This window comes from Plecotus auritus (assembly GCF_963455305.1).
Source record: "Plecotus auritus genome assembly, chromosome: 8".
In the NCBI taxonomy this organism is placed as follows: Eukaryota; Metazoa; Chordata; class Mammalia; order Chiroptera; family Vespertilionidae; genus Plecotus; species Plecotus auritus.
Genome location: NC_137782.1, coordinates 111503272 through 111635194, shown reverse-complemented (window position 1 = coordinate 111635194; position 131923 = coordinate 111503272). Strand labels below are relative to the sequence as shown.

General features: G+C 46.2%; 3 protein-coding genes across 4 annotated transcripts; 2 read left to right on the top strand and 1 right to left on the bottom strand.

Annotated features, from left to right (window-relative positions):
• The first annotated feature begins 31256 nt into the window (after window positions 1-31256).
• On the top strand, window positions 31257-35609 carry ITPRIPL1 (ITPRIP like 1). 2 transcript variants are annotated; one of them, XM_080685703.1, is made up of 2 exons: window positions 31257-31501; window positions 32574-35609. In XM_080685703.1, exon 2 carries the CDS (start codon window positions 32588-32590, stop codon window positions 34244-34246), a length of 1659 nt encoding a protein of 552 aa, XP_080541829.1. In that variant the 5' UTR covers window positions 31257-31501; window positions 32574-32587; the 3' UTR covers window positions 34247-35609. The 2 variants fall into 2 exon arrangements, with proteins under 2 accessions (XP_080541829.1, XP_080541830.1); XM_080685704.1 differs by having other exon boundaries at window positions 31280-31501; window positions 32619-35603.
• A 5172-nt stretch (window positions 35610-40781) lies between these two features.
• NCAPH (non-SMC condensin I complex subunit H) lies at window positions 40782-79729 on the top strand. Its single transcript, XM_080684198.1, has 18 exons — window positions 40782-40887; window positions 48243-48459; window positions 48622-48712; window positions 49396-49488; window positions 49815-49953; window positions 50362-50486; window positions 54006-54195; window positions 55171-55262; window positions 55969-56165; window positions 60682-60830; window positions 61415-61521; window positions 61870-61992; window positions 68704-68814; window positions 69928-70110; window positions 71135-71245; window positions 75842-75933; window positions 76316-76391; window positions 79242-79729. The coding sequence occupies exons 1-18, from the start codon at window positions 40869-40871 to the stop codon at window positions 79299-79301; spliced, it is 2175 nt and encodes a 724-aa protein (XP_080540324.1). The 5' UTR covers window positions 40782-40868; the 3' UTR covers window positions 79302-79729.
• Window positions 79730-118994: 39265 nt separating this feature from the next.
• NEURL3 (neuralized E3 ubiquitin protein ligase 3) lies at window positions 118995-124594 on the bottom strand (the record flags this gene model as incomplete). The annotated part of the gene is made up of 4 exons (XM_080684606.1): window positions 118995-119203; window positions 120046-120117; window positions 121051-121542; window positions 124567-124594. 4 exons carry the CDS (start codon window positions 124592-124594, stop codon window positions 118995-118997), a joined length of 801 nt encoding a protein of 266 aa, XP_080540732.1.
• Window positions 124595-131923: the final 7329 nt, after the last annotated feature.

The following is a 131923-nucleotide window of genomic DNA, read 5'->3' as shown; positions in this document are numbered from 1 at the left end:
ACTAAGATTGCTACAATAATATGGACAATAACTGTTGGCAGGGATATGGAGAACTTCATACATTGCTCATGGAAATGTAAAATGGTACAGCCACCTTGGAAAATAATTTGGTAGCTCCTTCAAAAATTTAAATATAGAGTTATTTGACCCAACAATTCCACTCCTAAGTGTAAGGTCTGATCAAATAATTGAATTGATACCCCCTCCCCGGGGAACTGACCTTTAGGCCACTTCACAATGGACATTCCACTTGCTTAGACCACATTCCTCTTGCTAAGACCATTATCTCTCCCCTCCAAAGTTTCCCAGAATCCCAAACCACCCAGAGAATTCTCCGCCCAGAAAAAGCCCGCCTAGAGTCTTTTAAAAATCTCTGACTCCCTGTCTTTGGGGGCTGGTGCCATTTTGGGGCTTAGCCTATCTGGGTTTCCAGATGACCTAGTAAATTCATAATTCTTTACCCCCTTTGGCCTCGTGTGTTCCTCCTTTGGCAACCCTAACACTAAGTATCTATGCAGGTAATTGAATACATGTGTAACCATAAACTTGCACATTAATGTCCATTGAAGCATTATTCATTTTTTAAAAAATATATTTTTACTGATTTCAGAGAGGAAGGGAGGGAAAGATAGAAACATAATGATGAGAGAGAAGCATTGATCGGCTGCCTCCTGCACAACCCCTACTGGGGATTGAGCCCACAACCTGGGCATGTGCCCTTGACCAGAATCGAACCCAGGACCTTTCAGTTCCCAGTCCTCTGGCCACTGAGTCAAACAGGCTAGGGCACTATTCATTAAAAAAAAATTTTTTTTATTGATTTCAGAAAGGAAGGGAGAGGGAGAGAGATAGAAACATCAATGATGACAGAGAATAATAGATCGGCTGCCTCCTGCATGCCCCCCACACACACACTGGGGATAAAGCCCTCAACCCACGCATGTGCCCTGACCAGGAATCGAACCATGACCTCCTGATACATAGGTCAATGCTCAACCACTGAGCCACATCTGCCAGACTGAAGCACTATTCATAATAGCCAAAAAGTAGAAACTACCCAAATTTCCATCAACTGATGAATGGATTCACAAATTATGGCACTTTAGATTTATATAATGAAACTAGGGGCTCAGTGCATGAATTTGTGCACCTTGAAAGGAACTGTGGGCTGTGATGCTGTGGTGGGCATAGGGGCGGGTCTCGGCCCATCCTCTGAGCTCCTGCCCGGCCCCTCCCACCGTGGGCCCCCCCATCCCCTTTCTGCCAGTAGCCCTGCTCCTGCAGCTACAGCCACTCCCACACACTGATGGCCCAGCTCTGCTTGTACCCGCTGAAGGCATGGAGCAATTGGCGGAACAACCTGTCATTCAGTTGTGCCCCGATTGCCTCTCAGGAGCAGGGGGAGGTGGAGAAGCCCTCGGGGGAAATTGGGGCCATCAGCCGCTACTCACACCCGCTGACTGGCTATGAGCGATCGGAACCGGCACCTTCACTGGCAGCGGCTCTAGCACCGGCAGTGGGTGCAAGCAGGGCTGTTGCTGGCAGTGGTTGCGAGAGGTGGCTACCAGCCCTGATTGCCCCTCAGGAGCAGGGGAAGGTGAAGAAGCCCTGAAGGGTGATTGAAGCTACTTGTACCCACTGACAGCGCCAAGCGATTGGGACTGGCAGCGGGTGCGAGTGGCGGCTCCGGCACCAGCAGCAGGTGCAGGCACCTGGCAGGACTGCAGTGCACGGGAGCAAAGAATTTTCAGTAACCACCAGAGGCTTGCCTCAATGACAGTGACTAGTGCCCCACCTTGGTCTAGCGTCCCCACTCACCTGCTCCACCATCCCGCCACAGCCGATGCCCACCATGTTCCTCGTTCTGCTGCCTGCTGCTGATACCCGCCATGTTCCTTACGTGCTCCCTGGTGGTCAGCACACGTCATAGTGACCAGTTGTTCCACCATTCAGTCTATTTGCATAATAGGGTTTTATATATAGAGATATTATTCAGCCCCCAAAACCAGTGAAGTCCTAATACATGCTGCAACATAGATGAATATCAAAAATACATTGTGTTAAAAGATAAAATGAGGCATATTGCATTTTTATATAAGTTTATTTGAGTAAAAGCAGATTCAAATTGGGCAGAACCAAACCATAAATGGTTAGGAGTGCTCCACTGATAGGAGCTAGGAGAAAGACTTGTAGAAAAGATGAGGAAGCAAAGCAAGGAAATTATTTTATTATCTGTAGCTTACTCATTTATCTTACTTGGGAAAGCTGTTTGGTTGGCTCTTCAATTGGTTGTTGTTAGGTTTTGATTTTTTAATGTGCTTGAGGCATTTCAGGATTAGGTTTGGTTTGCTTACATTGGCTGCTGAGCCATTAGAACCACTATTAGAACCAAATTGATTAATTTAACAAGTGAAAGAAGTCAGTCACAAAAGACCATATTTTTCATGATTTCATTTATATGAAATGTCAAAAATAGGCAAATCTATAGAGATAGAAAGTAGATTAGCAGATTAACAGTTAAAGGGGTGGTGTGGGCAGAGGAGAGATGGGGTGTGACTACAAATGGGAACAAGCTTTCTTGTTGAGGTGATTAAAATGTTCTAAAATTAGACTCTGGCGATTGGTGCACAATTTTAAATGCAGATTAAAAATTATTGAACTGTAGATTTTAAATGGAAGAATCATATGGTAGCTGAGGCCGCGTGGCTCAGTGGTTGAGCGTTGACCTATGAATCAAGAGGTCATGGTTCGATTCCCAGTCAGGCATATACCTGGGTTGCCAGCTTGGTCCCCAGTTTGGGGTGTGCAGGAGGCAGCCGATCAATGATCTCTCTCATCATTGATGTTTCTATCTCCCTCTCCCTTCCTCTCGGAAATCATAAAAATAAATATTTTTTAAAAGAATCATATGGTATAAAAATTATATATTTTTTTAAAAAACAGGATTATCCCAGCATCAAACAGAGTGTCTAATTACAGCAGTAAGGTTAGGGAGAGGTGGGGGAAATAAGAGATCAACTGAAGGACTTGTATGCATGCATATAAGAGTAACCAACGGATGCAAAACATTGGGGGGTGAGGGCAGGTATGGGAGTGGGGTGGGGGGGGGCAATGGTAAGATATGTACACATATAATACCTTAATAAAAAATTTGAAAAAAAAAACACAGGATTATCCCCAAGAAGCTGAAGAACCTGGGAGCACCCCAACAGAGGGAATATTAGTTACCAAGTTGGGCTCAGATTTAGCTTTGTTGCAGTGTGCCCCATTGCACTCTCTGCAAAGGTGATCTTCAGAATTCACTACTCCCTAGCCCCAGACTGACACAGGGCTACTCAGGCTCCGGGTCTTGCGTTTCTGTACCTGAAGACTTGCCACTTCATTTAATTACCTCTCAAATATTTATTTGTGCACTAAATTCTGTGAGCACTTTTAGGGACTCGGAGAAAAAAGGTGCAATTAGAACCCCTGAGAAGTTTCAGTCTTGTAGAAGAAATAAAACATACAAATAACTACAGTTAAAAAGCAGGATGCAGTCAGTGCCACAAGGGGGCATTGTAGGAGATCAGAGAAGTCACTTCTGATTTAGGAACCGGAGTGAAGCTTTGCAGATGTGTTACAAAGGCTGGCTAGGATTTTAGTAGAGGTGAAGATTTCAGGGGGATGCAGAAAAAACAAAAGCATGAAGTTGGGAAGACAGACATATCCCAAGAACTGTTAAGAGCTCAATTCAGCTGAGTGTGGGGCAATGAGAAGAATGAAATCATGGGATATAATTTAGAATCCCTCTCTGTTTTTTAAATCCTCACCCGTGGATATTTTTAGAGAGAGGGAAAGACAGAGAAAAACATTGATGTGCGAGAAACACATCATTTGGTTGCCTCCTGTACCCATCCTGACCAGAGCCCGAGCCAGGGAGGAGCCTGCAACCACAGTACGTGCCCTTGACTAGAATTGAACCCGGGACCCTTTGGTCCACATGCCGATACTCTATCCACTGAGCCAAACCAGCTAGGGCAATTTAGAACCTCTTGAAAAAATGCCATTGTAGAGTTTTTACTTTATCCTATGAGACAGTAGGAAGCCATAGCAAGTTTCTGGCTTGGAGAGTTTTGTTTGCTTGCTTTTTGTAGCTATTTGATTAGGGGGACCAATATTTAGATTAAGCAAAAGCTTACTATTTTCATGTGGCAAGCATTTGCAAAGTACCAGTTTAATGTATATTATTGAATCCCCGTAAATCTCTATGAAATATATTGGTTTCCCCCATTTTACTAATGAAGAAATCAAGGCTCAGAGAATATAACTGACTTGTCTGGCCTCACCAGCCTCAAAGCCAGGCCATCTCATTCCAGACCCTCAGTACAGGGGCTTCTTCACTGAGCTGGCATCAGGAAGCTAAGAAAGATGGTGGGAAAGTGGGAACAGAAGGACCAGAGACAGGAAGTACAGCTTAGAGGCTTTTGCAGGAGGTGGAGCAAGAGATGAGGTATACCTGCTGGAGGTGCCATGGGCAGGAGTTAAGGAACATTAGCAATGAGAGCCAAATGCAAAGGAACTTGGTCATTGTCTTGCTGTGTCCAGGAAGTTCTTAGGTTGCCTGAACTCTTTTTTGCTGTTGTTAATCCTCACCCAAGGATATTTTTCCATTGATTTTTGTGGAGAGTGGAAGAGAGAGGGAAAAACAGAGAGAAGAAACACATTGATTGGTTGCCTCCTGCACAAGCTCAGACCAGGGCCCAGGCAGGGAGAAGCCTGCAACCAAGGTACGTGCCCTTGACCAGAATGGAACCCAGGACTCTTTGGTCCGCAGGCCGACGCTCTATCCACTGAGCAAAACTGGCTAGGGCGTAATGCACACTTTTTAAAAAAAAGAATAGTTTATTAATTTTTAGAGGAAGAGAGGGAAACATCGATATGAGAGGAAAACATTGATCAGCTGCCTCCTGGACACCCCATACCGGGGATCCAGCCCACAACCTGGGCATGTGCCCTTGACTGGGAATTGAACAGACAACCTTCTGGTGCAAGGGACACTGCCCAACCAATTGAGCAATACCGGCCAGGGTCATAATGCACACACACATTTATTCACTCCCTCATTTAGCAAAATTTTATCCTATATGCCAGTCACTGCACCAGTTTCCAGGGCTACACAGTAAAAAAGACAGATATTATATGCAGATAAATGTAAGATTTAACTATGTAGCAATAAAATTGATTTTCTAACTAATTCATCTGGGATATGTTTCCAAACAAGCTTTGTTCCTTTCCAAGTGTTCACCTTAGGAGGCAATGCCCTCCTTTTAACCAAGAGGCAGTCTGGTGTGGTGATTAGAAGCTGGGACTGGTGTGAGACTGCCTGGTTCAAATCCTAGCTTTATCCCTTACTAGCTGTGCAATCTTAAGTAACTTCTTAGTGACTCCATGCCTCAGGTATGTCACCTGTATAATAGGGATAGTTTTACGTACTCCATAGGGTTCCTGGCTACCTATAACTAAGCCAGGAAATAGTAAGTGTATTGTCCAACAGAGCTGCATTTCTCAAAAGCATTTATGAAACACTTGTGTTTGGAGGCAATTTGTGACTCAAACACAAGAACACTGCCTTGTTGTGCCTTGTCATATCCTTCCTTTCTCATCCTAAATGGTCTTGCCAAACTTGATGGCCTTTTCCCCTAGCAAAGTTGGTTCTGAATGATTGTGAGCTTTTCTCAAACTCCAGCCCTGACATAGGAGACAAATTCATCAGCACCAGGTGTATCCAACAGCTGTAGGTTGAGTGGCTGTGCTACAATGCGGTGGTCCAGGAAAGCACTCTTAGATTAAGTGTGTGGCCTCACCAGGTGGCTGGTTTGTAGAGACTGAGAACTCATTTTGAGAACTCAAACACAAGAACACTGCCTTGTTGTGCCTTGCCATATGCTTGTTTAAAAATGAAATAATGTCATAACTGTATATATATATAAATGAAGACTCTTGCAAAGGCAATCATGGGTCAAGGTGTGGAATTTGATGATGAACACTACCTCAATTCTAATGTTAACATTTTATTATCCCTGTTTTATCACATATCTATCTACCTATGTAACCCTCTATCCATCTATCATTCTACCTTATTTTTCAAAATATGGTGTTTTTTTATTGATTTCAGAGAAAGGAAGGAAGAGAGGGATAGAAACATCAATGATGAAAATCATTGATCATCTGTCTCATGCATGCCCACTACTGGGGATCAAGCGGGCAACTTGGGAATCTGCCCTAATCAGAAATTGAACTCTGATCTCCTGGTTCATGGGTTGACTCTCAACCACTGAACCACACCGGCTGGGCAATCCACCTCATTTTATGATGCATTTCAAAATAAATTACAGCCCCTGCCGGTTTGGCTGAGTGGTTAAAGCGTCAGCCTACCTACTGAAGGGTAGTGGGTTTGATTCCAGTCAAGGGCACATGCCTCGATGCAGGCTCAATGCCTGGCCCAATAGACCAAGGCACATACAGGAGGCAACCAATCGATGTGTCTCTCTCACATCGATGTTTCTCTCTGTGTGTCTCTCCCCCTCCCTGATACTCTCTAAAAAGCAATGGGGAATATATCCTTGAGTAAGGATTAACCAAAAAAAAAAAAAAAATTAAAGAAATAAATTACAGACACCAGTACACTTCCCCTAAATACATTAGCACGAATGTCACTAACCATATTTCAATATTTGTTTACCAAAAAAATCAATGAAACCAAGAACTGGTTCTTTGAAAGGATAAACAAGATTGATGAACTGTTAGCCAGACTCATCAAGAAACAAAGAGAGAGGACCCAAATAAATAAAAACAGAAATGAAAATGGAGACGTAACCACTGACATCACAGAAACACAAAGGATTGTAAGAAAATACTATCAACGATTATATGCCAACAAGCTGGACAATGTGGATGAAGTGGACAAATTCCTAGAAAAATACAATTTCCCAAAAGTGAATCAAGAAGAATTAGAAAACCTGAATGGGGCAATAACAAGTGATGAAATAGAAGCAGTAATCAGAAACTCCCAGCAAACAAAAGCCCTGGTCCGGACGGCTTCACAGGGGAGTTTTACCAAACATTCAAAGAAGAACTAACACCCATCCTCCTCAAACTATTCCAAAAAATCCAAGACGAAGGAAAACTTCCAAGCTCTTTTATGAGGCCAGCATTGTTCTAATTCCAAAACCAGATAAAGACACTACAAAGAGAGAGAATTATAGGCCAATATCCCTGATGAACATAGATGCTAAAATCCTCAACAAAATATTAGCAAATCCATCCAGCAATATACTAAAAGGATCATACACCATGTCCAAGTGGAATTTATTTCAGGGATGTAAGGCTGGTACAATATTTGCAAGTCAATAAACATGATACATCACATAAACGAATTGAAAGATAAAAATCACATGATCATATCAATAGACACAGAAAAAGCATTTGACAAAATCCAACACTTATTTTGGATAAAAAAACTCTCAGCAAAGTGGGAATAAAGAGATCATATCTCAACATAATAAAGGCCATATATGACAAACCTATAGTTAACGATCATACTCAATGGGCAAAATCTAAAACCATTTTCCCCAAGGACAGGAACAAGACAGGGATGTCCACTTTCACCACTCTTACTCTATATAGTACTGGAAGTCCTAGCCACAGCAATCAGACAAGAAAAATAAATAAAAGGCATTTAAATTGGAAAGAAGAAAGTAAAACTCTCATTATTCGCAAATGACATGATATTGTACACAGAAAACCCTTAAGACTCTACCAAAATACTACTAAATTTAATATATGAATTTGGCAATGTAGCAGGATACAAAATCAACACCCAGAGATCGATGGCATTTTTTTTTTCAGCCTTGCCAAAGCAAGGCCTCCAAAAACTAGGTTGCCTCAAAAAAAAGGGGGGGGGGGGAGAGAGTATCGATGACATTTTTATACACCAATAATAAATTCTGAGAAAGAGAAACTAAACAAACTCCCATTTACCATTGCAACCAAAAAATTACAGCCCTTAGGGATAAGATACTTAGGGATAAACTTAACCAAGGAGGTAAAAGACTTGTACTAGGAAAACTACAGGACATTGGAAAAAGAGATAGAGGAAGATATATACAAGTGGAAGAATATACCGTGCTCATGGTGTTACAGAAAACCAGAGAAGAACCAAGCAACATTTAGAGAGATGGAGTTATATTTATTACACGCGGGTCCAGAGGAAAATGTCTCTCAAATTCTGGGCCCCAACATGGAGGAACTTTCCCTATTTATATGTTTTTACCTTCTTTGTCTCCCAAATATGGAGTGCTTCCGGCCCCCTTTGCAAGTTCTTAAAGAGCCCCTATGTGCTGGGGCCTTGAGACCTCAACCAAAGGCCTAGTGTTGTGCCAGCACTGATAACTTGGTCCGGGGAAGGTTTAATGGCCTCTCTGAAGTGGGAGTAGCCTTATTTTCCTTATTATTTAAGTAAGCAGGCATTTACAGAAGCCAAATAGCAGGGTTAAAATTTCAAACAGCAGTTTTTATATAAGATGGGTGCTTCAATGGATTGGTAGAATTAACATCATTAAAATGTCCATACTATACAAGGCAATCTACAGATTCAATCCAATCCCTATTAAAATACCAATGGCATATTTTACAGATCTAGAACAAATACTCCAAAAATTTATATGGAACCAAAAAAGACCCCGCATAGCCATGGCAATCTTGGGAAAGAAGAACAAAGTTGGAGGGATCAGAATGCAAATATCAAGTTATACTACAAAGCCACTGTAATCAAAACAGCCTGGTACTGGTACAAGGACAGGCATATAGATCAGTGAAACAGAACAGAGACCCCAGAAAGTCACCCAAGACATTATGCTCAATTAATATTTGAACAAGGAGGCAAGAACATACAGTGGAGTTAAAACAGTGTCTTTACTAAGTGCTGTTGGGAAAATTAGACAGATATATGCAAAAAAATGAAATTAGACCACCAACTTACACCATGCACAAGAATAAACTCAAAATGGATAAAAGACTTAAGTGTAAGTCAAACCATAACAATCTTAGAAGAAACCAAAGACAGCAAAATCTCAGACATCTCTGGTAGCAATATGTTTACTGATCTCCTAGGGCAGTGGTCGGCAAAATGCGGCCTGCGAGCCACGGTTTGCTGCTCCGTTGACTAATGAGTTTGCTGACCACTTGGATAGGGGCTTAATCACAAGGAACAACAACAGCCTGTAATTATTGGAATCGAGAGTCAAGGTCAGTGGTCGGCAAACTCATTAGTCAACAGAGCGGCAAACCGTGGCTCGCGAGCCTCGTTTGCTGACCACTGCCCTAGGGCAAAGGAAACTAAGGAGAAAATAAATAAATGGGACTACAACAAAATTAAAAGCTTCTGCACAGCAAAGAAACTATCAACAAAATGAAAAGGGAGCCCACTGTATTGGAGAACATATTTGCCCATGACATATCTGAAAAGATTAATTTCCAAAATACATAAAGAACTCATACAACTTAACAAAAGGAAGACAATCCAATTTAAAAATGGGCAAAGAACCTAAATAGACACTTCTCCAAAGTGGACATACAGATGGCCAAGACACATATGAAAAAATGCTCAAAGTCACTGGTCATCAGAGAGATTCAAATTAAAATGACAATGAGGTATCACCTCACACCTGTCAGAATGGCTACCATCAACAAATCAACAAATGACTAGTGTTGGCAAGGATGTGGAGAAAAGGAAACCCTAGTACACTGCTGGTGGGAATGCAGACTTGCAGCCATTATGGAAAACAGTATGGAATTTCCTCAAAAAATTGAATACGGAACTCCCATTTGACCCAGTATTCCCACTTCTAGGAATATATCCTAAGAAACCCAAAACACCAATCAGAAAGGATATATGCACCCATATGTTCATAACAGTACAATTTACAATAGCTAAGATCTGGAAACAGCCCAATTGCCCATCAGTAGATGAGTGGATAAAAAAGTTGTGGTACATTTCTACCATGGAATACTATGCAGCAGTAAAAAAGAAGACTCTCTTACCCTTTGAAACAGCATGGAGGAACCTGAAGAGTATTATACTAAGTGAAATAAGTCAGAGAAAGGCAAGTGTTACATGAACTCACTCATATGTGGAATCTAAGTAACAAAATAAACTGATGAATGGAGTAGATCCAGAGACATGGAAGCATAGAACATAGTGTGGAATCTGGGAGGGAAAGCCGGGGAAGGTGAGTGGGTGGGAGGTAATCAACCAAAGACCTTGTATGCATATATGCATAACCCATAGACACAGACAATAGGGTGGTGTGGGCTGTGGGGGGGGGGGCGGGCAGCAGGGGGGCAGGCTGTAGGAGGCCAAAGGGGGGCGGAATGGGACAATATGTAATACTTTCAACAATAAAGAATTATTAAATAAATAAATAAAAGTTATTAATAGGGCAAAAAAGAATATTTCTTTACAGTTCTGTTTGTCCTCCCCCCCCATTTAACATACTTTTGTTTTATTCAGTTTTTTAAAAATTACTAAAGTAGAAATGAACATTGTAGCCAGTGAAGCAAGACAGAATATAAAAAGAAAAAAATAAAGAAAAAACATTTCTTCCTTCTCCCCGTCTGGCCTCCAGTGCTCCCTTTCACACCTTCCACTTTTCCAAGTCAGCTGAGATTGTGTGACCTTGGGCACAGCATTTGTCCTGGCTGGATCAACCATTTGTCCTTTTGAAATAAAATTTACATAAAATGAACACACAAACCTTGAGTGTAAAATTCTCAGAGCTTTGATGAACTCATCTACCTCTGTAACTCAATGCCTACTGCCGCAGAACATTACCCCAGAAGTTTCCTCCAGGCCCTTCTTAATCTCTGTACCCAGGGATAATCAGTGTTCTGATGTTTTTCTACTATAGATTAGTTTTTCCTATTATAGTATTTCAATTTTTTTTAAAATAAGAAGAGAAAAAAATGTAATGGGCATATTGCCAGGCATTGTTCTAGGTGCTTTATAAATATTAACCTCCTCACTCTTCATGTCAACCTTTTCAGCATGGTAGTATCTTTCCTCCATTTTGCAGATGGAGAAATGGGACAGAAAGTGAACAGATAGCCTGACCAAGGCCTCACAACTGAAGAGAGTGGGGCTGGTCTGCACAGCCCACTATTACATACTCTGCGGCATCTTTCTGACCTAAGTAAACTACAGAATGCCAGCAGTAGTTATCTTTGGGTGGCGGGGTTGTGCTGATTTTTTCTTCTTCTTTTATCTGTACTCATGTGATTGGTCACTTCAGCAAAGAACATGAAAGCATCCAGTGTCACATGGGAACCATGTCTATTAGTTGACAGATCTCAATGTAGGCAGATGAAAGGCAGGAAGTGACTACTTCTCCATGGGTTTCTGAATGTATACTCCTCTTGAAAGCTCCATAGACTTTGTCTAAAGTGTAACATGTTTGCCCTGTATTTTAAAATTAATGGAGTACTTCACAGTGTTAATAAAGATTAAATTCCTTTTTTTCTTTTTTTAAAATTTTATTTTGAAGTAATTTCAAACTTATATGTACTGTTTATCCACATTCACCAATTAGAGACATTTTGCCACATGTTTTTACCATTCTCTATTTCTCTGTTTTTTTCTGAAGTAGTTTACAGTTGCTATATATCAAGCCTCTTTATTCCTTAATACTCCCAGGTGAATTTTTAAAGAATAAGGACATTTTCTTACCTAATAGTAATACTATTTCCACATTCTAATTTTAACAGTTATCTCAATGTCTTTTATAGAATTTTTAAATTGTCTTATGTCTTTACCTTTTTATTTATTTCAGAGAGAGAGAGAGAGAGAGAAACATCAATTTTTTTGATAGAAAACAATTATAATTAAATACAGGGGACAGTAGCAGTAAATATAAAACACAAAATCCAACATACAGGGAGCGGGAGGACCCTCGAGAGCTGAAAGGGCTGAGGGGATCTCCACTGACAACACCAATTCAAATCTGTACTTAAGAGTTTCTTTTTCTTTTTTTAAAATAAATCTTTATTGTTCAGATTATTACAATTGTTCCTCTTTTTTCCCCCCATAGCTCCCCTCCACCCGGTTCCTTCCCCACCCTCTGCCCTTACCTCCCCCGCACTGTCCTCAACCATAGGTGTATAATTTTTGTCCAGTCTCTTCCCGCACCCCCCACACCCCTTTTCCCCTGAGAATTGTTAGTCCACTCCCTTTCTATGCCCCTGATTCTATTACATTCACCAGTTTATTCTGTTCATCAGATTTTTTATTTACTTGATTTTTAGATTCACTTGTTGATAGATATGTATTTGTTGTTCATAATTTTTATCTTTACCTTTTTCTTCTTCTTCCTCTTCTTAAAGAATACCTTTCAGCATTTCATATAATACTGGTTTGGTGGTGATGAACTCCTTTAGCTTTTTCTTATCTGTAAAGCTCTTTATCTGACCTTCAATTCTGAATGATAGCTTTGCTGGGTAGAGTAATCTTGGTTGTAGGTTCTTGCTGTTCATCACTTTGAATATTTCTTGCCACTCCCTTCTGGCCTGCATAGTTTCTGTTGAGAAATCAGCTGACAGTCGTATGGGTGCTCCTTTGTAGGTAATTAACTGTTTTTCTCTTGGTGCTTTTAATATTCTCTCTTTGTCTTTTGCTCTTGGCATTTTAATTATGATGTGTCTTGGTGTGGTCCTCTTTGGATTCCTTTTGTTTGGGGTTCTCTGCGCTTCCTGGACTTGTAAGTCTATTTCTTTCACCAGGTAGGGGAAGTTTTCGGTCATTATTTCTTCAAATAGGTTTTCAGTATTTTGCTCTCTCTCTTCTTCTGGAACCCCCATATTTCGAATGTTGGTACACTTGAAGTTGTCCCAGAGGCTCCTTACACTATCTTCAAATTTTTGGATTCTTTTTTCTTTTTGCTTTTCTGGTTGGGTATTTTTTGCTTCCTTGTATTTCAAATCTTTGACTTGATTCTTGTGGTCCTCTAGTCTGCTGTTAGGTCTCTGTATAATATTTTTTATTTCAGTCAGTGTATGTTTAATTTCTAGTTGGTCCTTTTTCATATCCTCAAGGGTCTCGCTAAATTTATCGGCCTTTTCTAGGAAATTCTTGAAAAACCTTATAACCGTGGTTTTGAACTCTATATCCAGTCATTTGCTTTCCTCCATTTCTTTCATTTGTGATCTGTTTCTTTGTCTCTGCATTTTCGCTGCTTCCCTGAGTTGGTAGAGTAGCTTTGTGTGGTAGGTGTCCTATAGGGCACAGTGGCTCAGCCTCCCCAGTTACCTGAGGTAGACACTCTTGGTGCACCCCTTTGTGGACTGTGTGCTCAGCCTTGTTGTAGTTAAGTCTTGATTGTTGTTGGTATCACTGGGAGGAATTGACCTCCAGGCCAATTGGCTGTGAGGATCAGCTGTGTCTATGCTGGGAGAACTTCTGTGCTGGAGACAGCTTATGAGACAATACTTGCAAAATTGCAAAAGCCTCTGTGCTCAGCTTGGATGGGGCGGAGTTTCAGGGCAGAGCAGACAGCCTTGGCTTCCCATCAGCCCTGCCCTATGAGGCCCCTGGTGTCCCTCGGTAATCACTGCAAGCACCTCTGAGAGAAAGCCGCTCTTGAGTTTCGCCCGCTGCCAGACAGTCCATTTTCTCCCCAAATGAGTCTGGGTTCCTAGAAACTTGCCCGGAACTGGAGTTCAGCGCAGTCGGGAGCTTCTTTCTCCCTCCCGCTTTAGAAAGCCAGCCGCACACTCAGCCGTCCATGCCCTGAGCAATCAGTCTTCTCTGCGCCCACGCGCCTCCATACCTCTGCTTTCTACAGCTCCCAAGTCTCAGTGTGCTTTCTCTTTTCCTGACGGTCCAGATTCCCCCCGAATGAGTCTGGTTTCCCAAAGTCTTGCCCGGGACTGGAGTTCAGCGTAGTTGGGAGCTTCCGTCTCCCTCCCGCTTTAGAAAGCCAGCCACACACTGAGCCGCCTGTGCATTCAGCCGCCCGTCCTCTCCACGCGCGCCTCCATACCTCAGCCTTTTGCAGCTCCTCTGAGTCTCAATGTGCTTTCCTCTTTCCTTCTAGTTGTAGAATTTCCACTCAGCCAGCTTTCCTGTGGTTCTGGATGGTGTCCGTTTTATTTTTTAGTTGTAGTTTTGATATTGTTGTGCGAGGCAGCAGTTTAGGTGTTTACCTATGCCACCATCTTGGTTTTTCCCTAACATCAATTTGTTGTTCCATTTATTTTGTTACAGAAGACCAGAGAAAACCCAAGCAATGCTTAGAGAAATGGAGTTACATAGATTTATTACGCCAGCAGGCTCAGAGCAGAATATCTCTCTCAAATTCTGAGAAACAACATGGAGGAAGCTGTCCCTTTTTATATCTTTCCCAGTCCTTTGTCTCCCAAATACAGGGTTTTCTGATCCCCTTTGCAAGTTCTTAAAGAGCCCCACGTGCTTGGGCTTTGAGACCTCAACTAACGGCCTGGCCTGGCACCAGATAACTTCGTCTGGGAATGGTTTATGGCCTCTCTAAAATGGGAGTAAACAGGTCTTGTAGGATCAGACAATTAAAGGGGCAGTGACTAGATTCAGATTGCTAGTCCCCAAAAATGTCTCTTTTTCCCCATTGTTTGCATAAACATAATAAGAATGGTAACTGACCACCTTTGCCAGAATTTCATGATTGAATCTTAATATGCCCCGTAGGGCCGGGAAGCCAAGCCATCCAGCTGCTGTCAGGCCTGCCTGCAGTATCTGCCGAGTTAGGTGTATTCCTCACCTGTAGCAACTCTACCCAGGCCCACGTCCTAGGCTTTAAGTCCCATCTCAGCAGCCTTCCTACTCATCACAGCCTAGAGTGCGTGGGGGTTCCGCAGGGACGCAGAGGCACCCTTATTGTTCCCCTTCTACTCTAACCAACTGCAAGTGATGGTAGGGTACGGGCCTGACTCTCCAGCGCCATCTATTTCTATTTTCAGGGCTACCAAGCAGGATATCAGGCTTTCTCCATGACACTTTTATTGGCTTCAAGTCTTCAGAGTTCAGACAGGGCTCTTTAAAACGTGATACTCCAGTCAAAGTTTTCGGTCAATAAAACCACTATTAGAAACCAGTCTTACTGAATTTATGCAAAGAAATGTATTGCCAAATTTTGGAGGAATTATATAAGGAGAAAAATATGCTGACCTGCTTCCCTCTGTTCTAAACAGGCCTTCCCCACTTTCCCAAAGTTAAGGTTTGTGCTACCCCTGACATGGGCATGGTCACACAGGCCTGCAAGGCAGTACACAGGCTGCCAACTCTCTGTCACAAGAGAGCATCAGCTCCTAGTTTTCGTTTATAACTGAGATAAAAACCTGATGGATATTTTTCCTTGCCCATTTGGGCACCTGCCCTTTTGGCAGCTAGGTACCCTTTATTTCTTTGGGGGTTTAACCCTATATAACCCCCTCCCAGGACAGCTAACATATGGCTATAACAATGATGCTTAGTGTGGGAAACTGAACATTTGCCAGTTACTCTCAAAGACTACTAAAGCCTGTAGACCAACATAGGTCTATAGTAATTGGTGGCAGCTGCATTTAAATCTGCAAGAGAATTAAAGGTTAATACAATATTTTAACATAATAAAACATAATATTGGCACCGTGGCCACAACAGGCAGCCACATCCTTTGCCATTAAACATGACACATGGTAAAGCTATGCAAAACACCTCTGAGGGAGGGCGACTAAAGTTCACTGTCGACACTTTTATGCAAAAGTAAACTGTCCTTGACTCTCTGGAGTCATGTTTATGGAGAAGGCACCAACTAAGTTCATCATGCAGTTTTCTGTAAGTCACAGTTATCTATTAAGTGCCATTGGCTCCTCTTCACTAGTCACACTGGACATCTGTAGGGCTGTGTGCAGGGGACCATCCTTCTTCACCCTATCCGCAAACAGTCTGTTCAATCTCCCTAGAATGTATTCTGGCACGGGAGAAAGTTGTTTTGCTATACACAGGCAGCTTAACCTCTACAACCGGGCTTGGACATCTGCCCAGAAAGCTGCAAGTCCACATTAGCAAGTTCATCCTGCAGCCTCTGGTCCTCCCAACCGGGGTTTCAGCCAGTGCCTCAGTCAGACTTCTCCTCTCCCAGGAGAGTCTAAAAATCCTGAAGGCTCTCAGATCCAGGGAGAGTGTCTTCCCTCCACCCTCTTCTGTTAACCCTGTGTGCCAGTTACAGGACCTTGCCATCCTTGTCTCTTGCTGCCCTTTGGCTTTAAGCTGCCAGCCTAAAACAGCCAGGACTGCAGCTAGAAACAACTTTGCATATTGCAAAGCACTCTGGAGGCTGCAACCTGGGCATCAGGCCCCGCCTTCCCACCTGTCCTCTTTGTGGCAGAGTAGCAATCAGGCCTCTCCCAGAGGAGTGCACTGGAAGGGGACATCTGCCCCTCCTCTCCCAGCAGCAGCAGCAGACACTGGCAGTTGCTGTTGTAGTTCTGAACCCTTTGAGCACATTTGCACACAGGGAGCTTTCACTAGCTCCATTGCTGGCTGCTTTCACAGATCCCAGGGCTTACTGATTGTCTCCCTTTAACCAGCAAACCAAACGCTTAAGTCTTTCAGTGCGTGTTGTAAAACACTTATAACTCACTGGGCAGCAACTTGGGTGTCGGGTCACTGGCATCCCCGGCTTCTTGCTGCAGCTTCTGCTTCTCCAGGTGGCTACAGGCAGTTTGGGTGTGGATAGCAAATGGTACTGATTAAATTTCTCCTATTAGTCTTCCTCAGTACTTTGATATAAGTTATTTACCCTTTGTTTAGGGAGTCAAAATGCAAATTATTTACTTTTCCTGGCTTACTGGCCTGTATTATTTAATTAAATTCCTTTTAATATTTCTCTTCTTCTGATTACATACATAACCTTTATAAATTTTATATTTCTAAATTAACCTCTTTCTATGTCCTTCAAAAATGCATAACAATACCTCAGACCTTCCATTAAGTATTTTTACTTTAATATTCTTTCTTTTTGCTGTATCTTCAGTAATTTGTACTAGCTTTTTCTTTCCCTTTTTCTTTAAAATGTATTAGAATTCCTTATTCTCAATCCTTCAATGACAACCAAAAAGTAAACAGTCAGCATTTCTTAGATTAACATTTATGAACACACTTTAAATATACTTTTGCTTTCAAGAAAATAAACCTTCAACAAAGTACAAGAGAACTTCTGTGATAAAACTAAGAGCAAGCAAATTAAAACGTGTAACATGCCGAAACCGGTTTGGCTCAGTGGATAGAGCGTCGGCCTGCGGACTGAAAGGTCCCGGGTTCGATTCCGGTCAAGGGCATGTACCTTGGTTGCGGGCACATCCTCAGTGGGAGGTGTGCAGGAGGCAGCTGATCGATGTTTCTCTCTCATCGATGTTTCTGGCTCTCTATCCCTCTCCCTTCCTCTCTGTGAAATATCAATAAAATATATTTAAAAACAAACAAACAAAAAAAAAAAAACACGTGTAACATTATGTTAGTTTTCTGTTTTTGCCTTTCTTATTTTGCTAGGCTCGGAGCCAGAAACCTCCTGCTCCTTTGTTTAAAGTGAAAAGACTTCTTTTTTTCTTCCTCAGTTTTTATCTTTCCCCCTCTACCCCTCCCTGGTTTCATTAACCATTCCCTCCATCCTTGGCAAGAAGAGATAAAGGGAGCTGTGAATAAGTCTTTGTTTAAATCTCCTTGAGATTTTTATGACTTTACAACTCTTTTGCAAATAGTTGACTTTAGAACTCTTTTTTTTTTCTCTTGCTTTGCCTCACGAGTAGTAAACTTGCCTGGGTTGCAATCTTTACAAATTTTATACCTTTAAATTAATCTTAGAATTTTAAATTTTTTTAAAATATATTTTATTGATTTTTTACAGAGTAAGGGAGAGGGATAGAGAGTCAGAAACATCAATGAGAGAGTAACATGGATTAGCTGCCTCCTGCACACCCCCCACCGGGGATGTGCCCGCAACCAAGGCACGTGCCCTTGACCGGAATCAAACCTCAGACCCTTCAGTCCGCAGGCCGACGCTCTATCCACTGAGCCAAACCGGCCAGGGCTGAATTTTAAATTTTTAACCCAACATAACAAAATCATAAATCAGGAAAGAGCAAATTAAAGTCTCTACTGTACAAACATAGTCAGAAATTTCATTAGCTAAGCGGGCTAATTCCCTCCATGATAGAGAGCAAGAATGACCTTGAGAAAAGAATTCTTTTTTTAAAAAATTTCTTTATTGATTAAGGTATTACATATGTGTCCTTATTCCCCCATTACCCCCACCTCCCATTCATGTCCCCACCCCCCTGTTGTCTGTGTCCATTGATTAGGCTTATATGCATGCATATAAGTCCTTTGGTTGATCTATCCCCCTTACCCCCACCCTCCCCTACCTTCCCTGAGGTTTGACATTCTGATTGATGTTTCTCTGTCTCTGGATCTATTTTTGTTCATCAGTTTATGTTGTTCATTATATTCCACAAATGAGTGAGATCATGTGATATTTATCTTTCTCTGCCTGGCTTATTACACTTAGCATAATGCTCTCCATCTCCATCCATGTTGTTGCAAATGGTAAGAACTCCTTTTTTACCGCAGCGTAGTATTCCACTGTGTAGATGTACCACAGTTTTTTAATCCACTCATCTGCTGATGGGCACTTAGGCTGTTTCCAAATCTTAGATATGGTGAATTGTGCTGCTATGAACATAGGGGTGCATATATACTTTCTGATTTGTGTTTCTAGTTTCTTGGGATATATTCCTAGAAGTGGGATCACTGGGTCAAATGGGAGTTCCATTTTTAGTTTTTTAGGAAACTCTATACTGTTCCCCACAGTGGCTGCACCAGTCTGCATTTCCACCAGCAGTGCACGAGGGTTCCTTTTTCTCCGCATCCTCGCCAGCACTTGTCATTTGTTGATTTGTTGATAATAGCCATTCTGACAGGTGTGAGATGGTACCGCATTGTTGTTTTGATTTGCATCTCTCTGATGATTAGTGACTTTGAGCAGGTTTTCCTATGTCTCTTGGCCTTCCTTCTGTCTTCTTTCGAAAAGTGTCTATTTAGATCAGTTGCCCATTTTTTGATTGGGTTGTTTATCTTCTTTTTGTTAAGCTGCATGAGTTCCCTGTAAATGTTGGAGATTAAACCCTTATCATTGATATCATTGGCAAATATGTTCTCCCATGCAGTGGGCTTTCTTGTTGTTTTATTGATGGTCTCCTTTGCTGTGCAAAAGATTTTATTTTGATGTAGTCCCATTTGTTTATTTTCTCATTAGTTTCCATTGCCCTCGGAGCAGTATCAATGAAGAAATTGCTTCGGCATATGTCAGATATTTTTCTGGCTGTGTATTCCTCTAGTATTTTTATGGTTTCTCGTCGTATGTTTAAGTCCTTTATCCATTTTGAGTTTATTTTTGTGTATGGTGTAAGTTGGTGGTCTAGTTTCATTTTTTTGCATGTATCTGTCCAATTTTCCCAACACCATTTATTAAAGAGACTGTCTTGACTCCATTGTATGTTCATGCCTCCTTTGTCAAATATTAATTGAGCATAGTGATTTGGGTCGATTTCTGGGTTCTCTATTCTATTCCATTGATCTACATGTCTGTTCTTGTGCCAGTGCCAGGCAGTTTTGAGAACAGTGACTTTGTAATACAGCTTGAAATCTGGTATTGAGATTCCACCTACTTTGTTCTTTTTTCTCAGGATTGCTGTGGCTATTCGGGGTCTTTTTTTATTCCAGATGAATTTTTGAAGAGTTCTTTCTAGGTCTGTGAAATATGCCGTTGGTATTTTAATGGACAGTGCATTGAATCTATGGATTGTTTTGGGTAGTATAGACATTTTAATGATGTTGATTCTCCCAATCCATGAACATGGTATGTTCTTCTATCTGTTTACATCTTCCTCTATCTCTTTTTTCAGTGTCCTATAGTTTTCCGCATATAGGTCTTTTACCTCCTTAGTTAACTTTATTCCTAGGTATCTTAATTTTTTTGGTGTGATGGTAAATGCGATTGCTTTTTTAGTCTCTCTTTCTGTAAGTTCACTATTGGTGTATAGAAATGCCATAGATTTCTTGGCGTTAATTTTGTATCCTGCTACATTGCCAAATTCATTTATTAAGTCTATTAGGTTTCTGATGGAGTCTTTAGGGTTTTTTATGTACAATATCATGTCATCTGCAAATAAGGACAGCTTTACTTCTTCTTTTCCAATTCGGATGCCTTTTATTTCTTCTTCTTGTCTCATCGCAATGGCTAGTACTTCCAGCACTATGTTGAACAGGAGTGGTGAGAGTGGGCATCCCTGTCTTGTTCCTGTTCTTAGGGGAAATGGTTTTATTTTTTGTCCATTGAGTATGATGTTAGCTGTGGGTTTATCATATATAGCTTTTATTATGGTGCGGTATGATCCTTCTATTCCCACCTTGTTGAGAGTTTTTATCAAGAAAGGGTGTTGGATTTTGTCAAATGCTTTTTCTGCATCAATTGATATGACTATGTGATTTTTATCTCTCAATTTCTTTATGTGATGTATCACGTTTATTGATTTGCGGATATTGTACCATCCTTGCATCCCTGGGATAAATCCTACTTGGTCATGGTGTATGATCTTTCTGATGTACTGCTGGATCCGATTTCCTAGAATTTTGTTGAGGATTTTGGCATCTATGTTCATGAGGGATATTGGCCTGTAATTTTCTTTCATTGTGTTGTCTTTATCTGGTTTTGGTATTAGGGTGATGCTGGCTTCATAGAATGAGCTTGGAAGTGTTCCTTTCTCTTGAATTTTTTGGAATAGTCTGAGGAGGATAGGTTTTAGTTCTTCCTTGAATGTTTGGTAAAACTCCCCTGTGAAGCCGTCTGGTCCCGGGCTTTTGTTTGCTGGAAGCTTTTTGATGACAGCTTCAATTTCTTCCATAGTCATTGGCCTATTGAGATGTTTAGATTCTTCCTGATTGAGTTTTGGATGGTTGTATTTTTCTAGGAATATGTCCATTTCCTCCAGGTTGTCCAGTTTGTTGGAATAGAGTTGTTCATAGTATTTTTTAACAATCCTTTGTATTTCGGTGGGGTCTGTTGTTATTTCATCTCTTTCATTTCTGATTTTGTTTATTTGGGTCCTCTCTCTTTGCTTCTTGGTGAGCCTGGCTAGAGGTTCATCAATCTTGTTTATCCTTTCAAAGAACAAGGTCTTGGTTTTGTTGATCTTTTGTATTGTTTCTTTGGTCTCTATGTCGTTTATCTGTGCTCTGATCTTTATTATTTCCTTCGTTCTGCTTACACTGGGTTTTTCTTGTTGCTCTCTTTCTAACTCTTTGAGTTGTAGGGTTAGGTAATTTATTACCATTGTTTCTTGTTTTTTTTGTAGTAGGCTTGTAGAGCTATGAACTTCCCTCTCAAGACTGCTTTCGCTGTGTCCCATAGATTTTGGATTGTTGTGTTTTCATTGTCATTTGTTGCCATGATGTTTTTTATTTCTTCCTTGATCTCTCTGGTAACCCAGTCATTGTTTAATAGCATGCTGTTTAGTCTCCATGTGTTTGATGTTTTTGGATTGTTTTTATTGTAGTTGATTTCCAGTTTCATGCCACTGTGATCTGACAAGATGCTTGATATGATTTCTATCTTCTTGAATTTGAAGAGACTTTGCCTATGACCCAACATATGGTCTATCTTTGAGAATGACCCATGTGCACTTGAGAAGAATGTATATTCTGTGGCTTTGGGGTGAAGTGTTCTGAAGATGTCAATTAATTCCATCTGGTCTAATGAGTCATTTAGGATTGATGTTTCTTTTCTGATTTTTTGTTTAGAGGATTTGCCCAATGGTGATAGTGGGGAATTAAAGTCTCCTACTATGATTGTATTGCTGTCAATCTCTCCCTTGATAACCTCCAGTAGTTTTATTATGTATTTGGGTGATCCTGTATTGGGTGCGTATATGTTTACCAGAGTTATTTCTTCTTGTTGGATTGCTCCCTTTAGTATTATGAAGTGGCCTTCCTTATCTCTTGCTATGTCTTTCACTTTGAGATCTAATTTGTCAGATATAAGTATTGCTACCCCAGCTTTTTTTTCATTTCCATTCTCCTGAAAAACCTTTTTCCATCCCTTCACCCTCAGTCTTTGTGCGTTTTTTTTCCTGAGGTGGGTTTCTTGTAGACAGCAGATATATGGGTCGTGTTTTCTTATCCAATCCGTTACCCTATGTATTTTGATTGGGGCATTTAATCCATTTACATTTAAAGTTATTATTGATAGGTATTTATTTGTCACCATTTTTATTCTTTACCCCTGTGTTCCTTCTTCGCTTCCTATTTCTTTTTTTTTTCTTCTTTTTTTTTTTACAGCAGATCCTTTAGCAATTCTTGCATTGCTGGTTTGGTGGTAATAAATTCCCTTAGTCCTTTTTTGTCTGTGAAGCTCCTGATTTCACCTTCAATTTTGATTGATAGCCTTGCTGGGTACAGTATTCTTGGATTCAGACCCTTTCTTTGCATGACTTTGTATATTTCATTCCATTCCTTTCTGGCCTGCTGAGTTTCTGTTGAGAAATCAGTTGCTAGTCTGATGGGGGTTCCTTTGTAGGTAACTTTCTGTCTCTCTCTGGCCACTTTTAAGATTCTTACTTTGTCGTTGGGGTTTGCCAATTTAATTATAATGTGCCTTGGTGTCGGTCTTTTGGAGTTCATTTTGCTTGGGACTCTGTGAGCTTCTTGGATTTGTGTGGGTTTTTTCTTCCCTATATCAGGGAAGTTTTTTGTCATTATTTCTTCAAACAGGTTTTCTATTCCTTGCTCAGTTTCCTCTCCTTCTGGAACCCCTATTATGCGGATGTTGTTTTGTTTCATGTTGTCCCAAAGTTCCCTTAGGCTCTCCTCCTGCTTTTTAATTTTTTTTTCTAGAAGCTGCTCTACTTGGGTATTTTTTCCTACCTTGTCTTCTAGCTCACTGATGTGGTCCTTTGCTTCTTCTAGTCTATTCTTGATGCTTTCTATTGAGTTCTTTACAGCAGCGATGTCATTTTTCATTTCTTCTTGGTTCGTCTTCATTTCCTCTTGGTTCTTACTCATATTTTTGAATTTGTCTTCCATTCTTTTCAGCCACCTTATGACCATTTCTCTGAATTCTTTCTCTGACAGGTTGCTTGCCTCCATTTCATTTATTTCCTTTTCTCTTGATGCCTGCTTTTCTTTCATATGTGGGCTGTTTCCTCGTCTACCCATGGTCTCTCTTCTCAGGGTGTCTGGTTATGTAGTTCTCTCTCTCCTGTGTTGATTTAAAGGCACAAAATACAACACAACCAAGTACAACACCCAAGGCACTGAACAGAAATGTATTCATGATATTAATAACCCCAAATAAAGGTGACCACCAGAGAAAGGCAAAATAGGGGATAGGAGAGAATGAAGAAGAAGAAAATAATAATAATAATAAAGAAAGGAGTGCCAAAATGAAAATGGGAAAAGGGAAAAAAATAAGAGAGAAAAGAAAGAGAATAAGAAGGAAAAGGGGAACAAACTATAAATATGGGGAGAAAACTCCAATAGAATAGCCACCAATCCCAGCAAATGCCAGCAACAAGTACCTGGAGATGAATACAAACTACAAACGACAACTAATATCAAGCAAGGCAAGGGAAAACAGAAGCAAAAAACAAACAAAAACAAAGCAAACAAAAAAACAAAACAACAAAAAAGAATAAGCAAAACAATCTCACAAACAAGCATAAAAAAATCAATATAATCAACATTCGAGCAAACAACAACAAAAGGACAGAGAGAAAAACAATTTTTTGGATAGTGAAGACAGAAAAGAGAGAGGTGTGTATGTACTCGGAGCAGGGGATTGGAAATTAGATATATAAGTAGGGTGAAATTTTAACGGGGTAAAAAGAAAGAATGGGGAAAACCTGAAGTAGGAGAAAGGTAAGAGAAACAGAACAACAAAAGGGGAAAAGTTAGGAAGAGAGTGATGGTATAAAGGTAGAGTTGAGATAGAGTAGAATGATGCTAAAGGAAAGATGAAAATAGAGTGTAGATCACTAATCTCAAAATCAAATAAAGAGAAAATAAAATGACACTTTTTTAAGAAAAGGTAAAATAGTAGTAGTAATAATACTGATTGAAAATAAAAATATAATAATTAAAAAGGTAAAATCAAATGAGGAAAAAAGAAAAAAAATAGTTTCTTAAGTAAAAGATGAAAAATAAATAAATAAAAAATAAAGAAATAAAATGTGCAGTAGTGACAGTCATTCACTTCCTCTGTTGTTCTGTTTGGCATGCCTGTTTCCCAGTCAGGACAGTATTGCAGTTCCTGCATTCCACTGCTCCTCAGTGTTGTAAGCCAGTCCTGATTTTTAAGCAGGCAGTGTGTCTTACTTTTTGTATTCCTTTATTTTTGATTACACAAGAGTCAATTTGTGATTCAACCCCTGGGTGGCAGTGTTTCCGGTTTTACCTCTGGGTCTGTATGACCTCTCTAGCCTGTGCTTAGATCCTGCCTTCCCTGTGGCACTCAATACCTGTTTGTGGGAGTGGGCTGCCCCAGAGCTGGTTCTCCGATGGTCACTCCCCGCTCCGATCCCCAGGTCCCAGAAAAACAACTTTCCCCTGCAGTCTCCTAGGGTGTCCCCAACTGGGTGATCCCATGCACTGGGCTCAGCTATCTGAAGCAGGGATTTAAAGAGGAGAAAGCGTACGTGTGTGAACTCTGGGGTTGCGCGAAAGTCTGCGCAGTCCTTTCTCTTCCCCCAACCCCCCGTGTCCAAGCAGCCGGCACACTTTTAAAATTTTTAGGCTGTCCTTTTGCGTCAGATCAAAATGGGTTGCTTTTTAGAGATCCCCTCTGTTAGCAGCTCTGAGGACCCCCTTCCACATTCATGGATCACACCAGCCCCAACAGCCACGGATTTTTCTAGGCGCAGATTTCCCCCGGTCCTCCAGCTCCCGCAGTGTGCGCGTTTCTCTGTCCTGCCGGGACCAGAGACCTCACCTTATCCCAGGCGAAATCTGACCTTTTCTTGGTGGAGTGTAGAGCTCCTCTGAATCCGTGGGTTTGCGCCAATTGGGGACCAGTGCTCTGGGGTTCTCAGCTGTTCGGTGGGTGCCGCAGTTGTAGATTTTCAGGCTTCAGATAACATCCACTTTCCCCTTCAAGATGGCACGGTCTCCGCGTCCGAGCTGGTGGCTCCAGGAGGGAACCCAGCAGCAGTGGGGGCTGCCTGGTCAGGGGAGCCCCATCCAGCAGTCCCCCACCTTCTCCTGGAATATAACTGTCCCTTAACTCACCAACAGACATTCCCCATGCGACCCTCAGCTGTTCTTTCTATCTGCTCCGGGACAAGTCTTGGGACACGTCTGTCTATTCCACCGCCATTTTTTCTCTCTGATTTTTCGAGAAAAGAATTCTTAGCAGCTGTCTGGGACACCTGCAGTCTGTCACAGTGTTCTGCCTCACCATACAATTAGGCTTCCCCCTAAAGTGGGGTTTGCCCTATCTTTAAACAAATTAAACAACAGAAAGAGATAACAAATACTCTCATGTGTGCAGACAGATGGCACAAAGTAGTTTTTGCTTCACACAGGCTCTCACACTTACAGTCATACACCAGACAGTCTGAGTTTTGACTTTCACCCACAGAAAGTTCCTGACGCAAATATTTTGCCTAAGTAGTGTTCAGCTACTTTTTCTGCCCCTAAAGGCCTGGCTGAACTTGGACTGCACTTTAGTAGACACTCACTCAGAGTTTAAACAGTCCACCCAGTTCCTGACTGATTTACCTGAGCAAGTCGTATGACTTCCCTGGAGGTGATCAAGCTCCCCTTCTACTCACTTGGAGTGGGCCTGACTGCCTGAGGCCCCTACCTTACTGTTCCTGTCGACAGGTCCAGAAGTGTCCATTCACTTTCTCCAGATGCTGGCCGGATCCTAGACTGAGGTCTGGGAGTGCCCGGAGTCCCCCGGTTCAATTCTGCTAAATCAGCAGAGTGGCGCCTCCTGGAGGCCTATCTGGCACCCTTGGGCCCCAAACCCGGCCCACTCACTGGAGGCCATAAAGACCAGCGCAGTTGGGCTTCCTGGTCAGGGGACCAGATGTTACAGAAGCTGGGGGGAAACCAAGCAACACTTAGAGAAATGGAGTTACACAGATTTATTATGCTGGTGGGCTCAGAGCAGAATATCTCTCTCAAATTCTGAGCAACAACATGAAGGAAGCTGTTCCTTTTTATATCTTTCCCAGTCCTTTGTCACCCAAATATGGGGTTTTCTGGTCCCCTTTGCAAGTTCTTAAAGAGCCCCATGTGCTGGGGCTTTGAGACCTCAACCAAAGGCCTGGCTTGGCGCCAGCACTGGTAACTTCGTCTGGGAATGGTTTATGGCCTTTCTAAAATGGGAGTAAATAGATCTTGTAGGATCAGACAATTAAAGGGGTAGTGACTAGATTCAGATTGCTAGCCCCCAAAAATCTCTTTTTCCCCATCAATTTATGTAATTAGTTGCTTCTTTAATATATATATATATATATATATATATATATATATATATATTTATTTATTTTGCCCAAGTATACATATATATATTTTTATTGACTTCAGAGAGAAAGGGAAAGGGAGAGATAGAAACATCAATGATGAGAATCATTGATTGGCTGCCTCTTGTGAGCCCCACACAGAGGATCGATCTTACAACCTAGCCATGTGCCCTGAATGGGAATTCAACCATGACCTTCTGGCCAGGAATTAGTTGCTTCTTATATGTTCCATGACCGAGGATGGAACCTGCAACCGTGGTGATGTTCCAACCAACTGAGCTACCAGGCCAGGGCTTGAACTATGTTTTCAGTTTCCTTACATCTGGAGCTATTCCTCCCCTACTTTTTTTTTTTTTTGTCTTCTTTGACACTATTATTTTGAAGGGAATGCACCAGTTGTTTTGTAAGATGTAATTTGTGAGGAGATAGAATGCCTTTATGAACATGTATGTATTTGATAAGTATGTTTATGCATTTTTGAATGTTTACTTTATTCAAAGGCTTAAATATTTAAGAAATATGTAAATGGCTAGGAATCTGTATAAGAATTCTAAAAACCTTTGGAAGAAAATGCTATTGACACATAAGGAGAAAAAGTAAATTGACCAGAATATGGGAAAATAATCCATAATGATGAAGAACAGAACATTAAGGAGAGAAAAGAATGTTAGCAAACTGAGAGCAAGAGAGGAGGAAAAAAATGGGGGGAATGTGTGTTTAGCACTGTGATCCCTGTCAAGAATTTTGTCCCTGTTCCTATACCTCCCATTATCTTGGTCCAAATATACCTTTCATGGTTATAAAAATGCTCAAGTAAATATTTGTGCATAAACAATTTGTCACAACAGGCTTTGGAGAGAATCTACTTATATCTTTCAAGTATGTATTTAATCATAAGCATCTATCATTGTCCTACCCACAGTACAAGTGCTAAGGCTGAGAAGAAAGAAGCTATTCATTGTTTCTAAGAAGTATATGAGAATACAGATGCTATTCGGATTTGGTGCATTCTGTGCACAGAGGGCAGCTCTTCTGTCAATAATCCTCCACAAAGCTCCTCTGGATGATTGAGCACAATGTAGCAATTTTCTACTTCCAAACAACTTTGACCATACTTCCAAAAATATAGGCAAATGAAAAGTGTATTAAACAGCTTGATATTACTTGTGATTTAAAGTTAGTTGTTGATATATCATCACAGTATAAATTTCACACATAAATGCCATTTTGTCCTGTGATTTTAGTTTGAATTCATTAAGAAACAGTATTAAGTTTGCAAGAAAAGTTAATGTCTAAAGTCATTCAGTGTTTGATCATCGTAGTTGAAGGCAGTTCTCATTTAGAAAAAAATTTTTTAAAGTATGTTTTTTATTAATTTTTAGAGAGAGAAAAAGGGAGAAATCTAGAAATAGAAACAGCAATAAGAGAGAAACATCATTGATTGGTTGCCTCCTGTACGCCCCCTACTGGGGATCGAGCCCAAAACCTGGGCATGTGCCTGACAGGGAACCATTGAGCCACACCAGCTGGGCTCATTTCGAAAAAATTTCATCTCAGCTCCAAGATAAAAAAAAATTGCAATAAGACTTTACTACCCCCAAGCCACCAAACTGATGTGTGGAAGGGCAAGTCAGGATATTAAGCTTCTATTTCTGACCCAAACTCACCAAACTAATGATTTAGAAAAATTTATATTGATTCTAGAGAGAGGAAGGTAAAGAGAAACACAGATCAGTTGCCTCCTACACATGTCCAACTGGATCAAACTCACAACCTGGATAAGTTCCCTGACCAGGAATCAAACCTGCCACTTGTTAATGTGAGGACAATGCTCCAACCAACTGAGCCACACCGGCCAGGGCTAAACTGATGAGTTTTAAGTCCATGAAAGTGAACAAAGTTCACTATTGACATTTGTTCACTAATACATATGGATTCAAATATTTTCCACAAAGTATCTGTTGATAATTAATATAATGAACATAGGTTTTAATCACCTTACATTTTCACAGGCTTTGTAAATTTGTCCACCTCAACTTTTTTCTTCTTCACATATATTTTTACCACCATTGGTTGCAACACTTGTGCAGCTTTGTTGCAGGTTCCATTTAGGGTTGTACTGAATTAGTGATTTCTTAACTCCTTTGAAATATTCTTGCCTGTGGTTGTTTCATGCAAATTATTCATAAGTCTAATTCTTCAGTAACTACAAAGTCTGCACTGACTTCTGGAATAAACAGCAATAACTGAGCTGTATCAGTAACTTATGCCAATTCATCAAGAACCAAGGAAAACCACTCGAAATCACTTGCCTTTAAAAAAATTGATTATGGATGTTTCTCCCAACATTCTCAAGTCTTTGAACAACTGTTCTCACCAAAAGGCTAATATAATAGTCTTAAGCAAATTTTAAGTCTTATGGGCCAAGGCAGAATTGAGTAGATTATATAAATACTTACTTTCTATATCCTTTATAATGTACTTTTTTAAATGATAAGAAAATTTTATTTGGGTGGAAAACTACCATATTTCATTGCTTGACGAAGGTAAGTTCCATCACAGTGGAGCCTAAGCACCGCTACAATTTACTCATACGTCATTTGTGTACAATCACCAATTAACATGACTGACAAGATGACCCAATGACTTCATTCCCTTCAGTTCCATTGACTAAACCAACAGTCATTTCACATCATGCTGAAGAAGAAAAAGCACCAAAAACACAGACTAACAAATTTCCACTCTTTGAGGTTTTTTTGTGATTGAAATGTTTAGTTCTCTAGCTTGGGGTCTCTAATTCTGTTCAACAACTAACTTCATTTCTGTGTAGATCATGAACTAGCAAATGTCTTCTAACCCCCAAATACTTTTACAACAAACCTGTATTTAACCACTTGGCTTTAAAAACCATTGGTTTGTGCACTTTGAAATGTATTTTTTTTTTCATTCCAACATTGTCATGTCATAAATTTTTAAATGAAGGAGAATTTCATGATCATCACTTGAATGCTTAGTAGCAGCCTGTGGTCTGTTACTTTGCATTGCAAATTTATAAAGAGGGACTTTGGAATTTCAGTCATGGTCATCCAGAAGATGGTCTTTCCCTCTGTGATTAAACCGATGTTTTTGGAAGTACAGTCAAAGTTGTTTGGGGTCCCTTCTTCACTGCCACTGGATAAGGAGGCCTGAAACTTGTTCTTTCAGCCAAAGAACTTTAGTTACTATCAAGAGATCATCCCTTCCTTTTCTCCTTGGGTGGTTGCCACAGGACAGAAGGCTGGGGCTCTTCCTGATATCTGAAGATCCTTTTCAGGGAAATCCATTCTGTTGGTGTTTCTTTTTTGTTGTTTGTTGTTGTTTCTACATTTTTATTGATTTCAGAGAGGAAGGGAAAGGGAGAGAGAGATAGAAACATCAATGGTGAGAGAGGATCATTGATCGGCTGCCTCCTGCGTGCGTGTCCCCTCCTGGGACTGGAACCCACAACCCTGGCATGTGCCCTGGCCGGGAATCGAACTGTAACTTCCTGATTCATAGGTTGATGTTCAACCACTGAGCCACGCTGATGGGGCCTATTGGTGTTTCTTAATGTTAATCCTAAGGCTTGTCCCACCTCCACACTTTATAAAGTTCTCTCTTATACACCTATCTCATAAGCAGAGCTACCATAGGTTTAGAATTCTTTTTCTTAAAAAAAAAAAATGTTTTTATTGATCTTAGAGGGAGGAGAAGGGAGAGGGATAGAGAGATAAAAACATGAACTGCCACCTGGAGCCAACCCGGGCATGTGCCCTGACCTGGAATCAAACGGGTGACCTCTTGGTTCATGGGTCCACACTCAACCACTGAGCCACCAAGCCAGGAGGTTTAGAATTCTTATTCCCAAAGGGAGTGGGTTGGAAGAGGTTTATGGGGGGGAAGGGGGGGCCTATGTAATACTTTCAACAATAAAGATTAAAAAGAATTATTATTCCCACAGGGCTAGTGAGTGGCAAGCAAGGCCTCAAGCCAGGTCTTTGGGTGCTGTGTGGCTGGTCCAACATGAGAGCCAGAAGGAGCTGAGGAGAAGCGCCTGAGTCCTGGGGGTGGGCTGGGAGTGATGCTGACAACACACCTTATATGTACCATTCTGGGCAGGCCCCAAGTGGAAAGGACGTTCCCAGCGTCGATTCCACCATCACCCTTATACCTAAATTCGTATATTCTCTACGGAACCGAGCTGAGTGAAGCAGTGCCCCCTGGCGTCTGCTCAGTGGGCTGAGCAGCTGCAGCGTGAGCGCCCCTTAGTGATGGGTCTGGGGCCGCCAGCTGTGCGCTCTCTGAGCAAACACTTGGCAGCCGGAGCCTCGACAGAAGGTGCGTGTGCACGACGAAGGTCACCGCTGCCCTGGGGTGGGCTCCGCTGCACGCTCCGAGGCCGGGGTTGGTGGGAGAGGCGGGGCAGGGCGGGGGCTGGAGGGCGCTGGCCTGAGCCAGACGGTGCTTGGCGAGGCGGGGGCTGGAGGGCGCTGGACTGGGCCTAGACGGCGCTGGGCGGGGCCTGCACGGCGGGGCTGGGTGGGGCGGGGCCTGGAGGGGGCTGGGCATAGAGGTCGCTGGGCAGGGCCTGGATGGCGGGAGTTGCTGGGCGGGGCCTGGACGGCGGGAGTCGTTGGGCGGGGCTGGCGCCCTCAGAACCGCGCGCGGCACCTTGGGGTCTCAGCGGCTGGCTGCGCACAGACTACTGGACAGACATGGTGTACTCCCCGGGAGAAGGAAATGGGGCCACTCCCGCGGGCGTACCCGGCGAGGAACCAGGAGCCTCCACGCTGCCGGAAAGTAGGCGGGAGCGGTCAGGCCTCGCTGTCTCTTTGAGACCGTGTTCCCGCTGACACCGACGGTGAGGAACCTAGCCCCAGGTCCCGGGAAAACCCCAGAGGATGGGCATTTGAGTATTCAGGTCTCTGGGCGTGGAATTTTGGGAGGTTGTGAATTGGGGGAGGGGAGGCACCCTGCTTTGAGTCAAAGCCCCAGGTACCTTGTAAATTTTAACAGGGCTCAGGTGAGCCTGAGCAAGGCCAAGTTCCAAAGGGAGCAGAGGACGCCGTCTGGCTTCAGGGCCCACTCGGGGCTTGGTCCTTCATGATCTTGGTAAACCCAGCCAGCTTGTGAACTAGAGGGGTGAATACAGGAAGCTCCAGGCCTCTGTGATGGGTGGGGAGGCAGAGGAACCAACTACTATCAGCTGTCAGGTAGCCTTGGCCACCCTGTTCTTCAGTTTCCTGAGCTGAAAGGTTCAGCCTTGCCTGCCTATGGGCCCCAATGAGGCAGCAGCATCCTCCTTAGGACCTCAGAGAGCACAGCAGCAAGCAGTGGAGGGGTGGCTGAGCACTGTGCCTCCCTGGTACCCACTGGGAGTTGGCCCACTAGGCACCAGGGAGAAGAGGCTGGGTTGTTTGATGACAGTGGGTGGCAGAATTGAGGATTGTGAAGTCATAGTGTAAGTTGGATGCTACAGGTGGGGCCTGCGGCTGGCTGCCTGGCAAGAAGAAAGGTATTGCCCAGGCAGACCAGTGCTTCCTGCTCATGGAAGGGTGCCTCTGGGATCCGCAGGGCACACCTGGTTCCCATGGTGGACTGATGAATTGGGTAAGGCCACCCTACCACCAAGATCCCTCTCCCCATCCTGCACAGAAAGGGAAGCAATCCCATGCCATTCTGGAAACCTAAATACCACCCACGCCATGGGGAAGGAAAGCAGTAGAGACTGAGTGGCATATCCTGCTGCCCCCCTTTCTCCCAAACCTCCTCCTGGGCAGACCACCCAGGCTCTGCCTAACCCCAGCTCTGTGAGTATTCTGTTTGTCCTGGGTAGTTGGCTTCCAGGATGTAGGGTTCCAGGGCTCTGGGAATATGCACTGGGGAGCAGATGAGTCCTGAGGATTACCACTGACCCACCCCTACTTCTCCAGATGCAGAGGCCTCCATGGCTGTGCTAAGCCTTCTGTTCTTGGCAGTGATGTATGTTGTTCACCACCCCCTGATGGTCAGTGACCGGATGGACCTGGACACACTAGCCAGAAGTCGGCAGCTGGAGAAGCGCATGAGTGAGGAGATGCGCCAGTTAGAGATCGAGTTTGAAGAGAGAAAGCGAGTAGCTGACCAGAAGCAGAAGGCAGAGAACTTCTGGAGAGGAGACACATCCAGTGACCAGTTAGTGCTGGGAAGGAAAGACATGGGGTGGCCGTTCCAAGACGAGGGCCAGGAGGGACCACTGAGCTGGATGCTGGGAAACCTGTGGAATGCTGGCCTCTTTTGCCTTTTTCTCATCTTCGAGCTTCTGCGACAGAACATGCAGCACGAGCCGGCCTTTGATTCCAGCAGTGATGAGGAAGAGGAGGAAGTCCGGGTGGTGCCTGTCACCTCCTACAACTGGCTTACCGACTTCCCTTCACAGGAGGCCCTGGAATCCTTTTACAAACACTATGTCCAGAATGTCATCCGTGACCTGCCCTGCACCTGTGAGTTTGTGGAGAGCTTTGTGGATGACCTCATTGAAGCCTGTCGGGCACTCAACCGCCAGGTGGTCAGCCCCCAAGAGGCTCGCCCACAGCTGGAGGACTGCCTGGGCATCGGGGCTGCCTTTGAGAAATGGGGAACCCTCCATGAGACCCAGAAATTTGATATCCTGGTGCCCATTGTTCCGCCCCAGGGCTCCACATTTGTGCTGGAGATGAGGGATCCATCCCTAGGCCGCCGCTGTGGCAGTGTGCTGGTAGAATCGGAATGCATGTGCAAACGCGAGAAGCTTCTGGGCGATGTGTTGTGCCTGGTGCACCACCACAGGGACCACTCGGCCCTCTTGGGCAAGTGCAACAGCTCCATCAAAGCAACCCTCTGCACCGGCTCCCACCTGGACGTGTGCAAGACCGTACAGTGGTTCCGGAACATGGTGGGCAATGCCTGGGCCCTCGTGGCCCACAAGTATGACTTTCAGCTCAGCCTCCCACCATCCACCACATCCTGCAAGCTCAGGCTGGACTATCGCTCAGGCCGCTTTCTCTCAATCCGCTTGGTCCTGGGGGTGCAACGGGAAGACACCTTGGTCTACCTGGTGAGTCGGGCCCCTGACCAGGAACAGCTCACTAGTGTGGACTGGCCCGAGTCCTTTGCAGCCTGTGAGCACTTGTTCCTGAAGCTGGTAGGGCGTTTTGCTCCAGAGAATACCTGCCACCTCAAGTGCCTCCAGATCATTTTAAGTCTCCAGGATCTTCAGAGCTTACCCCAGGGAGCATCCTGTCCCATCCTTACCTCTTACCACTTCAAAACAGCCCTCATGCACCTGTTGCTGTGGCTGCCCCTCACGGACTGGCAGCACAGCATGCTCTCCCAGCGGCTCCAGGACATCCTCTGGTTCTTGGGCCGTGGTCTCCAGCAAAGGTCCCTCCATCATTTCCTCATTGGTAACAACTTCCTGCCCCTGACCATCCCGATCCCTAAGAAATTTCGGAATGCTGAGCCTGTCAATCTCTTCCAACACCTGGTGCTAAACCCCATGGCACACTCACAGGCACTGGAAGAGTTCCACAACCTTCTGACCCGGGTGAAAGCTCTGCCTTGTGCCCCGTTGGCCGGGGCACATTAATGTAAAGGCCATTAATAAAGGGGAGAAGGTATTTGTGATTCTTCAGGCTGCAAAAAGAGTTTATTTTTCATATACATCAGTGGCATATATGCCTTTACTTTGTGAATAGGAGTTATGATAGATTAAGACACTTTAAGGAGTATGTGAAGTGATCACAAAGATGGGGTCCCGGTGGGTCTTCTGAGTTTTTCTTCTCCTGACTTAAATTGCATCATGACCCACAGAGAGACCAGGGAAATGGATGTTGTGGGAGCATCTTGCTGCTAAAGAGTTAGATCCAGAGGTGGCTTGGGAAGTTGTGTTTTGTATCAACACTGGAAGTGAAAGAACCAGAGAATACCTCCATTCCAGCTTACTCCTCATATTTTAGGAACTAATTTTTCAGACTTTCACTATTTGAAGATACAACCAAGATGTTTATTTTCTGTTTTCTTAATTTAGCCCAATCTTTATATGTCAGTATTATTGTTTTTATGCATCTGAAAACATTCCAGTACTACCCAAATAATTTATTAGCATTGATTCACAAATATCAAGTCAATAGTGACCTGTCCCATAATTGAGGTAATGTATTTACTAAAATTAAAGAGCAACATCTGATGACCTCCTCAGTGCCTGGAAGCAACATTATAAAACCCTTAACAAGGATGATCTTTTGGGGGCTCTGAGATGAATAATTGTTTCTGTAGGGAGCCACTTGTTTGGTGAATGGAAAGGAGTTCTAGCTACCATGTGTAGCTCTGCTTTTTCTCAGTCTGGTAATGCCTTTGTATTCTCTTTTCAAAGATCAGAGGAATTACTTGAACTATATTTGCGGTTTTGCAAAACAAGGTCATAACAATTGACCACTGGCAGGGCTTGACTGGAAGGGACTATGAAGCAGTCCAACTCAAAGTCGAGATTCAGGAGATGTGATTGATGTATTTTTCCGTGCTTTAAAAGCCTGAGGAGGAGTGTTAAGAAACGTGAAAATAGTTGTGGGTGTGGTTGTTTTGGAAATCCAATGCTGTCCCTTCCTTGCAAGCCTGGAAGATCTGCTCAGAGGAGGACCTGGCCCCACATTTAACTTGACCTCGGTGGGGTTAAGATGTTGGCCTTATGGACTTTGGTTGTAGAATCCACACCCTCCACCAAGCAGAAATAAATTACAAGTGTCCCAGAAACGGATGCCAGTTAATATTTGGGGCTCCCTCTGCTCAGTAGCTACTGTTGTCTGCTGGTATCTGCCAGGTACTGCTTTCAGGTTAAGGTGCAGTGATGGTTGGTTCCATGCTGGTGGGATTTTGGTGTTTTATAAATATTCATATGCTTTTTGTTTAGAAAATAACGTGTTTCTAAATCAATAAATGAGGCTATTTTCTGTATCATTTAGAATCTGTGCAATAACACATATAGCAGATCAGCATTCTCACAGCCTGTTCCCAAGAAGTTCATGTTACCCTGATGGCTCATCTAGCACATCCTGGTGTTTCTCAGCATACCTGGAACCAGTCTGCCCTGTGGTTTCCCAGTGGCCTGGCCAGTAGCCAGGAAAGAATCATTCAGAATGTTAAGGAATACCTAAGTCATTCATTTTCATGGGACCCAAACCAAAATATTAGCCAAATTGAAAGATCTTAGCAGCTACAAACAACATAAGTTCTAGAGGGCATAAGTCTGTCAGGTAGTGAGAAATTGGTATGAAGTTCTAGCACTGGGGTTTCTAGTGTAGTAAGAGGCGAGAAAGAAAAAGTTATGAACGGGCAGAAGACTACAAGGAACAGCACAGCTTGGGTGGGGCAGTAGATGTAAGAGTATAGCAAAAACAAGTAGTGGGAAGAATGGAGCTGCAGTGCTCTGGGAATACTCTTACAATGAAAGGGGAAACAAGATATTTAGGAAGCTGAGCTTTCTTCTAAAACAATGCTGGCTGGCACCCAGGATGAAACAGCAGTCATAGTAATGAAAATAGCATTCATTGAGCATTGCCAATGTTCTAAATGCTTCACATCTGGTAACTCATTTAATCCTCACACTAACACCCCATGAAGTTGGTGCTTGATCTTCTCCATTTTACCAATGAGATAACAGGCACAGAAAGAGCACACAACTTTCCAAGGTCACAGCTGGTAAAAAGCAGAGCCTGGAGGGAAGTACCTGTCCCAGCAGGAATCAAACAGCATGTAGGGCTTAAAGTTATTTGAAAAGCAAAAAGCACTGTATTAATTTTAAGCTAAAGGGTGGTATGTTGTTTGGAAATTCCAGAAGACAGAAATTGTTGGTTCTTAGCCCAGTCTTCAGGTCAGGAATTTTATATCACATACAAAATTAAAGGCATTTGCTCAGAGGCCAAAATGAATGTAAAGCCATTTCAACTATGTGTCCTTTGAGCCCCAGTGACAATATGGTTTATATTATAAGCCAACTGCAAGCTGGAAGGTCAGGGCAAATTTGAAGCCAAAAAATTGCTTGTTCAGGTAACTAATTGATAACACTATTGTTCTTCACCTAAACTGAGGCTGTTTGCTTTCATTTGGGGGAAGCAGAATCTCAGTGAGGAGTGAAATGAGGAAGACCATTGGCCTCAGCATTTCATTGCTTTTCTGCTGAGAAGGAATGGGGGAGGGGCCCCACTACTTTACTTTTGTACACAGGGTAATTGAGTTTTGCACACCATTGACACCACTGATAAATCATTCAATCTTTTTGCATCCTCTGTACTCCTAATCACCCAAAACAAAAGATGGGCTGGGAGTTGGCAGTGAATGAGCTGCCTGCACTCAGAGAGAGCAGGAGGTAGAGCTGGCCCCTTCCTCCCAGCACATGGCACCCCAAGCAATCAGCTCAGGAGGCTCCATTATAACCACTGAACAGCTGCATGCCTCACCTAATGGGTCACCTAGTAACTTTCCTTTGCCAGGAGTTCCAAGCCAGTTCTTCAGAGGCTCCCAATTCTGTGCCACCTATCACCTCCCAACACCCAGTGCTCTTAGTTGGTGCAGACATGGAATCCAGAGGCTCACTCTCCTGGACCCTAGCGCATACTGACCCCATGTGCTCACTCATGGGAGTTTAATCTGTTACTAATTCCTCATAAACCCCAGTGAAATGGGGTATTCTCATCACTTTTTTAAAAAAATATTTTTGTTGATTTTGGAGAGGGAGAGAGATAGAAACATCAATGATAAGATCATTGATCGGCTGCCTCCTGCACGCCCCCTACTGGGGACAGAGCCCAAAACCCAGACATGTGCCCTTGACTGGAATCAAACCTGGAACCCTCCAGTCCTCAGGCCAATGCTCTATCCACTGAGCCAAATTGGCTAGGGCTATTTTTTTAAAAAAAAACACACATGTTTTTATTGATTTCAGAGAGGATGGGAGAGGTACAAACATCAATGATGAGAGAATCATTGATCAGCTGCCTCCTGCACACCCTCACAACTGGGGATGGAGCTCACAACCCCGGCATGTGCCCTGACTGGGAATTGAACTGTGACCTCCAGGTTCATAGGTCAATGCTCAACCACTGAACCACACCAGCTAGCCAGCTGGCTCATCAATGTTTTATGAATGGGGAAGAGAATGGGGCCCAGAGAGGTTAAGATGCCCAATTTAGGATTTAAACTTATCTTCCAATGTCCCTCATTCAATATGTATTTAAGTGCTTGCTATGCCCAGGGCTAGCACCAGGCCCTGGGAAAACAATGGTGAGCAAGGACACAGCTTCATCCTCATGGAATTGACAGTCTAGGGAGGGGATAGACATGAAATAGTCACCCCAGCAGATGTAAAATTTCACAGGTGATAAGTTCTGCTAAAGCCTCCAGTACAGACACTTGAGTATATCAGAGAAGGTCTCCCTGAAGAAGTGATGTGACCTAATTGGGTGAAGATGGGATGAAGAGTATCCTATGTGGAGGACACAGTATGCGCAGAGGCGCTGTGCTGGAAGTGGGCCTGGTGAGGGCCAGTCTGAAAGAAGGCCCAAGTGACTGGAGGGCAGGGAGCAAAGGGAGGCAAGATGGGGCTGGAGAGGCTGCAGGGACAGGACCCTGCCAAGACTTTGTAGACCACTTTAAAAGTTCCCAGAGCAGTGGAATTTTTTAATGTGTGGGGACTAAAAAAAAATACCTTCCCTCCCACCTTCTAAGTCCTTCTAACTAGGCTAATAATCAAATGAACAGAGACAGATTAACAGGAGAAAAATGTTTAATACATGTTCCTGGGGAATTCACACAAACATGAAAAGTTCAAAGACACTGTTGAGGCAACATTCAATATATATGACATTTTTGGACAAAGGAGAAAAGGGGTTGGTGAATGGGTAAAATGGGCGATTTACAGGTGGTTGAGGAAGAACAGATTATATATGGCAGGAAAATTCTTGCCAGGCAATTCAGAAACAATGGGACATGAGGTATCTAGCTAACAGGCCTGGAGTCTTCCTGACTAAAGCTAGGGTGAAGATTTTTAAGATGATTAAGCCAAGACTCCCTTCCTAAAGCAGATCTGTCTGAATCTTGGGCAGCAAAGGAGTGAGGGTCAAAGGTTCTGAGTCTTGTTTCTCAACAAACAACTTAAAATCAATATCCCAAAAAGACAGCTTAAGGGTGGCAAAAAATTTAGTTCCCTTCAAATGGTTTTAGACTTTGGGGGAAAAGTAACAGGTCAGATTTGTACTTAGCAACCACCACCCTGCACCCAACGAGAACGGGGTCAGAGCAGGTGTGGGGTTGCTGCAGACCTGCAAGGTGGGACGAGACACGAGACTGAAGAGTTTTTTAGGGAGAAAAGAGAACTCAATGGATTGTATGTGGAGTGAGAGGGAGACGCCCAGGATGGCTCCTGGGTGGCTGGTTTCATTTATGGAGATGAAGCATACTGTAAAAGTGTTTTCTCTCCTCTCTCCCACATTGCCTTTCGCTAAAGATTTGGTAGGCCCAGAGAGAACAAATTCATGCAAAAAACAGGCTTAAAAAGTAGTTTTCAACAGAGGGTAGCACTTTTTTGGTTGCCAAACTGACTGAGGGGCACTGATGACATCTGGCAGGTGTTAGGGTCGCCGAAGGAGGAACGCATGAGGCCAAAAGGAGTAAAAATTATGAATTTATTAGGTCATCTGGATACCAGATGGGCTGACCCCCAAAATGGCGCCAGCTGCCAGGAACAGGGAGTCAGAGATTTTAAATGACTCTAGGCTGGCTTTTTCTGGTGGAGAATGCTCTGGGCAGGTCTGGATCCTAGGAAGGTCCGGAGGGGAAGGATGATGGCCTTAGCAAGTGGAATGTGAAATGGAATGTGGTCTCAGTGAAAGGGAATGACCGCTGTGAAGTGGCCTAAAGGTCAGTTCCCAGGGGAGGCGTATCGATTTAGTTATTTGATCAGACCTAACAGCAGGCAAATGGTGTCAGGGATGCGGAAGAGTTCTACACAGAGGGCAGGAGTCCCACACACCAGGAATTGCTTCATCTTCCTGGAATCAGATCCAGGGATCAGGTGAAGCAGAGCGAAGGGGCAGGCGGCACATTGCATCCACCTCACTTTCCTTTTTTTTTTTTTTTTTTAAAATATATTTTATTGATTTTTTACAGAGAGGAAGAGAGAGGGAGAGTTAGAAACATCAATGAGAGAGAGACATCGATCAGCTGCCTCCTGCACGCCCCCTACTGGGGATGTGCTCGCAACCCAGGTACATGCCCTTGACCGGAGTCGAACCTGGGACCCTTCAGTCCGCAGGCTGACGCTCTATCCACTGAGCCAAACCGGTTAGGTCCCTCACTTTCCTTTTTTGTTAATCCTCACCCCAGGATATTTTTCCATTGATTTTTAGAGAAGGTGGGAGGGAGGGAGGGAGGGAGGGAGGGAGGGAGGGAGGGAGAGAGAGAGAGAGAGAGACGCATCCATTGGTTGCCTCCTCCACGCGCCTCAACGGGAGGGTGGAGCCTGCAACCCAGGGAGGTGCCCTTGACCAGGAATGGAACCCGCGACCCTCTAGTCCGCGGGCCCAGGCGCTACCCACTGGGAAAAACGACTAGGACCCGCCTCACTTTCGACCTTTTTTTTTAAAGGGGGTTGGAGAGAGAGAACTAGGAAGCTTTTCACAAGAATTTGAACAAAAACTATGGCCTTCATTTAAAAAAGGTATATAAAACATTGTGCATCTGTCCTTCCCGCCTGGAACGCTCGTTGCGGGGTCGGCTCCCTCTCACCTCCGTCCCACGCCCGTCTGTCACCCCCTGGGCCTCGCACTGCCCTCACAGCACATGGACAGGAACCTCGTTTCCTGGGAATCGGCTTTCCCCGTCAGTGAGTGAATCCCATGAAAGCAGAGCCTTCGCCCGCCCTGCTCCACGCTGGGACCCCAGCGCCCGGTGCTCGAAAGGAGGGAGTTCACACTGTCCCGGGGGTCTTCACGGACACCTCCAGTCAGCCCACGGGACCCGAGCCTGGACACCACCTCCCTGGGCTGGTCCCACCGGCACCTCCCAAGGGCGGCTCTCCCCCACCCCTCGCGGCGGACCCGGCGGTCTGCGCAGGCGCGCCTCCGATCCGCCCACCGGTGACGTCAGCGCGGCCGTTAACCGCTCTCAGTCGTGTCGGCGCGCGATTTAAAAGCAGTTGAGGAGACGCGACGGGCAGGATGGGACCTCCGTGCTCAGGTGAGGCCAGGCGTGCGGAGGCGCCGTGGGAAGATCCCGGCGCGAGCGAGGGTCCCGCGGGCAGGGTCGGGGTCTGGCCTGAGCGGGACTGCGGTGTTCTCGGCCCAGTCGGTGCCTTAGCTCTCCGTCGGCCGGGGGGCCTGACGCGGGGGAGGGGGAAAGGGAGGAGGGCGGGTCGGCGAGTGCGCTCCGCCAATCAGGACGCGGCCTCGGGGTGTCCGCTCAGTTCGCGGACGGAAACCCTTCTCCCCTGGGTGCCTCCGCCCTGCTGACGTCTCCACTTTCAAAAAACCGTTTTCTTGGAAGGCGCGTTAGAAGTGTCTTGATCACCGCTGTATGTTTAACACGCTTGTATTAAATTTTACTTTCATTCCACAAATATTGAGTGTGCTGGAAGTGGGCACTCAATGGTGCCCCTTTTTGGCCAGACGCAGAGACACTGTAAAGAACAAGTAAGATGCCAGGCTATTGTATTTTAGTTGGGGAGACAGACAATAAACGAAATAATTTACAGGTGAGACCGAGACCGAGTGCTGTGATTGAGAATAGCGGGGAATGGGGGGCGCTTTAGATTAGGATTGAGCCCTTAGCAGAGACTGGGGAACGTATTTCAGGCAGAGGAGCAAATGCAAAAAAGAAAAGAGCTAACAGGGAGTGCCTGGCTTGACCTAGGACAGGACATTGAGACTAAACAGTGAGCAAGTCTCTCAGGTGAGCAGGGGCCTCTGTAGGTCTTGGTAAGACATTTGGGAATTTAGAGTTATATTTTATTTTTTTTATTTATTTTTTTTTTTTTTAAATTTTAAAGGCTGGGACTTTTTTTTTTTTTTTAATGTATTTTATTGATATTTTACAGAGAGGAAGGGAGAGAGATAGAGAGCTAGAAACATCGATGAGAGAGAAACATCGATCAGCTGCCTCCTGCACACCCCCTACTGGGGATGTGCCCACAACCAAGGTACATGCCCTTGACCGGAATCGAACCTGGGACCTTTCAGTCCACAGGCTGACGCTCTATCCACTGAGCCAAACCGGTTTTGGCTAGAGTTATATTTTAGACATGATAAATTACTTAACTCAGAGGCAGTCAGGTGGAGGGAAGGGGTCGATAAACACTTGGATAAGAGATTGCCATTCAGGGGAAGTGATAGGGCCACTCAAGGAAGTGGCCCATGGCCTGAGGAATAAATTTGGTTATCATCATCGTGGATTGTAAAACCATGGGAATAGGTGAAGAGCCTGTAGAGAAAACTACAGGACCAACATTTAAAAGCTGGATAGAAGGAAGAAAGTTATAGAGGCCAAAAGTGTTTCAAGAAACGGTGTTGCCAGCTGCTTCAAATGCTGCTGAATCTCAAGAGAGATGAGGCCTGAAAAGTGCTGGATTTGGTGACTTGAAACTTGTGGGTGATCAATAATAGTTTTCATAAGGTGGTGGGGATGGGGGTCAGATTAGAGGGAGCTGAAAATGAGTAGGAGGTGAGGAAGGGAATGCAGAAAGTGTTCTTTGAGCTCAGTAACCGTGATGCATGATGTCAAAAGCAGTGCGAGAATCAGAGAATGTTCCAAGAATTGAAGTGTGCCTCTAATCCCCATCTTGAGTCTCCCTCTTAGACAAATTCCTTCTTCAATGCTTCCTATTTCTCTTCTCTTCTCCCAAGTCCAGCTCCTTCCTTACCTTGCAGTGCCCACATCTAAATAGTCACAAGCCCTCTTGATTCAGTCTCTAAAAATGTCTCTTACCTCCTTCCTTCCTGTTTTTACTTTCTTTTTCTTTTGTTTTGATCTCAGCTGAGAATTATGTTAATCACTTCAGTTTGTGGGACGCTATCGGGAACATGTGAAGTTCTTGTATGTTTCCTTTTTAAAAAAATTTCTAATCACCACTTCGTTTTCCTTCCCCTTACATGGGCAAAAAAATTCAGTGTTTATTATGTATCATTTTTTTTTAAAATATATTTTATTGATTTTTTACAGAGAGGAAGGGAGAGGGATAGAGAGTTAGAAACATCGATGAGAGAGAAACATCGATCAGCTGCCTCCTGCACACTCCCTACTGGGTATGTACCCGCAACCAAGGTACATGCCCTTGACCGGAATCGAACCTGGGACCCTTGAGTCCGCAGGCCGACGCTCTATCCACTGAGCCAAACCGGCCAGGGCTATGTATCATTTTTAATGTGTTCCTATGAAATATGTGCTATAATGTACATATGTATTTTTTAATATCATGAATTCTGAACCATCTGAGATACACATTCTTATTCTCATTTAGAGGATGAAGAAGCAAATGCTTTGGGCATGTACTTGTTTCAAATTTTTCCAGCTAGTAAGTGATGGAGCTGGGGTTTGAAAACAGGCTTTCTGTTTCTTAAATTTGGAAACATTCTTCCAAGGTCTCTGTTTCCTCATCTCTCTCTTCCAGTGATCTTGCTTCTCCTAATCATAATAAGCCTCAGCACTCACTACCATAGTCACACTAGACCTTGTCATTATCAATAGCTGCACTACTCTACAATCTCAGTTTTAAGACCCCATTTCTCAATACCACTCCTATCTTTCCAACTCACTCCCTCTTGTTCCCTGACTCCAACAATCTTTTGATGATCCAGCAGTTCCAGTATTCTTTTCACTGTCCCTCACTTCTCTCATGACCTTGTTCCCTCCTTACTTAGCTTACATTCCATGGTCAGTCAGTGTAATCACTCCCTTTTATACACCTGCAACCCCTTGCCCTCTTCTTGCTTTCTTACACTTGCTTGACTAAATCACAACCCTGGTTAATTCCAACTTTGCCTACTCTGCCCAGTGCACCGGATGGCCAAGGGGACCCTAAGGCTACTCAGCAGTCATGCTTTATTCTCTGATTCACCCACTCCTCTCCTAGATGGTTATTTCATTCCTTCCTTTTTCTTCTGAAATCTCTTCCCCAACCTTTACACTTAATTGTGGAGTTTTCGGTTTTCACTTGCTTCCTATTTTTCTAAGAAAAGAAAAGCAATCAAAAGAGATCATCCAGCCCAAGACGGTTTTGCTCAGTGGTTAAAAGGTCAGCCTGTGGACCAAAGGATCTCGGGTTTGATTCCAGTCAGGGGCACGTACCTCCATTGCAGGCCCAATCCCCAGAGGGATCGGGGCTCCTATGGGAGGCAACCAATCTATGTGTCTCTCTCACATCGATATTTCTCTCTCTGCCCCTCCTCCCCCTCCCATTCTCTCTAAAAATCAATAGAAAAATATCCTTGGGTGAGGCTTAAAAAAAAGAGAGAGAGAGAGAACATCCAAAGTCCACCATCGAATCTGCTCCCCTATCCACACTTGTGCCTGTGCTCTCCACCCTCCTGTTGCTATGGATGGGTTCTATGTGCTCTCAGCAGAGGAACCCCTCTAACTGCTTGAGTACTTTGGTCAGCAACTTTTACCCCTTCTTCAGCATGATCCCTGTGAATAATGTCTCCCAAGGTGTCTGGAACCTGTGAATGTGTTACCTTACATGTAAAAGACTTTGTAGATATGATTAAGGATCCTGAAATGGGGAGATTATCCTGGACTATCTGAATGGACCCATGTAATCACAATGATTCTTACAAGAAGGAGGCTGAAGACAGAAACAAGAGGTTGGAGTGATGGGAGGGAAGGGACTCCAACCCAAGGAATGTAGGTGGCCTCTAGAAGCTGAACAGGCACAGAAACAGATTCTTCCCTAAAGCCTCCAAAATGAATGCAACTCTGCTGACATCTGGATTTTAGACTTGAGTCTAGAACTGCAAGAGAATACATTTGTGTCATTTTAAACCACCAAGTCTGTGGTAATTTGTTATAGCTGCAATAGGAAACTAATACAATCTTTTTGCTTTATTCCTTCTACCAACATGGGGTTTCCCCCCCGCCCCATCTTAAAATTACTTTCTTGACCTCACTTGCCTTTCAGCTTCCTCCCTCCCATTTCTCTCCTTCCTTTTACAGCATAAGTCCTTGAAAATCTTGTCCCATTTGCTGTTTCCAATTTCTTCCATCTACTCTTGAATCTCTGCTCTTTTGACTTTTTCTCTTTCCCCTGTCACTCTAGGAAAACTGCTCTTGTCAAGATCATCAATAACTTGTAAGTTGCTAAATGCAGTGCTCAGTTTTGAGTCCTTATCTAATTTGACCTGTCAGCTGCATTTGACATAGTCATCACTCCTTCCTCCCTCCTGAAATGTTTTTTACCTGACTTGTAGAACATCACATTCCCCTGGTTTTCTCCCTGCCTCGTTAGTTATATATTCCCCATCTCTTTTGCTGGTTCCTCATTCTTTCCTTCTCTTTAAACCTTTGAAGTATTCTAGGACTCAGCCTTCTGCTCTTCTCTATTTGTACTCATTTAATTGAAGTTCTCATCTAGTCTTAAGGCTTTTAATACCCTATATATGCTTATGATATCCAAATTTATGTATCTAGCTCAGAACGTCTCCCTAAACTCTTAAATATCTGCTCTCTATCCCAGTGGATGACTAGTAAGCATCTAAGCCCAGCATGTCTAGAACTGAGCCCTGATCTTGTTTCTTTCCCCACAAATATGCTTCTCCTGCAGCCTTTTTTCCCAGTCATGGCAACTCTTTTGCATCAGTTGTTCAGATAACTGTAGAGTTATCCTTGATTCTTCTGTTTTCTCTCATGCCCACATTTAATCCATCAGGAGATCATGTTGGCTCTGTCTTGAGACTATATCCAGTGTCTGACTACTTTTTACCACTTCCATGCCACCTCTCTGGTCTGAGCCACCATCATTTCTCTCATGTGTGGTGAACAGGGAAGTGATTGGACATGGTGAGGAAGGGAATAAAGAGGTGGTATATAACGACACAAATGTATTCTCTTGCAATTCTGGACTCAAGTCTAAAATCAAGATATCAGCAGGGTTGCATTCATTCTGGAGGCTTTAGTGGGAAATCTGTTTCTGTGCCTTTTCAACTTTTGGAAGCTGCCTACATTCCTTGGCTATGGGGTTCCTCCCTCCCATCAGTCTTGCTTCTGTCCTCACATCTCCTCTGACTGTTTCCCTCTATAGCAGTGGTTCTCAACCTTTCTAATGCTGCGACCCTTTAATACAGGTCCTCATGTTGTGGTGACCCCCAACCATAAAATTATTTTCGTTGCTACTTCATAACTGTAATTTTGCTACTGTTATGAATCGTAATGTAAATATCTGTGTTTTCCGATGGTCTTAAGCTCTACAGCAGTGGTTCTCAACCTGTAGGTCAACCGCTGCTGTAGAGCGGTTGTGAATAAGGCTCTACCCTCCTGTCAGCTGTCCTTCCCTTATCCTGACTTGGTGTCTCTGCTCTACCAGGCCCTGGAGAGCCTGACCCCATCCTCTCTCACTCCACTTTAACCACATGGCCCCTCAGACATGCCAGGCATATTCCAGCCTCTGTGCTTGCAGTTCCTTCTGCCTCGGTGTAGCTTCCCCCAAATATCTCTGCGGTCTTGATTCTGAGGCTTCTTCTTAGTGAAGCCTCTTGTAACCACTGTATTTAAACAGGCCTCTACCTCCATTCCTAAGTCCTCCTTCCAGGCTTTACTTTTCTCCACACATTTATCTTCATGTAGCATGCCATCTATTTTCTGACTTCTTGTATGAAAATGTTTAAAACACAGGGACATTGAAAGGCCAAGACAATAAACAGCTTATACTCAGTTACCTAGATCCAACAATTGCTAATTGGCCAAACTTATTTTAGCCCCCCCTTACATACACATATTTTTGACTGATTCAGATGAAAGTTGTAGACATCACCCCTAAATTGTTTCTCATGCATCTCCTAAAAGTAAAGATATTCTTCTACATACCATAATAATCATTATCACATGTAAGAATATAAAAATCAGTGTTATCTCATAATTCAGATTGTATTCCAAATTTCCCTTTTTGTCCCCAAAATGTTTCTAGCTGATTTTTTTGTTTGACCAAGGATTGGCTGAAAGTTAAGACTTTTGCTTGTTTGTTTTGTATGCCTCTTTGGTTTCTTTTGATTGAAAAGAACCCCCTTCCCCCCCCACCTGCATTTTTTTTTTTTTTTTTTTTGACACTGACTTCTTTAAGAGACTAAGTCAGTTGTCTTGTAAACTATCCCACATCCTGGATTTGTCTGAATGTTTCCTTGTGATATCATTTAACTTGCTCCTCTGCTCCTATATTTCTTATAAAATGGAAGTTGGATCTAAAATCTTAGTTACATTTAGGTTCCCCATCTTTGGCAAAAATATTTTATGGGTGATGTGAGTTTCAGATTTTGTCCAGTCAGGAGATGAGACAGTCAAGCTGTCTCATTTTTAGAGAGGCTACACTGATTGTTTGGTTAACGTGGTGACTGCTAGACCTTTTGTTGTTAGAACCATCTTTCCCTTTGCAGTGTAGCGAGCAATCTGTGGGTGATTCTTTGGCATGTTATATTTATTTTACACATTTGTGTTGTTTATTCTCTGTGTCCTATTGGGATTAGAACCTGGCTTATATCTGACTTGATAGCCCATATCTCACCCTTATCTCGGCATCTGTTTCTCTCCCTTGGGAGTATGCTTTTATGTGTCTGTTGTTCTGTTAGTTTGTGAGCTTATCAGAGGCAGCAACTTTCTCTTAACCCAGTGGTCGGCAAACTCATTAGTCAACAGAGCCAAATATCAACAGTACAATGATTGAAATTTCTTTTGAGAGCCAGATTTTTTTTTTTTAAATATTTTATTGATTTTTTACAGAGAGGAAGGAAGAGGGATAGAGAGTTAGAAACATCGATGAGAGAGAAACATCGATCAGCTGCCTCCTGCACACCTCCCACTGGGGATGTGCCCGCAACCAAGTTACGTGCCCTTGACCGGAATCGAACCTGGGACCCTTCAGTCCGCAGGCCGACGCTCTATCCACTGAGCCAAACCGGTTTTGGCGAGAGCCAGATTTTTTAAACTGAAACTTCTAACACCAGTTCTTCAAAATAGACTCGCTCAGACCGTGGTATTTTGTGGAAGAGCCACACTCAAGGGGCCAGAGAGCCGCATATGGCTTGCGAGCCACGGTTTGCAGACCACTGTCTTAACCCATCTTTATATCCCAATAGTGCTGGAGGTTCACAAAGTGGATATTTGTCCCATGGGGAAGGAAGCATCAGCAACCCCTCATCCCCCAAGAAAAGCACACGAAAGAGGATCTAGCCATAGACTCTTAGAGTTGGCAGCGATCTTGGTGGGCATCGTGCAGTGAACTTCCACCTTGTGATGGGACCCAAGCCCCCTTTAGATCTAGGAAACATTCTGTTGAAGGTTCTTGAGCAAGTGTTTTGTTCTATCACTGTAAACCACAATGAATCACTGTTCTTCAGAGACCCGTGGACACTCCCTCAATGCCTCACCATCAAAACGGGTGTTCTCGATGCCCCCACCTAAGAAGGCCCCTCTCAACACTCCTGGTACTCCAGTTCTTGAAGACTTCCCTCAGAATGACGATGAAAAGGAGCGTCTGCAGCGGAGGCGCTCCCGGGCCTTTGAGCTACAGTTCAGCATAGATTCGCCCCGTCTGGTGGCCTCCCCCTCCAGTCGGTGAGTGTGTTCTGGGCTGCCTCCTGGGGTGGCCCACCACCCTGACATGGGTGCATGGGCCTGGCATCTTCACACTACCTCGAGCATTCTGGGTCTTGATTTTGAAAAGTTAACAGCATCATGGATCCATGCCAGAGTTTTTTATTTTTGTTTTTCATTTAGGAATATTGACTTTTCAGCTACAATTCCAAAGTTTACAAACACACAGATTACAGAGCATTATTCCACCTGTATCAAACTATCCACTGAAAACGTGAGTATCTGCTGGGGTATATCAGTGAAGCTTCTGCAGCTTGAGCACCGGGGAAATCTAGCCTTGATTCTATAGAGAATGCATGACCCATAATAACTGTATTTCTATTCTCCAGCGACTCCTCTTAGTGTTGGTGCTTTTGTTATGGTTTTACTGTTTCTTATATACCTTTTGTGTACCTTCTGACAGGTTGCCTGTCACCTGCAGTATATCAGGATGGCTTAGGGGATAATAGTGTTGGCTCTGGAGCAGATAGTAGAGTTGTGGAGCTAAATGTGAGTTTTAGAGCTCACTTGAATTGGAATCCTGTCTCTGCCACTTAAATGCTGTGTGGCCTTGGCAAGTCACTCAACCATTTTGCTGCAGGGTCCTCTGTAAAATGAGAATGAGAATAGTGCCTGCTCATAGAGTTGTTCTGAGGGTGATGGGGTCCCTTTGTGTGCAGTATTTAGAACAGGTCCTGCACAGTGAGCACTCAGGAGTCATGTGCTGTGACTCTCTAGGACTTGAGAATGAGGAGGGACACATATGTATTAGCTGTGTCTCAAGTGTTGGTGGGAATTGATATCTGTGGCAAGATGTGGGATATCCCTGTTTAAAAACTTAGCTACCTCATAGGGTAGCATCATTTATGTGAACCTCTGCTATAAATAACAAATGTTTCTCCAATTTTCTCTTTCCAGAAAATCACTACCAAGAATGCTTTTGGCTTGCACTTGATTGATTTCATGTCAGAAATTCTTAAACAGAAAGACACCGAACTGACCAACTTTAAAGTAAGAAGGATATTACCTTCTCTTGCATCTGAATTAATGATGAGTATTTCTGATACTTAGTATAGCACAATCATTAAATTCTACAAACACATGAGATTCTCCCTTGTTTAAGACATATTATTAACTACTTTACCTTCTTTTCCTTAATTGACAAAATGTAGAAAAGCTATCTTTCTGTTATGTTGTCTAATCCCTGTCAGTCTTAGGGATCTTTGTCACTTCTTTCATAAGGACAAGTAAATATTTTATGAAGCTTGCTGTGTTTTGCCTGTTCAGCACACCCTTTTTATGTATCCCCACGAGTACAGCTCTGCTTGTCTGATTAGGTGGCTGCGGGCACTCTGGATGCCAGCACCAAGATCTATGCTGTGCGTGTGGATGCTGTCCATGCTGACGTGTACAGAGTCCTTGGGGGGCTGGGCAAAGATGCACCATCTCCGGAAGAGGCAGAGAGCCATGCTGCAGGTACGTGTGTGGGGATCTGGATTTAAGGTAAGGGCTTCTTAAAGGGTGTGGCAGGTTGTTATGTGAGTAATACATTGGAATGAAGTCACAAGAAATCAGTTATCTCATCTTGTGAAGACACGGACATTTTCCGATTTGTCTTGAGAAGCTTTAGATTTTATTCAGGCCTGATAGAGTGAACATCACTAGTTAGGGAACTTCTGATTTGTGGGTCTTTGGAAATTGACCTGTCTTAGAAGCTTAATTGAGTAGTTTGGTTTCTCCTTCAGCTGCAGATCAGATGTGCCTGTTGCTGTGAGAGGATGGCATGTGTTTGTCACAGTCACTCTTTAGAGTTTTGAGGAACTTGAAGTTCAGTTGCACCCTCCAAAGCAGTCCTTGCAGTACACAGTCTTATTCCTTCTTTAGATGGAAGTGTGACTGAAACAGGAACTACTAAAAAGGCTCCAAAGCCCAAGAAGAAGCACTCGCACAAAACCATCGAGCAGAATATAAACAACCTCAATGTCTCCGAGGCAGATCGGAAGTGTGAGGTGAGGAGCCGTGTGCACAGTGTGGTCTCTGACTCATTTGAGACGTGGGTGCTGAGCCTGCCTTGCTGATTTGTGCTTGTTTAGGTCTCAAGGGGGTAAAATATTCAACAGGTCTCTTCAGTGTCATCCTTTAGCCTTTCAGTAAGACTGATGGGCAAGTCCCTGCTTTCCTTCAGTGTTTCAGAATGACTGAGTAGAAGAAGATGGCAAATTACCGAGAAATCTGATTAAAACATTTCTTAGTACATGCAGCAATGCTGGCATTAGTGAACATTTATTCTGTACTTGCTAGGCACATTGTGCTGCCCTGAGCATGTGACCAGTGTTAACTTATTTAATCCTTATAACATCCTTGATACATTTTATGAAGAGGTGATTGAGGTGCAGGGCTGTTAAGTAACTTGCTCAAGATGGCACAGCTAGTCTGTAAACCTGGATGGGAAGCTAAGTGGTCTGCTCCAGAGTCCTTACTCTAAGTAGCTAATACAATTTGGCAAACTTAAGGAATCTGCTTACATGAATGGTGTTGGAGCTTCATTTATAATTATCACAGTTAATTTGAAGCAAACAAGTGTTGCCAGAATATTTCTTAAAATTTTGCCATAAAAACAATACCTCTATGAACATTTTTGTACATATCATCTTTGCACTCTTCTGGGAGTATAAGAAAATTCTGAGAAGGAATTTCCACTGCCCTCAAAAAAAGTTTGTATCAACCTACTCTCCCACCAACAATAGACTACTTCTTTGTTATCTCCATGACATTCATAAATGGTAATTAAGGTCACGAGACTGGACTTGATCACCAAGGGGATGTGTGCATGTGGAAGAAGGACTGAGCCCTGGGGGATGCCCCAATTTTAAGAGTTCTGTAAGCTGAAGGGAAAACATCCAATAGGTAGGAGGAAAGCCAGGAGAGTGTGGTATCCAAATGAGGGAGCATGGGAGTTTCAGGGAGGTGGGAATGATGAGCCACATTAAATCTGGCAACCTGAAGCTTCTAATGAGCTTGGAGGGGGCCCTGTGGAACTGAAGCTTAAGCCTCCAAGAAAGGGATACTTCTTGGCTGTGCTGGTGTCCCTGAACTTGGAAGGGCTCGTGGGCCAAGGACCCAGAGGGCATGCTGGTTGGTGCTGGTGTCTGAGGCACACAGTGGGGCTGGTTCTTTGAGTGAGAAAAAGTAGATTGAATGTAGCTACTGTTACAGGTAGGACCTGTCACATCTGGAATGAAGAAGCACTGCTGGGTGACAAATAGGAGGCCTGCAGAAAGAAGTCCCTTCTTCCTCTAGCCCTGCAGGCTCTCTCTAGTGCCCCCTATTGGTGGATCCCAACAGCAAGCTGCTGGCAAAGCCAGAATATGGCCACAGACCCAGCATCAGAGAGAATAGAAGGTAGTTTTGGAGTTGAGAGGCAGTAGTAGCTTAATAACTGGCAGAGAAGTAGAGTGAGTGTCATGATCTCTACTTTCAAAAAAGTTCTGTTGTGGGCGGGGAGGGAGGAAGAGAAAGGCAATATGCAAAATGTTACCCATTGGGGAATCTAGGTAAAAGTTAAGTGGAAGTTCATATTACTTTTTCAGCATTCTTGTAGGTGTGAAATTTTTCATAATAAATGGGGGGAAGCAAATAGAAACTGATATAGGCTGTTGTTTTAAAGAGTAATGGATAGGCAAATGGAGGGGAAAGTAAGATCTGGAAGTTTTGTATTTTTTTTTTTTAATATATTTCTTTATTGATTTCAGAGAGGAAGGGAGAAGGAGAGAGAGATAGAAACATCAGTGATGAGAAAGAATCATTGATCGGCTGCCTCTTGCACACCCCCTACTGGGGATCAAGCCTGCAACCCAGGCATGTGCCCTTGGCTGGAATCGAACCTGGGACCCTTCAGTCCGCAGGCTGATGCTCTATCCACTGAACCAAGCTGGCTAGGGCAGTTTTATATTTTTTTAAATGGGAGAATTAACAGCATATTTGCTTGTCGATGGCAACAATCTAGTGGAGAAGGAATTACTGACAATGCAGAAAAGAACAGAGAAATGCTAGCATGGCATCCTTGAATGTGTGAGAAGGGAAGGGGATGGACAGCATTGATGGGGCTGGGCTGAGGAGCCCAACACCAATGGGAGATGGGACATTCTCTTCTAGTTGAGTGTCCCTCTCCTCTCCCAACCCCAATTGAAATAGGAAGTCACATCATCAACTGACAGAGAGTGTGGAGGAAGAAAGTGTTAAGAGGTTTGAGGAGAGAAAAAGGTAGGAAGGAAAGAGTCATCTGGGGCGGGGGGGTGGTAAGAAAATGGACTAGGGAAATATAGTTTGCTTGCCAGACAATACTTAGGGTCCATTTGATGGATTTGAAGTGAGGTCAGTCAGCATGCTTTGTTTCATCATGATAAGCTGTGTGGGTGCAAGCATGGAGTAGGCAGAAAATTGTATTTAACAAAGGATTGTGTTTAGCTGAGTGAATGTGACACAGAAAGAGGCTGGAGTTAAGAGCATGTGCATGGGAGTGGTCACAATCATTGCTTATGGAATTTTAGCTGGGAAGGTAGGTAGTGAGTGTAAAGTAATTTGATCAGTAGTTGTAGGGCCTGGTGGGATCAGACTTGTTGGGGACATCACCTGTAAGCTATGCAGGTGGGAGGTGATTGTCAGAGAGAAAGGCACTTAGAATTAAGGGAATGGAGCCTGGCCATCGTAACTCAGTGGTTGAGCGCCGATTTATGGACCAGGAGGTCACTGTTCGATTCTTGGTCATGGCACATGCCCGGGTTGCGGGCTCCATCCCCAGTACGGGGTGTGCAGTAGGCAGCCGATCAATTATTCTCTCTCGTCATTGATGTTTCTATCTCTCTCTGCCTCTCCGTTCTTCTATGAAATCAATAAAAATATATTTTAAAAAAGCATTAAAAATGGTGACTTAGGAAAAAAGACGAACAGAAGGTTACTGTTCAGGTTTTAACAAATGTGTTTGTTGATGTGTTATAAGGTTGCGATCACGTGCTATGTACTTGAGTGGCATCTATTTATTTATCTGACTACATACAGCCTTTCTTTTGAACTAGTATCTGTTGGGATGGGCCTTTGCCTGATCAGTTAGAAAGCCCCATCCACTTTTTAAAAAAAATTATTTTATTATATATCTTTTTTCAACAATTTTTTTTAAATCCTCACCCGAGGGTATTTTTCCATTGATTTTTAGAGAGAGTGGAAGAGAGAGGGAAAGACAAAGAGAAACATTGATGTCAGAGAAACATCAATTGGTTGCCTCCTGCATGCGCCCTGGAGCCTGCAACTGAGGTATGTGCCCCTCACTGGAATTGAACCCGGGACCCTTCAGTCCGCAGGCGGACATTCCATCCACTGAACCAAACTGGCTAGGATCCCATCCACTTTTGATTATGTGCAGAGACATTTCAGTCCAGTGTGTGCAGCCGTGATGAGCAGGCCCAGTGAATGGATTTGATATTTCCTTTGGCTCCTTTCCATAACCTTGGGTTCCCTGTGTTTGTGCTCAGATTGATCCCCTGTTTCAGAAGACCGCAGCCTCGTTTGATGAGTGCAGCACAGCAGGGGTGTTCCTCTCCACCCTCCACTGCCATGACTACAGAAGCGAGCTGCTTTTCCCTTCGGATGTCCAGACCCTCTCCAGTGCAGGGCCCCCTGAGATGCCAGATTTAGATTGGGTAGAAATGACAGATTTAAAAGGTAAGTCCACACAATGCCTTTCACCGAGATGTCAGTCATTGGAGATGATTCTTATAACCCTGGGGTGTAGAAAGCGCCTGGTGCTCTCAGGAAGGTTCCTCTGGAGTGCCAAATTGGGCACCCTATTGGGTGAAACTGACTTTCCCACTTTCTGAAGCATGGGGAGTCTGAAACAGTAGTTTCTAGTGCTCTCCTGTTCTCGGCCTGGGTGTGCTAGTCACTCAGGTGCCCCATAGCAGCCAGTTCTCAGAGTCACATATTGGAGCCAACGGCTAACCTGGAGTGTTAGAGTTTGGATTTAGGAAACGGGCTTTGAAAGACTTGTCAAGCCAGAGGGGTCTCATTCTTATTTGTTACCAATTGGCGGGGGGGGAACCTGTGAAGAAGGGGGCATTGGGAACTGCTCACAGATGGCTCTGTGGTAGTCTGAGAACAGACCTGCCCTGTTGTCAGCCTCTTATGCTGGCTTGGCAAGGATTTTAACCCCCATTCTGTCCTCTCCCTCCACGCCACCCAGTGCTTTCTCCTCTTTTAGTCTTCTCTCAGATTTGTTAAGTAGAACAGTTTTGTATTAACAATCTTTTTTTCCAAGTTTATGTGCTCTGGTGCGGCTCTAATCCTGGGAGGCAGGTAATCTGTAGTTTGGGACTGAAATGACATGATCGGGGGCTGTGTACTGAGCACGCTCTAAGGGAGGGGTTTTCATTTCTCGACTATAGCGAAAGGCATGGGATCTGTTTCATAGTCACATGTATGTGCTTCAGGTTTCTGCTCAAGAGTTTTACTAATCGTTGGAATGCTCGTGAGCAGCTTGCCTTCAGTGGGGGTGCCTGCGTATCTGCCCCTCCCAGAGAGCAGCCATTCTCTCTGCCCGGTGACTGTGCCTCCCTCGACATCCTGCTGCTCTGATCCTTCTGGGAGTGGGGAGCGGGCTCTGCTCACCTTAACCTTCTGTGCTCTCCCTGTCCTCTCCAGCACTCCTGGAGCAGTGTACAGAGGACCGCCAGATCTGCCCTTCCCTGGCTGGCTTCCAGTTCACAAAATGGGACAGCGAGACACATAATGAGGTGTGGACCCTTGGACTTTTCAGGGCTTTGGGCATTTCTCCAGCACCTGTGGTTTCAGTGAGACAGTCTGAGATTAGTTCTGCCCAATGGGAAACTGTGGCATCATTTTTATTTAGCCACAAGTAGAGAAAACATTTCCTTTGGCACTTTTGTAGGGACTAAAACCTGGGAACATCAGGGGGAGCTAGGAGTGGGGTTGTGAGATCCAGCAAGACCAGTGGACAGGTGGGTGAATTCTGGGACCAGCTTTGTGCTCCCCTTGCACGAGGCAGTCCTGCCACTCCTGGGTACACGTTTCTATCAGATTTACTCTTGAATATGGTTATGCCATGGCCATTGGTCTCTTGGGCTGCTGTCAAGCTCGAGGAATTTCCTGCTCTTTGAGATTGAGTCCCTTGGCACAGAGTTTCCTGAGAAATTGTCACGTGTAAAGCTTTCCTCTGTGTATTTTTAGCCAGGCCCCTTTAGCCTACTTACTACAATTTCCAAAACAAATGGTCTCCATGGACAACTCTTTTCTCTAAACATGTAGCTAATGATGTAGAGTCCTGTTTACAAAAGACAGTACAGCTCCATTCTGTACTGTACAATATAAACTTCCTCCACGCTTTTCTGTTATGAGAACATTGGCTCTGGGGAGGTGGGAGGCATTCCTCCAGCAGTGACCGTGGTCACCAGAATGAGAACTCTCTCTTTGTTCTTCTAGTCTGTATCAGCCCTGGTAGACAAGTTCAAGAAGAATGATCAGGTATTTGACATCAACGCTGAGATAGAGGACAGTGATGGCGGGGACATCCCTGATGGGCCTCTGGAGGATGACTTTGATGCCAACGACGAACCAGACCACACCGCCTCTGGGGAGTTCAGGAGCTGGAAGGACCCCTGCCATAGTCAAAGCTGCCAGTAAGGCTCTCAGGGCCATGGAGAATGTTCCCATGGGAGTTTCCCCAGATTTCCTTCTGGGACAGTCTCATTCCATCTCTTTGGATTGCTGGGCCATGTTGTCCATACAGGTGGAGCCACCCGACTCACAATGGAATTATACCTGCCTTTGAATGTCAGCTCAGCTACTTAATTGGTTATAAAACTGACATTGCAGCCTTGGCCAGGTGGCTCAGTTGGTTGTGCATCATCCCATAGACCAAAAGGTTGCAGGTTCCATTCCCGGTCAGGGCACTTACCTGGGTTGCGGGTTTAATCCTCAGTCAGAGCAGGCAACTAATCCGTGTTTTTCTCTTTGTCCTTTCCTCTCTCTAAAATCAGTAAACATAGCCTCAGATGAGGATTGAAAAAACAATACCTGACATCGCAGGAGTTTGTAAGGATAGAACTAAAATAGGTAAAGTGCTGGGGGAAAGTAGCAGGAATATAGTAGCTACTTCAGTGGTGGCTATTGGTAGCACTTGCATTTGGTAGCATGGAGGGTGCCCCCTTTCTTCACACTGCAGCTGGTCCAGCTTTTGGCTAAATTGCTCCCTATTGTTATAGATGGAAACAGGCTGATGTGTTGCTTACAGAAAAAATGTGGTCCCTGCCTGAAAGACCAGGCAAAGTGGTACTGAACAGTGTTGGGTTACCGGGGACAAGCAGAGCAGGGAAACTCAATAGGTAGATATCATTGAGCATATGGGGGGGTAAAATTGGTCTGTAGTCAATTATTACTTTAGTAACCATCTAAGAAAATCAGAACTTTCTTGGCCTTTATTATATGTACTTAACAGATTAGTATTATTTAAACTTTGAATATAATTTGGAAGCAGGATCTCATAAAATCCTATAGTGCTGAGGGCCCCTAAAGGTCTCAAATGGGCCTACGTGTAGAACAGGCCCTCTGATGTTGCCTGTGCCTCTAAGAGCAGCTTTGCAACCCTGGATTGGGGACAACCCTATTGGTTGAGTATGTGTAAAACCTTAGAAGTCATCCAGAGTAATTTCCCACTGAGGCAAGAATCCCTTCAAGAGCATTGCTTTAATGTCTCCAGGGTAAGAGACTGCTTTCTTGAGCTCATTTTGTCTGCCCATGTGGGAAATGATTCTACTGATTAATGTCTTCAAGTTGTAGTGGACATCAAGGCGCTGAACATTTGGTACCTTGAGACACAGCATCTGGCCCTTTAGCACCCTCCTTACTGCCTGATTTGTGCTGTTGACCTGTGATTTGATCCCTGTTCCCATCCTCTCTTCTAAGAAGTGAGAAATGGCAGGCAGCTTAGTGGGACATTTTCAAATGTCAGAGAAGAGCTGTCACTGTTCCTGAACACTGAGGTGGCATCTGAGGAATTGATGATAGCAAAGTCACTTTCATTTGGTTATTTTGTTAGGACCATAGATACTTGTTTTGAACAAGTGTCTCCATTTCTCTCTCTAGCTCCAGAGAGAGCAAACTCTTAGACTCCATCCTAGTGAATGCATTAGGGGTGGGGACTTAGGTTCTAGTTAGAGTTTTGTCCATCTTGAAGTCCCATACCCTTACATGGAGCTGGCCTATTTTGGGAGCTCAGTAAATGAACTGAATTGGACCTGATCCTGCCATGGAAGCTATGAGGTGTCGGGTAAGAGGCATCACCTGTTTATTTTTTTAAATATGTTTTTATTGATTGATTACTTATTTATTTATTTTTAGAGAGAGAGGGAGAGAGATAGAAAGATAGAAATATTGATGAGAGAGAGAGAAACATCATCGATCAGCTACTTCCTGCATGCTCTTTACTGGGGATCGAGCTCGCAACCCAGGCATGTGTCTTCTTGACCATGGAATCAAACCTGTGACCTTTTGGTTCCTAGGTCAATGGTCAACCACTGAACAACACTGGCTGGGCTGACATCACCTTTTAGGCTCTTTCTTTTCTCGAAGGGTTGGGATTTGATGATTATAGTGATATCTGATATTTATTGAGCTCCTTATTCTGGCTTTGAGCTAGACACTATGCTAGGACCCTTACCTGCATTGTTTTATATAATCTATATAATATATGAAATGTACTCACTTAAACCGCACAACAGTCCTATAATTAGGTTTTATGTGCCCCATTTTACATGTGGAAACAGGCTCAGAGAGGTTATATAATCCTGGCTGCACGTAATGAGCTATGAATGGGAACAGCTTCCATCCAGAGCACTTAGCTGGGAGTCTGTGAGGCCAGCCATGTGTTGCCATTTTCCTAGACCTCCCTGGGTGACCATCCTGTGCACAAGGGCTAAGAACTCCGCACCATACTGAAAGGTCTTCAGGGTGTGGTGGGGTGGGGTGGGGTGGGGTGGGGGCGATGCTGGATTAATTCCCCATGTGTGTGTAGCCTGCCCACGTTACCTGTACCTAGGTGGCATCACTGACAGCTGTGCACAGTGTGAAAGGTGTATGTGTATGTTAACAAGGACACAGCTGAGAAAGTGCTCCATGTTTAGGAGCAGGTCTGTGTATTCCCTCTTCCTGTTCTCTGTGGTGCAGGCATAACTTGGTGAGGTGCTCGCTGTCCGAGGTCCAGGCCCAAAACAAAGCCTGCCCAATGCCTGCAAGAGTGAGGTGTGTGTTTGGAGCCAGATGGGAGGAGACCTTTAACCGGAAGATGTTAGTGACTTAACTGGTGCTAAGCTGAAGGAAGTGGGGGCGGTATAGAAGAAATAGAATTCCTCTAGGGCAGTGGTCAGCAAACTCATTAGTCAACAGAGCCAAATATCAACAGTACAACGATTGAAATTTCTTTTGAGAGCCAAATTTTTTAAACTTTTAAACTATATAGGTAGGTACATTGTTATTAACTTAATTAGGGTACTCCTAAGCTGGCCTTTGCTAAAAACTCAAGGGGCCAAAGAGCCGCATGTGGCTAGTGAGTCGCAGTTTGCCGGCCACTGCTCTAGGGGATTAGAGATGTTCGATGGGAGGGCAAGCTTTGAGAAAGACTGTGGTTAGGTTAGCTGTTGAGTGGGGATCAGTAGGCTGCCTCCACACAGCACTGTAAGAATTGTTACTAATAAATGGCTAGAGTTCAAGCCTCCAGGTCCTTAGTCCAGCCCTGGCCCACAGACTCACTTTTTTTTTTTTTTTTTTACAGAGAGGAAGGGAGAGGGATAGAGAGTCAGAAACATCTATCAGTTGCCTCCTGCACACCTCCTACCAGGGATGTGCCCGTAACCAAGGTACATGCCCTTGACAGGAATTGAACCTGGGACCTTTCAGTCCGCAGGCTGACACTCTATCCACTGAGCCAAATCGGTCAGGGCCAGACTCACTTTAAAAAAAAATACATTTTTATTAATTTCAGAGAGGAAGGGAGAGAGAGAGAGAAATATCCATGATTGCAGAGAATCATTAATCAGCTGTCTTCTGCATGCCCCCCACTGGGGATCGAGCCCTCAATCCAGGCATGTTCCCTGACTGGGAATTGTACCGTGACCTCGTGGTTCATAGGTTGATGCTCAACCACTGGGCCAGGCTCACTCTTTATAGTTTTGCCTTTCAATTCCTAATGATTCCCAGCATGACCACCTAAGCTTTATCAGAAGAATATTCATGAGAATTGTGTGGGGATGCTGCTGGAGCCATCTTTCTCTGTCTGGAGTTCACAGTGCATACAGTTACTTAATAACATAGGTCAGGCATTTTGCAGGCTAGAATTGTGCATTTTTTAGTACATTTTATTCTTTAAAATTAATATTTAATAACACAATAAATATATAAATACAATTTCCTGGGTTTAAAAAAAAAAGGTTCTGTAGATAAAGGCAAAGTCCCTTTTAAAACATTTTTAGCTTATTCCATAATGCTTGATATAAAGGGTTTATACTTATCGCTCACGACAGGTTAAAAAGCCCTCTGAAGTTTCCTTGTTAACCTTCCTTGTAGCAGGCAGTAGAGCAGTACTAACACACTTGCTGACGTCAGAGGCCTTTAGGAGAAAGCTACCTCACACAGTCTAGTAATTCACAGAAAGGGTGGAAAATCAAACCAAAGCTGCCATGCTGGACTGGCCACTTAGACACTTCACACACAGCAAAGAATGAAGCTAGATGGTCTGAGAATTAGATTATAAAGGGGACCTCCCAACATTTGCAGGACATAAATTAGAGTAACATCTTCACTTTTAGTAGGAACGGCAATGGTTACTGGAGCCCTCCTTTATGGAAGGATGATGAGGAAAGGATGACAGACTACAGCTTGTGAAGCACTTTGAAAAGTACTTGTGTAGATTTGGTCATGTTGTTATAAAATTAAGAGAAGCAAAACACTTTGATGAAGAGAAACTAAGGGGTTGTTGATGTGCAGTATTTATATTGGACTTAGAAATGTTGCTCATTTGTGGAAAGGTGGATAGGTGGAGCCTTCAACTGCATCACATGCTGCTTTACATGTAAGTACATGGTTGTATGCCAATGTGGACATGATTGTATGTGTAAAAACATTATTTCATGTGTGTTACAGGGAAGAAATGATTCCGCTCGGGGATGGAGACATTAGGACCATGTGCCCCCTTCTATCCATGAGACCTGGAGAATATTCCTATTTCAGTCCCCGCACCATGTCGATGTGGGCTGGGCCGGAGCATTGGCGCTTCAGACCCCGACACAAACGTATGTACTTCAGGTAGTACCTCTTAGGAAAAGAGATAGTGTAGGTGACCAGCAGTCAGCAGGTCGGTCGAGAAAGGGAAATGCCAGTTGATGTCCTATTGAGCCTTCTGGTCAGCTGCAGACGCACATAGACAAGCCAGCCTCTCACTTGGACAGTCAGTTGGCCTGGCCTGGGATGAGGGATCAGTTAAGACTGAGGCCTCTGAGTGGGAAGAGTCAGGAGAGCTGGGCTCCTGACCTGGTATTGCCCTCTAGTATCCACGTGGCTTCAAACAATGGCTGCAGGTGGGAATGACCAGGCTCTGGGGCCCATGTGAGTTACTGCACCAGGCAGCCCTTGGCAGGATTCTGAAGGGGGTTTTTCATTCCCTCTTTGAAAAGGAGATATTAATTTGCATACATTTTTATTGTGTTTTGGTAGCAAAACCACAAATTATAAATTAAGCATGAAAATCGGACCCATGATTTGCCATTCCCAGTGCTTTATGGTGCAGTTGGTAAGACTGCCAGTGTGTCCTGTGAGATGCAGAAATACTGTAGGCCCCAGAAGTGAACAGTGTTGCTATCTGTGTCCATTTCTGCAGAAGATGCTGCCTTGAAATCAGAGAACAGAAAGAAGAGCACAAAGAAAGAATTTGAAATAGACTTTGACGATGACGTTGACTTTGATGTGTATTTTGGAAAAGCAAAGGTTTGTGCTAGATTTATTACCATTTGTGCTTTCTTAAATTACTCTTTGCACTCCTTTTTCCCTTTTAGATGTGATTTTTAAAAATTAATTATAAATATAACTTTTAAACAGATGGCTTTATTGTCCCTCGATTCTTAGAGGAATTGAGAAATAGTCCCAAGTTCAGTGGCAGAAAGGATAAAGTTTAGAATATGAATAATGTCTAGCAAAGTTGTTTGGGACTCTGGATGGCAGACTAGTGCTGCCTATACCCAAGCTTCTTCTAAAAAAGAATAGGTGTTGACCATTTTTATTAAAGATGCCTAGAAAGCACTTTTTTGTTGTTGTTGTTTTTTTTTTAATTAATAGGCTGCTACTATTCTGACCAAGTCTACTTTGGAGAACCAGAACTGGAGAGCCACCACTCTTCCTACAGACTTCCACTATGAGGCTGATAATCTGGCTCAGCTGCACCTCAAACCGGGCACCAGGGTAAGGCTGGTTCTTGTTTCCCCAAGGCTGCTGTTGAACCTGTTTATGGCATTGGAGGTGTACAGTGGCTGGTATTGTTGACTGTCAGGCTGTGCCTTCGAGGAAAAGGCAAGAGAGCATGAACAGGAAAGTGTGTTAGCCAAGAGAAGTTACCTGAAGATCCAGGGGGTGAGGCAGAGCTGAAGGGAAAAGCTCATAGGGAGATGATGGACACTAACCTTTAGGAAATGGCTCTCCTGGTTGGAAGACTACACATAGGCCTATATGTTGAAATGCTAGGGGGTGATAAACAGAATCTTTTGTTGAGGTTTGTACAAGATGTGGGTTGTTTCTGGGTTCTTTCATGTTCTCATTGATGTTGTGGATTCACTAGCTGGGTGCTTTCCCCAGCCCAAGAGCCCCCCCACAAGCAAGGTGTAGACGGGAGCTGACTGTGACCGATTGGGTAATGGAGGTGCCAAGCATCTGACTGTGCAGTCCTTTGGGAGTTTCTAGAACTGCACAAGCGGCCCGGGTTCCTTCTATGACTGTCAGGATGAACATTTGAGACTATCTGGTGCTGTACCCCGGTTACTGTTCACTTCCTTTGCCTGTGGTTCTTCTGGCAATGCTAGGAGCAAGTGCATGTCTCTGTCTCCAGGGTGACCAGACAATGGTTCATGCCAAGTTCCATTTGATTGGGGCCCGAGGCTCATTTGCATTCCTGGTGGTTTTATTTAATCTTTGGTATCAAATGTGCAGTATACAGTTTCTCTTCCTTATTTTGCCTGTTCCTTGACAGGGTCTTTTTTTTTTTTTTCCCCCTTAAATCTTTATTGTTGAAAATATTACATATGTCCCCTTTTTTCCTCCATTGACCCCTTCTAGTCCGCCCCATCTCCCACCCCAGGCCTTCACTACCCTATTGTCTGTGTCCATGGGTTATGCATAAATGCATGTAAGTTCTTTGGTTGATCTCTTCCCACCCACCCACACACCCCACCTTCCATCTGAGATGCTTCTATGTCTCTGGATCGATTTTGTTCATCAGTTTATTTTGTTCATTGGATTCCACATATGAGTGAGATCATGTGATACTTGTCTTTCTCTGACTAGCTTACTTCTCTTAGCATAATACTTTCCAGGTCTCTCCATGCTGTCTCAAAGGGTCAGAGATTCTTCTTTTTTACTGTTGCATAGTATTCCATGGTATAAATGTACCAACACTTTTTTATTCTCTCATCTACTGATGGTACTTGGGCTGTTTCCAGATCTTATCTATTGTAAATTGTGCTGCTATGAACATAGGAGTGCATACATTCTTTCTGATTGTTTTTTTGGTTCTCTTAGGACAGTGGTTGGCAAACTCATTAGTCAACAGAGCCAAATATCAATAGTACAACGATTGAAATTTCTTTTGAGAGCCGAAAACCGACTTCTGCGCATGGGCCACAAAGTTTCAATTGCACTATACGTGCGCACACGCACGTGGTATTTTGTGGAAGAGCCACACTCAAGGGGCCAAAGAGCCGCATGTGGCTCGCGAGCTGTGGTTTGCTGACCACTGTCTTAGGATATGTTGCTAGAAGTGGGATCACTGGGTCAAATGGCAGTTCCATATTTAATTTTTTGAGGAAACTCCATACTATTTTCCATAATGGCTGCACCCCACTAGCAGTGTACTAGGGTTCCCTTTTCTCCACATCCTTACTGCCACTTGTCACTTAATGATTTGTTGATAGTAGCCATTCTGACAGGTGTGAGGTGATACCTTATGGTAGTTTTAATTTGCATCTCTCTGATGATCAGTGACTGAGCATTTTTTCATGTCTCTTGGCCATCTGTATATCTGCTTTGCAAAAGTATTTAAGTTCTTTGCCCATTTTTAAATTGGATTGTTAAGTTGTATGAGTTCCTTATATATTTTGGAAATTAACCCTTTATTAGATGTATCTTGTCAAATATGTTCTTCCATACAAGGGTTCACTTTTTATTTTGTTGATGGTTTCTTTTGCTGTGCAGAAGCTTTAAATTTTGTTGTAGTCCCATTTGTTTATTTTCTCCTTAATTTCCTTTGCCCTAGGGCAGTGGTCGGCAAACTCATTAGTTAACAGAGCCAAATATCAACAGTACAACGATTGAAATTTCTTTTGAGAGCCAAATTTTTTAAACTTAAACTATATAGGTAGGTACATTGTTTTAACTTAATTAGGGTACTCCTAAGCTGGCCTTTGCTAAAAACTCAAGGGGCCAAAGAGCCGCATATGGCTTGTGAGCCACAGTTTGCCGACCACTGCCCTAGGGGATCGGTAAACATATTGCCACCAGAGATGTCTGAGATTTTGCTGTCTATGGTTTCTTCTAAGATTGTTATGGTTTCACGACTTACACTTAAGTCTTTTATCCATTTTGAGTTTATTCTTATGTATGGTGTAAGTTGATGGTCTAGTTCAGGGGTGGGCAAACTTTTTGACTCGAGGGCCACAATGGGTTCTTAAACTGGACCGGAGGGCCGGAACAAAAGCATGGATGGAGTGTTTGTGTGAACTAATATAAATTCAAAGTAAAGGAGCGGAGGGGAGAGCAAGAGAACCGGATAGAACAGCCGGATCCAGCCCGCGGGCGGTAGTTTGCCCAAGGCTGGTCTAGTTTCATCTTTTTGCATGTATCTATCCAATTTTCCCAACAGCACTTATTGAAGAGACTGTCTTAACTCCACTGTATGTTCTTGCCTCCTTATTCAAATATTAATTGAGCATAATGTCTTGGGTCACTTTCTGGGGTCTCTGTTCTGTTTCATTGATCTATATGCCTGTCCTTGTACCAGTACCAGGCTGTTTTGATTACAGTGGCTTTGTAGTATAACTTGATATCTGCATTCTGATCCCTTCAACTTTGTTTTTCTTTCCCAAGATTGCTATGGCTATTTGGGGTCTTTTTTGGTTCCATATAAATTTTTGGAGTATTTGTTCTAGATCTGTAAAATATGCCATTGGTATTTTAATAGGGATTACATTGAATCTGTAGATTGCCTTGGTTAGTATGGACATTTTAATGATGTTAATTCTACTAAACCATGAGCACGGTATATTGTTTCACTTGTTTATGTCTTCCTCTATCTCTTTTTTTAATGTCCTGTAGTTTTCCTAGTACCAGTCTTTTACCTCCTTGGTTAAGTTTATTCCTAAGTATCTTAATTTTTTTTGTTTCAATGGTAAGTGGGATTGTTTAGTTTCTCTTTCTCAGAATTTATTATTGGTGTTTAAAAATGCCATCGATTTTTGAGTGTTGATTTTGTATCCTGCTACATTGCCAAATTCAGTCATTAAATTTAGTAGTTTTTTGGTGGAGTCTTTAGGGTTTTCTATGTACAATATCATGTCATCTGTGAATAATGAAGCCTTCTTTCCTATTTAAATGCCTTTTATTTCTTTTTCTTGTCTGATTGCTGTGGCTAGGACTTCCAGTACTATATATATTAAAGGCTAATATGCTAAGTGTCCAACCGGTTGATAATATGCGCACTGACCACCAGGGGGCAGATGCAGGAGCTGCTGTGACACACACTGGCCATTTACAGAGAAACTGCACCATGGACCTGGTGCCCACAAAGCAAGACTCGGCTTCCCCCAAGTGGGACACAGGCCCTGCCACCACCCCAGAGCTATAGCTCACCAAATTGCAGACAATGCTGCTGAGACCCCATGGCACAAAATGTGGCCCACAGCCCAGCCCAGCCCAACCCGGGAATGGTTGCTGTGGGCGCCGGGTAATGACGTCACATAGCAATGCCTGGCTTCCTCTCCCTAGCGACGAATAGCCTCCTTACAGTTTCTTCAGCCCAGGTACACGACTTTTTTATAGCCAGGTGGAAACATTTCACACTTTAACCAAATGTCCATGAAGCATTTTCCTGTGCCTCATTTCATTTGATCTTCACAGAAGTCCTGGAGTAGGTAGATAGGAGACTCGGTGGAATCCTATTTTCTTTTCATTAGCTGGAAAACAGAGATTTAGAAACTTGACCCGACTGAAAAGAATTAAGAAATGGTGGACCTTAAAAATGAGTTTAGGTTTTCTCACTGCACAGAATATAGTCAAACACTGCTATAGTTAAATATTTCACCCTTTGTTCTCCCTGCGTGATCTACAATAATAATTTGCTTTGTGTTGATATTTACTGCTGTGTTGCTGACAGTTACCTGAAAGAGAAGTTGGGGTGCTTCACTGGGCTGGAAAAAGTTTAGCTAAATCAGAAAGCAGGTCTAGTTAAACAAGTTTATTCTATATCTGTAAAAGGCTAAGTTGACTCGTGCATGCGTGATACATATAAAGCTCTCGCTGGCACCAATTGCACATGTGTGTTTCGATTTGTCATTGTCAATTGTGAATTTGGTTGACACTTCTGTTATAAAGAAAGGGCAAATGGTAATATTAAAATATTTCTTCTAATTAATTTACTTTCAATGTGCACAAATTTGTGCACTGGGCCACTAGTTGACATATAATAGTATATTCTATCTTTCTGCATTTTTAAGAATACTCTTGACTCTTGAACATGAGTTTGAACTGCATGGGTTCGTTTATAAGCAGACTTTTCCAATAAATAGGTACAGTACTGTAAATGTATTTTCTCTTCCTTATAGTTTTCTTAATACCATTTTCTTTTCCCTAGCTTACTTTATTCTGTCTCTCCTCCCTTCCTGTCTGAAATCAAATAAAATATATATTTAAAAAAAGAAAATCCCAGAGTAAGTAGAAAGAAGGAAATAATAAAGATTAGAGCAGAAATAAATGACAAAGAGGCTAAAAAAAATGCCAAAAAATATCAATGAAACCAAGAGCTGTTTCTTTGAAAATATAAACAAGATTGATGAACTGTTAGCCAAACTCATCAAGAAACAGAGAGGAGCCAAATAATCAGAAACGAAAGCAGTGAAGTAACAACTGACACCACAGAAATACAAAGGGTTGTAAGAAAACACTATAAACAACTATATGCCAACAAGCTGGACAACCTGGATGAAATGTACACATTTCTAAAAAAAAATACAATCTTCCAAAACTGAATCAGGAAGAATCAGAAAACTTGAATGGGGCAATAACAATTGATGAAACAGAAGCAATAATCAAAAAACTCCTAGCAATCAGAAGCCCAGGTCCAGACGGCTTCACAGGGAAGTGAAGACGAACACTCAAAGAAGAACTAACACCCATCCTTCTCAAACTATTCCAAAAAAATCCAAGAAGAAAGAACACTTCCAAACATATTAGCCTTTATATGTATAGATGATACCTCAGTTTTAAAAAAAGAAGTGCAGAAAGATACAAAGTTGCAGCAGTCGTAGCAACTATGGCTACTGTGCATATTGGTTAGATGCCAGCAGCAAGTTACCCATTCAGAAAACAGCCCTGAGGTAGAGCCAGGCTTCTGGGAGCTGAAGGAAGATAGTAGAGCTCCTCGTCCACGAGGCCTGGCTCAGCCTTGAGTTGTTTATGATTATCCACAGAAACTAATGTCCCCATGTGTACCAGGGCAGCAGTCACAGGGGCAGTGTATCCCCTCACCCTTCCAGCAACACTACACTAGGAAAACGATTTCAACACTGGAAAGTGAATGCTGGACTAGTAAATGCTCTATTTACCTAGAGATTCCACAGATCAACTAGCCATCCAGTTTAATATCTTAATGGGGGATTCTAATAGCAGCCAGCCAATACATGAAGAGTTGTGTACCCTTTTTGTTTAATATTATTTTGGGATTTGTATTACAAGAACATTGAGTTGTGGGCACGCTTTTGGAGTATTTAGTTACATTAAAATACTCATTGTGCTTTTGTAAACTCTACACAGCTTTAATACCATTTCTTTAGCCCAAAGACACACCCCCCAGGTAAAAATCACTGGTTTAAGGGCCTGCAAATACCTGAAGGGCTGTGGTTAGCAGGCACTCCCCAAAGAGGCAGCCCTGACCAGTGTGTTCAGTGGTTAGAGCGTCCTCCTGCACACCGAAGGGTCTCAGGTTCAATTCCTGGTAAAGGAAACGTACCTTAGTTTCAGGTTTGCCGGTCAGGGCGTGTGCAGGAGGCAGCCAGTCCATGTGTCTCTCACATCAATATTTTTCTCCCTTCCTTCCTCCCTCTCTCTCTCTTTCCCTCCTCTCTCCCTTTTTCCCTCCCTCCCTCCCTACTTCCCTTCTACTCTCTGAAAAGCAATGGGAAAAATATCCTCAAGTGAGGATTAACAAAAAAAAAGGCAGGGGGGTCATGGCAGACCTGACCTATGAGGCTCTGGAAGGCAGGACAAGGACACTGGATGTAATGACCGGGAGAAGAGCTGGCATTTCTCCCTGTAGTTCTGTGGGGAACAGCCATTGCCTCATTGAAGCAGTGAGTGAGTGAGTTTTCTATCAGAACTGTGCAAGCAGCAAAAAGTTGACTTTTCAGATAGCTATAGGCAGTCTTGATTTTAGTGAAGAAACCCTTTTTCAAATAAAGTCATGTACAGACCTCATTGCAAACCAGCTGCTCTTTTATTTGGGATTGATGGAGGCTCTGAGCCCTACTAGCTAGGCTTGCTCTAGAATGGAGTTGTGCAATTGGAAAGTTGGTTGGATTAGATGACTTCTGAGGACCCTCATAACTAAATTCTAGGAGATTGAACATAGGGACCCAGTTGAGTGGTTGCTTTTCTAGAAATTGCTTTTTGCAGTTTTTCTTTTCTTTATTATAGATACTTACGATTGCCCGAGGCCAGAAGACGGGGACTGAGCATTATGAAGAAATTGGAGACTATGACTATAATAACCCTAATGACACATCCAACTTCTGCCCTGGATTACAGGTAAAAGCAAAGAGCTGTACTCTTCCAAGCACCACAGTCTGTCTTTCCTGCTCCCATTGCCCCTGCCATATGTCGGAGTCTGTAGGGTTTTAATCAGGTGGAGATTTTCAGATGCCTGCCCTGCCCCAGGCATCAGGGAGCTGAGCAGAGCTGAGGACACAGCCAGAACCCAGCCTGCCTTACTGTTAGCCCTGTTTGCAGATAAGTGGACATGCTCCAGTAACCCAGTCAACATGTGCATGGAGTTGTTGGCATGTGCAAAGTGCTTGTATTAGCTATTTTGGGATTTTAAAAGAAAACACTGTTCTTAGGAGCCGATATGTTGGCCAGGGAGACAAAACTTATAGAGGTGAGAAGATGCCGGGTGCTAACCAGGAAAAAAGTTTATGGGTGGGCCTCGGGAGACCAGGCTGTAGCTCTGATGTTGGTCTCACAGTTGGTTCTGTATTAGCTGCTCCCCTCTGTAGGTCTGTGGACTAGATAATGTCAGTGTTCCTCCTGTGAGTCTGCTACTTAGACACAAATGGAAATGACCGCAAGGGGGGAGCACTAGGCTGCATGTGGGGAGAGGGAAAACAATTGGAAGGATAGTTTATTCACCTTGTTTTCTTACTTGGATGAGAGTTGGGTTTTTATATTTTAATGGAAATTCAGATTGACCTCTTGACCAACTTTCATTGTGCTTAAGAGCCCCAGGGAGAGCAAATTAAACCATTCCTGGGCCCCACCCAAAGAGCTGATCTATTGCTACTGGGCTCGGCCAGCATTGACTTTCTCACTGGCTCCCAGCAGGACCCTTGCTCTGGCCTGCTGACAGGTCACACCATTTCAGGAATGCTTTCTGTAAAATGAAACCCTAAATTTGTTAGAAGTCATGTTGTGATGACTGTATTCCTTTTAACTCTCATTCCACAGTCGTAGTTATTAACATGTCTCCCTCGTAGGGTTTATGAACCACAGGAGGATAACTAGAGGTACCTTGAAGTCCACCTCAGCTGACTTAGTGTAACGAACCCTCTGCTCTTGCTGTATAAACAGGGACTCTCTTTCAGGGATATCTCTAAGCCCCTCCCACAGCTTCTGCCAAATTTAAAGAGTTGTTTCCTTGTGCAGGCTGCTGACAGTGATTATGAAGAGTCAGGTGACTTATTTGTGGGACCAGTTGCATCCTCTGACCTCTCAGCGTATCCTTGCCATTCGCCTAAGACAACACAAGAGGATGATGACCCACCTGACATCCAAGGATCAGACATCACTCGTTACGGAGAGTCAAACCTGGTAGCTGAGCCTCAGAAGGTAAAGATGGAACGTGGATTCTATTTCCTGGTATTCTCCTGAGATTTGTGTCATTTGCTTCCTGAATGAGAGTCAAATTGGTCTGAGCTTGAGTTTTTTCTTTTTGATTTTAAGCCATTGCTATCCAAGTGGCTGAATCTTAAATAGGTGGAGATGAACTGGCACTCATGGATTTGCCGAACAAGCCATCTCTCCGAAAGTCATGATAAACCACATGTGGCAAACCAGTCACATGAAGTGTGTGAACAAAGGCTGTGGGCAGAGAGAGTGGGTTTCTGTGCCAACTGGCTGAGGCTAGCTGTTTGGCTTTGGAAAATCTTGGCCAGGTTCAGTTCATATTAAAATATCTGCATTAAGCATTTGTCTGTTTCATAGCAGATGATAGGCTCATCTATAGGGTGTCCCCCAAATATGATAACTTAATTTTTACTCCTTTTCAGGTTTAACTAATTTGAAATAATGGGTGAAGCCAGACTAAGCTTTGAACAAAGTGCCACTGGACATTTTTTTTATGGGGATACATAAAATATAAAGTTTACGGCATCAAACCGGCAACAGTAGATGATTGAGGACACACAAATACCAAATGAAATGATTCTTGATGTTTGTGATTCCATTGCTTCACGTTAGCAGCAGTGCCAGGATCAGAATGGTCATCAGTTTGAAAACAGGCACTGACAAAAAAATGTATTCATTTCTGTAGATTCTCTTAAATGTTGAAAATGAAGTGTATGTTAGTAAACACTTGATAATCATTAAAAATGTGTATACATTATTTTGGAACATATTGTTTATGAGATTCTCTCTCTTTTACACTGGAGTTCCAGGTTGTCCAGTGTAATATTTGAGCAAGAAGAAATTAAGTTGAAGTGAAGGACTCTATTTTAATATGTCCAAAGAAAGCTCTTTAACTCTGTAGTTTAAACGTGATTCTTTTTTACTTGAATTCCTGACTCATTTTACAGTGTGTTGATGGTAAATGCCTCTTCTGCTTAGTTTTACTTTTGTCACATACCTATTTCAGGTAAATAAAATTGAAATTCATTATGCCAAGACTGCCAAAAAGATGGACATGAAGAAGTTGAAGCAGAGCATGTGGAGTTTGCTGACGGACTTCCCACAAGTGGACGCGGAGGTTAGCAGGCATGGAGGTGCTGGGGGTGAAGGGCTCCACTACTTCTCTAGGCGCCCGGCAGGGGTGGTGGGTGGGTAGCTGCCGGTATCCAGGGCTCCAGGATCCAGAGTGCCAACACAGAATTTGTCACTCTAAAACACCAGGATGGCATCACACCTGAGAAGTGAACCGAGGGTGGAAACAGGTCACATACAAGGTGATAGAGATAGTAACATGGGACATTACTCAGCCTTGCTGTTGATCAAAACGCCAAGCAACGAAGGATGTTTACCTTGCTTTCAAATAGCAGCTTGGCGGTTAAATGGATTCACTGCTGGTACAATTTAAGTTGATGAATGTCCCTTCTAGAGAGCAAATTCTTTTTCTTTTTTTTTTTTTAGACTTAGAGAAATTGTTACTTTCCTAAATCACAGGTCTCAAATCCTTTCTTTTTTGTTTTTATCTTTAATCTTTATTGTTCAGATTATTACAATTGTTCCTCTCTTTTCCCCCATAGCTCCCCTCCACCCGGTTCCCACGCCACCCTCTGCCCTTACTCCGCACCCCCCACTGTCCTCATCCATAGGTGTACGATTTTCGTCCAGTCTCTTCCCGCACCCCCCACACCCCTTTCCCCCTGAGAATTGTCAGTCCACTCCCTTTCTATGTCCCTGATTCTATTATATTCACCAGTTTATTCTGTTCATCAGATTTTTTATTCACTTGATTTTTAGATTCACTTGTTGATAGACATGTATTTGTTGTTCATAATTTTTCTCTTTACCTTTTTCTTCTTCCTCTTCTTAAAGAATACCTTTCAGCATTTCATAGAATACTGGTTTGGTGGTGATGAACTCCTTTAGCTTTGTCTTATCTGTGAAGCTCTTTATCTGACCTTCAACTCTGAATGATAGCTTTACTGGGTAGAGTAATCTTGGTTGTAGGTTCTTGCTGTTCATCACTTTGAATATTTCTTGCCACTCCCTTCTGGCCTGCATAGTTTCTGTTGAGAAATCAGCTGACAGTCGTATGGGTGCTCCCTTGTAGGTAACTAACTGTTTTTCTCTTGCTGCTTTTAATATTCTCTCTTTGTCTTTTGCTCTTGGCATTTTAATTGATGTGTCTTGGTATGGTCCTGTTGGGATTCCATTTGTTTGGGGCTCTCTGCGCTTCCTGAACTTGTAAGTCTATTTCTTTCACCAGGTGGGGGAAGTTTTTGGTCATTATTTCTTCAAATAGGTTTTCAGTATTTTGCTCTCTCTCTTCTTCTGGTACCCCCATAATTCGGATGTTGGTACGCTTGAAGTTGTCCCAGAGGTTCCTTACACTATCTTCATATTTTGGGGTTCTTTTTTCTTTTGGTTTTCCAGTTGAGTGTTTTTTGCTTCTTTGTATTTCAAATCTTTGACTTGATTCTTGCGATCCTTTAGTCTGCTGTTAGGTCTCTGTATAATATTTTTTATTTCAGTCGGTGTATGCTTAATTTCTAATTGGTCCTTTTTCATATCCTTGAGAGTCTTGCTAAATTTATCGGCCTTTTCTAGGAAATTCTTGAAAAACCTTATAACCGTGGTTTTGAACTCTATATCCAGTCATTTGCTTTCCTCCATTTCTTTCATTTGTGATCTGTTTCTTTGTCTCCATATTTTGGTTGCTTCCCTGAGTTGATAAAGTGGCTTTGTGTGCTAGGTGTCCTATAGGGCCCAGTGGCTCAGCCTCCCCAGTTACCTGAGGTGGACACTCTTGGTGCACCCCTTTGTGGGCTGTGTGCACAGTCTTGTTGTAGTTAAGCCTTGATTGTTGTTGATATCACTGGGAGAAATTGACCTCCAGGCCAATAGGCTGTAAGGATCAGCTGTGCCTACGCTGGGAGAACTTCTGTGCTGGAGACACCCTTATGAGACAAGACTTGTAAAAGCCTCTGTGCTCAGCTTGGATGGGGCAGAGTCTCGGGGTGGAGCAGACAGCATTGGTTTCCCCGTCAGCCCTGCCCTAAGAGGCCCCTGGGTCTTAGTGTCCCACGGTAATCGCTGCAAGCACCTCTGAGAGAAAGCCGTCCTCGAGTTTCACCCGCTGCCAGAAGTCCAGTTTCTCCCCAAATGAGTCTGGGTCCCCAGAGTCTCGCCCGGAACTGGAGTTCAGTGCAGTCGGGAGCTTTTGTCTCCCTCTTGCTTGAGAAAGCCAGCCACGTACTCAGTTACCCGCCCTCTCCGCGCACACGTGTTTCAGTACCTCTGCTTTCTGCAGCTCCTCTGAGCCTCAGTGTGCTTTTCTCTTTCCTTCTAGTTGTAGAATTTCCACTCAGCCAGCCTCCCTGTGGTTCTGGATGATGTCCGTTTTGTCTTTTAGTTGTAGTTTTGAAATTGTTGTGCGAGGCAGCAGTTTAGGTGTTTACCTATGCCACCATCTTGGTTTCTCCCTAGAGAGCAAATTCTGACATCTCAGGTGACATAAAGTTTTAAGCCCTTTGATCTAATAATTCTCGTTTGGGAAATGTATTCTAAGTAACAAAGTAAAAAAAAAAAAAAAATGCTGTCAAATAATCTCTTTCTCCTGAGCAAGGTGAAACATTGATTAACACACTCTAACTGAATGAAACTCTCCACTAACTAGAACCTTCCGTCTCCCCTTTCAGACCTCTCTGCTCAGGGGTGTTCTGAGCTTTCCAAAGTTCGCCCATCTCTTGTACTTCTCTGCTGGCTGAGAAGTGAAAATTATGCTTTGATTGAGGACCCTGAGCTGTGTAGTCTTGGGTATCAGATAAAGCTTCTGTCATGTTTATGAAGTTTTATCAACTAAAATGGAATGGGATGTGAACATCAAAGAAATGTGCTTTCTGAAAAGTAGGAAGGGGGTCCCTGGCCAGCGTGGTTAGAGCATTGGCCTGTGAACAGAAGGATCGTGTATTTGATTCCAATTAAGGGCACCCACATGGGTTGCAGGTTCCTCACCCCAGTTGCGGCTTGTGTGGGAGGCAACAAATTAATGTGGCTCACATCGATGTTTCTCTCTCATCTCTCCTCTTTCCCCATCCCCCTCCCTCTCTGTAAAATCAATGGAAAAAATATCCTCTAGTGTGGATTAACAAACAAACAAGAAGTGGGTTCTGCTTTAACCTTTGAGTCTCAATGACTCATACTACCCTGTCCTCCAGGGATTCTGGTTAATTAAAGATTTGTTGCTGTTTTTTTTAAAAGAAACACAACACACCTTTTATTATAGAAATATTCAAACAGATTTAAAAATAGAAGGTAGAAAGTTTAGTGAACGTTTGCTTCTAAAATTTATTAATATTTTACCTATATTCAGTTCTGTCCCCCACTCTCCACCACCAACTCATCGTGTACACATTCTGAGGGTGTGTGGTGTTTTTTTATTGTTGTTAATCCTCACCTGAGGATATTTTTCCATTGGTTTTTATTTTATTTTTATTTTTTCCCATTGATTTTTAGGAGTGGAAGGGAGGTTAAAAGATGGAGAGAGAGAAACATTGATGTGAGAGAGACACATTGATTGGTTGCCTTCCACACATGCCCTGATCGGGGTCAGGGATCGAGTCTGTAACCCAGGTACGTGCCCTTGACCAGAATTGAACCTGTAACCCTTCAGTCCATGGGCCAATGCTCTAATCACTGAGCAAACCGGCTAGAGCAGCCATGGGCAAACTACGGTCCGTGGGCCGGATCCGGCCCGTTCGGCTGTTCTATTCGACCCGCAGAGCCGAAAGAGCGGAGGGTTCTCTTGCTCTCCCCTCTGCTCCTTTACTTTGAATTTATATTAGTTCATACAAACACTCCATCCATGCTTTTGTTCCGGCCCTCCGGTCCAGTTTAAGAACCCATTGTGGCCCTTGAGTCAAAAAGTTTGCCCACCCCTGGGCTAGAGCCATATTCTGAGTTTTTTTAATGCAAATACCAGCCATAATATCCTTTTATAGCTGCTTGCCTGCTAGTAAGGAGGCAGGTGTGTGTGTGTGTGTGTGTGTGTGTGTGTGTGTGTGTGTGTTTTAAGTGGAAAGCTTAAGTCTACTTTTAGATAATGGATTCTGTGTTGCCCTTGACTGTGTGGTCCAATTGAAGCTATAAATGATCATGGCTTTTTGTTATTTTATTATTTTTTTCTTGCTTTTCTTTGCAGTTTTTCCTTTCTTGAATTCCACTGGCAATCAACATCACATTTACCAAAAACTGTCTAGGGCTGAGGCACTGGATCCCTTTATGGGTCCTTTCCCTTGAAGATGTGGCTAAAAAATTGTTTTGAGCCCTAGCTGGTTTGGCTCAATGGATAGACTGCAGACTGAAGGGTCCCAGGTTCGATTCCGGCCAAGGACACGTGCCTGGGTTGCGAGCTGGATCCCCAGTGGGGGATGTGCAGGAGGCAGCCAATCAATGATTCTCTCTCATCTTTGATGTTTCTATCTCTCTATCCCTCTCCCTTCCTCTAAAATCAATAATATATATATATATATATATATATATATATATATATATATATATGAAATTGTGTTGGTTTTGTTCAGGCTTTCTTTTTGGAGATAGAACTTTGTAAATTTATGTTGCTCCCTCAAAAGTGAACCTGGCCCAGGTGTCTGATCTGTGAATATCCTTCTTCTCTTAGACAAACCACAGTGAGACTGGAAAAGAAGCGGACCCGGTGGAGGTGGCTGACAAGAAAATGCTCAGCAGGCTCACATGGGACTTGCAGAAGAGGTGCGTTGCGTGCCAGCCCTCGGGGGGCTGGCGTCTCCTCTGAGCTTTGCCCCTGCCCAAACTGTTAAGTGTGACGGACCCTCCACACACGAACTACTGTTCTAACACTCTAGCCGATTTTCTGTTTCTTCTCTGCATTGATAAGTGAGTTAATATAGACTAACTTTCAAAAGGCATTTTTCTGCACTAGTGATTGGAATGAAAGAGGAGATAAATTTTATTTAGATTTAAAAAACTGGAAAAACCTGCTTATTAAATGCATCTGAAATATTTCTTTGTTTCTCGTTAGTTTATTCATTGGACATGTGTATTCATGTAGATGAAAGAGCCTTTGTTCCTGAAGTTGCAGTGACCCAGATAAATGCTGCCCTTTGTTTTACAGCCTGCCGCCCCTAATGGCTCAGAACCTCTCCATACCCCTGGCCTTTGCCTGTCTCCTGCATCTAGCCAATGAAAAGGTAGGTGGCTCTGGTAAGCATGGGTGTGTTCTCTATTTGTGTCCACTTGCTTGAACTTTCTATCCGATCTTGCCTGGGCTCCTCATAGAATAGATGTCTTACGTACAGTGACCTATGTGGTACCCTCAACCCAGAGGATTGACCAGGTACCAAGAAAGAACTTAGAAAAAGGCCGTCAGGTGTGATTAGCAATAAAAAGAATGAGGAAGACCCAAATGGGAAAATATTGGATGTGTGTGTTTCCAGCTTGAAAACAAAGTATTTTTTACATCATTGTGTGTCAAAGGCTTCAAAGGCCAAATCCTATCAGAGCCAAAGTCAAGACACATGGGAAACATGGTGGAGAAGAGGGGAGAGCAGAGTGCAGCCGGAAGTCAGATGCTGGCCAGCAGAGCTGAGCAGCTGTGGGATAGTTATTGAAAGAGCAGGCGGTGACCCACCCTCTCAGGAGCCTGTAGATGCTGCAGGGGGGCACCCTGTACGTGTGGTGCTGCTGGAGACTTGCTGTCCGTGGGTCTCCCGAGGCTGGTCCCTAATGCAGACTTCCGTACTTGAAGTAGCGGGCCATGGGCTGGGCTTGGGCTGTATCACTGGGGTTAGGGATGCCTAACTGCCATCACTGTGGCTGCTCAGCCTTTTCTAGGGAAGGTGCCCTGCCCTGGAGGGAGAGGGGAGAGGAGTATGACACCTGAAGTGTGGCTTGAGAAGATTGATAAGATTAGATTGGAATGGTAGCAAAAATGGGGTGTTGGGAGCAGTGCCCGGGATTACTATGTGCTAGTGTCTGACCTTTTAATGACATCAGGAGCAGTGATGACTGGCTCAGTTTCCCAGGCCTGCCTTTGCTTTGGACTGACTGTCAGGCCCCAAGGAGGGAATGTTCCCTATAGGGCAGCCTTGTAACACAGCCTTCAGCCAATCCCAGTGGACCTTCCCCTGGGAATCAGGGACCACTTCTCTTGCCACCTTGTAAGCTCATGACCTCACTGAAGACGACACAGTCCATTTGGCAGAAGCTAGTTCTGATTTTGGGTGGAAAATTGATGTAAAAGAGCCATGGAGACAGAGCCTCATGCTGCATGTGTCCAACTGTGGGGTGACCACTGGGCCTATAACCTCCAGGCTGGGCAACACCTGAGCCAGAACAGACTAAGCCAGCCTTTCTCCTGAGAGTGAGCAGTTGTGCATCAAAGCCAACTTTAGATAGGCGGTGACCCAGGAGCACAGCTCACAGCTGCTGCAGTGTCCTGCTCAGGGGAAGGTGTGGGAGCCAGGTCTCCTAGCGAGAAGGTCTTCTCTGTGTGAGTCCTGACATCCAAGGTGTCTGAACTCAGAAGCCAACTACAAGAGGAAAGAATGACTAAGAACAAAAATGAATAAAAAAGCTATATTGTTGTCCTGACAAGAAATCCACAAAGGGCTCTGAGGAGGACTCCCCATCTGAGGAGGAAGATGCACCATCCACCCTGTCTGACACTCAGAAGGGTCGCTGCTGAGCTCTACTGGGGAGGCCTGGGATCTCCCATTATCCTCATGGACAGAGGTGCTGGTCCTAGCACACACAAGCACTTGAAAGGTGGGGCACCTCCAAAGCCCCAGTCTGAGAAGCAGAGCGCCCCTGGGCTGTGCGCCTCCTCAGAGGCCTAACTCTTCCTCTGAGAGCAGCTGTGCCATCACTCACCTCCCAAGTAGCCTGGGGGCGAGTAGACACTGCTGAGCAGGTCAGCGAGCCCAGGCTCCAGCATTGTTCTTCCCAGTGGCAGTGCTGGCTTTGTTCCTTTGGCTCTGATCAAGTCTCTGTAAGGGGCCCCAGGGCCTCAGCATCTGAAGAATGGGGGGTAGGCCCACACCATGACCTCTTGGGCTGAGCACTGAGGCCATAACTGGGGCCTGGCTTTGGGCTATGTGAGATGTGACTGGTAACAGTGGCCCTGACAGTAACAGAAAATCTTCATGGATCTATGTTTGATGACTCAGCTTGGAGCCACCAAGAGAAATCTCCCCACATTTTCTGGCCTTCCTTCTCCCAGTCTTTCCCTTCGATCTGAACTCTGGTAATGAGTCCCTCATATACAGTGTGCTGGGGCTTGGGTTGACCCACGATGAATGCTGGGCCCTCTGCCTTCGTGAATGCCAGCAGTGTGTCACTGGTCAGCCACGCCTAAGCAACTTCTGGACCCCAAGCTGCAGACATCATTCCTGGGAGGCATGATCTGAGCTTTCCTTAGCAGTCTGGGAGTGTATGCTAATGCTAGAATAGGGTGTATACTCAGCACAACATACCTTATCTCCCTCCAGTGCCAAGTGAGGGAGGGGTGAGTGAGGTTAGGCAAGAAGGACTCTGACAGTGCTTTTGTCCTGGGTGAGTGGTTGCCTGGGGTTGGTGGAGACGTGGGCTGGAAGAGTGGGGAAGAATTGGGAAGTGGGAAAAGGCCTGCAGAGAGATAGAGGGAAGAACAGATGTGTAGCCATCACTAAGGGATGGGGTTTGGGGTGGTGGAGGAGGGCCTGGAGAGGGCACATATGGACAGGTTAGTAAACACACTGTGTCTCCTAGTAGCCTCCCATCCACTCCCTTCCTCCTTCAGGACAGATAGCCTACCTAGCTCTTGGGCCTGAACACAGAGATGGTTGTGAGAACCAGAGCCTGAGAAGGCGCGCTCTCTTGCTTTTCCCCCCTGCGATTGGCAAGAATTTGGAACCAGCTCTCTCATGCAAATTCTATTTGCTGTGATAATTTCACTTATAATCATGGGACAAACCTCATTCTTTGTTACCTCAGTTAGGATTTGCTTTGCGATCCTTTAATTCTTGGTGCATCAGAGTCCATGTGTGTTTGTCCTCTTTCAGAATCTAAAGCTGGAAGGAACCGAGGATCTTTCAGACGTTCTCGTGAGGCAAGGGGATTGAGTTCACCGGGAGAAGTCAGCAGGAGGGGGCTCATCACTTCTTCAGTGACCAGGACATCTCCACTGGGTATTACAATGTGGGGCTCAGGGCAAGGTCCCCATTTTGCCTGTTGCTCTTCCCTCCTGTCCCTCTCAGTCTGGGAACCAGTACTGGAAGCTCGCCCTTGATTAGAGCTTTCTGCCCTGTGACCCCTAGGCGGGAGGAGAGGGTGAGAGTACGTTTCTGAAACCTACATGCATTCTCTGTATTTGTGCATAGACTTAGTCTCCTAAATAAATTGATCTGTTGTTCTGTCCACTCTTTTACTCTTGTAGAAGAGTAGGCATATGTGGTCCTTTGCCAGCTACCTAATTCATGTACATAAAATGTCACGTGCCCTTATAAATGTATATATAATGCTTAAAAATAAAATTCTAACAAGCTTGGTAAAATATTTGAGTACCCATTAGATAACTATTGACCTGGTCTTTACACTCAAAGGTGCCATCTTGGTAGCTAGGCAGGATACCCATGTATCAGTATGAGGCAAGAGCCGCTTAAGGAGGTGCTGCAATGTTCTGTCTGGTTGGGGGGGTGGTGGGCGAGAAATCACTGGCTGCAGACCTAGATTGTGAGATGGCATCCATGTGGCTTATGATACCTGCTGCAGAGTGATGGCAGTAACCGTGGCTGGCTCCTGTCTGTGGCTTGCTGACTTCATTAGCCTTCTCAGCATCACTGTGAGGAGCATGCTGGTATCACTCCATTTGCTAGAGGAGAAGCAGGACACAAAGTTCAAGGAACCTGCATAGGATGGGCAGCTGACCATCAGGAGCTTGGCCCTGAACCAGTAGATCTGCTTCTGGGGTCTTCCTTTGTAGCTACTCTGCTATATGCTGCTCAGACCATAGACTCAATGCTTGTAGGTATGGATCCAGGTGGCCCTGTCCTTGGCAGTCCTGGTCTCTGCCAGAGCATTCAGTCACCATTCATTGGGTTAATAGAGGTTTCGGATGCTAGGTCAGAAGCGGTGAAGTCTAATTGTCAAGTACTCTTTTTTTTTAAATATATATTTCATTGATTTTTTTACAGAGAAGAAGGGAGAGGGACAGAGTCAGAAACATCGATGAGAGAGAAACATCGATCAGCTGCCTCCACACCCCCCACTGGGGATGTGCCCACAACCAAGGCACATGCCCTCGACCGGAATCGAACCCAGGACCCTTCAGTCCGCAGGCCGACGCTCTATCCACTGAACCAAACTGGCCAGGGCTTGTCGAGTACTCTTGATAATAACTTGCTTCTAAGCCAAAGTCCACATAACAACAAAGAACAAGTAATCCCTTCCACCCAGAAATGGACTTTCCAGACTGCGTCATAAACACAGGGTGGGCAAAATTAGGTTTACAGTTGTTCATATGGAAAATAATACAATAACTAATAATAATACAAAAATGAACTTTCGCATACTCACAACTGTAAACCTATTTCCGCCCCACCCTGTATTACCCATTCTGCTCTGTTGAAAGGGTTAGACTTGAGCATGTCAAGAAAGGGCTTTTTCCCTGTCCTGCTGGCTGGAGCCTGGAACACGTTTCCCAGTGCCGGGCAGTGCTGGTCCTCTTACTCTGCTTTCCGCTCTCAGTCCAGCACACTCCTCTATGGTGAGGCTGGGCTAGGGTTGAGTGGCAGGTAGAACAGCTGTGGTAGTCCCAGCTTCCTCAATGAACTCCCCTCCCCTCCACCCCACTCGCAAGCTTCTCCCTCCTCATTCATATGGTTGCTGTATCAATATTCTTTTGGCTACATGTAACAGAAAGCCCATGTAAGTGGGTATGCAAATAAGTAGGCTAGTGTGGCAGCTCCATGAAATCAGAGAGACCAAGGATCATTCCAGCTCTCTTCTCTGCCATCCATAATGTGTGACTCTCATCCTTGTGTTTCAGTGTGGCTGCTGGAATCCAGCCATCACATCCATATTCCAGGGAGCAGGATGAGGGATTTGGGGAGGCGGCAACCTACTTTTGGTCTCTGGATTTGCCTTTTCTGGACATTTCATATAAATGGGAGCATATAGGATGTAGTCTTTTGTGTGTGGCTTCTTTCATTAAGCATAATATTTTCAAGTTTTGCCCAAATTGTGTGTGTCAGTGCTTTATTCCTTCTTATAGCTGAGTAATATTCCATTGGAGAGACCATATTTTGTTTAGTTATTCATCAGTTGCTAGACATATACTTTCTCCACTTTTGAGCTATTGTGAATAATATAGCTATAAACATTCATGTATAAGTTTTTTGTTTTTGTTTTGTTTTTAATCCTTACCTGAGGATATTTTTTTCCATTGCTTTTCAGAGAGAGTTAAAGGGAAGGAAGGAGAGGAAGAGAGATAAGAGAGAGAGAGAGAGATGGATGTGAGAGAGACATTGGCTGTTTGCCTCCCACGTGTGCCCCGACTGGGGTGGGGAACAAACCCAGGTATGTGCCCTTGACTGGGAATCGAACCTACAACCCTTGGGTGTACGGGCTGATGCTCTAATCACTGAGAAACACTGACCAGGGCCATGTACATGTTTTTATGTGGACATGTTTTTTAAAAATAAATACGTTTTTATTGATTTCAGAAAGGAAGGGATAGAGAGAAATATCAATGATAGAGAGAATCATTGATCGACTGCCTCCTGCACACCCCTTACTGGGGATCAAGCCTGCAACCTGGGTATGAGCCCTGATGGGGAATCCAACCGGGACCTCCTTGTTCATAGGTCGATGCTCAACCACTTAGCCCATTTGTCGGGCAATGTGGACATGTTTTTAGTGCCTTTGGGTATTTACCTAAGTGGAATAGAAGGGTCATATGGTAACTCATTGTAACTTTTTGAGGAACCGCCAGGCTGTTTTCCAAAATAGCTGCACCAATTTTATATTCCTACCAGCGGCATCCAAATTAGTGATCCAATTTTTCCACATCTTTGCCAATAGTTATTATGTCTTTTTTATTCTAGCTGTCCTAGTGGGTATGAACTTGTTCAGGTTTCAGTTTTCTTTTCCCTGAAGGCTAATGTGTATTTATTTTAAATCTTTTTTTTTCCTCTGTTCTTCAGGTTAGGTCATTGGTACCAGTTTCTCTAAAGGTTCACTCATTCTTTTTTCTGCCATCTCCAATCCGCTCTTGAGCCCATATAGGAAAACTTTTATTTCAATTACAGTTTTCAACTCTAGAATTTCCATTTTAAGGTAGTTTTTTTTTTTAATCCTCACCTAAGAATATATTTTTATTGATTTTTTTAGAGAGGGGGGAAGAGAAAGAAAGTAACATCAATGTGAGTGAGAAACATCAGCTGGCTCCCATAGGCACCCCAAATGGGGATCAAATCTGCAACCTGGGCATGTGCCCTTGCTGGGAATCGAACCTGTAACCTTTGGTGCATGGGATGACGCTCGAACTGAGTCACCAGCAAGGGCGAGATTCCTTAGGTCTTCATTGATTGTATATTTTCCTTCAACTATTTGAGCATATTTTCCTTTTAAAATTCTTGAACAGATTTAAGTAGCTACTTTGAAGGGTGTGCTAAATCCAGCACCTGGGCCCATTTAGCATTAATCTATTGCTTGCTCTTTCCTGGATATAGATTTATGTTCCTGTTTCTTGGTGTATTTAGTAATTTTTGGTTGAAAACTGGACATTGTGGTAGTGACTCCAGAGTCTGTCATGTTATGCAGAGCTTGGCTGTTTATTCTGAGAAGCAGTTACTCTGCCTGGATTTACACTTCGGATTTGCACCCCTCTGGATGCAGAACCCTGTGCTTACAGCTGCTTACTGCTGCTTTTAAGCCTGGTTCCCACAGGTCCGCCTTTTTCCTGCAAAGTCTGGTAGTTGGCAGGGACTTGGACCGAAATGGGGTTCCTCCTCTCTGTAGCTTTCTTGCTAGGACAGGATTCCCACATCTTCCAGCTGCCCTGCCTTCTCTGGGCTCTAATCCAGCTTCAGAGTTTGGCCATCTGAGGTGCATGTGCTGGAGGGTGTGCTCAGGGAAGAGAAGCATCTCCACTCTCTCTCCGCACTGGCCTCTCAGGAGTAAACGGCTCTTACAGCTTTCCCATGTCCATCTGGTTGAACTTCAGGGGTGAGGGCAGCTGATGCTAAAAATTTGTGTCTGGTCCCTCCTAAAGGTCTCACGCTGCAGGATTTCCCTTTCAATGCCCACAGCCTTCCCAGCCTTCCAGTCCCTCTACCACCTCACACTCTTACTGTTTGCAGGATCTTACTGCTGAGTTATCAGTCATTTCCCCTTCTTACCCATCTCTCCAGCTCCTAAAAGAGTCCATAGTATGGACTCTGTACATACTGAAACAATAAATGTCCCCTTTGTAAAACTGAAAAACAAAATGTGGCAATTAGTGAACAGCCACAAGGCAGAATGGTGTGTGTGTCAGGAGCCTTAGCTCTAAAATACCTAGCATGGAGGCCTGGCCGGCATGGCTCAGTGGTTGATCGTCGACCTATAAACCAGAAGGTCACGGTTCGATTCCCGGTCAGGGCACATGCCCAGGTTGGAGGCTCAATCCCCAGTAGGGAGCATTCAGGAGGCAGCCAATCAGTGATTCTCATCATTGATGTTTCTAGCTCTCTCCCTCTCCCTTCCTCTCTGAAATCAATAAAAATATATTTTAAAAACAGTATCTAATGTGGAACATTGGACCAGACCCCTAATCTTCCCATGCCTCAGATTCCTCACTTATCAGGCATAATCAGCCCTTATTTTCCCACTTCACAGGCCTGACATGTATAGACATGGTTGGGGAAAGTGGAAGGTGTGCAAGCATAAAATGCAGGCTACCGCGGGCGTGTCCCAGCAGTTTCACACGTAGCATTCTTGTAGTAGTCTCTGCCGAGGGTGCGAGGGCCCTATTCCTGCTGCAATTAGATGCTGGCTGTGCTGTCAGGCAAGGATTCCAGGTCCTGGCGTCCAGCTGGGATGCTGACTCCCAGTGATGATGTTAGTGAAGGAGAGGAGTCTGTTTGCCCACCTCACCTGCCTGTCAGGTGCGCTGGCCACACATTCACAGGCAGCTGGCGCAGCCAAGTGCTGCCTCCAGGCTCCACCACCACCAGACTTCACCTTGGGTTCCTCGAGTCCTGAGTTCATCACAGTCTACCCTTTTCAATAAAAATGATTTAAGAAACGTGATTTCATTTCTATACCTTTGTAAGATTTCACATGCGTAAATCCTCAGATCGGGGAGGAAAGAAAGCCGTGGGCAATTAAAGGGGACACTGTCGTGTGGCCTGCAGTGCCTGTCTCAGTGGGTTGCCTCCTCAGCACTTCATTCTGGATTCATGGCTCTTGTTTTCGACGTCCCTACCCCATCTCCTCAGCGACAGTTCCGACTCCGACTCCGATGGTGTGGAGCTGCCGTGGGCGGTGGCATTTCCAATGAAGATAAACATCCTTTGTTCTGTGGGATGGCTGGCTGGAAAGTTTGCTTCGGGAGCTCTGCTAAACAATCCTTTATTTCCTGGGAAGAAAACCCAAGTCTCCCAACTTCCCTGCTTGTCCGGACGCTCCAGAGCAAGTGGCCCCGTGTCTGAGTCCAAGCCCACTGGACCTTTTTCTAACAAGTCTTACTTAGAGGGAGTGTTCCCTGGATGAGGAAGAATGGAATTCATTCCCAACTGGGTTTTCCAGAGTGGGGTCTGGCAGCTCCTCAGGAGTTCCATGGGGAAGGGAGGGGCAGGAAAGCAGGTGGTGAGGCGAGAAAAGGTGAGTCCATGAGGCTCAGCTACAGCTGTGGGTGTCCTCAGCAGAAACAACTGCCAAAGGGAGCCGGTGGGAAACCACCTCTGTTCTTAGGGACAAATAGCATGGAGCCTATGATAGTACCTAAAACCGGCCCGCAGGGTCACAGTCATCTGCACAGCGGGTGGGTGTTGTGTTTTAAGAGTCTGGCTGGGCCCTAACCGGTTTGGCTCAGTAGGGATAGAGCATCGGCCTGTGGACTGAAGGGTCCCAGGTTCGATTCTGGTCAAGGGCTTGTACCTTGGTTGCGGGCACATCCCCAGTAGGGGGTGTGCAGGAGGCAGCTGATAGATGTTTCTCTCTTATCGATGTTTCTAACTCTCTAACCCTCTCTCTTCCGCTCTGTAAAAAATCAATAAAATATATTTTTTTAAAATGAGTCTGGCTGGGAGACAAACGCATTGTGTGAACAGAGAACTTAGCTGTGGCCGGAGCTGTGTACCCGGTGTACAGAGTTGTTGACACAGAAAAGGCAAAAAGAGAACTAAGGTTCAGGTGAGCAGCAGCCAACCCCACCCACCCCCTGAGCTGGGGATGAGGGGAATGGAAAGCCAGGCTTGGAGGAGGAGGCTCCAGGGAGCACTCCGACCCTGCGGGGGCTGCCCAAGGCACTGTCTTCCAGGGACACAATAGTCCAATGTTGGGGAGTTGGGAACTGCTGCCATGGCAGGAGCTGCCACGGTGGGGGCGGGGACACTGAAGCAGCTGTGGGACGCTGGCAGGAGCAGGGAGGGCAAGTCCCTTGGCCAAGCTCTGCTGTTGCTCCCTTGGCATGACCTCTGGGAGCTGGCAAAGCAGGCGGTGCTTGGAGTGCCAGACTCAGCATCACCTGCAGAGGGTAGGGGTGGGGGGGGTTGGAGCTGAGAGCAGTCACCTAAGAGCTGGCACATGCTGAGTCTCTTCTGAGCGTTTCTAAAATCCTTCATGCTACCTTTTTTGGAATGGTATTTATTGATATGTGTTTGCCTATCTTTATGATATGATGGTGAATGTTCTGGAGGAGAGGGCAGGGAGGCTCTGAGGGGCAGAGGCTGGCCACAGACTGCAGGCTGAGGGGAGCAAAGGTGAGGGAGCAAAGATGTGCTGCGGGCCTGGCCAGTGCTGCTGCTGGCCTCCTCCCTCTTCACTACCCTGGAGCATCGCTGCTTTTAGCTCCCTTCTTCCTCCAGCACACAGCGCTGGCTGCCATTTGTGACTCCTTTCCAGCCCTTCTCCCCTCCTTCCTCCTCTCACTCCATCTTACGCTCGTGCTTCTGGAAGCTTTCTCGAGGCCCAGGTAGGGCAGCAGCCGAATTAGGGCTGTGCATATGCTGCAGGATGCTCCAGTCTTGCCAGTGCCACCCCCCACCCCCCGCCCTGAGGCTCCTCCTGGTGAAGCCCCCGCCAGGACTTCAGACACCTCCACACCTCCACCGAGGACTGCCACCACCTCTGCCGAGGCCCAAGGCGCGCTGCTCACCTGGGGAGGTGGCTAGTGCTCGTGACCCATGTGCATCTCTGTGGCCCCAGCTCTGCCCTGTGGGTGTGCTCTTGCTCTCCTACCCCTGCCCGAGTCCCTGCAACCAGAGGTCACAGCCCAGCGGAGGGACAGACGTGCGACCCCATCTGTCACCTGGGATCAGAGTCTGCTGCTCTGCTCACACCTTAGAGCTGCCTGGCCAGCCCTCTGCTGCCTAGGCTAGGGTTTCTTGGATGTGAAAACAAAACCAAACCCATGTGTGCGTTTGAACCACTGTAACACTGTCCTTTCCACTAAATCACCGGATCTCATCTTCAGGGACACAGCCACAAACAGGCATTTCACTCCAGAGGACATGCCAGGCTCGGTGGGAGGCGGGCAGCGTCCTGCAGGCAGTAGCGGGCGGTCAGGGAAAGGCAAGTGGATGCAGCAAAGGCATCAAACAGGGTTTGTGAGACGGGACTGCTCCTCCCACTGCCAGTGGGAGTGTAAGTGGTACAGCCTTTTGGTAGGACACCGGCCACAGCTGTTTTATAATATAAAGGCACATGCCCTCCAGCCCAGCAACATTCCCAGGTCTGTTTTAGAGACCTCGCCCCCAGGTGCACGAGAGGCTTGTAAAGAATCTTCTTCCCAATATTGTTTGAAGTCTCTAAACTCCTGCTTTAGTGAGATTGTGAAATAAACAGCTGCACATGTACTAATACGCAGCAGCTAAAAAGAATATCCTGAAGTAGAAACAGCTCCAAGACACATTTACATTAAAAAAAAAAAAGTTATAACAAAGTATACCATTTATGTAAAAAACCAAAACACAAACAGTAGATTTGTGTATATGTGAGTCTATGTGTTATGGGTTGAATTGTGTCTAAAAGATGTTGACGCCCGAACCCCAGGACCTGTTACCGTGGCTTTATTTGGAAAGATCTTTGTAGATGATCAAGGTAAGGTGAGGTCATAAGGGTGGGCCCAACGTGCCTGGTGTCACCCCCATTAGGATGGCTACTGAAAAAAACACCTAAAAACCGGAAAAGAAGGAGTGCTGGGGAGGATGCGGGGGACGGAAAGCAGATCTCAAAGAGATATTTGCATACCCATGTTTATTGCATTGCAGCATTTTTCACAATAGCCGAAAGGTAAGAGCAACCCAAGTGTCCATTTGGGACAGCCACACTGGAAACTGACCCAGAATGGAGGGAGCTGGCTCGGGCTATGGCTGAGCCACCAGCAAGCCCTGGCTCTGCCACCAGCTCAGTCTGTGAGTGGGCAGGTCGCTTCCTGTTGCTCCAGCCAGATAAACACTGGCGCTTACTCTTCCAGCTGGCATGGCTTTCGCCTATTGGAAACAACGGCCCTATTGTACCAGCCAGGCATGCCATGCGTGCCTCAGACTCATTCAGCTCAAGGAACCGTGGGGACCAGCTCCCCCAGAGTGGCCTAGGGACCCTGATGTCAGACCTGTGACATCAGCACCCTCACACTGGCTGAAAGGACCCACACAGCTCAAGTTGTAACTCAGGGGTTATCTGAAAGGACACGAGCCTGGAATGAGGGTCCCTTCTCTGCTTTCCCACATACGATGCAGCCAGCCTGTGTCTGGCGCCCATCAAGCAAGCCCTGCCCTCGGGGTCCTGCCCGAATGCCTCCCAGCACACAGGTCCCTTTCACTGAGCTGATGCAGATGGCTTCTGCCGGGCACTGAGGGGGCGCTCCCAGCGAGGCTGGCACTGGCCGCTGCTGTCCTCTTGCTCTCAGGGATGACCCTGCCTGTTGGCACCCTGTTCTCCTGGTTTCCTGTGTGTGGGTGTGTGAGTCTGAGGGGCAGGAACTGGGCAGGGTCCCATTCCCAGGCCAGCCTGTGAGGGTCAATATGTGCCTGACCCCCGCACGGCGCCCCCTGCTGCCTGTCCCCACCGAGGGCAGACAGCTCTGCTGAGGATAGTTGTAGAAATGTCAGCTCAGCTCTAGGTTGGCTGGTGAACAGAGCTATGGCCTGGAAACAAACACATTCAGTTTGCTGCCTGCATAAAGCTCTTAACTGAAACACTAACGGGGCCTCAGGGCAAAGGCTGGGCCGCTGGGACTTGAGCCCCGGATAGAGGCCCGTGCGTCGTCAGTGCCTGCTCTCCCTCCCGTGATTACTTGTGAAGACACCGTTGTGTGAGGCAGACTGTACTGTGGGCAACTTGAGTGGGCAAAGGGTTAAGGCGGGGCTTTCTCCATTAATTTTGACTAAAATGGTGTCTCTTGGGTAGAATTAGCACTTTACTGTATAAGGGAGGGAAAATTTTCCTTCTTACCCTCTTAGGTTCTATACCTGAGTCCTGCAAATTAAACTACAAAAGACAACCTAGCAGGAGAAAAGGTACAGTTTTTATTTTATGTGCATGGTGGCCTCACAGAAAACAAGGGAGAAACCCAAAGAAGCTGCTAGAAATGGGAGAAGTAACTAGACACATGAAGAATGTTTGGGGCCTTGGCTGGGTAGCTCAGTTGGTTAGAGTGCTGTCCCCAAGTTTGTGGGTTTGGTCCCCAGTCAAGGCAGATCAATAACCCTAGAAACATTGTCATTCTAATGGAGAGAAGACCAAATTCTAGTTTTCCATCAGTGTACTTTGATATTAAGCTTCATTTTTTAAAAAATTCATTCAGCCTTGGCCAGTGTTTGATTCCTGGTCAAGGGCACATACCTGGGTTACAGGTTCACTCCCAGTCCCCGGGTCTGGGGCATGTATGGGAGGCAACCAGTGGATGTGAGACACATGGATCTCTCTCTCTCTCTCTCTCTCTCTCTCTCTCTCTCTCTCTCTCTCTCTCGCTCAGCGAGTCTGGCTAGGCTAAGGCAGGAGCAGGAAGCTCGTGTGTGTGGCCTTCCTCACCCCCCGTGGTTGATATACACTGACCCCCAAGAAAGACCTGGGCCTCCTTAACCTCAAAACATTGGCGGACCCATTTAAGTGCATCCTGTGGCTCATGGCCCTTGAGAGGCCCAGCGCATGGGGCAGGTGGCTACATCACCTGCTCTAGGAAGCTAGAGTCCTGGTGGCCTTTGGCCAAGGCTGCCAGGCAATGGCTGCCCAGTGTGGAGGCCTGGGGCCAGGCAAGGGGCACCAGGAAGGAGAGCCAGGTTGGCAGTTCCCCTGCAGAAGCCCTGGGAGATGGGCTGGGTACCTGATACCCCATCTTGGTGACCGGGGCCTCTGCTGGCGTCCTCTGCAGGCAGTGTCCTGGCTTTCGAGGCGCTCTGGTCCTGCCACCGGCCAAGCCGGAGGACAGGGACACTCCAGTGCCTCGCGGCTGGAAGGCAAAGGGAAAGCCAGAGCTGATTCTCTTTGGGGACATGCTCCGTGGTCTTGGCACCTGCTGGGTGCTCAGAACTTTTCATCCACGGTTCTCCCCCCATGACAGACATCAGACACCTTAACTTCAAATGTGGGAAGGACAATACTCTCAACAATAAAGATTAAAAAAACACAGCTCTGGAACATTGCACTGTAAATGTCCAAATAATAATAATGATGATGATAAAATGGAATAATTTTTCTTCCAAAAAGTGCAGGAAGGACAGATAACGGCATAGCCTCAGGGACAAACTGGGCCTCTTAATCTGTTGTTTCCCTCCTTGGGTGGACATCTGTGTCTCAACCCTCCTGTTAGCAAGGAGAGTGAGCCGGGCCTCTGGCCCCAGCACTGGCTCCCGCGAAAAAAATGCAACGTGTTGGCACAGAGGCTGTAAACTGGTCACCCCCAGCCTGATTCTGGCCCACGACATGTTTGAATGTAGCCCACCCAGAGAGCAAGTTTACCATTAAAAATTGAAGGTTTCTGATATAAACCTAGATTTCCAGCTTTTTTTAAAAAAAATAAGAAAGAGTGGCAACAATGGGCTCTGGTTCTAATAAGTGTGTGGAGCTGAACAGTGGCTGCCCCCAGGTTCCTCACAGTCCCCATCAGCCCCAGCTACCTACCCCAGCTGCAGCCCTTGTGGTATCTGGTTGGGGCAGCAGCACACAAGGTCCTTCAGGAGGTGCCTCCTGGGGCAATGCCTGCCCAGCACGCAAAGGCCTTGGCTCCGCCAGCAGGTGGCAGTGCAGTGCAGGGAATGGCGTTCTGGGCTGGTCTCAGCCTGGGAGTGGTCCTGGACACTCATTCCCGCCCAGGCTACAGCTTCCCCTCAGGTGAGGAATTCTCATTGCTAGATTTTTAAAAACAGCTTTGTGGTATAATTGACATACAATTAACTGCACATATTTAACTTGTACAATCTGACAGATTTGGATTTACATATACGCTTGAAAAAACGATTATAGTCAGGATCATGAGCATAGCAGTTACTACCAAAAGGTTCCTCCTGCCCTACCCTCACTCACAGATTTATTTCATTTTCTAGAAATGTTTACCTGTCTCCATTCCCTCAACATCATTATTTTGAGATTTGCCCATACTGTTGCTTTTATAATAAACTAGAGGCCCGGTGCATGAAATTTGTGCACTCGGGAGGAGGGGGTCCCTCAGCCCGGCCTGCACCCTCTCGCAGTCTGGCTGCGCTTGCCAGCCTTGAACCCAGCTTCTGGCTGAGAGGCAGGAACTCCCCCTGTGGGAGTGCACTGAGCACCAAGGGCCAGCTCCTGCATTGAGCATATGCCCCCGGTGGTCAGTGTGTGTCATTGCGACCGGTCATTCTGCTGTTCAGCAAAAACCAGCTCTCTAACATCCCCTGAAGGGTCCTGGATTGTGAGAGGGCTCAGGCCAGGCTGAGGGACCCCACCGGTGAATGATTGGAGCCGGGGAGGGACGCAGGAAGTTGGCCAGCTGGGGAGGGACTGCAGGAGGGCTCCAGGGCGTGTCAACAGGCCAGACCCCAACAGCAAGCTAATCTACCGGTCAGAATATCTGCCCCCTGATGGTCAGTGCATGTCATAACAAGCAGTTGAGTGGCCTTATTAGCATATTACGCTTTGATTGGTTGAATGGCTGAATGGCCGACTGGACACTTAGCATAATAAACTCTTGTCTGGTTTATTATATAGGATAACATATATATCATCCTGTTTTTTGCCCACGAATCCAATGTGTGACTATGCTGCCATATGTCTACCTGTTCATTAGTTGATGGACATTGTATTGTCTCCAGCTTGGGGCAATTACAAGTTAAAGCTGCTCTGAACATCCCTGGACAAGTCTGCGTGGGTGTCTGCTTTCCTTCTTAAGGAAACAGGTCATATGGTAAGTGTATGTCTAACTTAAGTAACTGCCAAACTGTTTTCCAAAGTGGATGCACATTTTATATTCTCACCAGCAACCTGTGAGCGGTCCAGCTCCCCACATCCTCACCGACACTCAGTATATCTGTCCTTTTACTTTTAGACGCTCCATCACTCTATTATCCCCTCATTGTGGTTTTCATTTGTATCTCTCATGACTAATGGTATTGAGCATCTTTTCATGTGTTTGCTTGGCATTCCTGTATCTTTTTTGGTGAAATTTCCAAATCTTTTGCTCATTTTTAAAGTTTGGGTTGTTGGTACTCATTGCTGAGATGCGGAGTTTCTATTCTGGACTCAGGTCCTTGATTGGACATGTGATTGCAGATTAGTCTAAGGCCTGCCATCTCATGGCTCACATCTTTTCTTTCCCATTTCTCAGGGATTACTTTTATTGTCAGGTGACCAGCATCTTGAAAATCATTGTTTTATATACTTGGTCTAGGTGGGTGTGTTTTTTTTCTTTCAGTTAATCCTTACCTGAGGATATTTTTCCATTGATCTTTAGAAGGAGTGGAAGAGAGAAGGAAAGACAGAGAGAAACATTGATGTGAGAGAAACACATGGATTGGCTGCCTCCTGCATGCACCCAGACCAGGGCTCGGGCCAGGCAGGAGCATGTAACCAAGTGTAAATATTTCTCTCTTTTCTGCATCCAGTGCAGCTAGAGAGCAGTCCGGTTCCTGAGTAGCGGTGGCTGGGGATTGAGAAAATGAAAGAAAGAGACAGATATAGAGGTTGAAGGAAAAAGCTGGGGCTGGGTGGGACCACTGTCCTTTGACAGGGACAGGGACCCAGAGCCAATACAGCGTGTTTATTTTATACAGCAAAACCCGGGAAGTTTTTCTAAAAATCAAGACAAAGAAGATTATGTGCATTCTTGGGTGGACCCGAGTCGTATTCATTCCTAGTGCTTGGCTGAATTTAAATAACAAAACCCACCCCCTGGCACCTGGGCTGAAGGTCAAGCTGACAACACTCCTGCCTCTGCCAAAGCGTGTTTCCAGGACCTGGCTTTGCCAACGCCACTGGATTCAGTTGACAATAAAGAAATGTCCATGTGCCTTCCCAGGTGCTCTCTACATCTCACCCTTTTTTTAAAGCTACTATAATAAAAGTAAAATTTAAACATTAAGAACAAAGCTCTGATATTAAAACAACTGCAAACAATGCCAATGCAAAACCCAAACTACAAAAATGTTATCATTTTAAAACTTGAATGTCAAGAGCAAAACTCTGGCTATTAAAATAATAACAAAACAATGCCAATGCAACACAGCAATAAGAGAGAAATCAAACTACAGACATGTTAACATTTTTAGCTACTAAATGAAAGTTGCTTTTGCTGCTGGTGTATATTTACTCAGAGTCCTCAGACTTGGCTGCACAAGACTTTACAGAAGACTGGCAGCTAACCAATGCTAGCATAGCCAGAAACATGGTTGAGGAAGTAGCTTCCACTTTTTGCTTTTCTACTATCTGCTGGACTTCAGTCATTAACTTCTTCAGATGACCCCATGTTGGCACCTCGGTCCCTTGCATAGCCTTCAGTTTTCTTCTTCTTCTTCTTCTTCTTCTTCTTCTTCTTCTTCTTCTTCTTCTTCTTCTTCTTCTTTGCTGTCATCGGGGCAACTCTCAGTCTTTTTGAATGAAGGGACAAGGAGCTTCTCTGGGTCCATTGTGGTGATGCACATAATGCTCTGGCACCCAAATTGGCTGCTCTGCTCCTTCTGGAAAGATACAAACCACCTCTTTCCCACATCATTACTGAATCTGATAAAAACTCTTGTCTGGTTTGCGCATCCTTCCACCAGGCTAACTCGGCGGAGTCTATTGTACAGGAGGCCTGATGCCTTTCGGCTGCTGTACGACCCTCTGCATTGCAATTCAAAACATTTAAAATATAAAGAGCATGACTGTGTTTGTTTTGAGGTGACACATAACATCCGTCTCCCCCTTTTTGTTTTAGTAATTGCCTTTTAAGAGTATGATTGGCTCTTTCCACTATTGCTTGACCTTGAGAATTATAAGGGATACCAGTTTTATGATAAATTTGATATTGCTGACAAAAGTGCTGAAAAGCAGAACTAGCGTATGTGGGTCCATTGTCTGTTTTTAGCTCTAAGGGAGGTCCTATGACTGGAAAAGCTGCTAGGCAGTGGTTAATTACATGCTTAGCACTTTCCCCTGTTTGGGAAGTAGCGAAAATGAAGCATGAGCATGTATCTATGACATGGACCCACCAAAATCTGCCAAATTCAGGTATATGAGTGACATCCATTTGCCAGATTTGATTAGGTTTAAGTCCTTGGGGATTTGCCTCTAATGCTGGCACAGGGAGGTGGATAACACACTGAGAGCATTGCTTGACAACTTGGCGAGCCTGCTCTCAGGAAATATGGAGTTCCTTGTGCAAGGCAGAGGCATTTTGATGATGTAGGGCAGTGGTCAGTGGCTCGCGAGCAGCGGTTTGCTGCTCTGTTGACTAATAAGTTTGCCGACCACTGCCTTAAGGAAAAACACTTAAAAAACATTTTAATAATGTACTAATGTCTTTAACCTGAAGTCAAAACTTCTGGGTAAGGGTAATGCCTTATGCAGTGGTCGGCAAACTCATTAGTCAACAGAGAGGCAAACCGCGGCTCACGAGCCGCAGTTTGCCGACCACTGATGTAGGGCATGCGAGGCCTGTGCCGTGGTAAATGGAGTGACCTCCTCTACTGAGTCAACAAGGCGATCTACTTCCTCATTACCTGCAGCCAAGGGACCCGGAAGGCCAGAATGGGATCTGATATGGCCAATGAAACATGGAAACTGTCATTCTCAAACAACCTTTTGAAGGCTGGAAAACAAATGAAAGAGTTCCTCTGAATTAGTGTGCCCTACAGTAGCTGTTTCAATAACTTTGGCCATACTTACCACATAAGCACTATCACTATAAGTCGATGGGCTCCATAGCAAAATCTGTCAAGGCATAAATAAGAGCTTGTATTTCTACCCATTGTGCTGAAATATAAGGGGTTTGAAGGACCTTTGCTCCCCTGCTGCAGTAGATCCAGTCTTTCCAGAACTGGATCCATCTGTAAAAATGGTGAATGCCTGAGGTATAACTTCTCTTTTAATGCAGCAGCTAATACCATTCCCTAAACATAGGCTGGTGTTTTTATGAATATTCATTTAATTTAATTAGCCAATTTAAATCAATCTGAAATAAGGTTTATTTTTAATCTTACTTGTTCTAGGTTATGGACAGTAAATGACATTAATTAAATTTCTGCTATTAATCTTTGAGTAACTTTACATAAGCTTTGTCAGGGAGGCAAAAACACAAATTATTTACTTTTCTTCTCAAGGCCTAACATTTAAATTTTTAATTACAGTTAGACATTTGAAGGAAACCTCTTTTTTATTTCCTTCCAGAGTAATTTTTAGGCCACATGGTTGCTTTTTGAGATTTTTGACAAATACTGCCGCAAAGCCATATATTTCAAGTGATTTTTCAGTTATGGTGACTGTAATTATTGTCAGATTTAGTATTTTAACAACAATCTTTAGTTTACCCTGTAAATATTAGCAGAAGGGATTTCAATATTTTTAAATTTCTCCTTTTTATTAAGCTTAGAATTATATTTTTAAAGAGTATCTCCTTAGGCTTATTTGCATATATAGAGGGATCATGGGTAGTCCCAGTAACTTTCAGAGGGCTTTATTAGAATTTAATCCTATCTAATAAAAGAGTAATATGCAAATTGACCGTCACTCCAAGACACAAGATGGCCACCTCCATGTGGTCAAAGATGGCTGCCCCCATGTGGACACAAGATGGCCACCACAAGATGGCCTGCAGGGGAGGGCAGTTGTGGGCAGTTAGGGGTGACCAGGCCAGAAGAGGAGGGCAGTTGGGGGTGACCAGACTAGCAGAGGAGGGCAGTTGCGGGGGGGGGACCAGGCCTGCAGGGGAGGGAAGTTGGGGGGGGGGGGACCAGGCCTGCAGGGGAGGGCAGTTGTGGGCGATCAGGCAAGCAGGGAGGGCAGTTGGGGGTGACCAGGCCAACAGAGGAGGGCAGTTGGGGGGGGACCAGGCCTGCAGGGGAGGGCAGTTGGGGGCGATCAGGTAAGCAGGGAGGGCAGTTAGGGGTGACTGGGCTGGCAGAGGAAGGCAGTTGGGGGACACCAGGTCAGCAGGGGAGGGCAGTTGCTAGGGGACCAGGCCTGCAGTGGAGGACAGTTGAGGGGGACCCAGGCCTGTAAGGGAGGGCAGTTGGGGGGGATCAGGCCTGCAGGGGAGGGCAGTTAAGGGGGACCAGGTATGCAGGGGAGGACAGTTGTGGGCGATCAGGCTAGCAGGGAGGGCAGTTAGGGGTGACCAGGCCAGCAGAGGAGAGCAGTTGGGGGTGACCAGGATGGCAGGGGAGGGCAGTTAGGGGTGACCAGGCCAGCAGAGGAGAGCAGTTGGGGGTGACCAGGATGGCAGGGGAGGGCAGTTGGGGGGGACCAGGCCTGCAGGGGACGGCAGTTAGGGGCGACCAGGCCAGCAGGGGAGGGAAGTTGGGGGGGGGGGAACCAGGCCTGCAGGGGAGTGCAGTTGGGAGCAATCAGGCAAGCAGGGAGGGCAGTTAGGGGTGACCAGGCCGGCAGAGGAGGGCAGTTGGGGGACACCAGGTCAGCAGGGGAGGACAGTTAGGGGTGACCAGGACGGCAGTGGGGGGCAGTTGTGGGGGATTAGGCCTGCAGGGGAGGGCAGTTGCAGGGGGACCAGGCCTGCAGAGGAAGGCAGTTAGGGGTAACCAGGCCAGCAGGGGAAGACAGTTGGGGGCGACCAGGCCTGCAGGGGAGGACAGTTAGGGGTGACCAGACTGTCAGGGGTGGGCAGTTAGGGGCAATCAGGAAGGCAGGCAGGTGAGCGGTTGGGAGCCAGCAGTCTTGGATTGTGAGAGGGATGTCCAACTGCCTGTTTAGGCCCAATTCCACCCTTCAGCCATTCGTGCATTCCTTCAGTCATCCATGCATTGATTCAGCCATCATGCATTCCTTTAGCCTTCCGTGAATTCCTTCAGTCATCCGTGTATTCCTTCAACCATCCATGTATTTCTTCAACCATCCATGCATTGATTCGGCCATCCGCGCATTCCTTCAACCATCCATGCATTGATTCAGCCATCCATGCATTGATTCAGCCATCCTTCAGTGGACAGTTACAGAGCATCATACTACTATATAACATCCCTGCAGAAGCCCAGTGGGGAGATTCTTCCTCCTGGACCTGCTCACCTCCTCTCATCCCAGCCAAGAGCCCTGGGCTATGGCTCTCATCTACCCAGGTGGCAGCATCACTCCTGGCAGCCCTGGAGGCTCACATCTGAGGAGGAGCCCCTGAGAAGGAGGCTACACAACAGAGTCCCTGGGGCCTCAGAAAGTACCAATGCAGACCCTGCCCAGAATCAGGGCTGGCTTCCCAGGAGGCATGCTCTGAGGAGCGCTGCTTTAGAAAAGCAGGCAGAGGGGCTGACAGCTGGCCCTCCATTCCAATTCTGCCCCCTGCCCCAGGGACCTCTGGGGCCCTCCTGATCACATGACTTGGCTTCCAAACTTTCCTCCTCCTCACGGAGGTGTGCCACCCTGACTGCTGCTGGGGAATGAAGCCCATGCACGCTCATTTCCCTCATACACATTCGTGCATTCACATATGCTCACACACTCCCATCTACACAATGAGCACATACACTCACATGCTCACACTCAGACACACACGCACACACATACTAACTCTTCCCCCAGTTTCATTGAGATACAATTGACACATAACATCTTGTAAGTTTAAGATATACAATATATTATTTGACACACATAAATATTGTGAAATGTTAGCACAATAAGATTAGTTAACACATCCTTTATCTTACGTAATTACATTTGTTGTGTGGTGGTGAGGATATCAAAGCTCTACTCTCATAGCAACGTTCAAGCACACAACACAGTGTTGTTAACTGTAGTCACCATGCTTTATGTTACATCCGTGGAACTTACTCATCTTGTAACGACAGCATGCACCCTGTGACCAACCTCCCCACCCCACCCCCAGACTCCAGCAACCACCATTCTACTCTGTTTCTATGAACTCATTATTTTTATATTCCACATATAAGTGAGATCATACAGTATTTGTCTTTCTCTGACTTATCTCACTTGGCATAATGCCCTCACAGTCCATCCATGTTGATGCAAATGGTAAGATTTCATCCTTTCTCGTGGCTGAATAATATTATATATATATATATATATATATATATATATATATATATATATATATATATACACATACATATACATATATATACACACACACACACACACACACACACACACACACATAATGGAATACTACATATCACATATTCTTCATCATGGTACTTGATGCCATTCTGCTTTGATTACCATGGCTTTAGAATATAGTTTGAAATCAGAAAATGTGATGCCTCCAGCTTTGTTCCTTCTCAAGATTGCACACCACCTCTTTGACAAGTCCCCTGTCCATGTGTGGCCCCCACACCACTGAGCAGGCCCAGCGAGGGGCTGGCAGGCTGAACTTAGCAGTTCTTCTGTGAGCTTGGGCTTCTAGCCTCCTCCTCTCCAGCTCTAGATCACCAGCTAGAAGGGCTCCCTCATTAAGGGGACCTCAGCATCCAGAGGCAGAACCTGGGGCTCAGTTACTCCCTACAACAGAACCATTTAAGGATTCAGATTCCCAGGCCACGCCCTCCACAGCTTAGTCAATCATTCCACAGGTCTGGGTGCTTTCCATGGCAGGCCTATCCTGGGGTTGGTGGGGAACCTGCCACAAAGAAAACGACAAAATCCTTACCCTCTTGGAGCTCCCTCTCAGTGGGGACAAATCCCGAGTGTGGCCTGGAGCTCTGTTTGCACAGTGCCCTCTGGTAATTCCAGGTCTACTATAGTTTGGGAATCATTAGCACAAGGCTCTGCCACCTCCCCCCACGCCTGCTTGGGGCTCCTGGGACTTTTTACAACCACACGAGGAGGGCCACTCTGCCTCTCTGGTTCTCTTGCCTCAACCAGAACCCTGAGCACAGAAGGGGCTGCCAGAGGGTTTAGATAAGGCCCTGCAGCTAGAGGAGAGACAGGAAGGCTCAGAGACAAGCATGGGCCCTCCCAGAAGCCCCTGAAAGCAGCCCCGACTTGTGTGATCCATGTCCACATGGACAGACCTCTTCCCAGTTCCTGTCCTCCCAGAGCCCTCAGAGGAAGCCAGCTGACCCCGCTCCATCATCCAGCCCTGGGCCCGCACGTGCATGCTAATGACTCTCGGTCAGGTCTGACACTCTTTTGAGTGCACACACAGCCCCCATCCTGGAAAAGCCCAGGGGACGCCCTGAGGTGCCCTGGCAGGGCACAACTTCTCCTTGCCTGCTGCATGCCCACCCAGAATTTGCTTTCTGTTCTGGGCTAAATTGTGTCCCCTGCAACCCCTTTGTTGAATTTCTAATCTCCAATATCTTAGAACTAGAGGGCCGGTGCATGAAATTCATGCACAGGTAGGGTCCCTAGACCTGGCCGGCAATCAGGGATGATCAGGGCCTTCCGGCTGCCAGCTGGGGCCTTCCTTCGTTCCTTGCTGCCCCTTGGTGGTCAGTGCCTGTCACAGCAAGCGGTCCAACTCCCTGTCTCCTGGTCAAACTCCTGAGGGGACCCTTTGCATATTAGCCTTTTATATATATATAGATGTGACTGTGTTTGGGGATGGGCCCCTAAAGAGGTGATTAAGGTAAAATGAGGTCACTAGGGTGGGCACTGATCTAATCTGACTGGGTCCTTACAAGAGGAGATTAGGACTCAGACACACAGAGGGAGGACCACGTGAGGACCCCTAGATGATAGGGAGGGGAAGAAAGGGAGGCTGGAGGAAGGGAGCCTGCAGGATGGCTCAGAGATGGGACTGGCTGGCTGATGTGGCCTCAAGTCCCAGCACTGGCAGGGCATCCTCCCCCCGTAGGAGTGCCCCCCACATCGCCCCACGGCATCCATTGCCCACATGCCCACAGCACAGGTTGCAGCAGGCCGGTTCTTTCTCTTTTTTAAATTAGACGTGTTGGGTGACATTGGTTAACAGGATCATATAGGGTTCAGGTGTGCCCTTGTATGACGTGTGATCTGTACACTCCATTGTGTGCCCCACAACCCAGGTCAGACCACCTCTGTTGGCAGGGCCTTTCTGGAGCAGCCCCAGGCACATGGGTCATTTCCCATTTATCTCAACTGGTTTCTCCCCATCCTGCCTTGCTGGCTGCATCCACAGCCAATTAAATTCCATGGAGGCTGCAGCAAGAGGCCAGCCCCAGGCCTCTCCCTTTCAGGGAGATCAGGGCTCCTGGGGGAGCCAACCCCAGGGCCACACACACTTGGATGGGACAGGTGAGGAGCAAAATGTAGTTGATCCTCTCGTTGGCCAGCAGGACCCACGGGGAGCAGAGGGAGTCAGGAGAGTCCTGGAGGGGAAGCCAGAAAGATGGCGGGGGCGGGGGGGGGGGGGGGCGTGGACAGGAGGGGGCCTGGGAAGGGCTCTCACTGTCTGCCCTTTCCCTGAAATCACTCTATGTCCAATTTGGCTCCTTTTTGTTGGGAACTGTGGGGGGATGGGAAGAGGTGTTATCTATCCGGTGATCTGCATACACATCAAACCACAAATGGCACAGCCTGAGGGTGGCAGAGTCGGGATCTAGTCAGGCAACACCATGGGCTGGTGAATGGCCTTGGGTAAGTCAGACAGTCTCTGGGCCTCAGTTTTCCTGGTTATGAAATGGAACTGTTACCACCTGCCGTGGCCCACCCACTCCATGCAGATCTGAGCCAGAGTGAGGGCGGGCTATATCAGAGGATCAGAGGCACCACCTCCAGGCGCACAAGGGGACCCTCCCTCCTCGTCTTTCAAAGGAAGGAGTTGGGGAGCAAGCGAGCTGGCAGAGAGGACCAGGTTTGGTGTGCAGTCCATGGCGCCTGGGACAGCGCCTCCTTCTCTGCACCCTGCTTCTGAACTCAGGAACCATATCCTCCCTCCCCGTCCCCTGCCTTGGCTGTAAACTCTGAGTGGCATTTCCTGAACAGCTTATCAGCTGGAGGCCTCTGCCTGCAGAGCAGGGGCTGGAGGCTCTCAGCAGGTGAAGCGCTGTGGAGGCCTCTGGAGATAGCATCTGGACTGTGTGTGTGTGGGCGGGGGGGGGGGGGGGGGGGGGGTTGACAGCAGACACAGTGACCCTGGTCCCCTGGGGCGGGTGTGTTATTCCCCACACCCCAGTTGGCTAACAGGAAGCCAGCTCTGCAAGTCACCTGGACAAGGGGATTTTTTCCAGGAAAGCCCCGCTGTGTGTCCTGGACCAGCCCAGGCGGCCTCCTGCTGACAGTCCTCTGTACACTTTTGCTTTCTTTCCTTTTACTCAGCATATGATCTTCCTGATAGTGATTCATTGCACACGCCCTCCGTATGCTTTGATCCCGTGACCTCATCTCCTCAACCTCTAAATCTCGGACTTCTAGGAAAGTGAAACCTAGCAGCGTCCCATTGTCCCTTGAACGGGCCTGCTGACCCATGGCCTCCTGACAGATTGGCCTGCAGCCAGCGGGGTGGCAAAGGCTCCTCCCTGCCCCCTCACCCCACCACCCCAGCCACCTTCCCTGTGGGCTCCTCCTCGGCCTCCTGCTCCTGCTCTGGCCACGGTGACCTCCTCATGGTTCCCTGACACCTCCTGCCTCTTCCCTCTTAGCGTGTGCCACGCCCACTCTGCAGAGTACCCGATTTTCCCTCCTCTCCCAAAACAGCCATGGGATCTGTAAGACCAGTTCAAATGTCACTTCCTCCTTGCTCTTCCTGCTCCCAGGGCTAAGACTTCCTTCCTCTTTTTCTCCCTGTGGCATTTCTTTTTTTCTTTCTCAGGGGAGAGCGCGAACGCAGTCCCCACCCCCACCACCACCACCACAAATTATGCAGTTGCGTTTCCCATGGGGAAACCGCAGGGGTCAGCACATCTGGAGTGCAAGGGACAAGCCGCGCCCTGGGAACACCACCTTCTTTCTGATCATGGTCTCTCCCCTGCCAGGTAGCTACCCCAGCAGTACTTTAGTCTATTTTTTTTTAATTATTTAAAAAATAATTCAAATTAAGATAAAATTTACATACACAGTATCCACCCCTTTAAAATGTGCAGTTCAAAAAAGTAATAATAAAGTGTGCAGTTCAGTGGTTTTTAGTTGTGCGACTCTCAGCACAAGCAATTTCAGAGCATTTTTCTCACCCCAAAAAGAAACCCCACACCCCTCAGTTGTCACTCCCATTGCTCCCTCTCCCCAGCTCCTTGCACCCACGCATCTATTTCCTGCAGATAAATACTTCCTTTTTGTACCATCTTTTTCTTTACCAGCTTTTTGAGAATTAAGAAATGCTTCAATTAACTCTGGACAACCTAAATTTTCTCCAGGATCCCAAGTATCGTCAGCACCTGTGACTCCCTCCAGTTCAGGAAATACACCTTCCCATTCGTCATGCATTGGTCCAACACTTTTCCCACTACAAATTCTTCAGCCTCTGCCTTGCCAATGTTTCTACTCTTTCCATTCTGTTTCTTTCCCATGTTTTGTGATGCAGTCTTATTGGAGGCCATTGTTTATTGCGGACCTGAAGAGTTAATTCACCGCCTGCGAGCTGCTCTGGGTCCCGCATCTCGGCATCTCTGTGTTCCTCCAGTGTCTGTCACAAAATACCTCAAACAATCAACTGTAGCACATATGCTCAAGTACATGACATAATCACAAAAATCATGTTACTATTTAAGTAAAATAAATTGCATCAAGAGACTCATATTAGACAAATTATATAAAAACTAGAGGCCCAGTGTATGAAACCATGCATGGGTAAGGTCCCTAGGCCTGGCTGGTAATCAGGGCCAATCTGCAGGGTGACTGGTGTGGGGATCAGGGGTCCCCCGCTGGCATCTGCCTTGGCTGGCCTGGGGCCTGTGGGCTGGGGGCAGCTCTTGCGTTGAGCATCTGCCCCCCGGGGTGGTCAGTGTGCATCATAGCGACTGGTCATTCTGCTGTTAGGACGATTTGCATATTAGGCTTTTATTATATAGGATAATTTGAGATTTAAATATTAGCTAATAAGTGGAAAAGTAATATATAATTCTGCAAAGACATCAAGTCAAAGGAAACTCAAGCTGAAGCACAATAAAGGCTTGGCACAATAAAGGCTGGTTTCTCAGGCACATTACAGTCCAGAGCCCCAATTCCTAGTCAGCATCACCTTCTCTCTTAGGTGTCAAGTGTCCCCTAGAATCTCAGCATTCTCAGCATCCAGGAAGTAGGTGGTGGAAGAAAGGGTGGAGCCTTGGCCCAGAAATAGCACATGTCCTTTCTCTCATGTTCTATGGAGAAGGTTTAGAATGTAGTCCCAGGCTGGGCAGCTGCTTCCCGGAAACTTGTCCTCACTTGGAATCCAAAAGGTACTGTGTCACGGGTACTGGGACACTATATGTCAATGGAGCCGATACGAGTGGAGACCATGCACACTGTCCACACCCCTGCTCACTGCACGCTTCATTGTCCTGTTCTAAACCAGACTTGTAGTCTTGCCCTCGTTCTTTATTTCTGTCTGATGCTCCAAGATTCCTTCTTTTGCTATTGCTTTTTTGCTTGGAGAACCTCCTTTGGCCACTACTTTAGGTCTGCTGGTGACAAATTCTCTTAGTTTTCCTCCATGGGAGATCTTGACTTCCTCTTCATTCCTGAAGGGTCATTCCTCTGGACATCGAATTCTGAATTGATAGTTCTTTTTAGGGGAAACTACACATTTCTAATCTGTTGATTTTTCTTTCCTGAACAAATCCACAGAAATCAAAGTATTGCTTAAATTGCTATTGCTTTATAATATACTAGAGGCCTGGTTCATGAAATTCATGCACTGGGGTGGGGGGGTCCCTCAGCTCTGCCTGCACCCTCTTGCAGTCCAGGAGCCCTTGGGGGATGTCCAACTGACGGACATCCTTAGTGCTGTCTCTGAGGCAGGAGAGGCTCCTGCCACCACTGCTGTGCTCGCTAGATGTGAGCCCAGCTTTTGGCTGAGCAGTGCTCGCCCTATGGGAGCACACTGACCACCAGGGGGAAGCTCCTGAGTTGAGCGTATGCCCCCTGGTGGTCAGTGTGTGTCACAGCACCCAGTCGTTCTGCCATTCAGTCAATTTGCATATTAGGGTTTTATTATATAGGATTAGTCTCATTTCAAAATTGTCTTGGCTATTTTGTACATTTAAACATTTATATTAATTCTTTTTGTTAATCCTCACTCAAGGATACTTTTCCATTGATTTTTAGAGCGTAGAAGGGACGGGGAAAGACAGAGAGAGAAATATCAATGTGAGAGAGACACATTGATTAGTTGCCTCTGCATTTGCCCGGACCAGGGCCAGGAATTGAGCCTGCAATTGAGATACGTGCCCTTAACTGGGATTGAACCTGGGACACTTCAGTCTGCGGGCTGATGTTCTATCCACTAAGCCAAACCAGCTAGGGTAACATTTATACTAATTTTTTAAACAGATCCCTAAGGCCCATGGAAAACCCCATTGAGCTTTAGATTGAGACTGTGCTGAATTTTTAAATATGGTATTTAGCTAAGAAGTGCTATCTTTACCATATTGAGACGTTTACCCATGAACATAATATATAGATGTTTTATTTTTGGTCTTTTTAATATTATTTCATAGTGATTTGAATATTTTATTACATTTATTTTCAGGTATTTCATAAGGGTTATTGTCATTGCTAATTTAATCTTCTTGCTTATCCTATCTAATAAAGAGGGAATATGCTAATTGACCATCATGCCCTCACAAAGATGGTGGCGCCCACAGCCAATAAGGAGGGAATATGCTAATTGACTGTCACGCCCTCAAAGATGGCAGCACCCACAGCCACAAAATGGTGGCACCCAGTCCCATCAGCCCCGCTAGGGTGGCAGGCGCAAGGCACGGCCGGGCTCGCCCTCAGGCAGGTCCGGCTGTGCCGTGCACCTGCCTCTGGAGCCCCCCAGTCCCCTCAGCCTCCCAGTTGCCCAGGGCCGGCCTGAGGTGCAGGCAAGCCTCAGATGGCAGCTGCCCAGCTGCCCAGGGCCACCTGAGGCTCAGGTAACCAGGGCCGGCCAAGGCTTGTGCTGCTGGCAGTGGCAGCAGCAGAGGTGTGATGGGGGCATCACCTTCCCCTGATCGCCAGGTTGCCTCCTGCCCCTGAGGGCTCCTGGACTGTGAGGGGGGGCAGGCTGGGCTGAGGGACCCCCCTCCAGTACATGAATTTTCATGCACCGGGCCTCTAGTTTTTATATATTTGTTATTGCTATTATTAAACAAAGCCTATTAATTTTTGGACATTAATCTCATAAACTTTTTAGGGAATTGACTATTTTTTATTTATTTTATTTTATTTTTATTTTTTTAAAAAATATATATTTTTTTATTGATTTTTACAGAGAGGAAGGGAGAGGGATAGAGAGTTAGAAACATCGATGAGAGAGAAACATCGATCAGGTGCCTCCTGCACACCCCCTACTAGGGATGTGCCCGCAACCAAGGTACATGCCCTTGACCGGAATCGAACCTGGGACCTTTCAGTCCGCAGGCCGACGCTCTATCCACCGAGCCACACCGGTTAGGGCGGAATTGACTATTTTTTAAATATCTTCTAGAATTATTGAAATATGAAGGTTTTCTACTTTTTGAGTCAATTTGGATAAATTATATATTTTCCAAGTAAATCATCCATTTTATCCATATTTTCACATTTATTGGTGTAATGTATTGGTACACATTATATTCTCTTGCTAAATCTCTCCCCTTTTGTTGGTATATTAATTCTATATTGCATTATATTCAGTGACTATAGCTCATGAAATTTTATTTTTAAAAATATATTTTTATTTATTACAGAGAGGAAGAGGGATGGGGAGAGAGAAAGAGAGGAGAGAAAAAGAGAGAAGCATTGATGCAAGAGGCACATGTTGATTGGTTGCCTCCCACATATGCCCCACATATATTGGGGTGGGGATCAAACCGGCAACCTAGGTACATGCCCTTGACCAGAATCAAACTCAAGATCCTCCAGTGCCCAGGCTGACACTCTAACCCAGGGGTGGGGAATCTTTTTACTGCCAAGAACCATTTGGATATTTATAACATCATTTGCTGGCCATACAAAATTATTAACTTAAAAATTAGCCTGCTGTATTTGGTCAAACATTTAATTAACTCACCCCTAATGCCTTGGCAGGGCCAGACCAAATGCTTTCATGGGCCTCATAGGGCCCGCAGGCCAGATGGTCTCCACCCTGCTCTGACCACTGAGCAATGTCGACCTGGGCTATTTTATTTTTAAAATCTGAGGTGTAATACAGGACATTTTAATGAATGTTTGATATATTTGAAAAGAATATATGTTCTTTGGTTTGAGGAGTGACATATTGTGTACATTTGCTAGATAAAGATTAATTGCACTCTTCAGATCATTTATAGACTTACTAAATTTTTGTCTTCTTTTTTAAAAAATATATTTTATTGATTTTTTACAGAGAGGAAGGGAGAGGGATAGAGAGTTAGAAACATTGATGAGAGAGAAACATTGATCAGCTGCCTCCTGCACACCCCCTACTGGGGATGTGCCAGCAATCAAGGTACATGCCCTTGACTGGAATCGAACCTGGGACCCTTGAGTCTGCAGGCCGACACTCTATCCACTGAGCCAAACCGATTAGGGCAATTTTTGTCTTCTTGATATCTCAGTTTCTGAGAGATGTTAAAGTGTACCACTATGTGCCTTTTTAAAATTTCATCTTTTATTCATATCACTTTTTGCTTTTTATTAGAAAGATATTTGTTGGGTGTATAAACTTTTGAATCTATATATGTTCTTACCAGATTATTCCTCCTATCAATATGAATTCCCTCTTGAATAAGAATAATGACTTGCACCTAGTTTAAGGTAACTTTTACTTTGGTTTACAAAAAACTAGATCAAAGGATTTATGTAAGACTAGAGGCCCAATGCACGAAATTCATGCAAGAAAAGCGAGAAACCAAGATGGCGGCATAGGTAAGCACCTAAACTGCTGTCTTGCACAACAATTTCAAAACTACAACTAAAAGACAGAACGGACACCATCCAGAACCACAGGAAAGCTGGCTGAGTGAAAATTCTACAACTAGAAGGAAAGAGAAAAGCTCACAGAGAATTGGAGGTATGGCAAAGGGTCTTTGTGCGCGCAGAGAGGAAGGGTGGCTGAGAGCCTGGCTGACTTTCTCTGGCGGAAGGGGGAAGGAAGCCCCTGACCGCACTGAACCCCAGTTCTGACTGCACTGAACCCCAGTCCCGGGCGAAACCCCGTGGACCCAGGCTCATACAGGGGGAGTCTGGACTGTCAGGTAGAGAGAAAGGCACCCAGAGACTCGGAGACCCGGGGGAGCCCCGGGGGAGCCCCGGCGGGCAGGGGACTGGAGGAGCGCGCGCCAGTGTGCACAAAGGCTGCGGAGGTTGCCACAGGCTTTCCCTAGCAGAAGGGAGTAGGAAGCTCCTGATTGCACTGAACCCCAGTTCCAGGCGAGCCCCTGGGGACCCACGCTCTTACGGGGGGGAATCTGGACTCTCGGGCGGAGACTCGGGAGCCGGGGAAGGCAGAGGTCTGGAAGCGCGCGCGTGCCAGTGCACACAAAGGCTGCGGAGGTTGCCACAGGCTTTCCCTAGTGGAAGGGAGTCAGAAGCTCCTGACTGCACTGAGCCCCAGTTCTGACTGCACTGAACCCCAGTTCCAGGCGAGACCCTGGGGACCCACGCTCTTACGGGGGGGAATCTGGACTCTCGGGCGGAGACTCGGGAGCCGGGGAAGGCAGAGGTCTGCAGGCGTACGCGCGCAAGGGCAAGGCTGACTGGAAGCAAGACTGCCTGCTCCGCCCTGAGACTCCACCCCATCCAAGCTGAGCACAGAGGCTATTGCAATTTGGCAAGTCTAATCCTATAAGGCTGTCTCCAGCACCGAACTTCTCCCAGCTTAGACACAGCTGATCCTTACAGCCAACTGGCCTGGAGGTCAATTCCTCCCAGTGATACCAACAACAATCAAGACTTAATTACAACAAGGCTGTACACACAGTCCACAAAGGGGTGCACCAAGAGTGTCCACCTCAGGTTAACTGGGGAGGCCGACCCACTGGACCATATAGGAAACCTAGCACACAAATCTACCCTACCAACTCAGGGAATCAGTGAAAATGTGGTGTCAAAGAAACAGATCACAAACAAAAGAAATGGAGGAAAACAAATGACTGGATATAGAATTCAAAACCACGGTTATAAGGCTTTTCAAGGATATCCTAGAAAAGGCCGATAAATATAACGAGACCCTTGAAGATATGAAAAAGGACCAACTAGAAATTAAACATACACTGACTGAAATAAAAAATATTATACAGAGACCCAACAACAGACTAGAGGAACACAAGAATCAAGTAAAAGATTTGAAATACAAAGAAGCAAAAAACACTCAACCGAAAAAGCAAAAAGAAAAAAAATCCAAAAAGTTAAAGATAGTGTAAGAAGCCTCTGGGACAACTTCAAGGGTACCAACATCCAAATTATGGGGGTGCCAGAAGAAGAGAGAGAGCAAGATACTGAAAACCTATTTGAAGAAATAATGACTGAAAACTTCCCCCACCTGGTGAAAGAAATAGACTTACAAGTCCAGGAAGCTCACAGAACCCCAAACAAAAGGAATCCAAAGAGGACCACACCAAGACACATCAATTAAAATGCCAAGAGCAAAAGACAAAGAGAGAATATTAAAAGCAGCAAGAGAAAAACAGTTAGTTACCTACAAGGGAGCACCCATACGACTGTCAGCTGATTTCTCAACAGAAACTATGCAGGCCAGAAGGGAGTGGCAAGAAATATTCAAAGTGATGAATAGCAAGAATCTACAACCAAGATTACTCTACCCAGCAAAGCTATCATTCAGAATTGAAGGTCAGATAAAGAGCTTCACAGATAAGAAAAAGCTAAAGGAGTTCATCACCACCAAACCAGGATTACATGAAATGCTGAAGGGTATTCTTTAAGAAGAGGAAGAAGAAAAAAGTAAAGATAAAAATTATGAACAACAAATACATATCTATCAACAAGTGAACCTAAAAATCAAGTGAATTAAAAATCTGAGGAACAGAATAATCTGGTGACTATAATAGAATCAGGGGCATAGAAAGGGAGTGGACTGATAATTCTCAGGGGGAAAGGGGTATGGGGGGGTTCAGGAAGAGGCTGGACAAAAATCATACACCTATGGATGAGGACAGTGTGAGGGAGGTAAGGGCAGAGGGTGGGGTGGGAACCGGGTGGAGGGGAGCTGTGGGGGGAAAAAGGAGAAGCAATTGTAATAATCTGAATAAAAATTTATTTAAAAAAAAGAAAAAAATGAAAAAGGAAAGGCCCTCCTTCCCCCAGCTGCTGGCACTGGCTTCCCTTTGGCACCCGGGACCGGGGCTTCCCTCGCAGCCCCAGCTTCATCTGGAAGGTCATCTGGTCTAATTAGCATATTATGCTTTCATTATTATAAATAAGGATGCAGGGTGTGGAGGTGACTCTTGGTTGCCCTCTTATGTCTTCTGGATATATGCCCAAAGTTTGGTAGTCTTAGATGGAATAAGGTGTCTGGGAAGTATAGAACTGTGGTCTCTCTTCAGCATTAGAAACAACCAATACATATATAGCATACATTCAGCAGAAATTCAGTGCTCCAGGGAGCATGGCCTCCTGGCCTGATATCTGAGTTCTTTCTGAGTTAACAATCTCCTCCTATTGACACCTGTGCTGCCAGGCCCAGGGATTTTCCCATGGTCTACATTATCTTGAGGGATCTCCAAGGCAAGCCTGCTCATGGACTACCACACCCTGTTTGCTTGATGTTTGAATTTGCTTGGTATGTTTTTCTTTTTCTTTATTTTTAATTTTTTTGGACTTTGTTTTAGGTGCATCTCTTAGAGACAGGATATAACTAGGTTTCATTTCTTGGGTTTATTTTATTTTTTTATCTGCTCAAACTGAAAATCCCTGTCAATCAATAGGTGAATTTAACCCATTAACATTTATTATGGATACTGCTTCTTTTGGACTTATTCCTATCTATTTTATTTTTTATCCTTTTATCTCCTTTCCTGACTTTTGTAGGATTTCTGAAATTAGAATTGTATATTTCTTCAATGGTTTGGAAATTATATATTTTGTTCATATGTTCTTCAATATACCAATTAAACTTACATGTTTTTCATTTTTATTGTTAATAACTACCTCTTCCCAATGAGAAAAGAATCTTAGCATCTTTTGCTTCCCTCCACTGCACCTATGATATCATCATTCCAGATTATTGTTGAATTCTTTTTGCAATTAACATTTATATAGACTCAACTTTTTTTGCTTTCATTGGTCATCATAGCATTGACTTTCTCTTCTTCTTCTCCTCCTTCTCCTCCTCCTCCTCCTCCTCCTCCTCCTCCTCCTCCTCCTCCTCCTTCTTCTTCTTCTTCTTTGTTGTTAATCCTCACCCAAAGATATTCTTTCCACTGATTTTTTTTTTTTTAGAGAGAGAGGTAGGGAGGGGGAGAAACAAGGAAAGAGAAGTACCGATGTGACAAAGACACATTGATTGGTTGCCTCCTGCACACACCCCAAATGGCACCAGGTATTGAGCCTGCAACTGAGTAAGTGCCCATGACCGGAATCAAGCCTGCCATACTTCAGTCCATGAGCCCATGCTCTAACCACTTAGCAGCAAACTGGCTAGAGCCATGTTTTTCTTCTTTATGAATCAATTCCTCAAATAGTTCTTCCATCAAGTGAATAAAAAACTGTCTTTTTATACCTGAAAATTTCATTTTGCTCCCACATTTGAATGAGAGAGTAGCTGCTTGTAGAATTATAGATTTCAAAATTATCCCTCAGCAAAATGGAGACTTAACTGTATATTTTACTGTCTGGAAATCATACCTCAGTAAAATTTTAAAAATTTCCCTCAATTTTGAATACATTCAGCACCCAATATTGAGGAAAGTCTACTGTCAATGTGATTCAGATTATTTGTATGCAATCCATGTTTTTCTCGTTGGGTAGCCTCTTTATCCCCAATTCTCTTAAATTTCTTCAGTATATGTCAAGATGATGATATTTTTTTAATATATATTCTATTTGACAGCTGGTGGACTTTTTCAATATGAAGAGTCATGTCTTTCTTTTTTTCTTTTTTTTAACTTAATAAATCTTTATTGTTCAGATTATTACAATTGTTCCTCTTTTTTCCCCCATAGCTCCCCTCCACCCGGTTCCCACCCCACCCTCTGCCCTTACCGCCCCCCCACACTGTCCTCATCCATAAGTGTATGATTTTTGTCCAGTCTCTTCCTGCACCCCACACCCCTTTCCCCTTGAGAATTGTCAGTTCACTCCCTTTCTATGCCCCTGACTCTATTATATTCACCAGTTTACTCTGTTCATCAGATTTTTTTATTCACTTGATTTTTAGATTCCCTTGTTGATAGATATGTATTTGTTGTTCATAATTTTTCTCTTTACCTTTTTCTTCTTCTTCCTCTTCTAAAAGAATACCTTTCAGCATTTCATATAATACTGGTTTGGTGGTGATGAACTCCTTTAGCTTTTTCTTATCTGTGAAGCTCTTTATCTGACCTTCAATTCTGAATGATAGCTTTGCTGGGTAGAGTAATCTTGGTTGTAGGTTCTTGCTATTCATCACTTTGAATATTTCTTGCCTTTCCCGTCTGGCCTGCATAGTTTCTGTTGAGAAATCAGCTGACAGTCGTATGGGTGTTCCCTTGTAGGTAACTAACTGTTTTTCTCTTGCTGCTTTTAATATTCTCTCTTTGTCTTTTGCTCTTGGCATTTTAATTGATGTGTCTTGGTGTGGTCCTCTTTGGATTCCTTTTGTTTGGGGTTCTCTGTGCTTCCTGGACTTCTAAGTCTATTTCTTTCACCAGGTAGGGGAAGTTTTCTGTCATTATTTCTTCAAATAGGTTTTCAGTATCTTGCTCTCTCTTCTTCTGGTACCCCCATAATTCGGATGTTGGTACACTTGAAGTTGTCCCAGAGGTTCCTTACACTATCTTCATATTTTTGGATTCTTTTTTCTTTTTGCTTTTTCGGTTGAGTGTTTTTTGCTTCTTTGTATTTCAAATCTTTGACTTGATTCTTGCGATCCTTAGTCTGCTGATAGATCTCTGTATAATATTTTTTATTTCAGTCAGTGTATGCTTAATTCTAGTTGGTCCTTTTTCATATCCTTGAGGGTCTTGCTAAATTTATCAGCCTTTTCTAGAAAATTCTTGAAAAACCTTATAACCGTGGTTTTGAACTCTATATCCAGTCGTTTGCTTTCCTCCATTTCTTTCATTTGTGATCTGTTTTGTTGTCTCCGCATTTTGTCTGCTTCCCTGAATTGATAAAGTGGCTTTGTGTGCTAGGTGTCCTATAGGGCCCAGTGGCTCAGCCTCCCCAGTTACCTGAGGTGGACACTCTTGGTGCACCCCTTTGTGGGCTGTGTGCACAGTCTTGTTGTAGTTAAGCCTTGATTGTTGTTGGTATCACTGGGAGGAATTGACCTCCAGGCCAATTGGCTGTGAGGATCAGTTGTGTCTACGCTGGGAGAACTTCTGTGCTGGAGACACGCTTATGAGACAAGACTTGCAAATGCCTCTGTGCTCAGTTTGGATGGGGCGGAGTCTCAGGGTGGAGCAGACAGCATTGGTTTCCCCGTCAGCCCTGCCCTAATAGGCCCCTGTGTCTCAGTGTCCTGTGGTAATTGCTGCAGGCACCTCTGAGAGAAAGCCGCCCTCGAGTTCCACCCGCTGTCAGACAGTCTAGTTTCTCCCCGAATGAGTCTGGGTCCCCAGAGTCTCTCCCAGAACTGGAGTTCAGTGCAGTCAGGAGCTTTTGTCTCCCTCCCGGATGAGAAAGCCAGCAGTGTACTCAGTTGCCAGCCCTTTCTGCACACGCGCGCGCATCTCAGTACCTCTGCCTTCTACAGCTCCTCTGAGTCTCAGTGTGCTTTTCTCTTTTCTTCTAGTTGTAGAATTTCCACTCAGCCAGCCTTCCTGTGGTTCTGGATGATGTCCGTTTTGTCTTTTAGTTGTAGTTTTGAAATTGTTGTGCGAGGCAGCAGTTTAGGTGTTTACCTATGCTGCCATCTTGGTTTCTCTCATGTCTTTCTTAATATAAATTTTTCTCTATTCTTTTTGCTCCATTTTCCTTAGCTGCTCCTTCTGGAATTTTAGATATTTAAAGTTCTATATCTATTCTTTTTCCTATTGTAAATGTCATATCTTTGGAATTTTGTGGTGCATTCTGTTTGACTCTAGATCTTGAATTAATTTTTAAAATATATAATTTTATTGATTTCAGAGAGGGAGAGAGAGAGAGAGAGAAACATCAATGATGAGAGAGAATCATTGATTGGCTGCCTCCTGCATGCCCCCTACTAGGGATTGAGCCTGCAAACCAGGCATGTGCCTTGATCAGGAATCAAACCAGGACCTCCTGGTTCATAGATCAGTGCTCAACCACTGAACCACACCAGCCAGGCATGAATTCATTTTCAGCTGTAATCTTTCTGCTTCTCACTCCATCTAATGGACTAATTTTATTTCAATGATTAAATTATTCATTCCCAAGGTATCTAGATATTTTTTATGCAAAATCCATTTGCATATAATTATATTTATTCTAAAGACCAGGTCTGTCTGCTCTATTAACTCTCTTTTTCAGGTATGAACTCCTCCTCTTGTTGAGTGCCTTTTCCCCATGATATTAACTTTCCTCAAATACTTGGATTTTCTTATCTGTGAGCTTCCATTGGGACTGGGATTCCTTATTAGCCTGAGGGTCGTGCTTGCAACAAGGAGTAGGATATGCAGGTGTGAACCGCACTGCACCTGTACACAGTGATAATGAGAAATGGGTGAGATGTGCTGCTGAACAAGATGAGTCAACAGTTAAGCTTTCTGGATATAGAGGCTTCCTTCCCCTCAGGAGCGGGGCTTTGCCTGGCTTCTCTGACCCAGACATTCCAGCCCCTGCTCCTGCCCATGGGAACACACCTTTCTGGCTCACTGTCCTGCCTGAGATGAACACTCCTGGCTCTCCATTCTGTGATGCCCCACCCACTCATGGTCAGTCATACATGGGTCCTCTCCTCCTCCCAGTTCACAGTTCTGGGTTGGAAGGACCCCCAGAGCTGCCCCACCTTTTGCAGCATCTTCTCCTTGGTGGAGCTTTGGTCTTTGGGTTTCCATCTTCTACCTGATCCATCTGGTTTTCATCTTTTATAATGGTTTTTGGTGATTAGGTGTTCCCTATATTGTTTTCTAGGGAGGATATAAGTTTATTTAGATCTTGTATGAGCAGTTTATAGAGAATTGGAGTAAAAAGAAACAACTATATGGGCTCAGTCTGCTATCTTGAACCAGAAGTTGAAAAGCTCTTTATTGTATAGACTACTGTACTATAATTGCTTATTCCCCAGTGTGACTCCAAAGGACACAGACAAGGCTGTGCTCATACTGGGATGGCTTCTAGTGCCCGGTGCTCAATATTTTTGGAATTAATTTGGTGAATGAAAGAAGAAATGATTGTGTCAGTGTGGGTATAATGAGGATTCTAATTGTTATCCCATTATTTGTAAGATGATTCCTATCTATATAATTGGAGAAAGGTTAAATATTAATCCTTTCATTTTAATCTGAAGGAATTCCTTTAGAATTTCTCAAAGGCCAGTTGGGCTCACAATGAGCACTGTTTTTTACTGACCTGAAAATGTCATAATTTCTTCTTCACTTTTTTTGTTTTGTTTTGTTAATCCTCACAGAATTTTTTCCATTGACTTACAGAGAATGGAAGAGAGGGGTAGAGACAGAGAGAAACATCGATGTGCGAGAGACACATCAGTTGGTTGCCTCCTGCACACACCCTGACCTGGGTTGGGGATTGAGCCTGCAACCAAGATATATGCCCTTGACCAGAATCAAACCCACAACCCTTCAGTCTGCAGGCCAACACTCTAACCACTGAGCAATCGGCTAGGGCTCTTTTTCACTTTTGAAGGGTAGTTTTTGTTGGATACTGAATTCTCTTTTTTTTAATTGTTTGAAGTATTACATATGTCTCTTTTCCCCCCGATTGACCCCCCTGGCCACTCCCACCCCCAGGACAAGCTCCCACCACCCCAGTGTCTGTGTGGATATTGAATTCTTGACAGTCTTTTATCTCTAAGCACTTTCAGTGTTTCATCCCTCTGACCTCTATCATTTTAAATCCTCACCTGAGGATATTTTTCCATTGATTTTTATAAAGTGGAAGAGAGAGGGAAAGACAGAGAAATATCAATGAGAGAAATACATCAATTGGTTGCCTCCTGCACACACCCCAACCAGGGCTCAGGCTTTGAAGAAACCTGCATCCGAGGTACATGCCCTCGACCAGAATTGAACCTGGGACCCTTTGGTCCACAGTCTGATGCTCTATCCACTGAGCCAAACCGGCTAGGACTGACCTCTGTCATTGTTGATAAGAAGTCAGCTGTTATTGAGGATTCCTTGTATGTGATGAGTTTTTTGTTGTTTTGTTTGCCATTGAGATTCTTTGTTTTTGGTTTTTGACAATTTGACTATGCTATATCTTAGTGTGCATTTCTTTGAATGTATCCTCTTTGGAGTTTGTTGATTTTCTTGGATGTGGAGATTAATATTTTTTCATCAAATTTGGAAACTTTCTAAACTTACTTCTACAAATATATTTTTTCTTCCCCTTTCTCCCTCTCTTCTCCTCCTGGTTTTCCCATCATGTGTATATTGGGGCGCCTAATGATGTCCACAGGTCTCTATTGCCCCTGTTCCTCAGACTAGATACTCTCTACTAATTTATCTTCAAATTCATTGATCCTTTCTCCTGCACTCAAATCTGCTGTTGAGGCCCACTAGTGGTTTCTCATTACAGGCATTGTGCTTTCAACTCCATAATTTCCATTTGGTTGTTTTTATAATTTCTTTTTTTAAAATATATTTTATTGATTTTTTACAGAGAGGAAGGGAGAGGGAGAGAGAGTTAGAAACATCTATGAGAGAGAAACATCGATCAGCTGCCTCCTGCACTTCCCCTACTGGGGATGTGCCCGCAACCAAGGTACATGCCCTTGGCCAGAATCGAACCTGGGACCCTTCAGTCCACAGGCCAACCCTCTATCCAATGAGCCAAGCCGGTCAGGGCTGTTTTTATAATTTCTATCACTCTATTGATGATCTCTATTTGGTGAGCCACCAATGACATACTTTCCTTTAATTCTTTAGATGTGGTTTCTTTAGTACTTTGAACATATTTATAATCGTTGGTTTGAAGTCTTTGTAAGCCTAATATTTGGCCTCCTTTAGGTACAGTTTCTAGTGACTAATATTTTCCTGTGCATGAGCCATACTTTCCTGGTGTCATTTGGGGGGGGGGGTGAAGGAAGTGGTTGTTGTTTTTTTAGATAATATAATGTGGCTACTCTGAATATCAGACCCTCCCCCCTCGGTTTGATGTTGCTGCTGTTTGTTTAATGACTTTCCTGGACTAATTTTGTGAAGTATGTATTTCCTGACGTGTGAAGCCAATGATATCTCTGCTCAGTTAGCATAATGGTCAGCTAATGATTGGACAGAGATTTCCTTAAATGCCCTGAGCTAGGAAATCTCCTACCGTTTGATAAGAGCTCTGTGTGGGAGTTGAGGCATGCTTTCCATGTTAGGCAGTGAACAACTCTGCCCTGCCTTCACTTCCTGCTTGCACAGGCCCTGGAAGCCAGCCGCACCGAGAGACAGAGCCCTTCAGCGCTTTCCTGATGGTGCACACAGTCCCCTAGACCCCCAGGAATACCCAGGGCTTCTCACCCTCCCATGTGAACAGCTCATTTCTCAGATCTCTCTTTTAAATTTCTGGCTGTGCCTTTGCTTGTCCCAACTGTTATCATAGTCTTGGGCACCTGCAATGTTGAATAATTGAAGCTGATTATGTTTGACAAACGCCCTGAGAATAGGGGTTTTCCCATGGAAGGAGCCCTAAGTCGGAATATAACAACTTGAGGGCAGGGGGTTTCCCATGGAGAGAGCTTAAAGTTTGGTTAAATGATAGCAACACCCCAAAGTGAAGCTTTTCCGGGAACTGCTGTGCAGGTCAAACAGTAACGACGCTCTGGTGATGGAGCGCTCTGAGAAGCCTGCCCAGTCCGTTCCGCTGCCGCTACAGGCTGCTGGGTTTCAAGGCTATTGAAGCTGGGGTTAGCGGGGTGGGAGCAGGCCAAGTTCAAACCCCACAAACCCCACTGTTCTCACCAAGGTTCAGTAGTTCTCTCTGATAATCCCTCTTCAAATTGTTGTTGGCCTCCGGGTAATATCTAGATATAACCTGTATAATATCTTGCCAATGTTTTTGTTGCTTCTATGGAAGAATAGATTTGCAGAAGTCCATACTTCACCATTCCAGAATCCCACCTCCGGTGCGGGACCATTTCTAAGATCAGGCTTCTCCAGGTGGTAACTAATAAGGAGGTATTCACTCCAACAGGATTAAAGTAATGCACTGCCCTGGGGGTATCAGGGTTTAAAAAGAAGGACACTTAAAGGAAGAAAAAGAGTGATTTAGGATCCATAGGAATCATTCCAAAGCAATGGGGTGCCAGGGGCCTGCCAGGACAAACACCGTGGCCCCGACGGCTGCCTAGTGGCCTCTTGGCTGCTTCCCTGGCAGCTGCCCGGTACAGGGAAAGGAGCTGCCGTGTTGAGAGTACTTCCTCTAAGCTACAAGTTTCACTTTCATTATCGTCACAACTTACCACCAAAACATGATCTCATTTCCACTTTACAGGTGAAGAACCAGAGGCTCACAAAGGTCAAGTCACATGTCCAAGGTTAGGTCTTTCCGGGGTGCCTCCCACAGTCTCAGAGCTGGAACATCAGCAGCGTCGCAGGTAGGCTGCTCTCTGCTCCCTGCTCCACACACTTGCTGCCCCAGGTCAATCTCTCCTTTCATTCAGGAGCCAGAGCTTCCAGTCAGTCTCCCCCAAATCAAGGCTGGCAAGGGCTAAGCCTGGTTGTGACTTCAGGGCTGGTAGTGTAGGATGATCCCCTCCGCGTGCTCAGCAGAATAGAATGCATAGGCTTGAGTGCCCAGAGCGCTCCCCTCCTCACTCCCACCCCCCTCCATCCACTGCAAGCTCAGAGTGTGTCTGTGCAGGACAGGAGGGCATGTCCCCAAACGTCCAAGCATCCTGACCAGCCACAGCTCCACCTCCTCCCACTGACTAAACAAAGGGGCATCTTCATTACAAAGTCATATTCATAGAAGACGAGCTTTATTTCGATGGCTCGGAAATTAGCAAGGGAACAAGCACAATGACAGCAGTGCTCTCTCGTGCGCTGACTCATCTTCAGACGTGTGATCTCGCTGGGTCCTCACAGCTGCGCTGCAGCGGGGAACCACTGACCCACTTTACTGAGGACTCATCAGCAGCCACCGGCTCCCACACGGGATGTAAACACTCTACTCAGATGCCTCCCTGCGTCTGGCCCAGCTCCTCAATCCCCCCGCGGGCAGGGCTGCCGTAGGCACGCGCAGCTACATGAACTTCCTCAGCTCTCAAACCGGGGGCCAGGCCACTCGTCTCTGAACAAAGATCCTCCTCATCAACACGTGTGGCTTCCTGGCGTCCCAAGAACCCTGGTCTTACGCGTTCAGGGATTGCTAGGTCAGTTGTGGCTGTGCCAAGTGGCCAGCCAAAAGCCTTGGCAAGCCCCAGGCACAAAAGAACCTGGAGCTAAGCAGAGGGACCACCAGCCACTGGCCACGGTGGAGCCACTGTCTACACCAGGCTCCCATCAGGGAGGAATTCTGGCCAGGGGCTCCTCGTCCCACTGGCCTAACCTGTGGAGAAAGCGAAGCGCCACCACCCCACCTCCCTTCTGCTGTGCTTGTTACCAGCCAGCCTTTCCGACTTTTCTCCAGAAGGAGGGCAGCTGCCCCTCTCCCCTGGGGGACAGCTCAGAGCCAGGCCCAGCCTCCGCTCACACCGGAAGGCCTTCTTCAGTTCTCAGAGCTGGAGGGCCCCGGGCAGGGACCACTGCCTCGATCTCCCAGCGACACATGGGACATTTGGCTGTGTCCCTGAAGACCCGCCAGGCACAGTAGCTGCAGAAGTGTGTGTGGCCGCAGGGCACAAGGCAGGTGTTGGCAGCGTGGTGGAGGCAGATGGCACACTCTTTTCCTGCTGGGGCTGGGAAAGGGGACAACGTAGGTCAGGGGCATATGGGGTTAGGGGGTGGGCAGCCTACTCATGCTATAGCCATAGAGAACCAGGCAGTCATATTGGGAAAAATATTACCTTGTGAGAAAATCCTCACAATGTAACCAAGTGAAAAAAATGGGTAAGAAAACCGTAATGGCCCTGGCCGGTTTGGCTCAGTGGATAGAGCATCTGCCTGCGGACTCAAGGGTCCTGGGTTCGATTCCGGTCAAGGGCATGTACCTTGGTTGCGGGCACATCCCCAGTAGGGGATGTGCAGGAGGCAGCTGATTGGTGTTTCTCTCTCATCGAGACATTTCTAACTCTCTCTCCCTCTCCCTTCCTCTCTGTAAAAAGTCAATAAAATATATTTAAAAAAAAAAAAAAAAGAAAGAAAGAGAACCGTAATGTGCAGAAGTCAATATCAAATTCCAATTTAGAAGAAAAGAAAGCAAAGCACAAACATTCCACAGGGAGGAAACCCACCAAGGAAGTCCTGAGTGATTGTTTTCTTTTTACTTCCTTCTTTATGCCTTAATATTGGTTTATTCCTGTATGGCAAAGCTTTTACTATGAACATGCACTGCTTTTGTAAAGCAGGGACAAAACGACATCTACTCACAAACATGCTCTTGTAACCTGTAACACTAGCCGCTGTTCTGCAGGGCAGGCTGTCACCTGCTTTTAGGTGCCAGTAGGCAGAGCCAAGGGGTTTGCCCTGGGCCTGTGAGCCATGATGGGACTCGGAAGACACTCCTGAGCTCCCAGGCTGGGGCGCCAGCTCCTCCGGGGCTGGAGGCCTGGGAACCCCTGCTCTCCAGGAAACCACTCACCTTCAAGGTCGGAGGGAGTCTCCAGTGGGAGGGTCCAGGGCGAGGCTGTGGGGAAGGCGCTGACCGAGGGATCTAGGGAGAGAGGGCGACTCAGGCCTGCAGAGAGAAAAGCAGAGCCTCCATCCCCTGCCCCGAGGCAGCGCCCAAAGCTTTCTTTTCTGGGTGACTGTGTGAGAGCTCCCAGGATCTAACAGCCCCATCCTAGCTGCCCCTTTCCCATTTAACCCAGCAGGGGATTTGTGGGGCTGCAGGTCCTTTCCCCCAAGCCGCCCTTCCTTCAGGCACCTCCTCTTTACCCTGAGAGGAGAACCTCGGCATCACTCAGCCTGGAAATCCACCCACTGGTGGAGTACACAGGTGCTGGCCCCGTTCCCCCGCCCCCCCCCCCCCCCCACACACACACACCCCTACCAAAGCAGGCTGTCCAGGGGCCAGGCTCCAGCAGCTGTGACAAGCCCTGCTGGGGAGACCACCGACCAACACCCAGGAATGCCCAAATTCCTTCTTATGGTTTTATCTACTCCACCCCCTGAAATCCACTGTCCTTGCAGGCGGCTAGAGGGATGGTGGTGTTTCCCACCCACTGACAGCACATCTGACCCTTGCCCCACAGGCTGTCTCTTACTCACCTCTACCCCTCACTCATATGTTCCCTTGGCTTGCCACCCTCCTCTCCAGTGAACTCCTACTTAGACTGCAAAGCCCCACCCAAAATGTCTTCCTTTGTGAAAGGTGATCAGCCCTTTAACTGATGTTTGGGGTGTGATCTTATTCTTAGGGACAGGTTGCCCTTCCTGTGCCTGGGCTTTATCCCTAGCTCCCACCTTCATACCTGACACTGGCAGGAGCTGATGGAGACACGGACTGAATATGAATTAATGAATGAATGAATGAGTGAATGAATGAATGAGCCAACGTCTCCCGGAGGCTCTGGATGCGGGTGGAGCACCACCCCAGCGCCCCCTCCCCCTAGGGGCGGCGCGCGGTTCCGGCGGATGGTCTCACCCAGCAGCTCGATGGCCTTGGTGGTCCCGTACACGTCCATCACGGCCCAGAGCGGGGCGCCCGTGGGCACCCCTTTGCGCAGCCGCAGCCGTGGGCCCGCGTTGACCCGCGCGCAGAGCCGGCCGCGGCAGTTCACCCAGAAGCGGACCACGTCCCCCGCCAGCGCGCAGCCGTCGGGCAGCACCGCCGCCCACGTCGGGCTCTGCAGCTCCAGGTCCGGGCACACGAAGGGAGGCAGGCTGGACGCCCGCACGCGCGCGGGATTCAGGCGCGTGAAGCCCACGCGGAGGCCGCCGCACCAGCCGCCCTCGTGCCCCAGCACGCGCAGGGCCACGCGCTCCCCGGGCCGCACGGGCCGCTGGCTGAACACGATGCCGTCGTGGAAGGTGGCAAGCCGGCGCGCAGTGCTCCGCGTCGGGTCCAGCAGCACCTGCGCGCCCTTGGCCTCAGCGTGGAAGCGGAGGGTCTCCCGGGGCACCTCGGCGTCCCCGCCTGCAGGGGCAGCGGGTGTCAGTGCGGGCTGCGAGGCCCACCGGTTCATTCTTCTCCTGGCCACCACCTCTCCCGCCACACATCTCGGGGCGACCTCGACCATCCCCAGCTCCGCGGGGTGTCATCACCCCCGGCACCCCCAGAGGCCTGCTTAGAGCTGCGAGGAGCCCACGTGGCCTGTCTGGGGTCTGAATTCCTTCTGGGAAAGCCTCCAGCCTCAGTTACCTCCGCAGGGCGGTTCTAAAAATTAAAGGCGCTGATGCCGCTGGGGAAACGGGCGCTACAAGATCTCCTCCCGCGAGGCTCTGCTGTCACTAGTGGGAGAGCAGGTGTGAGAACCGCAGGCGCCCTGTGCCCCTGGCTTTGCTTAATGTCTCCACCCACGTTCTGTCTGTGCCGGGGACGCAGCCTGAGAGGGCGGCTGACTGCTTGGCTCTGGCCGGTGGGTCCCCTGTTGGTGCTATTTCCTTGTCTGACTGATTTCTCCCAAAACAGCCTGTCACTTGTGAGGGCCAGCCCCCCAGGAAGGGTGACTTCCTCGTCCTGGGACAGGGGGTTCGGGCAGCTTCCCTCGGGTGGAGCACAGGCTGGAGAAGGGTCCCAGGTCATCCCTCAAGGCCCAGGATGAGCTCTGACATCACCGGGCCTCCAACCTGACTCCTCCGCAGCCAGGAGGGGAGAGCTGCTCCCTGAAGGCCCTTCCTCTCACCTCCAGCGGCCTCAGGGTGGTGGGAGCTGACTGCGCTCCCTGCCTGCTGCTCTTAGCTCTCCCAGCCTGTGGGTGACCCCTTCCCTTCTCCCCTCTGCCTCCCTCCTGGCCCCTCTCTTTCTGGGTTGGACAAGGAGTCTGAAATAAAAAGGTGGGTTCAGTCTGAACCTGAGTTAGACCCCCACCCAGAGGAGTCCCCAGGTACCTGAATGGGAGCAGTTAGGTGCTCACCTGGGCAGGCATTGGGCTGGGGTGGACACCCAGCTGGGCGGTTGGAGCCCCCACCCTCCCCGCCCCCTGACACCCCCACGTGGCTGGGTAACTGCCCATCCCTGAAGTGCAGCCCTGGAACAGGCTTGGTTAGTGGAGTGAGAAGCATTCAACCCCTGACAGTGGGCACACAGCATCCGGAAGAGCTGGGGTTCAAAGAGGGGTTGCTTCAGCTCCACCCAGTGCAGCCCCTAGGGAAAGGGCCCCTGGGCTGGGGAACAGGAGACCCCACATGCTCGGCTCCTTGGGCTGAGAGTGTAAGTGCAGAGACAGGCCTGTCCTGGCTGAAGCTGCTCCCTTTCTGCAGGAAGGGTCAGTGGGTGGAGTTTCCGCCCCAGTCCCTGCTCAGCTGCCCTGGACGAGGCTGACTCGGCTGAAGTGACTGTGGGGACAGGAGGGGTGGGGAGAGGAGGAAGGTGGGGAGCCAGGTTGCTGGCTGACTGGAAGGCAGTGCAGGGAGGAGGAGGAACGCCCCAGGAGTGGCCTCGGCGGTTGCATGAGTCCCTCGGCAGGACAGGGGCCCTGGGGACACGGGAAAGCAGCTTCATCCTGGACAGGAACCTGACAGCCTGCAGAGCTCACCCCTCCAGGCCTCTGGAGGTCCCCAGCAGCCCAGGAAAGGATGTGCTCACATGGTTAGAGGAGGGAGGCTGAGAGGACAGGTCACCGGCTGCCAGGGACCTACACACCTAGGCTCCTGAACAGACGACCTCACAGCCCCTTCGAGGTGCGGCTGGGAGGGGAGCCAAGGGCTCCAGAGACTGCCTAGCCCACCAGGCCACCCTCTACTTGGCACAGGACTCTGTTTGGAGTTGGCTCACTGTCATGGAAGGCGTGGGCGCCCCTCCCTCAGGCCTGCAGGCTCCCTGGTCCCTGGCCTCCCGCCCTGGTGCACCTGCTCCAGCACTGACAAGGACCTACCTCAGCTGAGTCATGAAACATGAACCATGGCCTTTTGGATGTCTCCTCTGACACACACACACACACACACACACACACACACACACACACGTGTATGCTAATCAGAGAACCTTTGCAGCCAGGCTCTTAGAATCTAAGTGACTGAGAGTCAGTCCTCTCTACTCAGTGAGGACCCCCCAGATCTACATCATCTTCATCACCCCCTTCCAGCCAACCAGCTTCTCCAGGCGCACCCTGAGTGCTTTAGAGCCCCCCGCCCCCACCTCCAACACACACCCTCCAAGGGGAGGCACTCAGAGGGTACTGAGCTTGGGGAGGATGTGCAAGTTGCCGCAGTCTTGCAGCCAGAACTGGGGGAGCCTGGGTGCAGGTCCTGATCCCTGCACCCTGTGCTGCCTCCTCCATGGCACCCCCAGTGCCTGGGATCCAAATGCAGTTGCCACAGCTGCAGCAGTGGTGGCCTGGTCCCCCGCCCCCAGCCCTAGTGCCACCTGCTGCTGTGTGAGCCCTCAGTGCTGCTAGGGAAAGGGCGGCTCTTTGCCTGGGAGGGAGCAGTGTCCAGAGAGGCGCACTCACATTTCCGCAGTAAGAGCCCAGGTTCCTCATCTCTGCCCCTCACACAGAGAGGCCCCCTGGCCTCTGGTGATGTGCAGAGACCTGCCCACCACCCGTAGGGCTGTGCTGCTAGCTGTCCTGTGAGCCAGCAGGCCAGCAGCACTGGCTCAGCCTTCAGACAAGAAGGTGACCTGACCCGGGTCCCACAGCTCAGTTTTCACAGCTAGAACCTCTCATCTCCCATGAGGCCCTCCAAACTCCACCGTTTCCCATGCAGCCAGACTTCTTCCTGAACAATAGGACCCGAAGGGTCGTGTGGGTCATCCGGTCACTACAGGGATGCTGGGCTGAGTCACTGGCGGCTGTGAGGTTCTCTCAGGGGCAGGAAGCTCACAGCTCAGCGCCTCACTGAGCTAGTGCCACCCGCTCAGCCCAGCTGGACTCAGAAGCTCCTGCGTGATGTTTACACTGCCTGCACTGCTGCGTCCCGCGCTTCCCCAGCAAGGACCCAGAGCCTCCCCTGCTTCTTGCATCCCTGTGCAGGGACCAAGCACAGGGCTCCCACTTACCAGCCTGGGAGCAGAGCTGGGCCCCCATTGGGTCTGGAAGGAGTTGTCTGAAGAAGACAGGAGACAGGTTTCCGAAGTCTCCACCGGACCCCTTGTTTATAGGCCGGGATCATGTTACAAGTTGATGATTAATTAGAAGTTGCTGTCATGAGTTATTATATCCAGGGAATTTCCTGATGTCTCCTGGCTGCGCGGCCAGCTTGAGGGAAGCATTGTAATCGCCCGAGGCACGTTAACAAGTAACTGTGCCCACACCTGACCCAGAGGCCCTGGTTCCAGCGGCCGGGGGTGGGGCCAGACTCTGTCATTTTAAAAATCACCCTGGTAGCCGAAACCGGTTTGGCTCAGTGGATAGAGCATCGGCCTGCGGACTGAAGGGTCCCAGGTTCGATTCCAGTCAAGGGCATGTACCTTGGTTGCAGGCACATCCTCAGTGGGAGGTGTGTAGGAGGCAGCTGATCGATGTTTCTCTCTCATCGATGTTTCTAGCTCTCTATACCTCTTCTCCCTTCCTCTCTGTAAAATATCAATAAAATATATTTTTTTAAAAAATCACCCTGGTAGCCTAGCTGGAGTGGCTCAGTTGGCTGAACTTTGTCCTGTGCACTGAGGGGTTGTCAGTTCGATTCCTGGTCAGGGCACATACCTGGGTTGTGGGTTCTAACCCTGGTAAGGGGTGTGTGGAAGGCAATCCATTGATGTTTCTTTCTCAATCTCTCTTTCTCTTTTTCCCTTCCTCTCTTTAAGCATGTCCTTGGGTGAGGATTAAAACAACAACAACAAACGCCCTGGTAGGCTGTAACATACAGCCAGGGCGGACATTTACCCGGCACACAGAAGGCGCTTAATTGATGTTGCTGAAGTGGGCTGACTGAATTCACCACGTCCCAGGTCCCAGGACTTGTAGAGAGGCCAGGCCCCAGTCTCCCAAAGAGAAGGGGACGCCAGGGGACCGGAAGGGTGAGGCTGCTCCCCGACCCTTGCTGGGGCTGGAGTTCCACCTTCCAGAACCCACCCTGAAGTGCCAGTTGTCCCCAGAGGTGGGGCCAAAGGCCTGGCTCCCAGAACATCAGCCAGGGAGCCTCTCCCTCCACCCACAGGGACCAGAGGCAAGGGGAGGACAGGTGGCTGCCTCTAGCTTCTCACTTTTCCACGTGCTCACGACTCTCCTGGGGAGCTTGTTAAGTGTGGATTGATTCAGAAGGTCTGGGCATGCCTGGCAGCCTGCTTTCCCAACAGGGAGGTTCTGTGGACCCTACTTTAGAGACGAAGTCCTCAGTAAGTCTGGAGGCTTGTGAGTACCCTGGCCTCCGCCTCCCAGCTGACCCCTTCCCAGGACCCTGGGTCAAGGCCATGATCAAGACCTCTAACCTGGCTAAAGGGACGGATACCCCCATGAACGTCCCTGGAGCAGCAGGAGGAGCGGTGCCAGTGACGGGGCTGGGAGGTGGTGGTGTGGAGGCCCAGGATGTACCCCCTGTGTTTCCTTGTCCTCCCTGGCCCTGGTGTCCCCGTGTGTGAGACAGGAAGCCAGCATGAGCGGACCGTGGGTTCTTCCCAGCCCCAATGTGCGTGACTCCAGAAGATGTCACTGCCCCCTGGCCTTCTCCTCCACACCATGTACCTTGCCAGGCGCCCTCAGTTCCCCTCGAGAAGCAAAGGCCAGAGGCAAACTGGTGAGAGGTCAGCAACCATCACCACAACCCAAGGCTGATGGTGCCAGCTGGCCCAACCTGGGTATCCAGGCACAGGGCACCCCTTCTCTCTGGGAAGTTCGGGGCCCAGAGATCCTGCCTTCTTCCTCCCCACCCCTGGTTCCACCTGTACCACCGGCTGCCTTGGGCGGTCCCCAGAGGGCTGTAGCCATGAGCACTCTATTGATAAACCACACTCCTGTAAAAGAGGTCATTGTGGAATCTTATCAGAGAAATCAGGTCGTGAGCTTGGCCTGTGTGGAAAATTACTGGATGAGCTGTGCCCGATGCCAGGCTGCGGATGTGTGCCTATCTCCAGGGCCTCAGAGGGAGTGGGCATCTGAGGAGCTGAAATCCCCAGGCCTGACACGCAGGGGCGGGGCTGCCCAGGAAAAACCCACCCCTCACACTCCACATGCATGCAGCTAACAAACACCACTGTGCTGAGTCCAGGTCTGTGATAACTGCTGATACTCACGGCGACTCCTCAAAAAGATTCTATTTTTTGTGGCACGGTGAGGAGAAGCAACTTGTTCACAAGCACAGGGCAGTAAGTAACAGCCAGGACTTGCAGGGGTCTGGCTGGAAGCCCGTGCCCTAACCACTGTGCCTGCCCCTCCAGTCTCCTGACTCAGGCCACTGTGCCCTTCTGAGAATTTAGTTGCTATCAACGTCTGCTCCATGTGACTATGCTGACACACAGTGGGAGCTTTATGGGTAGTTGCTGACTGGCCGCCTGAGTGGGAGATGGAGGGCCCCCCCGCCCTGTGACAGAGCCTGCATCCTTCCCACCAGCACAAGGCTGTCCTAAATGTTTATTCCAAGAAGGCAGTGACTGGCCCTGCGCGCAGGATTGAGCAGCCCCTGGTGGCTGCCGTCAGTACTACAGGATGCACTGTGCCCTCAAAGCTAGGAGGGACGCTTCCAGGAGAGGGGTCACAGGGCTCCCTGTTTCCCTTCTTCCTGTGCCCCACTCCCTACCCCTCAGCTCCCACATCCCTCCTCCCTCCTGAGAGTGCCCTCACTGGCAGTCAGTGTGCCCAGGGCCCCACCAGTTCAAGGGGCTTTCAGGGAGGTCAGCCCTAAGGTGCCGCCAGCACTCTGAGGAGCTGGGCAGCTGTTTCAGTCCCCAACACAGAGCTGAGGAGGCTCAGGGCTTGTCCCCGGTTCGTGCCAGCCTGAGGCTGAGCAGAAGCGGAAAGCCACGGGCACACAGCCCAACTGGGGCACCGGCAACCCGGCCCCTGTCTCCCGCCTTCAGGGCTCTGGGACCCCATCTTATTATATTATATTTGCCCGAGCTCAAGTGCTCCCACCGGACCAAAGACTCAGAGGCCAGGGGCTGCCATGCCTGGAAACTAGCCTCCAGGGCCAAGCTCACAGCAGGTGGTCGGCAAGGATTTGTCAGTGCCCAACAACGCAGTGTGGTAGTTTGACAATTGCCCACCGAATGAATGACCTGGCGATTCCACTCCTAGGTGATACCCAACAGGCTCAGAGCCTGTGTCCACAAGGACCACCAGGGACTATTTTTGAGGCCGCAGACTAGAAACAACCCAGATGTCGTGCTGGGCGCTGTGGTTCACTGCTCAGATCCTGCTTCAGGAATGAGGGACTCGGTCCCTCCGAGGCTGGGGTGCTGCCCTGAGTGGTTTTTGTTGCACTGGCACTACAGTCGGGGCTCCCTCCTCTCTCCAGTTCCATGTCCACAGCTGTGGATCCCCAGGATGCGCCCTGATGAACTCCATCACTAAGCTCTGTCTCAGGGCTGCTCCCTGGGGCTCCCAACCTCCCATGCCACCGACAGGAGCGTGGAGACGGAAATCTCCATGTAGTCTCACCGCGGCAGTAAAAACAAATCACTGTTATCCGCACGGACGCGGTTAAACCCCACCCATGTGATCCAGAGGAGAGCCAAGCGGCTCCCACCGCATGCTTCCGTTTACATGAAGTTCAAAAGCAAGCACACTCATCTGCTGCTCGAAGGCAGGAAAGTGTTCACCTCCCGAGGGGCACGCGGGAGCCTCGGGGTGCTGGCAGTGTCCTCCATCTTGGCTGGGTGATGTGTACACATATGGTAAATCCATTCAGCTGGACCTCAAGTCGCAGTTGGCTCAATTCCCTTCGAGCCCTAAAACAGTGAATGAGGGAAAACTGGCCCTGGAAGCCAGAGCACTTAGTCAACACTGCCGCCTGGTGGGAAGAAATGGAACTGACCGTGGGTCCCGTACCCTGGAGGGAAATGGTCCTGGCCACAAAGGCCCACCTGTGATCCCCCACTGGCTCTCTTTCTTGTTCACTCACTTCCTGCCCATGAGCCCCCTAGCAACTCTGAGGGTCCGCCAAATCCTCTGGGTCAATAGCTGGATCGCCACCCTGGGCCTTGGGGGACAGAGGGCAAGAGAGGGAGGCCAGGGTATGCCAGCAAAGTAGCCAGCCCCTAGTTAAGTCTGTGCTGCTACTTCCACCCTGCTGGGCTGTCTAGCTCTTTCTGGGCCCTGGCTCCCCGGTTCCTGCCCTGCCAGCCACTGGAGCACCCTCTCCAGTGTGAGTGTGGATCCTACCTGGCTGCTCAGAGGTGAGGGCAGGGGAGGGAAGAGGCATGCTCTCCAGCTTTCCTTCTTCCTGTGCCCCACTCATCCCACACACGTCTGTCAGGGTGTCTAGTCTGGGAAGACTGTGGCATCCACGCTGGGTGTGTGTGTGTTCAACAGAAATGTGTTGAGTGCCTACAGTGTGCCAAGAACTGTCCAATTTCTGAGTATCCACAGATTGAAGAAAACCCAACCCTTGCCCCTCAGTCAAGTCCATCCTGGTACTTAGGTCAGTGCTACAAGAGGGCCAAACTGAGGACTGGGAAAGCCATGGATGCAGAAGGGGAGTGGGTGACGGTTTTATGGAACAACGGATCTTAAAATCAATAACCATAGGACAATTGGGCTTTCAACAGCAGGGAAGGAAAGAAATGCACTCCAGGGAGAAGGAATCATATATGTAAAGGCATAAAAATGTAACCATAGACGGTGCTGTCTGGCTGTATCAGTTAGGATTAGAATTGTTTGCATGTAGCAGAATATCCAAAAGAATAGTGGCTTAAGCAAGAGGTTTCATTTCTTTTTAACGTAAAATAAGTTAAAATAGGCATCCCAGGGCAACCACGAAAGCTCTATGGCCATTGGAACCAGGTTCTCTTTACTTTTCTGATCCACTGTTCTAGCACTGACCTTCATACTCAAGGTCACTTTATGGACCAAAAAGGTTGCTGGAGCTCCAGCCAGCACATCAGCATTCCAGGCAGCAGGAGGAAGAAAGACCCAAAGGGCATTCCTTTCAGCTAAGTCAGCTCCCATTAAGCAGACTTACTGCAGAGCTTATGTAACACTTTTGTTGACATCTCCGGCCAAAATTTTGTCAGGTGGCCACAACTAGCTGCAAGGGAAGCTAAGAAGTGTAGTTTTTTATTGGGGAAGCAGCTTAAAATTGAGGTTCTATTATTGAGGAAGGAGGTGAAGTGGATATTGGATGGGCAGCTAGCAGTGTCTAGCCCAGTGGTAGAGTGGAATAGTGGTCTTCCGTGTGTAGAGAAAGGTGGCAGCAAGGAACTAAATCACAAAGGCCATGCTAAGGAGGTTTTGGAGTTTATTCTGTAGAAAACAGGAAATCACTGAAGGATCCTGAGCAGGAGCCTGGGGTCAAGGGGTCTGCAGCAGTCTGCTTTGGGGAACCACCCATCAGACAGGGGGCTGAGTGCAGGTGAGGAGAGCTGCTAGGAGATGATAAGTTGGGGACACCAAGGAGGAGGCAATGCAGGACTGAATCAGGCACAACAGAGAGCCAACGCTAAGCCCCAGGGTCAGTGTGAGGGGATGCCAGGTACCAGGGGAGGGACCTGCTGAGAACAAGCCTGGGCTCAGAATATTTGAGTCCAGTCAGATGGCTCAAGGGCACCTGAGAATCCACAGGAAGCTTAGCAGAGAGGACAGGTGGGGCTGTAGATGTGGGAGTCACCAGTCATCCAAGGTGGATGAGGTCAGCTGGCAGGGCGTCCAGTTGTTGAGCCGGAGGAATCTGATGGGTCCTCCAGAGTTACTAGCTCAGGAGGACATGGAATGGAAGCAGACAGAACTGGATTCAAATCCTGACTTCATCACTGAGGAGCTGTGAACCCCTGGACAGCTGGTTGCCTTCTAGAGCCTTTGTTTTCTCATCTGCAAAATGGGAAGAGGCCCACCTGAGGGCTAATAGAAGGACGGAGTGGGTGAGTGATTAGTCTAGTCTACCCAGGGAGGGAGCTGCATTCATCAGTAAACACCAGCTCTTACCATTAAAGGGGTCGCCCTCCTGTTACCTGAGGGGCCATCAGAACCCTTATTGGGGGGTGGACACCCAGCCCTTGTGCATGCAGCCGGCACCCAAGAGGCCTGCATGGGTGCTCACCAACCCCTCATGCTCAAAGCCTGCCCTCCTCCACCCCACACCCTCTGGCCACCACCCCCTGCGGCTACCTGGGCTCTACAGAGATTCCAGGGAGACCCAACCCATTTTGGAAACTGGGAAAGACAATTGCTGGGCAGAGGCAGAGGGCCAGCTAGCCGTTAGGAGCAGAGCAGTGGCCCATGCAAGTCTGCTGGAGCCGTGCTGTGGGGCATGGGCAATGGCCAGTCAGGAAGAAAGGCCCACCCAGTAAACAGTACCTCGGCACCCCCTTTGCCTCCAAGGCCAGTCTAGCCTTTATTCCCATAGTGATTCCAGACTGAACTTTGGAGAAACCAAGATGAGCAAGACAAGCACAAGAATGAGGGCCCTGAAAGGACACTGGAGAGGAACGTCAGAGACCCAGGAGATGCCCGACGTGGCGTTCCAGAGGGCCGAGACGGAGGGCGGGAGGTGGCAGGCCCAGCTCGCCCGGTGTGGGTGGGATGACAGCTGGGACGAGGCCACTGTGTTCACCCAGGAGGAGGTCAGTGGTGGACAGGGCCAGAGGAGGGGCGGAGGCAAAAGCCAGGGGCAGCTGCTTGAGAATGAGTGCAGGCGAGTGACTGCATCCGATGGGCTGCGAGTGTAGCCGCAAGTGACAGGCGCAAAATGGCTGTTTATCGATAGAGGTTCATTTCCTTCAAAGTACAAGTCTGGGGCTGGGGCTCCACTCTGCCAAGCTGTCATGACACTCGGACTTTCGCTTATCCTTTCTGGGGTCCTACCCGCCTCCACGTGGCCCAGAGTGCCCGCAGCATGTGCAGCCAGCAGTAGGAAGGTCTGGGGACGGGCATGGCCAGAGGCTTCACCGGCCCTGTCCTTCAGCTCGCACCCCACAGGCCAGAGCTTAGCTACAGGACTAGGAAATGTAGCCTTTGGCCTGGACAGTCCTGTGTCCAGCTAGACATGGGGACGGGCTGTTAAGAAACGGAGAGAATGGGTACTGGAGGGAAGCTGGGGTGGTGGCCAGAGGAACTTGGGGTGGAGGAGGGCAGGCTTTGTGCATGAGAGGCCAGTGAGCACCCATGCAGGCCTCCTGGGTGGCCCCTGCGTGCACACAAGCTGGTATCCCACGGGTGCCCTTCACGGCGAGGGCAGTGCCCGTGGGCGGGGAGGGAGCTGCGGCTGCTGAGAACGAGCTCTGCTGGCCAGGAGATGGGTTTTCCTGGGGTCCCTGGAGGTCCTGC

Excerpts from the sequence above, each read along its gene's own strand:
- ITPRIPL1 (XM_080685703.1), top strand. The coding sequence starts at position 32,588 with ATGGCTGTGCTAAGCCTTCTGTTCTTGGCAGTGATGTATGTTGTTCAC.
- NCAPH (XM_080684198.1), top strand. Across the intron at positions 48,713-49,395 it reads TCAAACTATCCACTGAAAAC|AAAATCACTACCAAGAATGC; the intron begins GTGAGTATCTGC and ends TTCTCTTTCCAG. Across the intron at positions 55,263-55,968 it reads ACAGCGAGACACATAATGAG|TCTGTATCAGCCCTGGTAGA; the intron begins GTGTGGACCCTT and ends TTGTTCTTCTAG.